General features: G+C 41.3%; 11 protein-coding genes, 2 long non-coding RNA genes and 1 pseudogene across 21 annotated transcripts; 8 read left to right on the forward strand and 6 right to left on the reverse strand.

The window, feature by feature from the left end:
• Positions 1-9040: 9040 nt before the first annotated feature.
• On the forward strand, positions 9041-12348 carry LOC115679865 (xanthohumol 4-O-methyltransferase-like). Its single transcript, XM_030603579.2, has 2 exons — positions 9041-9972; positions 11892-12348. The coding sequence occupies exons 1-2, from the start codon at positions 9190-9192 to the stop codon at positions 12189-12191; spliced, it is 1083 nt and encodes a 360-aa protein (XP_030459439.1). The 5' UTR covers positions 9041-9189; the 3' UTR covers positions 12192-12348.
• A 14444-nt stretch (positions 12349-26792) lies between these two features.
• Positions 26793-29035, forward strand: LOC115680035 (xanthohumol 4-O-methyltransferase-like; annotated as a pseudogene).
• A 5977-nt stretch (positions 29036-35012) lies between these two features.
• Positions 35013-38842, reverse strand: LOC115665333 (uncharacterized). Its single transcript, XM_056315534.1, has 7 exons — positions 38160-38842; positions 37673-37827; positions 37297-37517; positions 36557-36779; positions 35950-36035; positions 35762-35853; positions 35013-35662 (listed from the first exon to the last, which is right to left on the reverse strand). Exons 2-7 carry the CDS (start codon positions 37745-37747, stop codon positions 35421-35423), a joined length of 939 nt encoding a protein of 312 aa, XP_056171509.1. The 5' UTR covers positions 37748-37827; positions 38160-38842; the 3' UTR covers positions 35013-35420.
• A 4688-nt stretch (positions 38843-43530) lies between these two features.
• On the reverse strand, positions 43531-44249 carry LOC115665332 (photosystem II repair protein PSB27-H1, chloroplastic). Its single transcript, XM_030587205.2, has one exon. It carries the CDS (start codon positions 44186-44188, stop codon positions 43649-43651), a length of 540 nt encoding a protein of 179 aa, XP_030443065.1. The 5' UTR covers positions 44189-44249; the 3' UTR covers positions 43531-43648.
• A 7839-nt stretch (positions 44250-52088) lies between these two features.
• LOC115679944 (probable protein phosphatase 2C 52) lies at positions 52089-57043 on the forward strand. 6 transcript variants are annotated; one of them, XM_056315177.1, is made up of 7 exons: positions 52120-52241; positions 52674-52812; positions 53780-54288; positions 54385-54732; positions 54842-54959; positions 55092-55315; positions 56407-57043. In XM_056315177.1, the coding sequence occupies exons 3-7, from the start codon at positions 54028-54030 to the stop codon at positions 56875-56877; spliced, it is 1422 nt and encodes a 473-aa protein (XP_056171152.1). In that variant the 5' UTR covers positions 52120-52241; positions 52674-52812; positions 53780-54027; the 3' UTR covers positions 56878-57043. The 6 variants fall into 6 exon arrangements, with proteins under 6 accessions (XP_030459526.1, XP_030459529.1, XP_056171152.1 ...); XM_056315178.1 differs by having other exon boundaries at positions 53960-54288; XM_030603666.2 differs by lacking the exon at positions 52674-52812 and having other exon boundaries at positions 52089-52241.
• A 682-nt stretch (positions 57044-57725) lies between these two features.
• LOC115679947 (uncharacterized) lies at positions 57726-60502 on the reverse strand. The gene is made up of 2 exons (XR_004005555.2): positions 60131-60502; positions 57726-58143 (listed from the first exon to the last, which is right to left on the reverse strand). It is a non-coding gene; the product is annotated as an uncharacterized LOC115679947 (long non-coding RNA).
• A 7119-nt stretch (positions 60503-67621) lies between these two features.
• LOC130139108 (uncharacterized) lies at positions 67622-68867 on the forward strand. Its single transcript, XR_008817330.1, has 2 exons — positions 67622-67652; positions 68602-68867. It is a non-coding gene; the product is annotated as an uncharacterized LOC130139108 (long non-coding RNA).
• A 3767-nt stretch (positions 68868-72634) lies between these two features.
• Positions 72635-75271, forward strand: LOC115679945 (formin-like protein 20). The gene is made up of 2 exons (XM_030603671.2): positions 72635-73138; positions 74628-75271. The coding sequence occupies exons 1-2, from the start codon at positions 72794-72796 to the stop codon at positions 74844-74846; spliced, it is 564 nt and encodes a 187-aa protein (XP_030459531.1). The 5' UTR covers positions 72635-72793; the 3' UTR covers positions 74847-75271.
• Positions 75272-76110: 839 nt separating this feature from the next.
• LOC115679997 (uncharacterized) lies at positions 76111-77449 on the reverse strand. The gene has a single exon (XM_030603742.2). It carries the CDS (start codon positions 77206-77208, stop codon positions 76276-76278), a length of 933 nt encoding a protein of 310 aa, XP_030459602.1. The 5' UTR covers positions 77209-77449; the 3' UTR covers positions 76111-76275.
• Positions 77450-78841: 1392 nt separating this feature from the next.
• LOC115679949 (lipoyl synthase 2, mitochondrial) lies at positions 78842-82701 on the reverse strand. 2 transcript variants are annotated; one of them, XM_056315510.1, is made up of 5 exons: positions 81954-82701; positions 81557-81768; positions 80657-81036; positions 79373-79466; positions 78842-79244 (listed from the first exon to the last, which is right to left on the reverse strand). In XM_056315510.1, the coding sequence occupies exons 1-5, from the start codon at positions 82421-82423 to the stop codon at positions 79210-79212; spliced, it is 1191 nt and encodes a 396-aa protein (XP_056171485.1). In that variant the 5' UTR covers positions 82424-82701; the 3' UTR covers positions 78842-79209. The 2 variants fall into 2 exon arrangements, with proteins under 2 accessions (XP_056171485.1, XP_056171486.1); XM_056315511.1 differs by lacking the exon at positions 79373-79466 and having other exon boundaries at positions 81954-82696.
• Positions 82702-85502: 2801 nt separating this feature from the next.
• LOC115679948 (secretory carrier-associated membrane protein 1) lies at positions 85503-91963 on the forward strand. 2 transcript variants are annotated; one of them, XM_030603672.2, is made up of 13 exons: positions 85504-85786; positions 87083-87148; positions 87577-87678; positions 87776-87838; positions 88061-88094; positions 88228-88350; positions 89294-89356; positions 89444-89537; positions 90648-90693; positions 90782-90849; positions 91197-91245; positions 91449-91514; positions 91626-91963. In XM_030603672.2, the coding sequence occupies exons 1-13, from the start codon at positions 85733-85735 to the stop codon at positions 91710-91712; spliced, it is 915 nt and encodes a 304-aa protein (XP_030459532.1). In that variant the 5' UTR covers positions 85504-85732; the 3' UTR covers positions 91713-91963. The 2 variants fall into 2 exon arrangements, with proteins under 2 accessions (XP_030459533.1, XP_030459532.1); XM_030603673.2 differs by lacking the exon at positions 87083-87148 and having other exon boundaries at positions 85503-85786.
• Positions 91964-92429: 466 nt separating this feature from the next.
• On the forward strand, positions 92430-95636 carry LOC115680012 (pentatricopeptide repeat-containing protein At1g73710). Of its 2 annotated transcripts, XM_056315509.1 has the most exons (2): positions 92430-95030; positions 95187-95636. In XM_056315509.1, exons 1-2 carry the CDS (start codon positions 92597-92599, stop codon positions 95504-95506), a joined length of 2754 nt encoding a protein of 917 aa, XP_056171484.1. In that variant the 5' UTR covers positions 92430-92596; the 3' UTR covers positions 95507-95636. The 2 variants fall into 2 exon arrangements, with proteins under 2 accessions (XP_056171484.1, XP_030459621.1); XM_030603761.2 differs by having other exon boundaries at positions 92431-95636.
• Positions 95637-97314: 1678 nt separating this feature from the next.
• On the forward strand, positions 97315-98421 carry LOC115679995 (uncharacterized). The gene has a single exon (XM_030603740.2). The coding sequence runs from the start codon at positions 97949-97951 to the stop codon at positions 98153-98155; it is 207 nt and encodes a 68-aa protein (XP_030459600.1). The 5' UTR covers positions 97315-97948; the 3' UTR covers positions 98156-98421.
• A 4652-nt stretch (positions 98422-103073) lies between these two features.
• Positions 103074-106867, reverse strand: LOC115679994 (protein ULTRAPETALA 1-like). Its single transcript, XM_030603739.2, has 3 exons — positions 106429-106867; positions 104962-105283; positions 103074-103465 (listed from the first exon to the last, which is right to left on the reverse strand). The coding sequence occupies exons 1-3, from the start codon at positions 106652-106654 to the stop codon at positions 103285-103287; spliced, it is 729 nt and encodes a 242-aa protein (XP_030459599.1). The 5' UTR covers positions 106655-106867; the 3' UTR covers positions 103074-103284.
• Positions 106868-113084: the final 6217 nt, after the last annotated feature.

Below are 113084 nucleotides of genomic sequence, written 5' to 3' on the forward strand. Positions count from 1 at the left end.
TATTCACAAGGTCGTCTTTGCAATAGAGGACCACGAAATTTTGGGGCGTTTCCGGATAGTGTGACGTCTCCGTTCATCCAGGCCAATCACTTAGTGTTGAATGTCACATGTGATTTTCCCAAACTGATGATGTTGCTTTGAATGCATGATCAGATTAAATGGATGAGGACATATTCGTCTCGAGCAATATTTAAACACTTTTATTCCCGAGTGAGAGGCATGTTTGCATTGGTTGGCAATGATTGGAGATTTGAGTTGAGACAACTTGATGCAAAAGAATATCTAAATTAAGGGGAGGCAGACCTAATATTAAGCTCACACAGGAGAGATTGTTGAGATTTAGAAAAGTCCCACACTGTAGAATTGATGTGGTATGAAGCGGTTAATATATCTTATTTGATCCTAACTCATTAACTTAATATTTTGAGTAAAGGTAGGTCGAAATGCATATGTTAAAAGACTCGAAGTGAAAATCTTTTAGTTTAAATAATCCTTGCTGGGCTAGCTCTTCACATTCCTTTTGAGCAAGCTATACATGTATGTTCAGGATTCATGCTAAAATGGCTTACTCTGGCAGGATTGATATGTTTGTTCTTCTTAGAAGGCAAGTGAATGAAGAATTCCCATGTTTCCACAAGGGATGGGAACATTTCTGAAGGCATTTAGAATGAGACTCAACACAAGCTCATAAGAGCTTGGATAATTGGGTCCGAGACTCTTTGGTTGAATGAGATAAAACCTCTTGATATCAATAAACACTTTGAATTGTCCTTTGAATTGAAGACAATTGGACAAACTTCTGAGTTGCCTAATTTATTGAGAATATCCCAATTAATAATGATATCTTTGTTAAGAGATGGTGAACCGATAATTTTAGTAATGATGGAGCATTGGGGAAAGAACCGAATCTTGTTGGGCTTGCTCCTTGGCAAACGTTTTCCTGAGGCTAAGATAAAATACCTCATGGATGATTCCCAAGATTCTCGTGGAAGTTGAGGAGGTGCTAGAATTGCCATCTGTTGGCTACTCAGCTTCTTCTAATGTTTGTTCGGAATTTACTGAATATGCGGAATCTAAAGCAGCAATGATTGGATTGGAAAAATCCAATGATGATTATCCCTTAAAAATGATTCGATGTGATTCGAAATCATCATTGAAGGCGGAGGTTGTGAGCTGGGCAGCTGTGAGCATTGTGCTGGTTTTTTCGCTTCAGCAATCTCCTCTTTTTTCATATCTCGAATTTATTCCGCAAGGCCACAATATCTTGACACCAGGATCCTGTGCTTTCTTCTTCTAGGGCTGAGAAGATAAACAAAGATTTAGGAGGAGATTTGCTGATCCTTGATTGACTCCATCACGACCTTCACAGAGGTGACCAATTAAAAGGAAGCTAATAGATTGCTAAGTCTTCCTTCACAAAGGTGAATCATCAAAAGGAAGTCAATGGATTACTAAGCCAAAGACTTAGGCTGCAAATAATAATCATTTTGTTCTCTATTTCTGGAACAGAAATAGGTTTGGAACAGATATCCGTTTAGTAATGCAATTTCATTTTCTATTTTTAAAACAAATTTTTGAAACAGAAATAGGTTTGGAACAGAAATCATAAGTAAAAATTTTTTGCTTTTCTATTTCTCGAATAGAAATGAAAAGTTTAAATTCTTCTCATCGCTCGCCCTCGCTACTAGCCGGTCGCCCACATGTCGCCCACTTACTGGTGGCAGCCGCCGCCGCCACCGCCCTCCTACAGTCGTCACCCATCGCCTCCCGCCGTGGGCCGCCGCCCGCCGTCCACTAGCCACCGTCTCCCGCCGCCTACCTCCCATCGCCGGCCTCCGTTTCCCGCCGCCGCCGCCTGCCCTCCTCCCACCGCCCATATTTCACCGCCAACCGCCGCCCGCTGTTCACCAACCACCATCTCCCGCCGACGGCCACCCTCCTCCCACCGCCTCCCCCCGCCGTCCGCCGCCAGCCGTTCGTCGCCACCATCCATCGCCCGCCGTCCACTCTCCAGCCACCCGAGAAAAAAAAATTTTGTGCCGTTATCAAATAAATTTATGTTTCTGGAACAGAAATTTTGTATCGTTATCAAACATGTTTTTTTGCTTAGAAACTCCTCCATGAGCAGAAATTGATTTTTGAAACAGAATGGTTGTCATTCGCAGCCTTAACATTGACTCTCCTAAGCCCATACCAATCACAATTTTGGGGTTTTGATTTAATTAATTAGCCACTTAAATCAATTCAATTCGGCGTCGTCGCTAATCTATTACGGATCAATTAGAAACTCAAGTGAAGTGTGAGAAAACACTTTACTTCTGCAAACCAGAGATATCATGGATATAAGGATATGATTACGCTAGATAAATCTAATGCCCTATCACTACCTTTTCTCTTTATTTTTCAAAAATATTTAGGAGGTAGTCTTGGACGATTTTAAACCTAATCCACTAACATGCAATGGGTGATAATGCAGGTGCACACTCAATAATGTAACACTCAATAAATCAAAACATAAATAAATTCCTAGAATTAGGACAAGCCTCAATGCATTAGCCAAAGCATAACTTTATTATGATTAATTTCTCAATATTTACAAGATATTAATTAAAAAATGCATGCCCTAACCATAATTTCTAAATGCAATATTGATTATTTCATTTTGGGTTTTTCTTGTTTAACATAAGATTAAATTATGTGCAATGCATGAGATGCGATTTAATTCTAGGTTATGTATCCGTGGATTTTAGTTTGACTAATAGCATGTAACATGGATTATCTAGATACAATATATGTAACTTAATTCTGATGGCGGGCAAAAGAATTGAGAATTAATCTAACATGACATGCAAATTATGATGACGTGGAATTGATGACATGGCAATATGACGACATGGCGATGATGACAAGAAAATTAGGAAACTAATTCAATATAAGAGATATGCATGGATATTTATTGATTTTCTTTTAAGGGTAAAATAGAAAACTAGAAAATAATTTATATTAAACCCTATTCTAAATTAGGTAGTTTCCTAATTAGCTACATGGTTCCTGATAAGCAATTCTAAACTAGGAATTGAATATTGACCATATTTAAAATAGGAAACAAGGGTAATTGGGGATCCGATCTTAGGTCTTAAAGATCGAAGCCTCAATTATCAAGCATATAATGCAAAGGACGCCTAAAATATCGCACCAAATTGAGTTAGAATTGAAATAATCCAAATTAGGTAACTAAATATTCAAAGTGAACAAATAAACTTGGAACTTACCTAATTTGGATTACCGACTCAAACGACGACCAATAGCGAGGGGGTTGCGAGGAAGATTCACAGTGACGATAACCGGCAAAGAACAGCAAGAGGCGGGAACAGCAACGTCAGGGACTATGAACATCGCAAAGGGGATCTCTAGATCTTTGATGCTCGATTCCTTTGGTAAAGTTGAAGAAGTGTCATGGAGGTCTCCTCAAAATTTTTAACGAATTCCGACTTAGAACGTATGCACATTCACCATTTTCCCGAGACTGTGCGTTGAGCTCTCCAATCTTGGTCCACAAGTCCAAACGGTTCGGTTTTCTCCACCAAAGACGTACTTCTAGATATTTTCTCATCAATCCCACCAGACAAACTCACTAACAATGTCTTGCCGTCTTTTCCAAAAAATTTGAGCTCGATTCAACGGTCGAATGCATTTCGTGAAACTGCGCGTTGGAATTTTTCTAGGGGGCCGTGGGAGAGAGAGCTCGTGTGAGTATGATTTTTTTTGTTTTTTGTTTTTGGTCACTTGTGACCTTTTTCTTTTCTATTGTATATTGCCAACCCCTCTTCGTGAACCCTCCAACATATATATTTATAGAAGTAAGTTTAGGGTTTAAGAAGAAGACACGCCTACCTTTCCTAGTTTGTATCAATAAGATATATTGCATATAATATCAATTGTATAATTTCCCATGTGCCATGCAAATGCAATCTTATTAATCTCTAATGGGCTCGACTGAATTTTGCTATCCAGGGCTTAGTTTAGATAATTCAATTAAGTTCAGAACCCCCTTGCCTTAGTCCATTAACTCCGATGCACTATTATATGTGCTTACTGAAAAATGCTCATAATATAGAGGCAATTTAATTGAATATTTTTGTCTAATAATCATGATCGATCCCTAATTTTTTTTATACAATGAATAACTAAATGGGTTGCCAATAGGTGTTAACATTAGAAAATAACCAAACATCAAACAATATCTTTACGGTCAACCTTTTTTTACTCCCATTTTGACTTATCCACTCCCTCTTACAATGCTACGATCATATTACTCTTACTCGTCCCGCTGCTTTTCTAAAAAAGTGAGTTCCCCTTTTCTTCTTCTCTTTTTTTTTTTTTAAATATCGTAGATTTCTCCTTTTCTTGCTTCTTCTCTTTCTTTTCTCGCAGTCCCACCATGTCAAAAAGCAAAGAAGAAAAGCGGAACTCACTTTTTCAGAAAGAATGTGGAAGATAGGGGTGAGCATGATGGACCGCCCGAACCGGGACCAGACCGAACCGGCCGGTTTGGTTCGGTTCTTGAGAGTATCGGTTCGGTTCCCAATTCCTAAAAGTGGAACCGGTTTCCGGGCGATCCGGTTTCCGGTTCTAGAGTGGGAACCGGACTGGACCGGACTGATAAATATATATTTATTTACTTTTTAAATTTTTTGAAAAAAAAAAAAGAAAGCCTAATCTATTCCCTCTTACCTTTACCAATTTTTTTAAGGATTGGTTCCATTGGAACGTGATTGGTTCCATTTGAAAATAGAAAAATAAATACATTTATTTATTTAAAATAGAAAGCCTGATTTAAAGGTACGTGATCGGTTCTATTGGAACCGGTCCACGGTCCTAAGACTAGTTGGTCCGATCCTCAATCCTAGAAAATGGGAACCGGTCGTCCCGATCCGGTTCCCGGTTCTTGAATGGGACCGGACCGGATCGGGAACTGCTCACCCCTAGTGGAAGAGGCTTGGGCAAGAGCAAGTTTGCTACTGATGAAGCTTATCCTCCATGTCCATTGACCAAGTGACGCTGCCAATGGAGCTTCTCCATGGTGGGACCGCAAGAAAAGGAGAACCCTACGATATTAAAAAATAGAAAAGAATAAAAGGGGAACTCGCTTTTTTAGAAAAGCAGGTACTATGGCCCAGAGCACTATAACAGGGAATAAATAAGTCAAAACGGGAGTGAAAAAAATGCGATCGAAAAATAAATTAATTATTGATTTTGCTAGTCAATTAGTGATTTTCTAAGTGGGTTGGTAATCTTTCGTGAAAAGTTACGAAATCACTTTGATGGATATTATAAGCACATAAAAATTATTAGCTACCAATCAATACGCATTTACATTCTTATGAAAATTTAATAAATAAGTTGAAAAAGTTACTTAGTATAATTAGTTACATGGAAATTTATAATTATATGTGATACTTTACTAATTGAGTGTACAAATTGTTAATTTCCAGTAAATTGAAATTTTAAGTTTTCTCATGGAATTTTACAAGTCACGTGAAAAAGAAAGATCTAGTTATTCCCAAAATGAGAATAAACTAATGAAAATATTTGAAAAGTATATATAGCCTATAGGTATAACTACTCATATTTTTACACTTTCTATTCGTTAAAAAAGAGTTATTAACCATGTGGACAAATTTACTAATTCCCGATATGTTGAAAAGTTATTTTTTCTTAGTAGGATCGGTACGTATTTACTTTTCGAATATGAAAAGATAATAAAACATCGAGAAAATATTAAAATCAGTATAACTAATTTCTTGATATCTTGGTATTTATTGACATTTATACATGATTAATAGCTTTTGCGTAATGAAGTTGTTCAATGCATTTGCAGTTAGTAATCTTTACACAACTATAATTTAAGCCGCTGATCTTTATATCTTGGATTTTATGCCCATTGAACTATAGAACCACCTAATGCAACCAACATACATAATTTGTTCATAAATTCAGTGAAATCATGTCACATCATTAGTGAATACAAGCTCCACAATTCAGACAAAGTTCTTATGCAACCAATGAAAAGGAGATCACGTCCGGGTTGCCATCGAAGATTGATTCCACGACGACAGCAAATATCACACACTTTGGATCAGTTTATCCATTAACGTCAATCACTTTCTTTCTTACTTCACTGAATCATATCTTTTAGTGGACTTCAGCGTCCATCGCGGGTTACCTCAGTTTTTTAACCTCACAAGTCACAAAGTGCACAATTATTTCAACTTCGTATCGGACATTCCAAAAGACTTGATGCCCACGCATAGGAAAAGCGACCCATCGCTATATGCTTTTGACACTGCACTAACTAAAGATATACTTGGGCAGCACGGAGCTAGGGTTGTCTTTGCAATAGAGGACCACGAAATTTTGGGGCGTTTTCGGATAGTGTGACATCTCCGTTCATCCAGGCCAATCACTTAGTGTCAAATGTCACATTTGATTTTCCCAAACTGATGATGTTGCTTTGAATGCATGATCAGATTAAATGGATGAGGACATATTCGTCTCGGGGAATATTTAAACACTTTTATTTTAGAATATGTGAGCTAGGGGTCAAACAATGACAGGATACAATCAAGCTAAGTTTTCCTATTTTGTTGAAAGAAAATTGTATTCATTACTTAAAAGGATATATGAGAAGTAGATAGACTTCATAGCAACGCAATTTGAAGCGCAACAAAGCCCAAAATACTGCAAAACAAAGTCAAATCCAAAAATTAATGAGCATCAACATAGAACCAGCAGGTTAATCACACGGTCATTCCAAAAAAATGGATATATCAAGCAAAATAATCGGTAACCGATCACTGTATCTTGTATCTTCGTCAGTCATGAAATTCCTTCTCCGATAACTACGGCGTTGCCAATTGGTGATGTGTGCTTAGGTTCAGGTTCCTTTGCTACATCACTGTACAGAGACAACTAAAACAGGTTGAATGAACACAAATCTAACATTTGGGAGAGCAAATCTTCCTGGTTAAGCGAGATGCTTCTACGATCACCATTAAAGGTGGAGACTTGTACACGGATAGAGCATCGGGGCATCGAATCCCCGAAAACAAATTTATTAAACTCTCAAATCTAGATCGAGAGAGGATAGCTCCTCGATGTAAGCTAGATTGTGAGAGTTCAAACTCTTAGATCTAAAAGTAGATTGGAAGAAGAAAAGTTGCAAATTTAGATTAGAAGAGAAGAAGAAACAAAAAAAAACACACACACACAAAGAAAATCAGAGAGAGAGAGAGAGAGAGAGAGAGAGAGAGAGAGAGAGAGAGAGAGAGAATGGTGAGACTAGCTCAAACCCTCTCCATGGCTCAAAATTGAAGAAGACGATTGAAAGAGGGAAGTGGGAGAGACAGAAAGTAGAAAGTTAATCATTCATTAGGATTGGCGATTTTAAACTCCAATCAAGCTGAGCTAATTTGGCCAAATTTATTGCTCAGATTGCACTTAGAAATCATGATTTGGTATTAGCTTATGATACATTTGATTCTCAAGCCTAAGCTTTGAGCCCGCAAGGAAAATCAGTAGTCTATGCCCAAGTTACCCAAACGTACTTCGAGCCAGAGAGCTCAGTGGGGCGCCACACCGATGAATAGGTCTCTTGTATTCACTCTTTCTATTAAATAATATATTTAGTTTCATATGTTGTGTATTTGACTTGATTTTAACCGCGATTTGTTGAACCTCACGGATATTTCGAATATCATGTGTATCTTGTGTATAACTTTCCATATCATTTTGGGGTCTATACAAAGAACCGCCATTGCTCGTGTTCATCATTCCAGTGAAGCACGGAATTACCATAGGATTTTTTGCTTTCCTCTTAATACGACATTATTTCTGGTGCTAATCAGATGTTACCTTTGATCTCGACTTTTGCGTTTAATTACTCTTTTTTTGTGTGTTTAGAGGGGAGAAGGTCTCTTCTTTATTTTTTACATTATCTAATTTTGTCTTTTAGTGGTAGCATCCGCCTGATTAGGTTTTTCAACCTCGCAAGTCAAAACATGTGCAAAGAAAATAAGGTTACTTTGAGTGCACGATTAGATTAAATGGATGAGGTCATATTCATTTCCGAAAACATTTAATTACTTCTTCTTCTTTTGAGAATATGAAGGTACAATCAAGCTGAGCTAAGTTAGGCTGTGTTCATTTGGTGGAAAATGTTTTCAAGAAAATATTTTCCGGATTTTCCGGTGTTTGGGAGGCGGAAAATAAACTACCTGCGGAAAACATTTTCCCTCAATGAGTGAAAACATGAAGAAAAATAAGGAAAATTTTTTCCGCTTTTCAAAAGAGGAAAACATTTTCCGCCGGCCTCCTCCTTTGGCCCCCTGGTTGCCGTTGCCGGTCGCCGGCCGCTGCAGCCGATTGCCCGCCACCGCCGGTCACCGGCCGCCACCATCGCCAGTCACCGCCACCGCCGGTGGTTGGCGACCGAACACCGGAAAATATTTTCCAAAACTTTTTCAAATTTCAGCCGAACATCAGAAAATTGTGTCCAGGAAAATGACTTCCAGAAAAATATTTTTCAGAAACGTAACTTTTTCCACCAAACAAACGGAACCTTAATTTGACGAAATTTATTGGTCAAATTGCACTAAGGAATCAATATGTGACATTAGCCTATGATACGTTTGGTTCTCAAGATTATGCTTGAGCTCAACTTCGTAAGTACTCTACATGGTTAAACAAGCTCTAGCTCTAAACTCTCGAGCATATTAATATCATGTTCAATTTTCTTATGAATATGTTCATGTATCTTTCTATTAATTAAAGCTATTGGCTGCGAATTTCACTTATGAATAAAAAAATTTCAATGAAATCTATGCCCCGCCTGTAAAACTTCCCCTTTACTTTTTGTATTTAAGACTAAGCACAGACGAAAAAGCAAAACACGTAATCCGGTGTTGCATGAAAAGAGGGAAGGCACTTCTAGAATTCTCTCTCTTTCCGCTTTGTCAACCAATCACCAAATCGATATCTGAACATAATCTACAGACCAAAAGAAAAAAACAAATCTGAACATAATCTGGTAGCTTCGACCCTATATATTGCGACGCCTCTCGTCTCTTCTCTTCGTTCCTCGTAGCATAACCCCAAACCAAAGATAGCTGACAGAGAGAGAGAGAGAGAATGGAATCGTTTGATGAAACTGAAGCAACCCTAAGAGGCCAAGCACACATATGGAAGCTCATGTACGCATACGCCGACTCGATGGCGCTGAAATGCGCGGTCGAGCTGCGAATACCCGACATCATCCATTCTTACGGCGGCGGGCCGGTCACCCTAGCCCAAATAGCCTCCCGCATTCCCTCCCCGTCCCCCGGAACCGCCTACCTGGCGCGCATCATGAGACTCCTTGTCCACAATAACATCTTCTCCGCTCATGGTTGCCAACCCGATGGTGGCCATGAGACTCAGGAGACACTCTACAGCCTCACCCCATCGTCGAAATGGCTCCTCCAGGGGCCTGGGTCCGAGCTCAGCCTTGCACCGTTGGTGCTGATGGAAAACCACCCATGGTTAATGTCCCCATGGCATTGCCTCGGCGACTGTGTCAAGACTGGCGGCATCGCATTCGAGATGGCTCATGGCCGCAAGATTTGGGACTTCGCATCGGAGAATCCCGAGTTCAACCGCTTGTTCAACGATGGGATGGCATGTGTGAGCAAGATCTTGATCAAGGCCATCATGGAAGGATATAAGGACGGCTTTGAGAGCATTGGATCTTTGGTCGATGTCGGAGGGGGGATCGGGAGGACTCTGGCCGAGATCATTAAGTCATATCCACACATTCAGGGGATTAATTTTGATCTGCCTCACGTCATTGCAACGGCACCGGCGCACAATGGAGTCACTTATGTTGGAGGAGACATGTTTAAGACTATACCGCATGCTGATACAGTTTTCATGAAGGTGAGTTTTATCGCCAGATACTTTATACATATTAATTAATTCATGAATTTTGCATTTTCCCTATGACGCATGATCATTTTTTTTTTATTTCTGTCGTTTTAATTTGTCAAAAGGGTGGTAATCCATGATCTATGGTAACAATTCTGTTCGAGAAATGCCATAAGTCAGAGAAAATTTATTTCATAATCTATAAATCATATGAGAGTCAAGTCTGTTTGGATTCTTAATCATATAGGTCTTATAATAAAACTCACGTAATTAATGATTTCAATCATATTGATCCACATGATTATAAACCACACAATAACTTTTCCAGTAATGTGTATTTTTTTCATTTTGAAATGTGCGTCTTTTCGTTTTGTAATTCCCTTTCGTCTGACCCGGTCGAATGATTTTAGTTACTTGTAACTACTCGCTTATCTATCGTACAATTATAGCTCAAGATCCACCTTTTCTGCCGACTCATAGGCGTTCTAAAGTGATGTGCTGATGTATTTATTTTTTCCTTTATGTCCTTATTTATGGGTAATCAAGTTTATAGGAAAACAGTTCCATGTGACTCTATTTGTTGAATGAAGTAAACACACACACACACCATATGTATAGTGGTATCCCGAAGTCCTTGCCATGTTCTAAATTATTCAAGTTAAATATATCTCGGATTGCACATAATTCGTGTATCTACCATCTAGTTTGTTGCGTAGGTAAATATGTTTTGTGTAATCTCGAACTAGCACTATTTAAAAGCCATAAAAGCGCGGTGGGGACCGAGCATCATGTTTTTGAATAAAAAAACTTTATTTTTCTCAACTTCTAATTGGAGAAAATTTCCTCTAATTAGTCTTTTAATTGGTAGGATTTCAAAAGTTTTGGGAAAATTATCGAAAAACACCTAAACCTATTGTATTTTTGTCAATTCAGTTATAAACATTTTAATTGTGCCAATTGAGTCCTGAACCTTTTAACATTTTTCCAATTAAGTATATCGCGCCAAAAGACTAATTAGAGAAAACATACTCCAATAGTGATGGAGGAAACCTTGGCCTTAAACTCGCCAATTAGGGGCAAGGCTGCCTTCACCCGTGGCTGGCAAGGCTAGCCTCGCCTAAATCTTGGTGAGGGCCACAAGCCTCACCGGCCATTTTGGGAAAAAAAAAAAAAAGAAGGAAGAAAAGGAAAAAGAAAATAATAAAAAAAATTGCAAATTTATTTAAAAATTGCCACGTCAGAGCCGGCCAACCAAAATTGGACAGATAGATTGAATTGTCACAATGCAAAAGATTGAGGACTGAATTGGTACAATTACAATAAGTTTATGAATTTTTTGATAATTTTCCTGATATAGTCTTTCAATTGATGGGATTTCAAAAGTTTCGGGAAAATTACCAAAAAAGTCATAAATCTATTGTACTTTTATCAATTTAGTCCCAAACTTTTTAATTGTGTCGATTGAATCCTAAAACTTTTAACGTTTTGCCAATTAAATCCATCCAGTCAAAAGACTAATCGGAGAAAACATACTCCAATAGGGATGAAGGAAAACATGGCCTTAAACTTAGCATTAAAAAAATCCTCCTCAAAAAGTAAAAGACCTTACCCTTAGCCCTACAAATCGGTCCATATCTACTATCCCTCTCTTCTCACTCTCTCTCACTCTTCTTTGCATAGCATCGGCAAATCGCCCGCCATTGATGACGATTTCGATGGGCTTTCACTGAGGTTGCCTTCTGTGTAGAGCAAGCGAGAGAGAGGAGCAAGATTTTTTCTTTCCCTTCTTTTCTGAAAACGTCTGGTTACATTTTAGCCAGTTATGTCAACTCTTCAAAAGCATAGAGATTACACAATGAACACACCGATGAAGGACTGTAAAAAGAAACCATGATGCACGCTCCAGTAATTCTCTGTCTTTTGTTTTACAGGGGATAATGCATGATTGGGGGGACGAAGACTGCGTCAAGATCTTAAAAAATTGCAGAAAAGCAATCCCAGAAAAGAATGGCAAGGTGATCATAGCAGAGATGGTGCTGAAACCAGAGGGCGACGGCATGCTCCATGGGACGGGACTAGTGTTGGATCTGGTCATGATGGCGCATTGCACGGGCGGTAAGGAGAGGGACGAACTCGAGTGGAAGAAGATCTTGGAGGAGGGAGGGTTTCCTCGCTACAACATCATCAAAACCCCTTCCTTGATATCCATCATTGAAGCCTATCCACTGTGATCTGGTCCCGCTAAAATTATCTACGTTAAATAAGTGCGAGTTATATGCTCCATCTATGAAATATTTCGGTAGTTAAGACAATTGAATTCAGTCAGAACTCTCGATCTGAGCTGAGACAAAGTTTATTGTCCTCTATCAATATGCGTTCTCGTTACTATGTTTTGGGTTACTAATTTATGTTGTTTGTGGTCGTTTATAGAAGGCTATTTTCATGTTGGATCGCATGCTTTCTAGCTATCTATACATCGATATATTTTATGTTTGAACTAGATATCAATGAAATAACTAGAAAATATAATTGAAAAGGTGGTGCGTGTGTATATACCGTGTGTGTATATATATATTTTTCCTGATATAATAAGGTAGTCATCATCACACTTTTTAAGCGTCTCTTGAGTTAGGTCAAATAACTTTCACTTCATTCATCCAATTGATCGAATTTTGATCTCCAGTTTGAATCATGTCATAAGCGAACCTCTAAACGGCTCGTGTACATACATTACACAGACTTTTTGGCTGCTAATATCTTGGTGAGACTTGGTAATGAGTTTCCAACTTAGACTTTTGGGTCGCAGGTGGTACGGAGTGGTAGCTATTGAGCTCAACATTCCGTAGAAACAAGGCATTTACGGTAACGCTGAGAAGGGGTCACCAGCAATGTTAGCTTCTCTATGCCTTGTTGATAATAAAAGAAATCTGACTCCTAAATGGGGTCTTATGAACAACCACAAAACAATGTCGTTAAGAGTGCTTCATAGGCACTGGCCAAATTTAGTATTATTAGTAAAGACTCCAGTCAACACTCTTTTTATCATGCCCAAACATCACAAAAATAAAGGTTGAAAAAGTCAACTATAGGATAGAACTAATTAAAACGGAAAACGAAGAAAAGGGTCTTCTTGGTCGAGACGTGCACACCAAAAAGAAAAGGAGTCCAAAGCCCCACTAGCCCCCGAAGCTTCTTTCACCGATCTACAGGAACCAAGTGGGCTGTCGTCCGCCGGAAAATGAGACGTCAACCGCACTCCGAAGAGCTCGCGTGCACCGGTTCACATACTGACTTGCAAATTCTCAACCAAAAGTTTGCAAGTTTTTGTTCTATGGCTTTACAGACTAATAGTGGAATTTTAAAAATAGACATAGTATACTGTGGTACAGCTTGAACTATGGGTTTGATAAGAACTTCCTTTCCAGCTTTTGATATCGGTTTTTCCTTCCACCCTGCTAGTTTCTTGTTGACTCTTCCTAAGAACCAAGCAAACATCTACCTCTTTGAGGCACCCAGTCTAATGCTATGCCAGATACTTCACCGTATTGCTTAATTCTTGAACTCTGGTCTCTCTTGCCATTTTATTACTTGAGCTTTGAGGATACCCCCTATTGAAAAAAATTCCTAATTTGTTTAGATTGATTGCCTGTTCTGAAGCAAAGCAGTCTTGATTTAACACTAATGCTAAATTCTGACACTCCCAACCAAGATACTTAACTTGTTCATACATTCAGTCAAATTCATGCTACGTCATTAATAAATATAAGCTTCGGAATTCAGACGCGTTCTTACCCAACAAATGAGAGGTATTCTAATCAAGTCATGAAAATCGCAATTTGAGGGGAGAATCGAAGGTCTAAACGTTGCCTTGTTGGCATTGATTAGGAATGCTTACTTTCCTCTTAATGTGGCATTATTTCTAGTGCTTACCAGATGTGATCCTTTAATTCGATTTTTGTGCTTGAAAAATATAATTCCAAACGAAAAAAGAAAGAAGAAAATCGTTTTTGCAGCCACGTATGTCTTGCCTGCCATCGAACTAGTAACGAGGAAAATCAAACTTAATCCATTTGAAAGTGACAATAAATTGACCTGTATAAGTGCATCCGAAATTTATGGCGTGGTATTTGCGTTTGATTACTTTTTATTTGTTTTGTGGGGAGAAAATCTTTTTTCATTATCAAATTTTATCTACGAAAAGTACCAAAAAAATCTCAAACTTATTGTACCTAAGCCAATGCAGTTATAAATTTTCAATTTGGCCAATTTAGACTCCTTTTGACGATTTGTCAATTTAGCCTTTCCGGCCAATTTTGGCTGAAAATTGCTGACTTAACGGTCTAGTGAACGCCGGCAGTCCCAACCGTCTTACGCGGCATGATTGACACTGACATGGACAATTTTGAAAATACTTATGAATTTTTTTTTCTAACCCTGGACCGGTGAGGTTGCCGACCGACCTTCACTTGGTCTGGGCAAGGGCATCGCAGCCATCACTAGGCACAGCTCAAATTTAACTCACTTTTTCAGCCTCACAAGTCAAAAACATTCACAAAGAAAATGCTGGTACTTTGAATGCATGAGTATACGAAATGGAGGACATATTTGTTTCTGAAATATTTAATCACTTTCTTTAAGAATATGAACAATAGCGGTACTTAAACAAAAACAGAGGGTACCATCAAGCTAAGTTAATCTGACGTAATTTATTGCTCAAATTGCACTTGGAAATCAAGTTGCGATATTAGCCTATGATACATTTGACTCTCAAGCTTGAGCCTGAGCTCAACTTTGTAAGTACTCTACATGCTTAAACTTGCTCTAGAGTTAATCTCTCATTCATATTAATATCATGTTAAAAAAATTTAGAACGTTCATATATCTTCCTATTAATTAAGACGATTGATGGCTTTTTTTGTTCACTAGTTAAATTTTTTCATTAAATCTACGCCCTTCCGAAAAACTTTCCCTTACTTTTTTATTCAATTCTTTCTCTCTCTCTCTCCCTCTCTTTTCCTCACCCCACCCCCCCCCCCCCCGGCCTCAATTTTCCCTTCAAAAGGAATAGATTTTTTAACCATTTATAAAGATAATAGCTAGGCTAATATTTAAGATTTATCACAATTAATAGGAAAATTACCAAATAGTCATAAATCTATTGTATTTCTGTCAATTAAGTCCAAAACATTTTATACTTACGCCAATTCAGTTCATCCAACTATTATTAATTAGAAAAGTCTGATGTGAATTCCTAGTCAAGACACCTTTTATATATATATATATATATATATATAAGACTTCAAGAAGCCCCAAACAGTATGAGGCTTGGCTGGAGATCTCAAGAACCAAAATGGCTGAGTTTCTTTCCCAAATTGATCTCACGAACCCTAAATAGAAATCTTCCCCAAATTGATCTCAAAATTTTTGCCCCAATTCTGAGTCGATGCTCACCTGACGCCCTCATCGACACTTGTCCTACGCTCACCCAATGCTCGCTCGACGCTTGCCGAACGCCTTTGCCTACTCACCCAAATTTTTTGAAGTTCTTGTTTCTTGAAATTGCTGTACTTTACATTTACGGCATGGCTTTAGCCATCTTTATTTCGCTAGAGTTTTGTTTCTTGGGTTGGATGTGGATGGTCACAGCTTGTTTGATTTCGTTCAAAAAAATTCACGCATCTTTATGCTGGGAAAATTGTTGACATAGGTTTTGACCCGTTGTGGATCATATCGTCTACATGAGACCAATTCTATTTTAATTCAATTTTATTGCTATCAATGTCATGTTGCTGCTATTTTGGATGCTTTGTTAATTTTATATGTGGACCATGCTTTCATCTGTGAAATTATCAAGTAATACATAATCTTAGTGCAACGGAGATATATGCTGAGCTACATGACATGTTCATGTTCATTTATCAACAATAGCTGTTGCTGTTGAACTACATACTCTTATTCTCATTGCTTTCATTAGTGATACCCTAATGATAATGACATGTTCATTTAGCAGTAGATGGAACTTGTCAATGACGGGGAAGCAATTTGAATCCTTGGGCAGATCATTACAAATATAAAAGTTTTTTGTGGGTGCAAGTGATGCATGCCGATAATTTGGAATTGATAGGAAGATAAGTGCTCAGTTGCTATTGTTGAACTTCTTTGCTATAGTAGCTGGTAAATCAGGTTGAGTATGGAAAAACAATAGTTGATCTAATTTCTTTACTATAGAACTTCATTCTTCTAGTTGCTATGTATGTTTCCTTTGTTTATACATTAAAATTCGCTGAGCTCTCTGATATTCACCAGTGAATATATAACATCTTTACAGGTTAGGAATGCTCTGACTGGTATTGATTCTGAAAGCAAAAATAACAGCCCGATACAATCATCACAATCATTTAAAAATATCATTGAATTCGTCACAATCAATAACATCAGTCCCTCTAATCAACAACAATACATATGTGCTTCACTATTGTGGCCTGAAATGTTCACTACAAACAACAAAGACGAAGAAGAATCGAGGAAGAAGATATCACGGATGTCTGATATATAGGATTGGGGAAAATTGCGGTTTTTTTATATGGGTTGATGCGGAAATTAATCTATCGGCAAGAAGTGTATCAAAAAATTTTCACTGGAGCAATGTTAAAGAAAAACCTGTGTCGGCCCATAATGAGGATGATGGCAATTCAATGGACGTTGAAGTCGGAGCTCTCAAACACAACTGAAATGTGTCAAACAAGATGCGACAAAGCTAAAGAAACAAAATACGACATTGAAGACAATGTTGGTTGTCTCATGGTGTTTATAGTAATTCTAGGAAACATTTTATTGGGAAATTTGAAGGTGAATGATGTAATGAACTTGTCATAAGGCATGTTAATACTGATTGTGTTATATAAGCTATTTTAGTATATGTTTTCAATATGTTTTGTATTTGTCCACATGGAGTATGACATGAATGAAGTGCAAGTTGTTTCCAATCTCTTTTGTTTTATATGCATTCTATTTCTCAATCTCAACATTAGAGACATAATTTATGTTGTTATGACCTGCTATCATGTCCAAAGAAGTACTCGTCCATTGAGTATAAAAGAGCAACTGATAGTATAGCAATGAACATGGGATGATACTAGGAAGTATGCTCCAAATATGATAAATAAAACAATGCAATCTCACTACTCCATTATGAACAAACAGTCGCAATACAGTCATGAGCAAATAATATATGTATAAACCCATTTTAGGGAGAAGAACAGCAGAAGTGCCAAAACTTGTGTACGACGCTCACTTTAATGCCAAAAGTTTCTTTTTGATCACTTCAATGCCAAATTTTTTTGAAAAACGCTCATTTCAGTGCCAACTCCGATTAGTTTGGCCAGAAATCCGATGTGGCCTTTTCTTATTAGTTTTTTAAGCCGACGTGGCTCGCCGGAGAGTCCAGTCAGCATCCTATCCCTAAAACGACGCCGTTTAGTACTCTTTCCCCCAAATAAGAACCCTAAATCCCCAAATTGAAAGAGAATACCCCAATTTGTAACCCTAACCGGCTATCTTCTCCCCAATTGAAACCCTATTTTGATTCACCCCCAAAGTTACGAGCTCAATCTTGCAAATGGAGAGCAGCAACTTCGTTAGCGACTCAAATTCATTTCAACGAAGCGAACAAAAGGCCGAATGTTACTATTTTTGCGGGTTACCGAGTCCAATAAGAACATCTTGGACTCGGTTGAATCCCAAAAGAAGATTTAATGATTGCACCAGGTATAGAGAAGGCTCGAAGTGCAAATATTTCAAATGGGTTGATGCGAAATTCTTCGGTCGAGCGACAAAAGTGATATTGGAGCTACTTGAAGGACGTTATCAACCTTCACCTACATTAATGAATGAATTGGAGAATGTGGACTCAATGCAAGCTGAAATGAAGGCTTTAGCATCTCTGACCAACCATTTGAAAAAGGAAGTTTCAAGGATGAAAATTGAAAGAAAGTGTTATCGAGCATTGATTGTGTTGTTATTCTATTGTGTATCCTATTTTATGGTCAAATGTAAAGCGAGTGATGAGAAGAAATTTCTCAGTCTACCATAGTTGAAGATGAATGGAATATGTACTTGTATTTGGTAATTTGTAAGTATAGTTGTATTAGCATATTTTGTATGGAATAAAAGTTTGTTGCAATCTATGGTGGAAATAGAATGTTGAAATTCATTGGTTCTGAGCATTTACAAGTTCTCTTGCTTAGCTATGTATTCTCAATTCTTATTTGCTTAGTTTTGTTTGAGATGTTTGGATTGCTGCAATGGTTTGCTGGTAATTGTTTGATGTAGTGTTTGTTGGTAATAGGATGCTGGTTTGCTACAATTAATGCTACAAACGCTTGTCAAATGAAGGAGTGGTACCAAGTACAGAAGTCCTTATTTCAATGTCATACGTTGTAAATAGTGATCGTTTGAGTGCCAAGTTTTTCTAAAACTGATCACTTAAGTGCCAATCGTGGTCAAAAGTGATCACTTAAGTGATAATCGTGGTGAAAACTGATCACTTAAGTATCCGTTATTGTTAAAAAGTTTAAGTGTTAGTTGTTGATATGTTCATTTCACTAGTACTGCACCAACAACAAGCACATAGCTGGTGTGCTTGATTGCACCAGCTATGTGTTGGTACAGAGTGTTTCTTATGCTTGCACCAATACATAGCTAGTGCAAGCATAAGATGCCTATGAGCTGTACCAACACATAATTGGTGGCTAGAGCACCAGAAGGTTGCACCTCGCACTAGCACATATAACTACTAGTGTAAGCCGTGCACCAGCCACCAAGTACCACTATCACCAAGCCTTGCATCAGCCAAGCACCAGCAACACCTCCACCAAGCCCTGTACCAGCACAACCACCAGTACCAACACCAAACCCTACATCAGCCAAACACCCTGAACACCTTCACCAAGCCCTGTATCAGCCAAGTACCACCACCATCAGTGCGCCACCACCATCACCAGTGCGCCACCAGTACACCAACACAACCACATCACCACTACTACTACCTACACCAGCCAAGCCACACTACCACTACTATAGCACCACTTACACCAGCCAAGTAACACCACCACCACTACACCACCACCACCTATACCAACCAAGTAACACCACCACCACCACTACTGCACCACCACCATTGCACCACCACCACTGCACCACCACCACCAGTGCACCAGAACTAGCACCAGCACCACCACCACTGCACCAGCCAAGCACAACTAGCACAACTAGAACATTCAGCAGAACAAGGACACCAGCAGCACAACTAGCACAACCAATAACAAAATATGGAAATTTCAAAAGCATAGACAAAATAAACATCTGTCCATTAATATTAAACTTAGTTTTTACATTTGGTCGATATGACTAACCAACTAAAATATCCACATCCAGAGAATGGCTTCCCAACAAACAAAAACATTAAACTGACTCAACGCCATATAATGTCAATTCCACGAGTCAATATGCACAACCTCCCAACAAAAAATAAAAACTATCATATTTAGCACCCTCCCATCAATCAATATGAACAACCCCTCAGTTCCTTTTCCTTTAAATAAACGTTTGACTTGATTCATGCTCCTTGCACTCTTTCTAACTAGATGTGCAGATTCTTCAACTGGCATTTCTATCCCATGTACCTTCTTCTTAGCAGCTGACATTTTCTTTGTAGGCCGTGTCATTTAATGAGAGCTCTAAGTACGGTCATTGTTGGTGCCAGGATCACTTGATTGAGATGTAACTGGTGCTGGCTTTCTTGTTGATGGTTGTTTTAGAGTTGCACCCGATGTCTTCTTTTTCGGAACAATGGTCTTTGACGCCATCCCCCTTGTCTTTCTTCTTGCCACTTGGATTCCTCTTTTGAGTGCAGCCGTTGACTCTTGAGTTAAGCTATTTTGAGAGATAAGCACTTCCGAACTTCTCCCAAGCTACAACAACATAACCATATTGTCAATAAAAGAAAATACCATAAATAAATTAAATGTAGGAGTCCTACAAAACGTACATTCAAAATAATCATTCCAGTACGCTCGTCTGTAAAAAAGTCATAACCATATTGTCTTAGCCTTTTCCCGAGAGCCCCTCTTGTTCGTAGCGGTGCCTCACTTTCGGTAACTTTTGCAATTGGTCTTCTTCTCACCTGAAAAAGACATATCAAAGTTAAAATTCAGCCTAAAAAATAACACAAACACCAATTGTACAGCTTACGGGATATTTTCTCCTCGTATGTTCAATAGTCGACTCAGTGGTTGGCCCTTGGGTTGGCCCTTGCACTGACCCTTCAATTGGCCCTAGAGTTGGCCCTGCAGCTGGCCCTGCATCAGCCCCTTGAGCTAGCCCTCCAGCTGGCCCTACATCAACCCCTACATCTGACTTTACAGCAAGCCCTTTAATTAGCCCTTAGGCTAGCCTTGTATCAACCCCCACATATGGTTGTTGTTGTTGTTGATGATGTTGTTTCTTCATTGCATAATCCTTTTTATTATGCCTTTGCTTTTGGTAATAGAAGCACGTCATCTTTACACCAGTCCTGCTCATCCTCTGAGTTGAAATATCTCTCTCCTGCATTCTTTGTTTCTTTTTTGGCCTTCCAATTTTCTTCTTTAGTGGTAAAGGTTTAGGGGTTTCTTGGTTTGTTGGCTCTCAGAATTTGCTACTTCTGATAAGCTGCATCGTGAATTGATACGAAGCAAGATATTTGCTTTCTTGTATCAATCATCTAAGTAACCCTCTAGGTTTTGTTGCTTCAACCGGATGGCACAAATTGCAAGTGCACAAGGAATTCCAGTTAGTTGCCAAGCTCGACATAAACACTTTCGCCTCTCTAGATGGACGACATACTTATCAGCATTGTTCATGATCTCATATACATCATCTCCATTCCAAATTAGATGACAGAACCTACTAACAGCTGTGTTCTCATTTAATCTCTTTACAATCCTGAGACCACATTGTCTAGTCCGCTTTGTAGCCTCAACTCTTTGTCTATGGAGCCGAGTCATGATCATAACTCGTATGTCTTCAAGCATGCTAATGATGGGTTTGCACCTAGCCTCTAGTAGTCTCCCATTGAAAGCTTCGCTGAGGTTGTTGTCAATGATATCGCACTTGAATTCTTTGCTGAAGAAGGCCCTACACCAATGCTTAAGTTCCGTTTCGAACAATGCTTCAAAACCTTCATTTGACAATTGAAACAACTCATGCTTGGCTATTTTAAAATCAATGTTTGTGCTCTTTGCTACATGCCAAAATTACTTCTGTAGCTTATCCCCTTTATAATTCTTTGCCCAGTTTGCATATATGTGCCTTGCACACATTCTATGTTCAGCATATGGCATCAACTCAGCTAATGCAGGAACAAGTCCCTACAGTAATTCAAAATAGAAAACATTTGTAAGAAAAAATATGCGATTAATATTAAAAAGCCAACAGTTTTAAATAGCATTACCTTTTGTTGGTCGTTCATGAATGCCCAACCATCCCCATTAGTTATCTCAAGGTCAACCATTATATTTTTTAGAAACTAGGACCAAGTGTCTTTGGTCTCTACTTTGACAACAGCCCAAGCTATTGGAAACATTTGGTTATTGGCATCTCTCCTAACAGTAGCCAACAACTCTCCTTTGCATAAACCCTTTAAGAAATATCCATCCAATCCTACAATTTTTCTACAACCAACCAAAAATCCCCGTTCGCACGCATCAAAGTAAACATAAAACCTATCGAACTTAGTTCCACAGTCAGGCAATGGCCTCTCAATAACCTCTACATATACTCTACTGGATGGATTTTGAAGCATACATTCGCAAGCATAATTTCAAACCTGGCCATATTCTTCATTGTACCAACCCATCAGCGTACTCATCACCTTTTGCTTGGCTCTTTTGCACTGATTCCTCGATACATTAACCCTTACCTGCTCCTTCTCCAACTGCTTTAACTGAGGACTCTTAATCTCGGGCATCGCCCTGATAGTATTGAAGAAGTGCTTCGACAACCATACACTTGTTACCCTTTTATTGTCAAAATAATGGAACAAGTATGTTCCTCCTGTAATGACCTAATCTGGAATGACCCACTTTTCCTATTCAATGCACCATAGATCTTCCATGAACAATTTGGTTGCAAACACTTAGCTCTCACAAATTCTTTCGTATTTCTAATAAATTCGACACTCCTTTGTTTAGTAATGAAGTTCTTGACAATAGCTTTTTTAAACAGTTTCACATTGTCAAATTTCATTCCTACGGACAAAACAGAACATACAGCAGTCGAATCATAGGAAGGATACTTACTTTTCCTTCTACGAACAGGTACTTCATCATCTTCAAGCTCGTTCTCGAAGCTAGCACTCTCATATTCACCGCCACTCTGTTCATATTCAGTCTGATTACCATTAGCTGGAGCTTCTTCGTTCCTATTCACTGGTTGTGGTTCATGCGATTCTCTCAATGATGCAAATTTATTTCTCAAAAAGTCTATCTGTTTTTGCCTTGATTGTGCAAGTTCTTCATCATCATCGTCATCACTTAGGAAATTTACATTTACCAAAACTTCATCATCCGATTCACTAGATTGAACAACTTCCAAATTTAATCCGGTCAATTCTTCATCAAGTATGTCTTCACTAGAAACTTGGGGACATCTTCCCATTTGCTCAGCTCTCTCTATATGACTTGCCTCCGTCTCCAGCCTCAGTTGTTGCCTTTCGTCCCCAGCCTGAGTACATTCTCCTACTTCTCCTATTTCAGTGCTCTCATCATCTTCACAGTCACTATAATACTCAACATAGACTTTAGTTTCCTCGCCATGAAGATAATGGTAAATAATGTCCTTAACACCATTATCATCACTGAAGAATCTCAAGCCGTCCTTCAAGCCCTTCCTAGGAATACAATAATGCAATTTATGTACTTTACATCGAAAATAATGCACTATGTATCTCATGAATTCAATATATGATGGCCTCCTTACATCCAAAAAAATAGTACCTTCATTTCCACCAGCATATTCTCATTCCTCGGTGCCAATGACAAATTCCCCACCATAGCAAATAATGATGGCAACAACATTGTCCCCTATGCCCATGCTGCACCGAAAGAAAACAAAATAATCAGCTTTTGAGACCATAATGCACAAAAGCCAACAAGTTGCTCTAATTGTCTCGCTAGACTGAGTCAAGACCCTTGTCAGCTGTTTCAATGTACATTGACACAATGAAATTTACCCAATGAAGAAGCAGATAGCTGAGTTACAATGTACCAGATCAAACATGTTCACAGGTCTGCCGAATCTCGTAAGATATGTAGGAGTACATCTGAGTTCATAATTCATATGCTTGTGCTAGAACCTGATAAATAATATTTAGACTTGCAGTTTTTGAGTATGCTCTAATCATTCATATTACTCAAATTAAACCCTCAGAACATAGCTAACTTTTGACAAGTTTTTTGTTATTGAATAGGGACAGATTGACACTCTTATGAAGTTCAATCAGATTTCACATATCCCTGGAGTGCATAGAAATTCTGGAGAGACCCTGTCCACAAAGAATTCAATCCTTCCGTCACCTACAGACTTGCTATTTGCTTGACTAATTCTTTGTTGTGACACTACAACGGTGACGATTATGCACATGTGGAATTCGCCGCTTACTTGGCCTCATGTGAGTAAAATACAAGAAAGAGACATATGTATTACACTCCGGAGGATCCCAGAAGAAAACAAAATAATTAGCTTTTGGGACCACAACGCACAAAAGCCAACAAGTTCACATAGAGAATCCCACAACCGTAACTAAATGATTAAACAAATTGCCATTGTCGAAATAAAATAACTTCGGTCACTGTCGTTTAGTAGAAACGAAGCAACACAGCGGGCACCGAGCCTTAATTTTGCCTTCACAATCAACACTTGAGGTCCCCACAATCACTATTTCGCAATTCCTTCTCTATTACTGTCATGCCAAGTTTATCTCTCCCCCTGAGCCTTAATTTTGCTCTCAGAGCCATAATTGTGCCCTCAAAACCCTAATTGTCCCTTCGGAGCCCTAATTTTGCCATCCAATTGAGCCATGGAGAGAATATGACAAACCTGAATGACTGAGGGTAAGAGAGGATACGTGAGCGGCAGCCAACGACGACGGTGACGGAGCACAGCAACGACGGTGATGGACCACAGTGACGACAACGGGAACTTCCTTCGCCTGAACGACGACCATACAAGCCCTAATTTGGTCTTCTTCGTGCACGTCGTTCAATTATCAAGGGGAAACGACGTTGCATTCTTCTCCCAAGCCATGTAGGCGATGCGACGTCGTTTTTTAAGTCCACATTTACTTTATTTTTTAAAAAATTTTCCAAGTCATTTACAAGATTTAATTAAAAACGCCACGTATACATTTTGGCTGGACTATCTCGTCGTTGGCACTTAAGTGATTATTTTTCCTCTGATTTGGCATTTAAGTGAGTCGGCGAAAACTTTTGATATTAAAGTGAGCGCCGTACACAAGTTTTGACACTTCTGTTGTTCTTCTCCCACCCATTTTATCGCAATAAGAAAGGGTTCACAAGCACGGTAGTTCACTTAGCCCAACTGCTATACAAACTGCCATTCAAGATGGATAAAAAAAATGGTAAATACCACCAAAAATCTCAAATTATGCACATTCTAATACATTTACCCCAAATTTTTTTTGTGACACCAAAAATCTCAAACTATGCATATTGTGACACAAAAAACCCCAAACTATGTACATTGTGACACATTTACTCTCCGTTAGGGTTCAGTTAAAAATCTCGGTTAAAAACTCTGATGTGCCACATCAGAAAAAAAAATTTAAAATTCAAAAAAATTACTGTTCATCGCAAGTTATTGTTCATCGTCTTCAACCTCGCGTTCACTTGGCCAGAGCTCTTTCGGAGCTCTTCCGTCGTTGCCCACCGTAGCCTGGACCTCCGGGAGCTTCGTCGTAGCTGCCAACCATCGAAGCTCGCGGACGCCATGGCCGCTCGAGCTCGAAGCTTGGCCATGGCCGCTCCGCTCGAGCTCGAAGCTTGGCCATGGCCTTTCCGCTGAAGCTCGAAGATTGGCCATGGCGGCCGCTCAAGCTTGAAGCTTGGCCTAAGGGCGAAGCCTGCAACCGCCATGGCCACTCGAGCTCAAAGCTTGGCCATGGCCGCTCCGCTCGAGCTTGAAGCTTGGCCTGAGTTCGAACTCAAGCGGAGCAGCCATGGCCAAGCTTCGAGCTTGAGCGACCATGGCGGTTGCGGGCTTCGCCCTCAGGCGAAGCTTCAAGCTCGAGCGGCCATGGTGACCGCAAGCTTCGAAGCCAAATCCGATCTCGAAGCTCACAGCCACTATGGTCGGCAGCTACGACGAAGCTCCCGGAGATCCAGGTGGCGGTGGGCAGCAACGAATGAGCTCCAAAAGATCTCTGGCCGAGTGAACGCGAGGTTGAAGATGATGAACAGTAATTTTTTTAAATTTTTTCTGATGTGACGCCACGAGAGCGCCACGTCAAAGTTTTTAACGGAGATTTTAACCGAACCTTACCAGAGGGTGAATGTGTCACAATGTGTATAGTTTAGGGTTTTTGGTGTCAAAAAAAAATTTGGGATAAATGTGTCACAATGTGCATAGTTTGAGATTTTTGGTGTCACAAAAAAAGTTTGAGGTAAATGTGTCACAATGTGCATAGTTTGAAATTTTTGGTGTCACAAAAAAAATTTGGGGCAAATGTGTCACAATGGGCATAGTTTGGAGTTTTTTGTGGTATTTGTCTTTATTCTATTACTTGTATAGGGCACAAAGAAGTGTCAAAAAAGTCTTCAATCTATTGTATTTGTGCCAATTTAGTTCTAAACCTTCTGGCTAATTTTGGCTCGATATTGCCGACGTAGACATTGGCCGGCCTATGTAGTATCGTCGGCACTGACGTGGATAATTTTTAACGATATTTCTTCGATTTTATATTTTTTTTTATCTTTTTTCCTTCTTTTCTTTCTTTTCTTTTTTTCTTTCTTCTTCCTTTTGCCGGTGACCAACCACAGGCGATATGGGTGAGGGTCGCTGTCGATTGACCAGGCAAGGCCCGGCCAAGCGAGGGCGAGCCCCCGCGAGAGCTCCCCTCGCCAAATCTGGCAGGGTCAGCCCTCGCCAGGCCACGACGGCCTCTCCGAGTGTCACCGCTCGCAAGAACTGGCCACACCAAATTTGGTGAGGGGAACCCTCACTAGGGCTCGCCCGACGAGGCCTCCCTAGCCTGGGCAAGGGTTGGCCTCGCCAGATCTGGCCTAGGCGAGGCCAACCCTCGGCGAGGCTCACCCTCGCCTGGCTGGGTGATGGCGACCCTCGCCCAGGCGAGGCCAGCCCGCTCGACCACTGCTGGTCACCAGCAAAAGAAAAAATCATTAAAAAATGATTTAAAAATCGAAAAAATATTAAAATGTTATTAAAAATTATCAACGTCAGCGTCGGTAGTATCACATAGGCCAGCTAGCATCCGCGTCAGCAATATCCGGCCAAAATTAACTGGAAAGACTGAATTGACACTATATCAAAGGTTTATGATAAAATTAGTACCAAAAAAATATTTGTGACTAAATTGGCACTAATGTAATAGGTTTAAGACTTTTTTGAATTTTCTTTCTGGAAGGGGCATCTTCATCCCATTGTCACCATCATCAATCCTCGCAAATATACGGCTGAACCCGACGATGACCTTGGCCTAGCTATATGTATGATCTGATGGTCGCTCTTCTTATCTCACGCGCAGCGAGAGAGAGAGAATGGATCCGCTCGATGAAATGTTGAGAGGCCAAGCCCAAGTATGGAAGCTCATGTTTGCGTTCGCGGACTCGATGGCGCTGAAGTGCGCGGTGGAGCTCCGGATACCCGACATCATCCACTCGCAGGGTGGGGGGCCAGTCACCTTGGCCCAGATGGCCTCCCGCATCCCCTCTCCATCTCCCGAAACCGCCTACCTCGCACGCATCATGACGCTCCTGGTCCGCAAGAACGTCTTCTCCGCGCACCGCGACGGTGGAGAGACGCTCTACGGCCTCACCCCGTCGTCAAGATGGCTCTTGCAGGGGTCCGGCCACCTCAGCCTCGCGCCGATGGTGCTGCTGGTAGGCCACCCGACATTGGTGTCCCCGTGGCACTACCTCAGTGACTGCATCAAGGACGGGGGATCAATCGCGTTCAAGATGGCTCATGGCCGCGAATTTTGGGACTTGGAGTCCGAGAACCCCTAATTCAGCCGCGTGTTCCACGATGCCATGGCGTGCACGACCCGGTGCATGATGCAGGCCATCGTGGATGCGTACAAGGATGGGTTCGCGCGCGTGGGATCACTGGTGGACGTCGGAGGCGGGACGGGCGGCGCCGTTGCCGAGATAGTTAGGTTGTACCCACACATCAAGGGGATTAACGTCGACCGGCCTCATGTCATCGCAGCAGCACCGGCACACGGCAGGGTCTCTCATGTCGGGGGAGACTTGTTCGAGGCCATTCCGACTGCTGATGCTGTTTTCATGAAGGTAAGTTTGACTTCGCTACGTCCTTGAAAGTTTGTCCTCTCCAAAGCTGCTTACGCCTTACGGTGGTTAGAAAAAATTGAGATAGAAATCAGGATACGATGAAGGTGTTCTCATACATGGCCTTGGGGTCAACCACCGAGAGAGAGAGAGAGAGAGAGATGGGATTACATACGTGACCGGCGGTCGCCGGAGAGGCGTGGCAACCGCGCAACGGTCACCCAAGCGGCATGACTAAGTGCCGCCTCTCGTTGAGGAAAAATCTTAATTTCGCCAACTTACATGCGAATCGGGTGATATAAAAATTAACCACATGAGATTCAGTCACGTCAGACTCACTTGATCTAGCGATGAATGTGATATCGGCTTACATGAGCTGCATGCACCCGATACCTCTGCTTGGGGGTTTCCTTGACTTAATTATTTAGTGTGACTTCTAATTCTTATTATTATCTTTTGTAATCTCGATTTCACATATTGACTTTAGTTCAATCCAAAACTCTTGAAACCTTTCAAACTAATTGGAATCTAAAATTTAATATCATATTTTTATAATTTTTAGAAAACTTAAAATAAGTTTTATTTTATGTTGGTTAGGAGAAGTTTGAACAAGTTCGATGCCCCAGTAATATTAATTCTATCGCATCGTGCAATGCACTGACATGCAATGCGATGGCAAGAATTTACGAGCGCGCGCACAATCCACATCACACAACCACAAATGTGTGTGCAAATATTTACAACGATATTATGCTTGATAAGAGAAGAAAATAGTGTAGGAAGATAAAAAAAAATAATAAAGCTATATATATATTATTCTCGATTATTTCATGAAAAATTTACAATTGGGAATATATATTATTTGGATTATGATATTTGTCATATAATTTAAAATTTAAGTCAACGAGAAATATATATGTAAGCACTAGACATTTTGAATTGAATCCTAAAAAAGGATTTACATTTTTAGAAATCAAAAATCTTAATCATTAATTTATCTCGATCTCTACCACCACCATCACGGACCTCTCTGTTGGAAGATCATCACTCTAGCCTATGTTTGTTCAGGACTAACTTATTTAGTTACTTTTCAACTTGAAATGCACGAGTTGTTTGTGATAATTGCCGCCGTAAACGCTCATACCTTAATCAGTCCCGATGATTCACGACTGAAGTATTCCATTTCCTACTATCTACAAGGTATCCTGCACGATTGGAACGATGAGGATCGCGTGAGAATTCTGAAGAACTGCAGAAAAGCCCTGCCGGAAAAGAACAGCGTGGTAATCGTAGCCGACATCGTGCTGCGACCAGACGGCGATGGGCTGTTTGATGAGGCACGAATAGGGTTAGACCTCATGATGATGGCGCAAACTGGAGGTAAAGAGAGAAGCGAACCGGAATGGAAGAAGATATTGGAGGAAGGAGGCTTCCCCCGCTACAACATCATCCAAACCCCTTCCTTGTCCATTATTGAAGCTTTCCCACTGTGATTGTCGTATGTCCTGAGCTTGCGTAGGTGTTGTTTACATGTTAAAGTCTCTAGTAAGGGTGAGCATAGTTCTAGAATAAAACTTGAAACCAGAGAACCAAACCGATAGGAACATGTCCGGTTCCAAGTTTTAAGGTATGTAAAGTAGGTTTTAAGATCCAAAAATTGGGGACCAGTTTCGACGAGTAGGTTCTAGGTTATAGGTCGATGGAACCTGAAACTCGTGTTTTTCTTGGTATATGTCTTCGCTTGATCCTACGACATTCCATGGCATTTGATAATGAGTGTATACTCTGAAACTACTTGTCTGAACTTCCATTTTATGACTGAGACTTTTCATTTGTTAATGTTTCATATTTTCGTATATCTAAATATAAGTTGTTGTCAGTAAATTATAATAGCAATTGGTGGTCATAAAATGTGATGATTCACTGCAATTGTTCAATTAATAATATAAGTAGAATCTGAGTAGACCCTAGAACCTGTAATAAGGTAGGTTATAGGTTCCATAATATGCATGGTAGGTTCCAAGTTCCAAAAATTTATGAAACATGTTCCAACGGATAAATTCCAGGTAGAACTTATAAGGAACCTGGAACTACTCATCCCTACTATGTAATTCTACTATCCGAATTCTTAGACCTTGTGAATGTAATGTTGCAAATCTTACGTCCAAATCACAACTCTTCCGACCATATTAAGCCCAGGGAGGGGAAAATTATGAGCAAATAATGTTTATGTTCAAATATGATCGCATCAACCGTTCAAAGATTCATTTTGCGGTGCGTTTTTCACAGTTAAAGCCAAAAAGATTTCATCAAGATCTTGACGAATTGCAGCACAGCGTTGCGGAACAAAGATGGGAAGGGGATCATCGAGGCCGCCTTGTCAAGGCTAGAGCAGAGCGCGATTGTTTGATGAAATGAGCATGGTGCCCAATATGCTCACGATGAGGACGAACACCGGAAAGGAGACGACAGAAGCAGAATGGAAGAGAGTGTCGAGGAAGGAGGATTCCCTTAACGACATCATCGCATGCAGTTCGGTTCCGCCGTTCACTTGTTCAAGAAGATATAGCAGATGCTTGAACTGACTCACTCTGTACCGTGAAAATTGATGAACGAATCCCCTCAACTAATCATGGTCATTCCTTGTTTTTCTTTTATTGCTACCAGACAGCAACTTCTAAAACTCTATTACCTCTCTCGCGTCTAAAAGATATTTAGGACTATACAGCAATTTTCAGGAACTCCACTAGGGGTGTGCAAAAAAACCGGGAACCGCCCGGACCGCCCGGAACCGGACCGGACCGGCCCGGAACCGGTGGTTCCTAAGGGAACCGGTCCGGTTCCCGGTTCCAATTTATTGGAACCGATGAGTACCGGTCCGGTTCCCGGTTCCAGGTGCGGACCCAACCACCCGCCCACCCGGACCAGTAATATTATAATATATTATCTATTTATTTAAATTTTAATTACAAAAAAATAGAAACCCTAAATCACTAAATGCTCAATACCCTCCCCTCACTCTCGCACAGTCGCACTTCTGGAATCTTCATCAACAGAGAAACACTCTCTCACTCTCATTGTCTCCACTCCGACGCTCCATCTCGGCCTCGACTCACGGCCTCACTCTCTCACTCTTCTCGATCAATACTCTCTCGTCTCAAGCTCTCACCATCTCGTTCGCATCGTCTCCGTCTCCGACGCTCCGTTCACAACGCTCTGTCTCGGACGCTCCGTTCACGACGCTCCGTCTCCGACGCTCTGTTCACGGCGCTCCATCTCGGCCTCAACTCACGGCCTCGACTGTGGACTCCCACACGGCCGCGCCCTCTCAGTCGCCTCAATTGGCTAATTGCTGTAAGTTTGAATCCCTAATTTTTAATCTACTCGCTAAATCCCTTTGTCTCTTAAGTTGTTTGCATGATGCTGTGACGACAACATGAGCTGCCTTTTTAATATTGACCGTTCTTACTCTTCTCCTTTGGCTTTGGCATTGACGGAGCATGTTTTTTAGCTACTATAACTTAACATGTTGTCATTCTGTTTCTGTTTATCTCAACATTTTACCTGATTAGACACATTCATCCGACACAACTTTGCTAGCTCAATGCCTACATTAATAGCAGACGCTGATTTTTCTGTTGAACGGAGCCTTTCTTTTACTGCCGGAGTTTTATGTGCGGAGGCTGTGTCGCTTAATGCATATCTAATAGGAGATCGATATCCTACAAATGCTTTTTTGGGGACTGCCGAGGAGCTCCGATTCTTAGAGGTTCAACCTAAGCATATTTAAGTATATGCGCTGACTGTGTTTCTTTGTAGCTGCACATCCTTTGCCGTAGGCCTCAGCTCGAAGTGTCAATCTATTATTACCTTATTTGAATCTTGGAGGTTTCTGTTGATTCTTCATGTGTCTTGGGTTCCAACTGCTGTTTCTAATGTAATCTCTATTAGCATGGTTGATTGACTGTGAAGAGCGCTTATTATGCTTCAGCAGAATGTTGCATTCTGCCATGAGAGATGGGATGAATATGATCCCTTACAAGTACATAGTCTGTAGACTCTGTAGGCATGGGTCTCAAATAATTTGATCTCTATTTGTTATTCTTTGTCTAAAACTTTTATCTGTTGATGACGCGTTGCTTGATTCGAGCAGATGATCTACTAATATGTCGATGGAACTGGAGAACTCTTATGATGCGATAACGCCGATAATGGAATCAAAATCACCAGAACATGGAGACGGTGAAGATGATTTGGAAGAGGCATCTAACACAAATAAGGTATCTGGTTCTTTTCCTCCTCCTAGTAAGCGAAAATCAGCGGCCTGGCTTCATTTTCGTACAGGCACGACTGACGCGAATGGGAAACTTCAAGTTTTTTGCAATTATTGTGGGGCAAAGTATTCATACAGTGTTGAGAATGGTACTTCAAATATGTTGAAGCACTTGAGAAAGTGCGGTAAATATCCTCGCAATATTGATAAGAAGCAAAAATTGTTTGCTTCACATAGAGTAGATGGGACTCAAATGACAGGGGGAAATACTAGTACTGGGAGTGCTAGTATTTTAACGACATGGAAGTTTGATCAAGAGAAATGTAGGCAAATGCTTGTTCGAATGATTATAATTGATGAACAACCATTTTCATTTGTTGAGCGTGTCGGATTTCGTGATTATATCAATCAATTACAACCTCTCTTCAAGCATATGTCGCGATTTACGGTGGCTCGGGATTGCATGAAGTTGTATTTTTGTGAAAAAAAAAGTTTGAAGGCTTCCTTTCGTAAGCTTAATTCTAGGATCGCACTCACGACTGATACATGGAGTTCCATTCAGAATTTGAACTACTTATGTCTCACTGCACACTTTATTGATGAAAACTGGAAATTGCACAAAAGAATCATCAATTTTGTAGTGATGCCTAGTCATAAGGGCAGAGATATTGGGAAAATGATTGAGAAATGCCTCTACGAGTGGGGAATAGAGAAAAAAGTGTCCATAATCACTGTGGATAATGCTAGTTCGAATGATGTTGCTATTGGTTATTTGAAAGAAAAATTTTCAAGAGATAGGCTATTGATCTTAGATGGCGAAGTTCTACACATGAGGTGCACGGCTCATGTACTAAACTTGATTGTGAGGGATGGCTTGGCTGAGGTACGTGACTCTATTGCACGTATTCGAAACGTGGTTAGGTATGTGAGAAGTTCCCCCATGAGAACTAAAACATTTAAAGATTGCATTGAGAGTTCAAGGATTACTTATAAGGGTTCAGTTTGTCTTGATGTCTCCACTAGGTGGAACTCCACTTATCTAATGCTAGACACTGCTATAAAGCTTAGAAAAGCTTTTGAAAGGATGGATGAAGAGGATATTTCTTTCTCAACTGAGCTTAACTCCGACACTCCAAATAGTGTTGATTGGGAAAATGCCATTATTCTTTCCCAATTTTTGAAGAGGTTTTATGATGCCACCAACAAAATGTCTGGGACTTTGTATGTCACTTCAAGTGACTATTTTGAGGGGATAGCTTCTTTGTATAATTATCTGAAAGAAGCGGCGAAGGCTTTGGATTCTAGGGTGAGAGTTATGGGTGCGAAAATGAAAGACAAGTTTGATAAATATTATGGGAGTTTTGAAAGAGTAAATTTGATGGTGTTGATTGCGGTGACATTGGATCCTAGAAAAAAGATGAATTATGTGAGATATTGTTGTAGACTCATTTATGATAATAGTGCGAAAGCTGATGAGATGTTTGATACAGTGAAGTTTTCCCTAGAACGTTTGTTTGAATTTTACAAGAAAGCTTCTCTTGGTTCTTGTGACAAAAATTGGGGAAATGAACTTGTGAGTTCTACTAGTACCGGTAGTAGTTGTGATCCTCATTACAACGAGGGAAATCAAGGGGTAGATTGCGGTTTGCATTTCTATGTGCAAGAGCCGTCCTATGAAGCCTTTCTTATCGAGGAGAAAAAAAAGTCCGAGGGCTCTTTATCTGAGCTCGATCGGTATCTTAAAGCTGAACTTGAAGAGGCTCATGATCTTGACATTTTGATGTGGTGGAGCAATGTCGGCCGAAAGTTTAAAATCCTATCTTTGATGGCTCGAGATATTTTATCTATTCCTGTAACTACCGTTGCTTCAGAGTCAACTTTCAGTACTTCTGGTCGTGTTCTTGATGGCTTTCGAAGTTCTTTAACTCCTAAAGTCGTAGAAGCTTTGATTTGCACTCAAGATTGGTTGAGAGCGGTTCTTGAGCCGATTAATATTGAAGAGTGCATCGAGAATGCAGAAAAGTTTGAGTTGGGTAAGTCCATATCTTTTCATCTTGTAATTCTTTCGTATATATAATGAGTGAATGATTTATTTAATATCTTTCTTTTTTGTTAGGTATGGATCATGTTAATGCGGAGATTAACTCTACATAGAGTGTAAATTTGAAAGCATAATCCAAGTAAAATGGTAAAAACATGGGCTGAAAAGGAAATGAGAAACATGATGAGGTGAGTGCTGTTCTTTTACAGTTGACCAATTTCAACTTCTGTTATTTTTTTAGCAAAAATTGATGAACAATATGGTGCCATCATTTGAATAATGCAGTACTTGTAATTCTTTTGCCTTGCATAATCTACAAATATGGTTCTTACAAGAGGTATTTCCATAACTGATGATTTTATTGTTGATGCATCCATAACTGATGATTCAGTGGATAGTTATTTGGGAGAGGTTTTTCCTTTATGACCTTAATTTCACAATCTTATGCCAGCATTATCTTTAAAACTCTAGTCTGATCTTTCATTTAACACTTTGATTCCATTGCAGATTCAGCAAAGAATTTCGGCGAGAGGAAATGTTTTATCACCGGAAGATGAAATTGCGGACTCCGTTTTTATACAAGTTATTAGACATCGGCATTTTCTCAACTATTGCATTATGCTTAACTCCTAAATTGTCAATTACATAACGGGATAGTTGTCAATATACACATGTGGGCTCGTCAATTCTGATGCTGGTGTGCTGGTCAGAAAGCATGTAAAGTTCATGTTCTGGGCTATTTATCTGTGATTTTACTTTTGGATATGGTCTTTTAAGGGATGAAAAAAGAAGGAAATTCCTACATTTACATACCTGGTGCAAAGTAGAAAAAGGGTGGTTTGTCACCGATGTGCACGTGCAGTGCTACTAGCACATGGTAGTTTAACTGGTAGTTCAACTTGAGACCAGTTCCATGGACCCGCCCAAGAACCGGACCGGACCGGCGGTCCGGTTCTCGGGCGGGTCCATGGAACCGACGGGCGGTTCTCGGTTCCAATTTTTGGAACCGGTCCTGTAGCGGGCGGTCCATGGTTCCGGGGTGGGAACCGCCCACCCGGACCATGCACACCCCTAAACTCCACAACCATACTTGCCAAACATGAAGAAAACCATAAAAGAAAAGTACATAGGCAGTGCATAAACGAGGCCAATGCAATGCGTGAAAGAGGATTTACATACATCTATACAAAAATTGGTACATCACCATGGAGAGGACTGCCTCTTCTCCATGGCTACATCACAACAAAGGCAATCATTCGTCCGGCATCGCACGATACACATGATGCATGTCAAAGTGTCACAATTTGCCTCCCAACACAAAACTCATACAGATCCACCGCAACCCCATGGTCAGTCTCGATTAGGGCCTAAGAAGTACAGACACCATCATATGTAGAAATCACTTGATATACGTATGTCTCGCCATATCTAGGCACTGAGCTCCACCACAGAACCCTCTCAAAAGGGCCAGTAATGATGGGACACAATTGACAATCAGCTTTTGATCTCTCGCTTAAGGAAGCGACTCGTCAGTACGACTTGGAGATCGAGTGGTTTAAGGATCTTACCCACGCCAAGAACCCGTGAAAAAGCTGAAATCAGGGTGCTGGACCCTAAGCTGCTTTAACCATGAGTCGGCCACACTCGAAAGCGACATCAGCCTCTCTTGGTCCCGGCCACTCTTCCCCGATGCCCACACGATTCCTTGCATCTTGTAAGTGGCTAGCCCGAATGGAGGCAGTGAGATGCCTTCCCCTTCCTTTCTCTTCCTTTGAGCACACTCTATGTCATCTTCAATATCCATATCTTAAATGAAATCAACAAGCAACATTCAGAGTCAATGCACGAAAACATTCGGATAGAAATGGATGCACAAAATAATTAATTAGTAGATCGATAGACTACCTTGAAATGAAGACGAGAGAGTGTGGTAAGAGAGGAAGCATGTGGATAAGTCCCTTATGGTTCTTCCCATGGGGATGTGATATATTGGATACCTGAAAATTGTTGACATCAAAAGATTGATCAAAGTCTAGTAAGTTAGACAGACAGACAGACATCATTATGGGTGTTAGTCAGAGAGAGGAAGAGACCAAGCGACCGCCATCCAACTAGCCGGCGATAGATCTACACTTCTCAATGACTTCAAACCCGGGTACCTTCGAGCTAATTCGGTGATCTGAAATAAGATATTGTAGAATCAATCAGAAGAAAACAGTGTCTTTCAGTCATTTTGAATCATTCTGCTTCGACATCAAAACAAAATTGCATATGCACTAGAAAAAACAGGGGAAGAAAGGGGGGAAATGAACATAAGGTTAGTTATATCATAGCGCGGCATCTTCAATAGTTAACAGAAAAGCAAACTATGCGACCGGTGCACACACATGTATTGCAAGCATGGCAAGTGTGCTAACCGGGCGACCTGCAATCCACATCGAAGATAGTCTAGAAAAGATAAAAAAAGATATAAAGTAAGGGACACTATATTCAAAAGTCAAAAGTTTCATCACATCTTTATGTGATGCCTGTCATGAAAAGTATGCAAAATGATCCTTACAGGCAACTTGGATACTCACCAGTCATGTCATATCTTTCACCATCTTTTGGATTGAAACAACATATGCGATGTGCAATGCGCAAACAAAGTATATAACACAAAACATTATATTAGTTGAGGAAATAAAAAGACAAAAGCACCTTATCCATCAGAGGAACTCTTGTACAAGGAGTTGATTTCTCAAAGTACTGCACATAAAGGTAACCCAATCTCTCGTTCAGATGCCATGGGCTATCTTGCTCCGATCCTCCATCGTCAGAGGAGCACCCATCCAATCGCCACAACTTCTCATTCTCATTCTCCTCGCTCCATGAATCACTGAAGGAATCCCTAATCTCACATTCTCCCAATTCCACGTCGTCCCTGAAATTATATGCCCACGAGATTAATTCGTTCATGGTCGTCTAGCAAATCCATCCGACGAGAAAGTAAAAGAACCTTGAGGACTATGAATTCATTAACTGCCAGATGATTAGATAGACTAGTATGCCCAAGACCTATTGCAATTCCAGTTCTAAATAATCCACACATGAAACTGTATGATTCTTCTTGCAGACACGTAAGGAACTCGACAAGGACAGCAATTCATAAGACACGAGCATACCAATTACATAATGAGCAACCCAAACTTAGCATTAGATGAAAATCTATCCTTATAGGCTCAAAGATTTAAATTTGTGCAGTCGATTCATGAAAATGGTCTGAATTCTCGACTACAATCATCGATGATCCATCAGGATCCACTTGCTGTCAAAGAAGCACCTGTTTCTCACCTTTAAGCAGAGTGAAATTACTGAAATAAAACCCCACAACATTGACCAAACCAAGTACATTCCACATATTATACTGTCTTGACACATTGAGCCAGAAAACAAAGTACCTGAAGCGGTTGACAGACGAACTGCTGGTGAAGATTTGAATCGCAGATAGATACGGCACGTAGTACTGAACTAAGGTCTCCCCACTGCTCAAGACAATGGGGACTCCAGCCCCATATGCACTCCATTCATCATAACAGTGCCACAGATCCTCCAATGTGAAATACTCAACCTTTTCTCTCTCCCATGGATGCCACAAGCTATTCAGTTTCCTAATCTCAGTCTAACAAACAGGAAAAGAAAAACCATAGTAACTGACCGAAGAAAATGCAAATTGAAACTAACCTTTCTGGCCAGTAAATGGAAATTAAATTGGCTATGAACATTTAAACACAATGGAAACGCCTTAAAGATAAATTCATCAGAAGAAAGACATACCTGGGGGAGAAACTGGGATCGAACTACTGGTGAAGTTCGACGTAGGAAGCGATCAAGATTTGATTCCAATTGCATTGCGCCCTTATTATTAACCACGATTTCAGAGAGAGAGAGAGAGAGAGAGGTTTCCCTTGTCAGAATTCTCTCTCCAAACCCTGGAAGAAAACGGAGGACACGGAGGAGACAAAGGAGAGCAGAGAGAGAAACTGGGGGAGGAAGAGAGAAATTACCGGGATTGCTCCTCCCCTTTATATACACAAACAGTCAAAAATATCTCTCAAAAGAGAAAATTTCCTATTTTTTCAACTTTCTACAACTACTTTCTAGGAACATCAAAATCTCTCTCTGTCTCTGTCTCTCTCGAGAGTCTTCGTTGGCAATGTAACATGCAACCCTTCGAAAGCACTGAACAAGGACAGAGAGACAGAGGAACAAACGCGAAGTTAACAAGGAGTGATTGTTTAATCTCTTCTGTTTTCACACCAACCTTGAAGAAAACTCAAGCCGACTCTGCTTTCATCGATACCCACGAAACAAAAACCTCCAAAACCCCTCCTCCGAAGAGTCGCGACCACTCAAAATCGAGACTTTAAGTCGAACCCAAGCTTACAAAACAAGAATCCCTCCAAAATTCGAGACTCGTTCACAGGGGAAACACCAGAAAAGCTCGTGAGAACCTCGCAAAAAATCCGAACTTCGAAGAGGAAATGCGGACTTCCCGCATCAAAGATCGGTGCGGGTCGCAAAGGCACCCGTCCCTATGCGAAGGGCTCCCGGGTAAACAGAGGTCGAGAGAGGGAAGCCGAAGTTTCGGGACTCTGCGAAGCAGAGCAAGGACAGTCTGAAACAGGGGTCAGAGCGACAGAGGAGAGAAAAAGATCAGAACAATCTAGCGAGAGAGAACCGTGGAATGAATGCCAGGGGGAGGGGGAGAAGAAAAAGAGGAGGAAACCCGGGTGACCCACTTGGCAATGAAAGCATCAGATCGCCAGAATTTATCACAAATTTTATGGGATTCAGCTGTCGCCATTGATTAAAGAAAGCAGGGGGGGAATTCCTGAGCATCAGGACGATGAAGAAATGCTTGCTCTGTTTTCTTTCTCCCCATTTTTCGAATTGATTATTGGGAAATCGATTGGGAAGTGGTCCATGGTTTCGGTGGGATGAAGCATGTGATCTACGAATTTCCGAAATTTTCCGAGAGCGAATATGAAATTCTTTTCCTGCAAGAAATATGGAAGATGGAGATGGAGTATCTCCGAGTTTCCGCGTTACTTTCGGAAATTAAAAATCTATTATTGGTTTGACTCTTCTTCTCCCACCTTTCTTTATCCAAAAATATTATCTGTAATTGATTTAAAAAAAAACAAGAAAAAAACAAAAGAAGGGTCCCATGAGGCTTTGGATAAATTACGTGCGAAGAATTAATTTGTATAAATTGGGAAACAATATATAATTAGAAGGGTCCTATTTCGATGACATCTCGATTTTATTGGAAATTGTCGAGGTGGGTCAGGAGAAAAATAGTTTTAAACGGAAGTTATTTTTAGGTGTCCTAACATTAAAATAACAAATTCATTTACTATTGAAGGAAACCCGTTGTTCTTACAATAATATATTATCAGATCTAATTTTCCACCTATGAATACAATACAACTACTAGCCTCCTATACCATAGAAGGAAAAATGACGGAAACGATTCTCGAACTTTGGCTTAATTTATAATACAGTTCCTGAACTTTTAATTTGTTTAATATTATCCCTGAACTATAGCTCAATGTGTATTGTGGTCCTCAAACTTTTAATTCGTTCGATGTGGTACATAAACTTTTGATACATGTTTAACTTATCCCCTAAAGTATATGAAGATGTTCGATGTTGTTCCTGAACTTGAATTAATGGATAACAACATTGAACATTTTCATATAATTCAGGGATTAAGAAACCGCATTGAACAAATTAAAAGTTCAGGAAACACATTGCACATTGAGTTACAATTTAAAGACCGCATTAAAAAAAATTAAAAATTCAGGAACCACATTACACATTAGGTCAAACTTCAAGAACCATTTGTGTCGTTATCCCATCATAAAATATCGAACAACACTCTAATAATTGAAACTAACGAAGGAGGTCAGTATTCTCATCGAGATATATTCTCCGCTCGTGGCGGACCGCCACGCATAGCGCCTCCTCAATCATCGGGTCCGATTACGCTAGCGTTCGCCCATCATTAGTTAGAGGTGGGGAAGTGAAAATTGCTGCTGATTTGTCTGCAGATGCAGCTGAAGTTTCCTCTGTTCTGATTAGTAATGATACTATTGTGGTCAACACAGACGAGGCCCAAAACGTGCTCCGACAGCAAAACACCTGCGATCAAAAGCCAAAACCAAGATTATTAGCAGCAGCTAATCAATACTGCTAAACCAACCCCGCTCTACGCATAATCCCATTCGCTAATTGCCGGTTCGTCACTCCTTTTACCTTGTCCCGTTGCTGCAAGAAAGCCTCGCGATGAAGAAGAAGTCCAGCGCTTTGGAATCTGGCAAAACCGCGTGAACGAGAGGCAAAGGCACTCGTCCCAATTTACAATATACGAGAATATACCGACTACGTAGAATGTCTGTAAATCTTCCTCGACGTGTTCTTTTCGTACGTATGGTCCCTTAACTCTGGCCTGATATGCAATTCGATCCCTGAACTTTTCGAACTTTTCAATTTTTTCCAATATGTTCCCTGAATTATAACTCAATGTGCAATGTGATCCTTGAACTTTTGATACATGTTCAGTTTAGTTCATATATGTTGTCCTCATCATACTTTTCATCCAGTTCAAGGACTGAGTTGAACAACTGAACAGATTAAGAGTTCGAGAAGTGAAAGCTTAAGTACTACATTGAACAAATTAAAAGTTCATGAACAATTTGTGTTATCTTTTTTTTATTTTTGTTATTTATTTATTTATTTTTGGTGGGGTTGGCGATGGCGAAGGGAGGGAAGAGGATGAGAAGCTGACCAAACAAGTGTCTGCCCGTGGCCATATGGGGTGGTGGGTGTGGGGGCCCTCTGCTTTGACCATTTTTCATGCCTTCATGATGTCATGTACGGTAGAGACTATGTTTTGATGGATGTTTTGGCCCCTTCTAGGTATAATCCAAATCCAAATCCAAAGTCCAAGTTATAAGAACATGGAAAAAAAATAAAGAAGAAGAAGAAGAAATATAGACCCACCTAAAACAAAATGATCAACCCACAAAAAAGAAAATATCTTGACCAATGAAACGCCCTCTTCACAACTATGGAAACTGAATTATGCTAAGGAATAGATCGGTTTCGGCAGCCAGTATTACTATTCATTGGAAAAGGCCGTTTCGTGTGATGGTTATGGTTACACCGCGCTCGCGACTATAGCACGCGATGTGACAAGACAATCGAAAGCGGGATGCATAACACGCTCAACCGACGCGATATGAGATGAGATTCGTGACATTACGGTTTAAAATATGAAGGGTGGCCGATCACGTCACGTCGTTGTCGCCGCAGCAGCGTGAGATTACCGTCACACAGAATGCTTTCTCCCGCGCGCTCGTCGCGTTAGGAGGAACTCGTAGAAAGGCTTAGCTTGTAAATCTTTTTTTCCGGCGATAATTTGTGCGACGGAGACGGTTTCCACGTGAAAATTGTTTTTTGCTTTACTAGATAAGGATGGAGAACCAAAACGCCTGGGACAGGTAATTGCTCACCCGCTCACGAAACATGTGCAGCTCCAATGGTGGGGCTGAATAGGCAATTGATGATGTTCACAAGAATTTTATATTTTGCTAGTGGGGTACGAAACGAAGTTAGGTTATTCATTCTATAATTCATTTGTAACATGTTTGTATGTGCTTGGTGTCCCCCTCATTTAGGTTTTTCCATCTTTTCTAGCACATTAAAATGGCCCAACCAATTTAAGTACTAACCCCCAAGCCCAACCCAATCCAAACCATGAGGCCCACGCCTAAATTTTGCCCATATTAATTGCCCTTTCTTGGCAAATTTAATCGGTTGATTTTTGAGTAATGCGACGGATAATGTCAATAATTGAAAAAATGATATGGACCCCCTATCTTTATTTCCTGAGATTTTTTGATTGACTTGATTTATCGATTTTGCTTGTTTTGCCAAGTATTGTCACTTCATCTCATGTCCAATGTTTGCTCCTTTGGATATAATTGCGTTACACCACAATAGTGAGTCTAGTCTGTCGCTCCACCATCTCCACTACCGCCGCCGCCGCCGTCGACGTCTATCGATCATCTTCCTCGCTGCCGCCACACCTCCATCGATTTGGCCCGACTCCCGATCATCACCACCGTCTCCTCCTTGCCAATCCACTAGCACCCCACCATCCCTCCACCTTAACCAAAATGTATCAACCGCCGCTCCAAAGTGCTCCGAACTTCTCCATCTCTAGCTATCGCCGTCGTCAACTCGCTTCCACTATCGTCACCGCCTCTGCCGCACAACGGTCTCCTTCTGCATAAAGCAACCCACCACCATCATTGCTCCCGACTTCTTTCACCGTCATTGTCTTCCATGTTAAGAATCTCATATCGCTTCTCTAGGGAGTTCTAGTAGATCTCTATGTACAAGCGTGACAATATAGAGACACAATGTCTTATATATAGTAGTCCTCACACACGCGGTACGCATGTGTGCAATTACTTTTACATGCCATAAGCTAAATTTGCACCCTCCCTACTTTTGTTGAATAAAGCAACAATTCATTCTTTCATAGAAAAAGTGACAAAAACTCCACTGAATATATTGGGAGCGCGCAGTAAAAGTCCAAAGATCACTAAGAGGAAGCTTAGCCCGAGCCCGCCAACATATACAATTGGATCCATTTTCACTCAAAAGCCAAAGACAATGAGTTATAGGCTCATGAAATCTCCCATCAGGACTGCGTTGCTACACCGCCCACCTGCCTTGAAACCATGTTGGTCACCAAATTCATTCCTTAAGATGTTCACCAAACACCGGAACAGATTAAGGGGCCCACCAATCTACAATCGGCTTTGATACCCATGTGTTGGGAGCGCGCAGCGGAAGCCTAATACCTTCTCCTGGAGAGATCGCCAAGAGGAAGTCCAAATACAAGCTTGTAAACATATCCAGTTGAACCCACATTCATGCAAAAGCTTAGGCCAATAAGTTATGGGGCAACTTGAATATATTAACTACTCAACATCACACCAATATACCGATGTAGAACTTTTCTAACACATTTCACACGTGGATCCTAACAAAATACTTGCACTCCACTAAGCGGGTCAAAACAACATTCTAGGATTTTCTGGTTTTCTACTATAATTTTCTTCAGCTTTGCGAAATTTCTCATAAAAGGGAAGGATAGCAAACATATCTTTCTATCGTGGAATGCCACTTCCCTAACTGATGTATATACGGGAATTAATATGGATGGGAAGTGTTGAGAACACTTACCCGAAAATCCCACAATGACTTTCATTAGCTAATTGAAAAGGGAAGATAATGAATTCAACAAGTTAATCGAGTCGATTTATGTGATATGAAAATTAATGCAATTCAAAAAGTGCAAATTTTCAATTTCATCTATACTCAACATTGACATGTTATTTAGATCGATTAAAAACAAAAATTGACCTTGCAATATACCCTCATACGATTTATGGATGAATTATTGTGCAACCTAATCCGCATAGTCTTGTGTTGGAAGATCGTGACCTAATTATGATCTACTCCATAGAGTAAGTGAACATCATTAATTGAACCAAATCACAGCCCACCAAGAACGCATATCCTAATGGATTGCAACCTCCTCACTTCATGGCCTCTTCACAAAGTGAATTTCTCATCTCATTATAAGCCAAGAAAAACAGTACAAAAAACAAAGCCTAAAATCAAAAACGAATGCAAAAAGGGTATCTCTTCCCTTCACATGAATGTGCACGCTCATCTTCCCCTCAAGAGTGCCTTCTCGGCCGTGTCCACCTCCTCCAAGATCCTAGCCCTCCGCTTCGCCGGGATCGGCACGGTAGGCCCGAAGCTGATGTAATGGCCCGAGACGGCGTTGAGGGCCGAGTATATGTCCCTGAAGGAGGGTCTCCCGAGCAGGGCCTTCTCCCTCCTGTACTTGGCCACCCATGAATTGGACGTCTCTCTCAACTTGGCCACCGCGTCGGCCACGCTGGGGTCGTTCTTGTCCATGCCGATCGTGCTCCTCACCTTACTGATCACCTCCTCGGTTTCCTTCACGTACTCCTCGTTAGAGGCGGCGAGTGCTGGGGCCGCTGCTGCCACAGCGATCAGCCTGACCGAGAGGATACCGGCCGAAGCGATTGATAGGAATTCGCGGCGGCGGGGTTGCAGCGGGCTCGGCAATGCGGCATTGGAGGCGGGGGCGGCGGCAATGGGTGCGGCGGCGAGTTTGGATTTGATGAGAGGGAAGGGTTTTGGGGTGGCGGTGGGGGTTATGAGGGTCGGAGAGGCCATGGTTTGCGGTGGTGGAGGGGGGAGGGAGAGAGAGAGTCTCGGTAGTTTTTAGTGAAGGTTTGGAAATAGGCGGAGGTGGGTTTGTGCCACGTGGCCTTATCACCTTATCCTTTTATGATTTTAATGGATCAGCACAGACCCAATGAAATCTTTACATGCGTCTGCGTGTATTGCCCCTGGTGAGTTGTGGTGTGGTATGGCTCTTGAGTAGAGGTGTCAAAATGGGTCTTAAATCCATATATGACCCATTTAAAAATAAATGGATCATATATGGGTCACTTTAATTTTAAAGAGTCAACCTTAAATGGGTTTTAAATTTTAAAGCTTAAAGATAAATGGGTTGAGTTTGGAACCCATGTCCAACCCACCCACTAGACCCATCCACACACTTTCTCCCTCTTTTATAAAGATGTTTAAAAAAAATCGAAATTTAATTATTTTTATTTTTCTCTTTTTCTTTTATTTTTTCTTTTTTCTTTTCTCTTCTTTCTTTTTCTTTTTTTTTTTATTTCGGCCGGTGGTCGGCCACGGCGACCGGCCACCGGGGCGGGACGACCTCGCCGGAGGCTGGCGAAGCTAGAGCTTGCCGGCCTCCGGCGAGGCTCCAGCCTCGCCGATCTGGCGAGACTCGAGCTCGCCGGCCTCGGGCAAGACTCGAGCTCGCCGGCCTCGGGCGAGCTCGACCTCGCCGGATCTGGCGAGGTGGAGCCTCGCCGGAGGCTGGCGAACTCGAGCTTCACCGGCCTCGGGCGAGGTTCCACCTCGCCAGATCCGGCGAGGTCGAGCTCGCCCGAGGCCGGCGAGCTCGAGTCTCGCCAGATCGGCGAGAACGAGCTTCGCCGGCCTCCGGCGAGCTCGTCCTCGCCTGTGGTCGGTCGCCGGCCACGGCGGCCGGCGATCGGCCAAAAATAAAGGAAAAAGAAAAAAATAAAAATAAAAAATAATTAAAAATTCGATTTAAAAAATTAAAAAAAAATATTAATTGTTTTTTATTTTCTTGGATAATGACTTTATGGAAAATATTTTCTAGAAATGTCGCATTTTTCGTAAAACAAACAGAACCTCATTTTAAAAAAAAAATTATAAAAATTTTTCACTAACTTTGTATTGCATAAAATGTTTTAGCAGTATAATTTTAAAAAAAAAATCATAAGAAACAAGTATTCCTAGATTAGGTTAAATATAAAAGTGTTTTAGCAATATGGGTCGGGTCGGATATGGGTTGGGTATGGATCGGGTCGGGTATGGGTCAAGATATTTACACTATGAATAAATGGGTCATAAACGGGTTAATGGGTCAATTTGGGTCGGACCATTTATGACCCGACCCAAACCCGACCCGACCCACCCGTTTAACAGGTCTACTCTTGAGGAATTCAGAAATGCATCAACTCAAAGGTCTCCTTCAAAAGAAGAAAAATTATAGGTACACCAAATTTGTGGTGGGAAATTTAACATGTGGCTCAAAGAAAAGTGTACATTTTTTGACAATTCAATTCTAAATTTTTCAATTTTACCTTATACGAAATTTCAATGTAGTCCTTCCAGCTATTTTCTCCAGATATTATTGACATGGCGGCATGCCGCGCCATGTAAGACGACGAGCGATGACTGGACTAACATGTCAGTGATTTCTATCTAAAATTAACTAAAAGAATTGTATTGGAATTCCATGCAAATGGTTAAGATTAAATTGGCAAAATTGAAAAATTTAGGACTAAATTGGCATCCGTACAATAGATTTATGGCTGTTTGGATAATTTTTCCCACTTGGCTCACCACAATAAGGTACCATTTTATGCGTCATTTTATGTGTATGCTTGTTTCGGTTATGAATTTTTCATTTGCCAAGCAAAAAGACTCGTACCATTTTCACCTGTATGCATAAGTAAGTGAGACTTAAGGAACATCTACTATGAAAAAATAAACCTCTAGTTTTCGTCCCTATACTTCCACATTTTCACGAATCAAGCCCTTGTATTTATAATTCATCTCCCAAAGGACGGGCAAGGCCCGATTAAGCCCGTCCTATTTCGGGCGGGCTCGACAAAGTCGTTTTCCCTTCAAACCCGATCCGACCAACCCTTTATTTTTTTTATTTGTTCATGTATTCTTTTTTGTGAAATGGTTACTTGTTTTGGAAAATGGCTTCCTAGAGGGCCAGATTACTAGCTACCTTACAACTTCAATCAAGCTAATTAAGCCCATTTCCGACAAAGTTCACCTTATTCCCGAGCAAGAGTTTGGCCCAAACAATTTCGGACACGACATGGCCCTTTCACAATTTCTTCTCCGAACAAGACTTGGGCCAAAAAAAAAAAGTACAAGTCTTCGCATGACTACCAATCAAGAAAAGTCAACATATTGATATTGCCCTAGAAAGTATTACTTTCTTAAAGCAGAAGATAAGAATGTATGATCACTTACTAATCATCTTGTTTTGTACTCCTGCGCTGTAGTAAACGTAAATCCCATCCTTTTTGACTTTAAAAAAGGATCTCTACAATTATAGAAGAACCCCCTACTGACCACTACCTTAAAGACATTACTAAGAATCGGATTAAACAAATGATAATGGTGGGACGATAAAAGGGGAAATGAAAATAATAGCGTACTCCATTTGGAGAGGGCTCTTTCATTTGATTCGATGGCTTTTGATTAATAAATGTTTTAAACGTGTCAGTATGATTGCCCGAAAAAGGCTTGTCTTCGATTCTCATCTCATGCTCATCCCTCGTGGCTCGTTTCGAGTGTCGGAATGTTGTCTTTGAAAATCACTCACGGGATTGGCTCGGTGTTTGTGAATCGATTAGGTTACACCAAATAATGACATCGGCGTATAACATGCACAAACGGCAATTTCGTTTAGCGCCCACAAAAGAAAGATTTACGATAACAAATTGCCAACTATTCGTAATTTTTCCCGAATCAGTCGCTTATTATTATCTAGTTGCGAGAGAAACTTTTGACGTAATTGTTGCGTGGCCATGTAGTCATCGCGTGACCGACTTTCACACGATGAGTTGATCATGTTAATCATATGACAACTTTTCGATTTATTTTGCGTTTAAATTTAAAGTTACGTTCAATCTGTCAACTCTAAGTGACATATCCGACATACAAGATACTCTCTCATTCGGTTGGTTTAGAGATTTTCGCTATAAGACAAAAGATAAATTAAGAAAAGCGATTGCAATAAATTGTGCACTAAGGATGTACGTGGCAAAAGCCAATTTACACGGAAAGTTATTAGACAAATTGAACTACGTAGGCCCTACAAGTAAGACGATATAGGTTGTAAAGATAGAGAGCATTAGCAAAAGAATGATGAAAAGGTGGCAAAGAAGATGGAGACCATACTTCCAAATGGACCCTTTTGAGTTAAAAAGAAATTAAAGTTGGAATGGAGATCCAGGGGCCAAAAAAAATTGAATCTTTTGAAGGTCTGGATATGATCTAGGAATGATTTAAATAACCAAAGAGAGCTGATTTAGTATTGAAAAAGCTAAAAAGTGTTTCGGTGCCCATAGTCGTTTGTCCACTTTGCTCTCAGGGGGAAGATTCAGGCGACCCTCCAAAATAATTCAATTATGCTTGAGAAGAAGTCCCTTGAAAATTGAAAATTGAAAATTGAGATGCTCAATGTTAAGTGCTGGAGTCTTTAAGTACTGAAAATGAAAAGAAAAGATTGTTTGATAATACATGGAAATTGAATAATGAATTTTATTAGTTTCTTATTAAACGTGGGAAAATGAACATTATTGGGAGGTTTTGACGATATAATTGGTAATATTTTAATTTGGATTGATGCTTTATTGCTTAATTAAGTAAGCCCTTCCTTACTTACCCCATTATGTGATTTTTGAGTCAACACAATCAATTAAGTTGTATATAGTTAAAGGTTATCAAACACATTTAATGACATCGAGTGATTGAAATTAAAATTTTTAACTCGTAATATGGTTATCAAACATGCAAATCTGCATATAAAATTACCCTCATGTGAGGAAGAAAGGAAGTAATAGACTCGGATTGGCAATTATGTAATCGTTACGAAAATGAGATAAAATAAAAAAATCGAGAGTGGAGAAATGATATAAGAAAGTTTTGTGCTTTAGTTGTGTGACCTACTTCTCGGGACGGAGGAAAAGGGGGAAATTTACTAGACATAATTTGGAGTACAAGAAAGAGCTCTCAAAATCCTAATCCTCAATATACATCCCATATCTTTCACACACACCCTAAAATAGAAGTGATCAATAAGCGGGTCTATGCAGGCCAAGTCCTAATTAGGTTGGACATAAATTGTTGTCCAAGCCCGCCTATTATAAAAACGCAATATATAAATTTTGGGTCAAGTCAGACCGTATAAGTAAATAGTTGTGCCCCGCCCAAAGGTCCCCACTCAAAAGTACCCTTTTGGCCTACATAGCTTGGGCGAACTCGTAGTCCAGCAGACTCACGATCAAGTCTCTTGTAAAACATAAAAAAGTGATACTAATATCCGAAGAGGAAAAATTGAAAATCCATATTGATCTATCTCCCCGGCAAGGTCAGCTAATTTTTCTTTAATAAATAAGATGGTGGAAAGAGCGATCAGCATCAACTGCCCTTTTGGACGTTATCATAAAAAAATCCATAATTACTCCTAATTGTGAACAAGCCTATCACTATCGCACCACTAGATACAAGTTGGGATAAGGCAGAATTATCTTTCGCTTGGTATATACGCGGAACCTACACCATACACAAACTAGGATTTTCAAAGATCGAGAAGTGACATGATTTCGAACTTAGGATCAAGAGGGCTTCAAACCATATGAGAGCAGGTCTTATCCAACTCGACCAACCACCTCGGTAGCGGCAACTTTGGCTTATTTATACACCATAGAATGAGCTCTGCATTGTCAACATGTTTCCATGCAATTGCCAAGTGGGACAAGGTGTTTGTTTTTTTTTTTTGCGAGGCGTGTCTTCAATGTCTTGCTTTGACTAGATGCACCGAAGCAAAAGCAGTTCACATGGCTCGTTGTACCGAGGTCCAGCCAAGTTGATATCTCGAAGGGGCCTTTTTGCTTGAGAATATGTGCGAGAGATGCACTCCTACGACAGTTGTCCGAAGCGGATAGCTTGTGACCCACCAGCCCGAAACAGGCAGACATTGGAGTGGCGGCAATAATGAGCCACGTTAATAAATCTCAGTCGAAGTACTATATTTCTGTTGGGAGTTGGTTGGCAATGACCCAAAGAAAAGAATAGGGTCATTCACTTGCACACTCAAGTTGTTTTCTAAGTAACGTGGAAAAATTATTGAGCCAGACTGCAAATCACTTTGCTTCTAAATAGAGTATTGATGTCGAATCAAACCCGGAACCTTACATGTCAATGAAATATCGGGGCCGAGTGAATATGGTCGATAGCGATATCCGATTGACTTGTTCAGATGAAATTTTGAGCACTTTCAATAATCTGATAAAAGATACACGCTTTATCTTCAGTGTTCGTCGTGTTGATTCTCAATCTCGACTCGGTTTACCGTCCCGCAAATCGCTAAAAGTTCTCGATGCGAACAACTCGCCCGAGCACTCGCACCGAGTGTAAGTAGTTAAGAACAATTTGAACCTCTATTTGATTATAAATATCAACCTCCCTCCCGTTTCGCAAATATCTAATTGTAGTATTCATCACTTTGCCGTGACCACAAGTTAAGTAGTTATGTAATCATCAAGACGCTAACTTGCCTTGACTAGTGACTATGCTAGTGACATGGGGATGGGGTCATCGGGCTCGTTTGCCTTTTGAATAAAGTCATAAAAAAAAAGGAAGTAAGGAAAGCGATGTTTTAGGGTTTGATGGAAGATGAAACAATTATTACAAAGCTGCAAATTTTTTATATGATGAGGCGATGTAGTATGATGAGTACTACAACATTGACGAGCAGTGCATGCTCGCATGGGCGTGAATGATTGTGTCATTCGTGCCTGGTCCTCGACGCTTGGATAGGCCCATGAAATTAGGTTAGGTTTATACCGACGTAGGAAGGACAAAAATGTTTTCCTTTTTCTTGCAAAATTGATTATTATATGGGATGCCGAATGATTAAACTAATCTCGTGCATACAAATTCCGAACAAGTTGAAAAGCTTCTTCTTCTTTTTTTTGCAATGGCATACATATAATTTCCGAAATGTCCCACGTCGCTTGCGCCACAAGGACAGAAACTCTTTTTTGTCAGACTTTCCCGCGTGAGCTCATAGCCGAAACCCGTTTCTTCATCTTTCATTTTCGAATGAAATGTTTGTTTCTATCTCAAATTACAGAAATGTATAAGAACCAAGTCGAATTTAATTTGTAGCTTAATTAAAACATAATAACGAGAGAATCGCTCGTGTCTAGATACGAAAGCACTGTGGTAAGGTCATGGGTTTTGGAGCAATGTGAAGCCGAGCCAAAGTTGATTGATTTTACTATTTTTAAAGGCAATACCTATCCAATAATTCAATAAATCAAACGTGTTTGGTTAGGTTTCGTTTTCGAGTATCCTTGAATTTGGAGGAAGTGGGAGAACATGGAGTTCGAGGAGAATGAGAACTGATGAAGCACATACGGTTCATTCATCGACCTTTTTACCCAAGAATGAGTTAGTTTATATCTATGACATAATGGAAAAGGCGGCATTGACGATAACATATCATCTGTTACATTTTGTAATTTGTGATTAGTGAAATCTTGTTGGTTGACTTGTGTTATGTACCTATTTGAAGTTCGAGGTCGTGGTTCCAACTTTCAAGTTAAATTGGTTCGATGCTCCCTCTTAATTTGTTTTACAACGAGATCATTTTCAAAAGCCTTCACTCTCATGCTCGGCGTCATACGTCTTCTGGCGTGGCATCATCCGAGCTCTCCTCACTTTAACCTAACATAGTTCTAGATTTCTGACAAAAAATAAAACATAATTCTAGGCCAAACTCTCTTCTATTGCATAGTCCAAGGTCGAACTTTCCTCCTCCTTTGCATAGTTTTAGGTCAATCTCTCTGTGAAGCAAATCAATTTCCATTGTCCTAGTAAAGCCAACACCTATTTAAAACCTCAATGGAGAAGGCTTCATTCAACAGCAACCACATCTAAGAAAGCACACGGTAAAAATGAGTACTAACAATTTCTTACAAATGCTTGAAATAAGAAATTTACCATATCTGAAACAATTTCATAGCAATTTTTATTGAGTTCGGACATAACTTCCGAATCATTGATCACGAGGCAAAGTATCATGATAAATCACTACCAAGACAATCATACACAACGCTAACTCGTGCCTTTTGCATTAATAAATCCTTCATTACAAAATTTACTTTTTTATGATCCATTTTGATAGAAGAAAATGCTCACTTATAAAACAAAGATTCCGGTAGAGACATTTTGTTAAATTACAGATCTGAGCAGACATGTTTGTTTAGGCTTCTTTAAGCACATTTTGCTTTTCTCCAAAAATCCAAAAATGGAAGGACGAAAAAATCTTGTTAATATTGAAAAAAAATATCAAATGTGTTTTTCTATCGAGAAAAATGAAATGGGTTCTCCTCTCTCTCTCTCTCTTTTGGGGTCCAATAAATGGGTTTGCATCACAATATTTTCCACAGAAGGTAATTCAATGAATAAAGTAAAGCAAATTTTAATTCAGAACAAAAGGAGGCAAAAATAAATAAATCTATCACATTCATCTGGTGGCCACAAACTGTCAAAACGCCGGCGTATCACAGTAACTGCCGGCCAAATCTCTGTCTCTCTCTGTCTAGACTCTTTTTTATTTATTTATTTATTTCCAATTTCCCCCTTTCCCTCATCCATTTCCTCCTCTTCTTCTTCTTCTTCTTCTTCTTCCTCCTTCGGTTTCGCTCTCTCACACGGTCAATGCACTCTCTCTCTCTCCTTACATACTCATTGACCCAAAATCTCTCTCTCTCTCTCTCTTCTTTCTCTGTCTGGTTTCGTCCCCTTCCCTGAGCTCTCACCTCTGTGTGTGACCCGAAGACCCAAATTCACCGAGCTTAAGGTACCCATCATCCCGTACGCATTGCCTTCTTTTACCACTTTAGCCTGACGCCCAAGTCTGTCTCTTCTGGAACGACTTTGCATTTGAATCTCTAATGCTAGAAGCAGTGAGCTCCTGAGCTCCTCCTCCTCCCCCTCATTTTTTTCTTTGGCTTCCGATGGGTGATGTGCAAAGCTTTTTCCTTTTTGTCTTTTTGCTTGTCCAGCGACGCTTGAGCTCGTGCGCGAGTCGCGGGCATAGATCTGAGTTTAGGATCAAGTTTCCGCTACTTCTTCTTCTTCCTCTGTCACCCTTTTCGTTTTATGTTCTGATTTTTGTTTGCGGGACTTGGGTTTTTGGCATGATGATGGATGAACCCGTAAAGAGCGTTTTTTTTTAAATTTTGGCTTGAGTTTCTCTACTGGGTTTGAGCCGATCGCGTTCGATTTTCAGAAACAAGAAGGAAATCTTTGGCAAGTTCTCATCTTTCGAGGAACCAGACGTAGTGCTAGTCATTTCTTTCTTGCACGACTCTGCTGTTCTTTAGTTTCGTGTCTCTTTCTGTGGGTGGGATAATTTGGCGAATTACGTGGTATGTTGGTCGAGCTGCTGTTCTCTTTCTCTGGCTCTCTTCGATTTCGTTTTTTGACTAAGCCATGCTTTGCTTTCGTCGTTTTCTGCTTTACTCTGTTTGCTTTATCTCCTCTTTTTCCTTTTTCTCTCAAGTGGAAAACTAAAGTGCGTTCGTTTTTTCTCTCTTTGAAAAAGTTTCCTCGCTCAAACAAGAAAAAAGTAAAATTGGCCAACCAGTTGACATGGATTTGAAATTCGAAAAAAAGGGAAAGAGAAAAATCGGTCGGAAATGATCTTGGAATGTTTATCTGCTTGCTAAACTGTTCTCGCCGGCTTTGTAGTTTATCACACCAACTTTTTGACATTTCACTTCCTTTTTCTTTTCCAGTTTTTTCCCCTCCTTTTCAGGCTGTAAGCTATTAATCTCAAAAACTTGTCTCTGAGACTTAAAAAATGTTTCTGTGATACCAAAGAGAGTGTTATGACTCACAAAAATTGGAGGTGTTCTGATTTCCTCTGTCATCCTTCTTTTTGAAGGTACAAATTTGAGACAGCGTCTTTAACTATGTGTGTGTGTATGTGTGTGTGTGTGTGTGTGTGTGATGCGTGTATGGAAGATGGGGAATCTCGGGGTTAGCTTCTTGTTGATGTAATATAAAAACCAGTTCTTGTTTTACTCCTCTAGTAACTTTTATTGTAGATTTCTCCGCTTCTATTAAATATTTATCAGTAGATTCTTAATGGGTATAATATTTGCTTTGCATATGCATGTCCTGACCATTTGACTTGCATAAATGTGGAACCAGATCAAGGACAAAAGCTCAGGACAGCCATTGAGTATATTCTATTCGATGGTTCACATGGACTATTTATTGATTGTCATGTTATTCCTTTTATCGAGTGTTCTCTACTTGCGGCCAACTTTGGGTTCTACGATGAATAAGATAAACAAATGCAATTAACTAGTGTTTTCTCGCTCTCTTCAGTTTGTTGCATTATCAAGTCAGAGTCGTCAGCACCAAAGCATCTACATTTATCTTTATCTATAATGAGGAGATTCTTATTTTCTCTCGTGAGGCGTGATGTGCCATCCTTTCATGTGCAAAGATCTTTGGTGGTTCTATGATCTCTTCTCTGGGGTTGACTAGTTCCTTTTCTTACTCAAGATCTGGACTGTGAAAGGAAGAACCTTGTTTCATTTTCGATCGGATGCGTATTTTCTTGGGCTGATCAAATGGGTGGCTGTGTGTCGACCAGTAGTCGGAGCACTTGTAGTAGCAGGAGCAATGGAGAGACGACATCGCCTCCTTGTATGGGAATTGGGTTTTGCTGGCAGAAAAGAACAAAGAGAACTTATTCAGAACGTCATGTTGCACTGCAGCATCTACCCACCATACCCAACCGGGTTTTCATGAATGGAAAGAGCCGAACTTCGTGTATATTTACTCAGCAGGGACGGAAGGGCATTAATCAAGACGCGATGGTTGTGTGGGAAGTGAGTAATTCCATCATCATTTTCTCATTAGAATTGGGTATAGCATCAATATAGTGTTCTGAATATCGTTTCTGACTTTGAATTTGTTGTGTGAAGGATTTTATGGAAGAAGATATGACATTTTGTGGTGTTTTTGATGGCCATGGGCCTTATGGCCATCTTGTTGCCCGCAAAGTGAGGGATGTCCTTCCCGTTAAGCTCCAATCTTTTTTGCACTCCTGCAATTCCAAGCAAAATGAATCAGGCTTAACCTGTTTCAATGGGAATGCAAGGAAAACGGATGCAGGTAATTGTGAGGATGATGACACGGCAGAAGACAAGCTGAATTCTTTATGGAGAGACGCCTTCTTAAAGTCATATAAGGCTATGGATAAAGAGCTCAGATCCCATCCTCACTTGGATTGCTTCTGTAGCGGCAGCACAGCGGTAACAATCGTTAAACAGGTATAGATGCATAGCACCAAACACTGGCTAAGGTTTTCACTTCTTCCTTCCTTTGTATGTAATCCTAGTGTTTTGCAAGCCACATAATCCAGGTTTAATTTGGCTTTAGGGTTTGAATCTCTTTATGGGATATATTGGTGACTCTCGGGCAGTCCTAGGATCCAAGGACAGTAATGATTCAATGGTGGCGACCCAGCTCTCTGTGGACATGAAGCCGGATTTGCCCAGTATGTTTAAAGTTTATGTAACTTATGAATCTTGAGCCTCCTCCCTCTCCTTTGCATTGGCGGTCACTGAAATCAGAAGATAATTGGCAGGTGCTTTCTGTGTGATGTTTTATTTGATGATGCTTTATGCAGGAGAGGCTGAAAGGATCAAACGGTGTAAAGGCAGGGTATTTGCGTTGCAAGATGAGCCTGAAGTGCCTCGGGTTTGGTTGCCATTCGATGATGCCCCAGGGTTGGCAATGGCTAGAGCTTTTGGTGATTTCTGTTTGAAGGAGTATGGCGTGATATCAATACCTGAATTTTCTCACCGGGTGCTTACAGAAAGGGATCAGTTTATTGTCCTTGCTTCAGATGGGGTAAGGTCATTCTAGCTAATTTTTCCCTTCTCGCTCCATTCTGTATTTTCATTCCCACATATCTTTTGCTCATAGAATATATGTTCAAGTAGTGATGACTGTTTCTTTTGTACTTTTAGCTGGTCATTGGTGGCTGCTAGATTATCTAGCAATTTTTGCTTGCATCATGTGAAACAATTAAAAGCAATATAAACTGATGCGAAGCCAACTACAGATGCAGCCTGAATAAGGTGTGAAAGAAGATTATGGGGTTTGATTTGTTGATGGTTTCAAATATTCACATTGGTGAACCTGATTTTTAATATGCCTGATTTATGACAAAACGCGCCAGGCTAAAATTGAAGTTAATAATTCAAGTTCCATGCACATAGCACTCGTGTTCAAAAGGAGTCTTTTCACAGGAGCAATTTTGTTTACTTCCACAATTTTGTCATGTATGCTAACGTAAACTCATGATGTAGCAATACAAATTTACTGTTGTGAATTTGTCTAAGTTCATAAACTGAGAGCGAATAAAAGATGAAGTGACTATGTACTCAATAGCTTTTTCTGTGCTAGATTACTCCCACAAACTACATCTACATATTGAGCAAAATGAAAAGAAACGAAAAACAAACTACATCAATATTTGAGGGCAGTAGGCCATATGAATATGATTAATGTGCATTCTCCTTGAGATTAAAGCTTCGGACATTTAGCCCGTCATTCTGCTGGATGATCTGTACTTCAAAATGGGTCTGCTTGTCATCCATTGCTTCCAAAAATATTGAGTATTAATGATTGGTTGCAAGCCGGAGACCAATAGATAGGCTCATGAGGAAATGTAATTTCCTTAGATGCTTTATCTAATTAGCTTTCAGCTGAAATATGAGATTGCTGCCCACAGCTAACATATCCGATTCTCTTCATGACATGTTTCGGGCGACTAGTGGGACTAGTCTATTGAAAATTCTGAGCAAGTCATACAAGAAACTAATACTGTATTCAGTTGTTCATGTGTAAATAGTTATTTGTTATCTTCTCTCATGGTATATCATTAAGAAAGTGTGTATAACCTAGTACATTTCTGAACCATCTGATGTTAAAAGCAGGTTTGGGATGTTCTTAGCAATGAAGAGGTGGTGGAGATAGTGGCTTCTGCTCCGAGCCGGGCATCAGCTGCAAGGATCGTGGTGGATTCAGCTGCTCGTGAATGGAAACTCAAGTACCCAACTTCAAAGATGGACGACTGTGCTGTTGTTTGTCTGTTTCTAGATGGAAAAATGGACTCGGAATCTGATTATGAAGAACAAGGTTTTTCCTCGGCAACCTTACAGAGCAATCACTCAGGCAATGCATTAGAATCAGATGATGGGCAGAGGGCTGAGCCGTCTCTGCAGAGGAACTTCACAGTAAGGTCCTCAGAAGAAAACGATAACTACGGAAAGATCCCCGTAGAATCTGAAGGTAATGGGGAACCTGTTGCAGCTGAAGACCAGGACTGGTCGGGTTTGGAAGGTGTCACCCGAGTCAACTCGCTCGTCCAACTGCCGAGATTTTCCGAGGAAAGGCCAGTTCTTTGAATTGTCATTTCCAGTGCGAATATGGGTCACCTCTTTGTAACTGTAACATACCCGATTTTGTGCCTCGTAAAATCCGAGGGAGGAATGGATCTTCCAGGATTCATGGGCTTTGTGTAGAACAGCTTCTTTTGAGTGAATTATTTGCATCAGCATTTGTTCTGTTGTATTTTGCTCCACTTGTAGAAGGGTTCCTTGACTAGAACACCTTTTAAAGGACGCTCGCTCTCATCACAGCCTGAGAAATTTATTGCTAGTTCAGGTAAGAACCGACAGGTGCTCCTAGCAAATGGATTGAAGAGCATGAGAACAAACAGAACACAAGAAGAAGCGCCCTTAAGAAGTTCACTCGCTAGATTAACGGGTGTGGATACTGCATGACAGTAGACTTGCAATATGTTGATCTTTACAGCGATTATTTGCTTTTACATCAGTTCAATAGCGCAAGGCACCCAGATCCGATTAAAGATGATGTATGATATCATACACGGATTAGAATTTGTCATCCGTTATAGATTGAAAAACAGTCAGAGAAGTATGTCAAAAGTAGAGGGAATTCACATGATCCAGCAAGTAAGAACCTAGGCATAATTATTAGGTGCGTCTCATATGTGGTCCTTTACATCTGCACTCTGAGAACCAGTAATGCACTCTCCAGAAACAAGCGAAAACCCAGTTCTCTTTAAGCATGTCCTCTTCAAGCCTGTCGATTTTTGTTCACATTGGTTTCCCCACATCAACAACCTTCATTTACTTAGCACCTACTTTCTCAACTGTGATTCCATTCGATTCTTCAAACATTATGCAGGAAGTACAATCAATTAATGTATCAAGGACAATCTCCCAGTATATACATTAACCAGTAGTTAGTATTGAATTGACTCTTTTACATAGTCTGTAGATCTTACATCATCAACATTCTCCCAGCCCCAATACACCAAAGTTACCTTCAACTAGTTCATGTTTCAGAAGTTTATCTTGACACAATACAATGCAGCTAGTCCATAAGCAAGATGATGCCATATTTCAGCTCCAACAGTAGAAACTAATACCCCCAAAAAAGATATAAAGAATGTGATCCTAAATAGAAGCAAAGAGAAATATAATCCTCGAGAACATCTAAAACAGATCTTTCTCAAAATTTTCCATGTAACAATCTGGTGGAATTTCTACACAACAAGAAACCCACAATAGATTTATATGCCCTGACTCTCCATAATCCCATAGTGCCCAGCAGCTTCAAATTCAAATCATACTGAAAGCCTATACCTGCAGGTTCAAATAAAAATGTACAAGTCAATGATAAATATGATGCAACAAAGGGTTTTTAAATGTTCGAGAAACCAACGAAACGCTGAATCCTAATGAGGGTCACTTTAGAGTCCAGACCTTCAAAATGAACTAAATATAACCAAAGGCCAAGCCTAGCATATGTTATCCTTTCTCTGAAACAACATGCAGTTACTGTGAAATACAGTGAGAGGAAATGCATGGAGTCTTTTACATGCCAAGACCTCAACGTAAGCAATAATATGTAAAAACGGAGTCACCGAACTTACATTTATTATGATCAACTTACATTAACAAGAAAAAACAGACAGCCAAGGTCATCATCAGAATTTCCCCATTCAAATTGAACAGATCTTTTTCCTGTTTTCAGTTGTAATGAATAGCAGCTATAGCTACATCTCATGTTCCTATGGCAAAGGTACATCGAGCTAGAAAAAGCTAAATGTAAATGATCATATCCCTATGACAAAACAAAATGATCATATCCTCACTAATAAATTTAGATTATTGAGAAGTTTCAGAGAACAATAACTAAAGAAGATTTCAAATAAATTATTTTGATGCCCCTCGTGTTTGGAGGAGTTACAGGGAGAACCCCTTCGAATTAAAAGGTTACTTATGTCGCCCCTGTTAGAATTTCTTGGATCCATTATTTTAACAGACATGATGAGGTGTCGTATGGTACCTTTTAATCAAAGTAGATTTTTAGCATCTGTATTTGTTAACCCACAAAGTTAGTTTATTAGAATCCCTGCAGACATTGATAAGACATGTAACCTGAACAAATGAAAGCGCAAGGATTCTGCAACAATAAGCGTGAAAATCAGCAAACCAGCACAGCATCAGACTTTTACTGTCACCTAATAGCATATACAGCTTCTTGAGCTAAGAAGGATCTACCATGTGCTAAGGTGTTCTCAGCTACAACACATTATATCCACTATCTTTGCCGCTAGAATCATAGTACTCTTGGCAGATCATCAGCTTTGAAAAATTAATGGTAATGAAAACTCTGGTTAAACTCGAGTTAATTAAACCAATTATAAGGCAAGCACCAACGTGTTTGAATTTTAAAGTAAATGCACAGAGAAACGTCGAATCGTTGACCAAAACTATGTCAACAAGGATATTTGATCACGAATCACTTTATTCATGCATCCATCTCGCACATCAAATTAAGCTAACCTCAATGACCAGTAAGTAAGCTGCATTAGGCAATGAATACTATATTACTTCATTATCTTTATAACGGACGAGTATCCTAGGGAAACCTACTACTATGTTCATTTGGGCATAACCGAAGAGAAGGAGGAGGGGTTCCTGTAAAAATCATTTCTTTGGTTAATTTAGATGAAATGAATTCAGAGGGATATCCGTTTGCCCTCATAGCCTGATTTCCATATCCATCTTCCCAAAAGTGGCACGGTTTTGAGAAGATTTTACGGATTCTGCTGATTCGACAGATATGGTTAATCTATTTTTCTCTCTTCATTTCTTCTTTCGGGCAGTGACTAGCCTCACCCCTTCTCTTCTTTCTGCATCATCCTGCTCAAAGAGCTTCAAATCAATTCAACACCCTTCGAGAGCAGTAATGATGCTTACTCCTAGCCAATAAATTACTCGAGGCCTCGGTATATAAGTTCCAGGAACAACAACAACAGGGGCGCGCAATTTCGCCTCGATTCACGCCATATACCCGCATCATCCCTCGAGTTTACTATCCAACATAAATTCGTCTCCAATAGTTTCCGAGACAATTCAGATGATCTCGACGCAATCTGCAGCCTCCCACGAAACTTCAAGAAATTCCCCATACCTAATTCGAAACAAAGTAACGTCCTCGATCCGCAAAAGTTGCGGTCGACCTATCCACGTCGACGCTCATTGCATCGACGCGCCAAGCTCGGCCAATTCGAGACATTCGGCGCAGAACCCCAGATAGCGGAATTCCCAAGTAATTATTTACCTCCTTCGCGGCGGCGGTCGGGAAGGAGCGCGGGGGCGCGGGCGTGGGGAGGGAGGGAGGGGTCCCGTCAGAGACGGGCCATCATCTTGTAGAGGATGAAGCAGAGGAAGCAGAAGAAGATGCAGAGGAAGAGGTAATCGACGAGGACGAAGAAGCGGGTGCTGCCGTGGCTCCTCCTCTTCTGGGTCTTCTTCGCCGCCGCCGCCGCCTTCTTCGGCTCGTCGACGTCGAGGGCCTCGAGCGTCGCCATTGGGGGAAGCGGATCTGAAGAGGAGGGAACACAGAGGCGGTGGTGCTTCTTGCAGATGCAGAGGTCTGGATGGGATGTCCAATGGAGAAAGCTGACGAATGTCCCTCTCTCTCTCTCTCTCTCCATCTGAGGAATCAGATTGCCATTTTGCGCGCTTTTTGGCAGTTGTTGCGTGAATCGGGTCATGGGCCTTCGGCGGCCCATTCTCGATCTGAGACGGTAAGGCCCAGCTCCAGGATACGGGTTTTTCTTTCTTTCTTTTTTATATTTTTTTAGATAATAGTAATAATAATAACAACGAGGAAATCCAAATTAAGATAAATAAATTCATCGTTTGATCTAATTTGAAAGACGGAAATTCGAATTGTTGTCTTTTTTTTTTTTCCGAGGAAAACACCCCTCTTCCGACGCATATTTTGCGAGTACCTAATTCCATCTCTATGAACAATCGGATCATGCGAATCCCGCACGAGACTCGCTTGATCTAATGAATCGCATGTATCGAGTTTAATCAAGCGCATCTACTGATTTGATTTCCCCCTCCCGTCCGTCCTCTCTTCTCTCTCTTTCGCTTGGATGTTGCATGTTGTGTGTCCCCCTAAGTGTTCCGCAATTTGACCTAGGCGAGTCCTCGATCGGATTGGCTTTTTAGGTCGGTAAGGTCTCGGGACCGGTGTGCTGGATGACCAAGTATCAGCGGTCGAAGGTTACAGAAGGAAAACTTTTGGTTGGATTACAATAGTACTTGGGTGTCCTTGGGTGTACTATAGGCTCTAGGCAAAGAAGTATGCCGAATTGCGTTTTGGAGAATATTTATAATTTTGCTGCTCAAGAAGTGTATTGTGTTTAAACTCGTAGAACGGGATGAGCCGAATGTGATAGAGCGACGCTTGACAAGCCTCGTATAGCTATAGGGGAAATTATACTTATAGACATTGCTGTAATGCTTCGATGGGCCTCCTTTATAATATGCATGTTCTTAATCATACGCGATGTAATAAGATGCGAATGCCTCCGTCATAGTTTAGAACACGGTATTACAAGAACAATGCTCTTTGTCATGTAGAGTACATTTGGTTCAGCTTTCCCAAAAAGATTCGGGCCTCTAAAGTCTCTTAAGCGAAAGTCAAAGCCTTTGGTATAAAAATGTTGGACCATTTTGGGGAAATGCCAACATTGGCAAAGCTGGGCTTTCAGCAGTTTCAGAAGGCAACTTTCAATAGTCGTGTTTGGTTCGACTTTTGGTTAAAGCTTTTAGGGAAATGCAAAGGATTTTAGGTTATAGGGTTTTTCCGAAATACAAATAATGTTTGGCGACGTGTAATATAAAAGTGCATTAAGAAGCAATTTTGGTTAAATAATTTTTGCTATTTTTTATCTTAAAAAAATCAAACCTCGAATCCTTCGCCATATGCCGGCGGCCATTGCTTGGGGTTGCACAACCTCAGGCAACCCCTAGCAAGGGCCACCTAGGGTCACGTGACTAGCCTCGCCATTGCCAACTCCGATGTCGTCGGCGGCGTCGTGTTAGGTGAAAAGTGGTGAGGGCATTTTTGGAATTTCAAAAATTTAGCGAGGGTAAAATTAAAAGGAAAAATGTATTAACATTCTGAGAATTCTAAAGTCCAAAGCTCCTACCGACTTGCTTCGGGCCAAGCGACTTTTCTAAAGCTCTCAAAAAAATTTATCTTTTTCATAAAAATTTGTCAAACACATGCCACCAGCCTTATAGCCCCAAAGGCCTTTAGAAATGTGGCTTCCAAACATAGCCATCATTAATGAATTCCGACTTTGGCCTCACTAACATTTTTGAATTCCTATTTCGCCCTCATAAGGCAACTATTCTGCTTCTCCATTTCGAAATTGATTGAGCGAGGGAGAGTTCTTTCGTCTTCTTCCGCGTGCAAGTAAGTCGAATCGTTGAAGAACAAAGAGGATGGCCAGCAAGGTGGTGATGAAGTTCATCGTCGACCTCGAGTCTCAGATGAACACCCTCTCATTTGCACTCGCCTCTTCGCCTCCAATCCCTCCGGCACTCCCTCGACAACAAGTCCCGCTCCGTCAAATCAAACCTCCACTCCCTCATCTAGCTGAGTGAGATATGGGTTACGCGACCTCGGGCAAGGGACGTCGAGGTCGTGCAACCCTCGGTTAATCCTGAGCCAGATTTGGGTTCACCGGCTCCGAAGCTTCCAATTTGCTTCCTGCTAATCCTTGTCCTTTTCCTTTTTGTTTTTATTTTCAAAATTTTCTTTACAAAAACTTAAAGCAAATAGTGTTCACTAAACACACTATGCATTTCGTGAAAACCCTTTTCACCTAAAAGTGTCTACAATTCCCCCAAAATATCTCCCCAAAATACCAAATCAAAGGTAGCCGCATAACCTCGTAGCATGTTTTAGGAAGCTTCCTCGTATTCCTATTCATTTGTAGACGTTCAAAATTTCTCAATGCCTTTACTTACATCGAAGTCCCGTTTTCTCAACAAAAAGAAAGAAAATTAGAGAGAAATGAGCCGATCGACGGGGGGCTGGAGGACGGGGCTTTTCATTAGCCCATCGAAGTTCCTCTTTGTCGTATCTCCCATACGAAGTTTTCAATTCAAGAATACTTCGAAAAATTCTCGACCAACAATGACTCATGAGATACGACATTTTGTACCGGAGATACGACGAAACGAACTCGAGCACGACGCGGTATGAGTACGATGGAAGATCGGTCCCTCTACGGCGGGGATCGCCGGAACCGGAAAGGCCCCCGGCAGCCGGCCAGGAGCAGCCTGCCGGGTTCTGCCGGCAAAGATCGTGCGCTGCTCCCTGTGTCAACGGGCCCCCCTTGGGGCCGGGGCCGGGCCCCATCCCTCCATCCGATGGCGGAAAGAGGCGGTGGAGCCCCGACGCGCTGGTGTCAGGAAACACGACAGCCCAAGAAAGATTATAATGGCCGTCCTTTTCCGTCTTCGCCATGAAAAGCAGAGAAAGACAGAAATCAAAAAAGTGAACGGCGCGAAGCAGAGAGATGCAGTGGCGAAAAGGGAGGTCGCTCACGTGAGCCCACGACCTGTCACGGGCCGCATGTGACCCCGCCTCCCCTGACCCACACTGTTCTTAGACGGCTTACACAATGACAGAAAATGTAAAATGTAGAGATTGGAAAATTGTTTTCTTGTATTCCATCTTCTGTACATGTACATACTGATATTTATAATACAAAAGGGAATCAAAGAAAGAATAATCATGATACAATTTCCTATAATATCTCGATTGACTAAATCAATTAGTCCTCAGTCTATGTAATTAGAATCGGAATCTCGAGACAAATCATATATTTCTCCAACACTCCCCCCCCTCAAGCTGGCGGCTTATATATATCAAAGACGCCAAGCTTGCTTAATAGATATGCATGTTGTCTCTTGCACAAAGGCTTAGTGAATATGTCGGCAGGCTGCTCTTCAGTTCCAATTCCTCGAGTTGCAACAATTCCTTCTTGAATTTTTTCTCGAGTGAAATGACAATCAACTTCTATATGTTTAGTCCTTTCATGAAAAACTGGATTTGCTGCTAATTTGAGAGCTGCATCATTATCACAAAACAGTTCACTTGCTCCATCAATTTGTACTCCAAGATCCAACAGTAGACCTCGTATCCAAACTATCTCACAAATAGTCTTTGCCATAGCTCGGTATTCTGATTCAGCTGATGATAAAGAAACAGTCGATTGTTTCTTTGTTTTCCATGAGATTAGAGATCTTCCTAATTTGATGCAAAAACCTGTGATAGATCTTCTGGTCATTGGGCAAGTCGCATAATCTGTATCGCAATAAGCCACCATTTTCATGTTGCAATCACGAGATAATAGGATTCCAAGTCCTGGGCATCCTTTCAAGTACTTTACGACTTTTAGTGCTTGCATTCATGTGAGACTGCTTTGGATTATGCATAAATTGGTGAGTATCCATCTTGCATAACATATATCGAGGCCTCGTCATAGTGAGATAAATCGGCTTTCCCACAAGTCGCGATATCCCGATGGATCCCTAAGCAATGGGTCTTCATTAGGTGATGATGAACTCTTATCATATTCAAGCGTTGTGAGCTTGATATTTTGTTCAACGGGAATAGTGGCCGGTTTACTTCCTGATAATCCTGCTTCTGAAATGATTTCCAAGATAAATTTTCGCTGACTAAGACATATTCCCTTCTCGGATCTGGCTATCTCAATACCAAGAAAATATTTGGGAGGTCCCAAATCTTTGATATGGAAGGTAGAGCGTAAATAATCCTTGAATTTTCTAACAGCAGAATCATCATTTCCCATAATGAGTATATCATCAACGTATATCAACAAATAAATTGATGAAGTACCTTTGGTCCATGTGAATAAGGCATAATCATGCTTGGAATGCTTGAAACCCGCATTTGTAAGTGCAGTGGTAAATTTGGCGTACCACTGTCGAGAAGCCTGTTTGAGTCCATACAGGGATTTACGAAGACGACATACCTGAGACTCCCCCTGTCTACGTAAACCCTGTGGAAGTTCCATGTATATTTCTTCATCCAGATCACCATGAAGAAAAGCATTATGGACATCCATCTGATGTAATTCCCAATTACGGAATGCAGCAACTGATAAGAAGGAACGGACAGTTACCTCTTTTGCAACTGGAGAAAAGGTTTCATGATAATCAAAACCTTCTCGTTGCGTAAATCCTTTAGCAACTAGCCGAGCCTTGTAGCGTTCAATTGAACCATCTGCCTTGTATTTGATTTTATATATCCATTTGCAGCCAATCGACTTTCTATGTGAAGGCAGGGGAACGATGTCCCAAGTATGATTATCCATTAAAGCTCTCAACTCGGCTTCCATGGCCTGTTGCCATTGTGGATTACATATTGCTTCTTCATAAGATGAAGGTTCCTGTTCCTCAGATATACGACTAATACAGCACATGTGCTCTTCCGACAGTCGATTAAAAGAGACATAAGAAGATATAGGATATTGTGTACCTGGTGAGTCCAGCGTGGAGCATATGTAATCTTTTGTCCATGTAGGTGGACGAACTTGACGTCTAGAACGTCGGGGTGGTTCTGCAATGTTCTGTTCTGATGGAGATGGTTGATCAATATGCTGCTGTGGAGATGGAATTGATAAATTATTCTCCTCGTTGTATGGTACGAATGAATCTTCTGTCTGATTTGAGTATTTAGGAGCTGCTGTTGTTTGATCCGAGGAGACAAAAAAATATGGAGAAGTTATAGACAAGTCTTCTTCTGATAGGAATTGATGACGCTTTGATTCTGATATATCTGTTTGAGAAGAATATATCGATTCCTGGAATGGGAATATATCTTCATGAAAAATAACGTCTCTGCTAATAAAAAACTTGCCTGTAGATATTTCCATAATCCTGTAACCTTTTTGGAGGAGAGAATATCCCAAGAATACACATCGTAAGGCACGAGGATCCATTTTGTCTCGAGGACCCACATTTGTTGCATAACATAAGCAGCCAAAAACTCTCAAATGTCCAATTTCTGGTTGTTTGCCGAAAAGCATTTCAAAAGGAGATCGACCTTCAAGAATTCTAGTTGGCATGCGATTAATCAAATAAGCCGCCGTGACCACACAATCTCCCCAAAAAGTCTCAGGGATAGAGGCTTGGTATTTGAGAGCTCGAGCTACCTCTAAGAGATGACGATGTTTTCGCTCTACGACCCCATTTTGTTGAGGAGTATAAGTGCAAGAGGTTTCATGAATTATCCCATGAGAAGCTAGGAAAGATTTGCATTCTGTAGTGAAAAACTCGCGTCCATTGTCTGTGCGAATTTTACTAACAGTTTTGTCGAATTGATTTTTGATCAGTGAAAAGAAATTCGACAGATTAGAGAATGTTTGACTCTTGGATTGCATGAGAAAAACCCAAGTGGCGCGAGTGTAATCATCTACAATTGTTAGAAAAAATCGAGACCCATCATGATGTGGAGTATGATATGGACCCCAGATATCTAGATGAAGCAGAGAAAATGCACTAGTAGCTCGAGATGTGCTTGTCGGGAATGGTGCTCGTGTTTGTTTTGCCAAAGGACAAATTGGACAATTTGGATATGGAAAACGAGCACTATGACCCAAACGTTGATGAGAAAGGAAATTTTTATTGCTGGTGGTGGCATTACATGAAATGCTTTTATTGAATAACGACATATCGAAATCCCTTGGAAAGCTGATCCAAAAATATAGCCCTTGTGTAACATTACCCAAGCCCATCACTTTGCCAGTCGAATGGTCCTGAAAGAAACATTTTTCGGAATTGAATATGACTTGGCAAAAGTTGTCTTCACAGATCTTAGAAACTGATATAAGATTGAATTCAAATTCAGGAATGTAAAGGACATTTTTAAGGGTAATGTTTGGACTAAGATGGACTGTTCCAATTTTGGTAACATAAGTGAGAGTACCATTGGGAAGACGAACAGATGCATTGGGATGGATTTTGTGGTGGTCAGAAAAAATTTTCTCATCACATATTATGTGGTCACTAGCGCCTGAGTCGATAATCCATGTATCAACTGAAATATTATCATTCCTGGGAAAAGAAGTACCTGAAAAACCCGCAGCTTTGTCTCGTAGCCCTTAATTGATTCAATGCCTTCATAATATGTTGATATTGATCAAGTAGTAATTGTCTCGATTTGTCCTTTCACCCTTGTGCCAAAACCTGATAAGCGGAAAAATCTTTCTCCTTTTTTTCTTTATCACCCGGTTTTCCATGCAACTTCCAGCAGGTATCAATAGTGTGATGTGGGCGCTTGCAATATTCACAATATTTATTTTTATTTTTAAAATTCTGCCCATTACCTCTGGCTGACGTGGCGCTCCGTGGACCTCCGGATGATTTAAAATTTGGGGCTGATGTGGCTTGATGGGAATTGCTTGATCCGCCCATATGATTAATGAGATAAGAACCGTCCGATCCCTTCTTATAATCTGGGCCGTCCATCTTCAAAAACCTAGAATTGGGGTCTTCTTCTTCTTCCCAGCGAGATTCACTTCTCGCGTTTGGCCCAGACAAAGTTGGAGCTCGCCGCGGCGGCGACAAACCCCGAGCGCTGGACGTTCGCTGTGATGGTCTTACCGGAGCAGCAAGCGTCACGCTCTCTCCGATTTTCACATACTCCGCCGTGGCCAGTCGGTGGTTCTCTTCCTGTACAGCCAATTGATAGATCCGGCCAAGAGGAGGGACGGGATCCATGGCTAAAATCTGCGATCGAAACGGTGAGTAACTCTCATTTAGAATCAACAGAAAGCGAGTCACCTTCTCCCTTTCTCGAATTTTTTTATACTGTTCGAGTGTTGTTTCTGGTCCTTGAAGCTCCTCCTCAGCCGCCTCGAGCTCATTCCACAAAGCTGAGAGTCGATTGAAACAAGCGGTAACTGAGAGGTTCCCTTGCTTCAACTCCGACAGGGCTTGTGTGAGTGAGAAATGCTTCGCTCGGTCCATTTTTCCGAACATTTCGCGTATGCTTTCCCATAATTTTTTTGAATCTTCGGTTGGTGGAAGACCGGCGGCGACATCAGGGGCTATGCAGTTCCCGATCCAAGTGCGAACGAGTTGGTTGCATTTGCGCCAACATCGTTGAAGCCGGTCGTCGGTCGGATAGGGCACGGTTCCATCAAGGAATCCGTCCTTGTCCTTGGTCACGAGCGCTCGCCGGAAATCTCGAGCCCATGCATTGTAGTTGTCGGGGCCGGTGAGTTGTAAGTTGATAAGTCGGAGTTCCGGTCCATCGGCCGGCGATGTGTAAAGTGCGTCGCCGGGCTCCAGCCGGCCGTTGACGGCTGGGACAGGATACGGGTAGAAACCGGGTTGCAATCCCGGGTAGGGATTCATCCCTTGACCCGGTGCACTCGGGTCGGCTCGGTGATTCGAAGGTGGCCATCCGAGCCCATTGAGTTGAGGTCCCGGTTCCGAATTTGCGTCCTCTGCAAGTGGACCGTGTTGGCCAAATTGCTGATTGACTGCCCATTGACTCTGAACTGGAATCCATTGTATCGGTGGCCACTGGACTTGACTGGGTGTTGGTGTCGGAGGAAGCTGTGTTGGTGCCGGAGGATCAATCGGGGGATGTTGTGCAGAATCCCGTTCACCATGAGTCGGATCCATTTGATCTGAAGACTGATTCTGTGATGAGTTATCGGATGATTCTTCCATTATGTTGTGCAGATATTTGAATTCCTACCCGGAGTGCTAATTCGTTTTGCCGGATGAAATTTGCAACAACGAAATTAGAAGGCTACCGGGGGCAATTTGGAAGAATGATGCGGAAGCTAGCTTAGAACCGAAAGCTCTGATACCATGACAGAAAATGTAAAATGTAGAGATTGGAAAATTGTTTTCTTGTATTCCATCTTCTGTACATGTACATACTGATATTTATAATACAAAAGGGAATCAAAGAAAGAATAATCATGATACAATTTCCTATAATATCTCGATTGACTAAATCAATTAGTCCTCAGTCTATGTAATTAGAATCGGAATCTCGAGACAAATCATATATTTCTCCAACAAGATTCTAGATCCGTTCGCACGACACGACGCGACGCGACAAGACATGACGCGATTGAAGAGGCTTGGGCTCGGCATGAACGGGTTTCGGGTCGCGAACGTTTATGGCGTGATGAAAATCGGGTCTCGCGAGTTAAACATATCAGCACGTCGTTTGTTTGGACATGGTACGGTTAGACCCGCTTTAATGCGTCTGATAACCATATTTCAACCCTTTCTTGTCCTTAACGGAATAACACCCATGTCGAAAAGAATGGACGGTGAAATAAGAACATACCTAGATTCGCGGGAGTCATTAAACGTGAAGGAAAACTAACTCGATAATACAAATTTGGGATGTAATGTGAAGTGAAATTAGAAAACCCTAGGATTTCATGTGCTGAGTAGTATTGATCACCAATGTTAAGTCTTCATGTAGATTAGTCGAAAAAGGTGGATCTTAATGTCATTCGATGAGGGGGAAATGATGTACCCACACCCTATAGAATATTCACATAGGCCAACATTAGGGTCGCATCTTATTCCCACAAATCCCATCAAATCTTCACAGGGATATGGCATTATTAGTGCATTGGCAATGACTCAATGTTACCCAATGTCTCAACATGTCGCTTTTATTACCAATTTTTTAATCTCATTCCAATCCCATACAGTAAAACCTATGATCGATCACATCGAGATTATTCTTTTTCTTTATCTGATTAATTTGAGAAAATTACCTGATTGGTTCTGAGCCTATTATACGAATATCAGTTCGGTCCTAAATTTTCCAATTTTCCAATTTAGCCTCAAACTTATACGCAAAATTCCTATGTAGTCTTTCTAGTCAATTTTCGCCAAAAATCGCTAACATTGGAGGTGTGCCACGTAGAAAGTTGGTGATGACTGGACCGTCATGTTAGTGATTTTCGGTGAAAACTAATCTGAAGGATTACATTTGGATTTCGTACAAAGGTTTATGACCAAATTGGCATCCGTACTAATTGGACAATTTCCCCAATTTCCTGAAATGTAACCCAAAGAACAACAACAATAGGAATTGGTATGCACCAAAGTATATTTAATCAATCCCATATTAGGAAATAATGGATCCATATTTGACCTCACAAAAGTATCCAAATTACAATGCAATTGATGATTCTCTAGGAAAATGCATAATGAGATTTCAAAAAGAGAAATAATATTGTGTTTAGGGTTTTGAAAGGGGGTGCAAAGAGAGGTTCAAGAATTAGGAAAAATCATATTACTTTAAGTAAAGTGTGATCAAGGAAAAGGCATGTATCTTGTAATTTAACCAAGATAATCTAGACAACTAAAAAGCCAAACTAGAGGTGCTTTTGATAGTTTTAGAAAAGGAGGAAAAACCATTTTGGTGCTTTTGAAAGAGTGGCTTGATTAACATCATGTCCATCACCATGTTACGTGTGCTTGCAATTGGTGAGGTGATGAAGGGAGGGACCACTTATTCAGGCTATCGGTTTGGAGATTTTGATTAATCTAACATATATGTATGAACAAGTGTAGCTATATAAATTCGTCGGTTTATTCTACGCAACAAAACGAGTTTGATATCCGCAAGTGTTCATATCGTAACGTCTCCTAATTAGAGTAATCATGGAAGGTGTCGCTCACTTTTGTCATGCGATAGATGAAGCTTTGTATGGCATACATAAACGGGTGTGTGCATGCATTCATGAAAAATTAATTGAACGAAAATGGCCACATTAGATATTTCATTTTATAGAGAAGAAAATTGCTTTGAAGTATGAAATGTCATGTGTTGTCACCGGCCACGCCATATCTTATTCATCGAGCAATGATCCAAAAATTACAAAAAGCGAACGACAATATTTTACATGAATGTATTCCAAAAGCGAGGTATGTTCGAAAAGGAGTTTATTCACCTTAAATACCCAATCAAATTGACCAAATAATATTTATAGCTTCAATATTTTGCATGAATGCATTTACAGCTTCTAAAAAATAATCTCTTGTATTGTTATAAAAATGAAAAAACAAAAAAAAAATTTCATCGTGTACGAAAATATTAAGACATAAATTATTATTTATGATAAATATATATTTTATTAATTAATTATTTTATTACTGGTCTAATGTACCTGTGTTCTTCTCCTCCCCACACCCCCACTGATATGGCTTAGGGAGTAAGTAGGCTATGAGCCTAATGTCCCCTCCCATGTGTCCCCCCCCCCCCCCCCCCTTATGGGGCAGAGAGAAAGCGATCATGTCGACCATTTCGGGGTCTACGACGAGCGATTACCAATGAATTAAGGACCATAATTTATCATCGTCTCATAATTACGTGCGCAAAAAGACCACGTTTCTCTAGACAGTCCAAGGATCGCAGTCGGTCTAACGAGGAAAAGGTACGGTATCTCGATAAGAGAAAACGCCACAAATTGTTTTTTGAAATTATACTCACCGTTCGTACATTTATCATTAACTTTTTTTTTTTTTGATAAGGACATTAACTTCCTTTTGTGACATAAAAATCTTAAATTATAATCATTGTGACATATTTACTATAAAACCTTTCTTTTGACATACCAAAGTCCCGTTAAATAATTTTTCAGCCAAAATAACATAATTTTTATTTCACTTAAGCCGTGAACTATATTATCTATATAAATTATTTTCTCCCTGGCTTCACGAAAAGATATGTTATTTGGATTTGCATGAACATGTCTTCGTGCTTTTGTAGCTCGAGTGCGGCTTGGACGGGATCGAGGGTTGCCAAATCCATGATCGAGCAATAGCAACAGCAATAGCAATTATGATCGTGTGTGGGGAAATATGTTTTAGGCTCGGCCTCAAAGCGCAATTTCGCCTGGACTTGTCCGATGATTATCTCTACTCGTAACTCCTGTAATTAAAAATTAAGGAGACTTAGTTTAGTTATTTATGTTGTGAGCCAACGACTACTAACTTTATAAGGAACAAATTCTCGAGGGATCGTAGGAACCATCCACTTTAAAATGATGAAATGGCTACCAATTCATTCTTTTGAAATAATAAATATGCTCGATAAACAAAAACTGTTGAATAAGGTTCTACGACATTCGTTAAATAATCAATTAAGGAAATTGTATGGTTCCTAGGGCAAAAGCTACAAAAAAATCCTAAGTTATGTTTACCGTGACACATTCATCCTAAATTTTTTTATGTGACATCAAAAAAATCCCAAACTTTTACACGTGTGACACATTTACCTTCCGCCAAAATTCTGTCAATGAGAACCGTTAAAAATCTGCCTATATAGATGCTGGAAAGCAAACAGTGTTGGCATGTGGCTTAAGTGAAATTAAAATGACATTGTTTTGGCTGAAATATCATCTAATGGAAACTTGACGGATGGTCAATGTGTTATATAGGTACAAGTTTAGGATTTTTTATGTCACGAGAAAAAGTCTAGGATAAATGTGTCGCAGTGGGCATGGTAGAGGGATTTTGATGTCACAAAAAAGTTCGAGATAAATATGCCACAATCGCTACAATTTGATTTTTTTTTTGTGACTTTTTCTCTGGTTCCTATAAACTTGACTTGTACTGTGGGTGGTGGACTCCAAAAAGAATCAAATTGTTCATAGTGAGCACCAATGGTAAGTATTTTAGGACATCCGTAGGATTGCTATAATAGAGTAATTTTACCTAAGGAAGTAGCGCCTCACGTGAAGCTGTTTCCTTTTCACTGCAAACCAGCTAAAGCGCCCTCTATCTCTCTCTCTCTCTCTCTCTCTGTGCCTCCCTCAGCGAGCGAGCTTTATATACTTCTTCAGGGTCCTGGCGAAATATCCCTAGCTCCTTAGGTTTCGAGCGAGAATAGCAGATGGGTGGAGGCGAACACCACCACGGATGGGGCGCGGCGGCGGCGACGGCGGCGGCGGTGGCGGCCCCGGAGACCACGTACGCCGGGAGAGACGGCCGGTGGACGCACTTCGATGACTCGGTGAACGCGGTGTCGTTCGGGTTCGTGGCCACGGCCATCCTCATATCCATGTTCCTCCTCATGGCCATCTTCGAGAGGTTCCTCAGGAGCCGAACGAGCTCCTCGCCGTCGCCTCCGCCGTCGCAGACCTCGTCGGATTCTTCTCCCGGTCGGAGCACGACCCGTTTGGACGTGGAGTCTCAAATGGCGTTGCCTCACAAGCTCCGTCTTCTCTCCTCTCCCAAAGTAACTTCCTCTCTCTCTCTCTCTCTCTCTCTCTCTCTCTCTCTCTCTCTCTCTCTCTGTATTTTGTATCCGAAGGTTAGTAGGGAGATAATGCAAATACGTATACTAAATTTTTTACCGATTCTTTTTCCAAATATAGCAATTATACGTATTCTTGAATATACGGCTGTGTCCATAATCAAAATTTATAGCATGTGTGTCGATCTTTACTTATACCTAGGGAAATTCTTGTTTGGTTCATGTTATGTCAAGATGGCAAATTAAAGTTCTTGCAAGCAAGGAAAAGATCGTTAGGGTTTGTGTTTGTCCGTTGATTTTGGTGTTTTGTCCCAATTAATTACATTAAAATTCATTATTATAGCGATGAAGGCAGTTTTTCTTCTTTTCTTTTTTTTTTTTGTATTTTTCTAATTATAAGTCTCGAGACAATAATCTATGTTGTCCTCATGCGGGTACACAAGTCCTGGCGTGCATAAGCGGATTTGCTTCCTAACTCCAAGAAAGAAACAAGATAAATAATTGTAAATTCGTCGATGAAATTAGATCTTGGAAATCTAGCGAACATCTTCACATGCCCATCAAAACCTTCTATATTACCCAGGGTTAGATTATTGTTGTTTTGGTTTGAATTTTTAATTACCATAATGCTAGTTCGAGATCTAATTTATGTTTTTCTTGCCGTCGCATTTTTCGCCGTCGCTAAATTCCATTGCGTGAGTCGTAACACGACGACGGGTCTTATTTATCGATTTTCCTTGTGTTGGGTACGATCGACGTTGTTGAAATTGTACTATTTCGTGTTAAATATATGCTAAATAAGTACGTGGAGACATTAGTATAAACGGAAATCTTTCATTAAATATGAAGAGATGAGCGTCTTGATTTGATAAATTTCCGAGGATCTTATTTTATTTGACGTGCTCCGGAATTCTCGCTCCCTTTGTGCCTTGCAATTCCCAACTGCTCCTATTAAAAAAATTATGGGATTTCAGTATTTCGCCATGTTTGTTAGAAATGAGGTTGTATTTTACAATTTCTCTTGGTACTTTTCCGTAACTATACGGTGGAATTGCTAATTCGAGTAGAGTTAATCTCGAATAGAGGCGATTGTAGGTTGGACTATCGAGTCGGGTCAAAAATTTTGCCCAAGCTCGCCGATAAGTTTTGGGTACAGCCGGGCTTTCTTGCTAATGTTCGGTTACCCAAACCCGTACGAGCCCTTGTGGCTCGAGCCGGGCCTTGACGAGCCCATGGGTCGCTGGGCCCATGATCAGGTCCAATCTTGAACCGGCTCGAGAAGCTTTTGAGAATATGATATAGTTTAACACATATCACATCTAGCAAGGCATATGCCATGTTTCTTGTATTATATGTGCATGCATCAACTATTGCATGTGACAATCGTATTCTGTTCAATATTTGAGGCAAGATTTCTCGAACTGATTTGGTTATGCTAATGGGATCATGATTGTTTCACATGTTTGAGCAGATGAGCGTGTATGCAAATGGAGTATCCGTGTTGATGCCCGGAGAGCAGATGCCCACCTTCATCGCGCACCCCGCCCCTCCTCCTCCTCCTCCAACTCCTCCTCCGCCGCCGCCGCCGCCGCTGCCGCCTTGTCCTCGAGAGCCCGTTTCTCAGCCTGTCCATCATCAGCACAACCACTCCTTCTACCTCCACTGTCTTTCAAGATCCATTGGGAGCTAGCAACGGGAACCCGTCGACCAGAAACTCGTGTGTCAGGTGAAGAGCCCCAAAACCCACACTCAGATCCATCTAAGCAGATGCTTTCAGAAGCAAGAACTGTCAAAACATGAGGTGCCATGCTGATGTACAGTGCTCGAAAGAAACTGCTGGTATCTCGACTCTCTCTTGCTTTTCTCCCAAGTTGAATCTGCTTCTGCAGTCATCGAAAATGTGGAAGGAAGACTCAAAAGTTTCAGTAGAAGTAGAGTTATGCTAGTGGTACGAAATTAATACACGAATTGAGGCGGTAAATTTTGTTTAGAGTACTTGAATGTGTCTTACCTGCTCATACTTCAGATATCAGTTTCAAGTTTATCATATAACTTGGTAAATGAATCTCCGATTCCCTCATAATGAGATTTTCGACTTCGCTATAAGTAGCTCTAGCTCGAGATGCTGGTCAAGATAACTTTTTATCGGCAAGCTGCTATAAAATGTAGACCGAATCTCGGAATACTCTTTGCCAAACTTGGTTCATCATGGACCGAGTGAATCTCGATATTTGATCTTGCAGACCCTACGTGAGCTCTACACAATCCATCGGACGAGATTTCTCGATCCATTATGTATTGAATTTTAGGCAAGAACTTATTGAGACATCTCCAATGCAATCTCATGGAAAAACTCTATTCTCGCGCTTTTTTCTAGGATAATGGCTCGCCTCAATATGGGACCAAAAGTCGACTCAATTTACCTTGTCAAAATCATCGCATATCACTCATGAGAAATGGACAGTGATGGTGCAAACTACCATAATAGGAGAAGTATATCATGCGAACCACATCACATGCTCACGTTTTCCGTTTCGAGATAAGTGCATCCATATATAATCCACCATATATAAGCAAATGAGACCACCTCATTGATCAATAACACGACTTTGGCATACCTCCTGATATAAACTTTCAAGAAAATTTTTCTCCCTAAATTTATAGGATATGCCAATGCCACATTTGACCCATGTGATTGACCCTCCCTTGATCAAGCCCCCACGCTGCTTTTTGCTTGCGGAAGCCACTCTCTGCACACGATACAGAGCAGCAGAGTCTCCTCAAGCAAAAGACAAAGTGTGGCTCGTACGCATGATAGTTCCACCGCCACCCCAAGTCCAAGAAAGAGAAAGGAAACAAGTCTCTTTCCCTCTCCTCCATGAAGAGGGGCAGTGAAAAAGCCAAAGGAGGACCATATGACGTGCACATCCCCATGTCCACGAAACATCAATCTCAAGAAGAAGAGCCAGACAAATTCTCATATATACTTACAAAAAGAAGACCATTTTTACATTGAATTGGCCATTGAAAGCTCACTGATGCTCTCTCTGACCAGTCCATGTCAATGCATGATCATGTGTGGAACTAACACCTAATGAGGAAAACATCTGCAAAGGACTCTAAAGGAAAATGAAGCACTCCAATGACACAAGTGGGTTGTCCAGAGATTCGTTCCCTTGCTCCGGGACTGTGTCGCTGTACTCTTCCCTCTTCATTTCTGCTGCACTATCGGCGGCCGAATCCTTCTTGACCTCGCCCTTCGCTGGCCTGTCGCCGGCGCTCCCGGCCCGCGCGGCGACGGGGCTCCTCCCCGTCACGTCTGCGCTCGCCTCGCCGGCCCTCCTCGTCGCAGGGGAGCTCGACCGCCGGCGGGACGTCTCGCCCGGATCTCGCCTGGGCACGCCGGAAGGAGACCCCGCATTCCGCTGCGCAGCCGCCGTCCTGGCCCGGCCCGCTTCCCTGACCCGCCCGGGGCCCGTACCCGAGACGCCGGCCGGGTTCCTCTTCGCGGGAGACGGGGACCTGTTGACCCCCCTCCTCTCCCCGCCGCCGCCGCCGCCGCCGAGATCCCCGGCGTACGGTGGCCGCTTCCTCGGGACCTTCGCCGGGGATCTGCTCTTCACCCTCTGCCTCACCTCGCGGGACTCCCTGCTCGTCACCTCCGTCTCCCGCTTATCCGTGGCCGTGGTCGCCGTGGTCGCCGTGGTCGCCGTCGACAGGCTCTCGCTGACGCTGTACATCTCGGAGTACTCCGACACCACCTCGGCGGCCTCCTCCAGCTTGCTGATCAGGATCTTGGTCTCGGGTCCGTCTTCTTGGAGCTTGGGCGGCGGTTGTGGGGCCTCCGGAAGCTGGGCCTTCGGCAGCGGCGTCTCGGACAGGACTTCCTTGACCGTCTCCTCCTCCAGGGGCGGCGGCGGTGGCGGAGGAGGAGGGTCCCTCGCCCTCGCATTCTGAGGGGCGATGCCGACGTGGGCCTTGTCGAATGCCGGCGCCGGCGGGCTTGGCGGGGAGCGGCGGCGAGGAGGGGGCTTGCTGAAGCAGCAACCCATGTTGGCGAGGACCGAGGAGGATGAAGCTTCAACGACTGTCTGTAGACTCTAGTGAGAGAGAGAGAGAGAAGAGTCCACACGGAGTAGTTGGTGGAGAGAGAGAGAGAGAGAGAGAGAGAGTGTTTGAGGAAAGAGAGTTTCTTGAAGAATTGAAAAAGCAGAGCGGGACGACATGAGCATGGAATCGAGTGCAGTGTGGAGGAGCATGGTAGTCCCCTCCATTGAATCTTACCCCCTGACCCAAAAAAAAACAAAAGATAAAAATCGTACACAAAGAAAAGGGAGAAAAACAAATTGAGAATTTTGATTGACTCGTGGTCCTTTTTTTTTTGTTTTTTTATAAATATATTGACAATCTTAAAATTTATCATGAAAGTGTAATTAAGTCTTAAAATTTTTAAAAAGTACAATCGAGTCCTAAAAATTTTCACGAAAGTGCAATCGAGTCCTAAAATTTTCAAAAATTTTAAGATTTAATTGCACTTTCGTAATAAGTTAAATTTTGGGTCGAAATTGACTGGTGGTCATAGCATAGGGGCATTTTGAGGGACCTCTGAATCATTTACTCTTTGCACAGCAATGATGACAAACATTGATTTTCTCAATGGAGCGCTTGTGGGAAAGCTTGTCCCTCGCACGTCGTACCGTAAATAACACCGGCATCATTAATGAAAATGTGTTTGTCCCAAAGAAAATTCAGGGAATGAAATCGATTGGAGGCTGAAAAGGGCGGCACAACGTCAAAACGGGCGACATAGAATGTCCGTGGTGGACCGTCGAGGCCCTCTTGTTTTCACGAGTCTCTAAGGAACTTATCGAGCACTAAACAAGCTGTAATGTAGTCGCAACGCACGCAAAATCTCATTTGACTATGGGGCCGCGTGTGTTTCGTTCATACGGTCTTAAGTTCGCACGAAGGAAAGAAAGGGTTCGCACGAATCCAATCTTTACTGTCGGTGGTTCGAGAATGGAGTACAAAACAGTCTGGCGACAACCCAAAGTCCCATCCACCGACCACGATTACTGCACAAGCAAGGAGTGGGATTCGGATGCATTCGTGGCTCATAGTGTATAAAGATTGATCTTGGAGTTGGACCCATTACTCAAAATGCTTGGAATGTAGACTCGATTCACTCGGACAAGCACACGATCGATGGTTGCAAGCTTGTCGCTGGCTAAATTTCGAGATCTGTAATAGGAAGTACAGAACACTTGAGCATTGCTCAGCAGTCTGATGTAGGGGACACCTGATTTTGACCCTTCATAACACCCACCTCTCGCTCTCCCTCTCTCCCCTCACCCTCCACCTCCATGCCTCCACTCCCGCTCCACCTCGTTGTCGCTGTACCATCCTTGTCCCTCGTCTTGACCTCTCCCACCTCGGCTCCACCGCACTCGACAACCCCGTGCCCGCCCTTCCCCTCCTCCTCCGCCCCTCCCTACCCTTCTACACCTCTCCTGACCGGAATCAATGGGCAGTTCCCAATGTCCATTTTGCGGAATTGGCCCTTAGTGGGCAGTTCCCAATTTCAGGATGGGAACCACCCACCCTGTAACCAATCATTCCTAATCCGATGAGCTTAACCCTCTGCACTGGAAAAGAACATGCTTAAGAAACAGAAACAATGAGACAGATGTGTAACATTTGATGATGTTATTATTAGAAATAATTGCATATACAAGGAATACCCTGAACTCCAACAACAGAAGCGACCCAAGCTAAAGACAATCATGGAAGCTGAAGTTACATGCTCAAAGTCGCACACACGACGACAAACCCCAGTTTCTGTGTCATTCTGACTCCAATTGGACCCGTCAAAGTAGATTAACTTGAGCTGCATATTCCTCAGAGAAGTAACGTAGAGAAGCTGACAGATTTTAAGTTTAAAATCGCAAAGGAATCGTTTGCCAATTCATCCAGAGACAGGAATATGTGCAGAGCCGGCACGGTCTGCTTCTATCATAGATTTGATATAAAATTCCCCTGCCTTGTATGATGACCTAACCATTGGACCAGAAGCCACATACCGAAATCCCTGAAACATCAGAAACCACAGTTCAGCAGGCAGTCTCACAATATAATGGCCATAAAGCAAGAGGCAATATAATAGCTTCACAGAGGCTTCATAGGTTTTGATACTAATAAGAAAGTCAACTTCCTAACCACGATTTTCGCTCGGTCGATACATACAGCATATGCTTGCACCCGGATTTTCTATGTTTTCCTTCCATATGTAGAAATGAAAAAGATCCAAATGCTTGTGGAGCATGATAAGAAGTCCAATGTAAAATTCATGAATATGCCGCATGAGAACCACCGAAGACCATCTCACGCCATTGCGACCTAACCAACTTGAGACATTCTCGTACATTGATTCAATAAAACCGAAAAAAGATACGATCTTGCCAATCTACAGAATAACCATGAGACTGGCATAATAGGAACATTTGACAGTTGCAACTAGTAGTACTGATAATTTATAGCACGAGTTACAGTACAACTTACTTATCAACGACACAGAGAACATAAAGATGCTGTCAAACAAAGTTCCTTACTTGGAAGTAGCATGGGAAATTGTACAGATCGCAATAGTTCTCATCTCATTGTTAATTGAGCTAAAAATACAGACAATTACAAGCGCAAGTTTGTCTATGATAAAGTAAACAACATTGGCATTCATTAATTAAGTTACACACTTCGTCAGGATGCGCACAAATATATCGAGCTGGAATCTGCCTTGACAAACTTGATGGAGGTCCAATTTTGTCAAAGAACATCATCATGACACTTGGCATCCATACTTCCATTATCTTTGCACAACTAAATAATTACCAAGGCAATCGGTTTGCTCTCTTCGCTCTAGTGATATATTCATGTGAATCAGACTCCTTAATGAAGAAAAGGAACTCACAATAATCATTGATTGTGATTATAATTTTAGTTCAGAAAGTCTCTGTCTGGATCAACATTAAGCAATATTTCCAATTATGTAGCATATACTTCAGCATCTAGTGCCCGACATTCTTCTACACTTAGGGATCACAAAAGGACATACTTTCCCATCACGAGGATAGAACAACTTCAGCAGAACATCCACTCTTGCACTGCACAATATTCATAGTCCTGATTTTGCTTTGTACTTGGCAACATCAAAGACTGTGCCATATCTTGAAATCAACTGCTGGAGTTTACTTTCTGCTATGACTCGTGAGATCAATTATAATAGTTCTGAAAACAAGCTAGCTGCACAACAGGTTTTCAATACACATCTTGATCTAAGGCTGAAGTTCTAGGCATGTAGAGACAATTTGAAAATGCATTGAAGACGAACAAAATTGACGCCTAAACGAGAGAAAGAAGAAACATGAACCAGAATAGTCAGGCATGGTTGTCATGCACGCAAATTGATTCACATGACAAAAGACAAAAGGAAAAAGCGTGGCATACCATTTCCATTCCAAGGTTTTGGTACTTGTCAAAAGCCTCAGGCGTGATATATTCAGAAACTGGCATGTGACGTTTTGATGGTCTCATATACTGACCAAATGTCATCACGTCTACTCCTGCTGCCCTCACCTTTTCCATAGTTTTTACAACCTGATCAGGTGTTTCGCCGCAGCCCAACATTATTGAAGTCTTGGTAAGTGTCCCTGCAGGTGCATAGTCTTTGGCCATCATGAGAACATCCAGAGACTGCTTGAAATTAGCACGATGATCACGTACTGCACTCTGAAGTTCTTCAACTGTCTCAATATTATGAGCAAAGACATCTAAGCCTGACTTGGCCACTTTCTCTACGCAGCCAGAATCTCCACGGAAGTCTGGCACTGCATTAGTAAAGAACACGATCAATGATCAGAAAAAAAAAATTATGTTACACCATTTGTTTCTTGATCAATCCAATATATCTACACTTAAAGATCATCCTTGCCTTTATGTAGCCCGTTTAAGCATTACATCTAACACCTTCAACTGCCACAGCTTAGCATAATCTAAAGCAGAAGGCATAGGAACGCTAATTGCAACCGACATAAATTCCTACTTATGAATAGCCAAATAAGGTTGATGACCTCGGCCAAATTTCGTCTTGCCTCATATCTTTCTTGATAGTAACAAAATTTTAGGGACTTGTGGCAGAGAAATCTTGCCAACCAGATTTCCCGGGCACTTAAGAACATATCTATTTAGAAGAACACGTGATTATCACCAGAACTGGTCCATGAGTATCCATGCCACCCACTCACCAGGAGAGGCTAAAACAATATCGATTTTTTTAAGGTTTCAAAAACAATCCATTTCCCACATTCATGAACGAGAAAACCTATTCTCGCGTTCAGCATCCCATACCTAAGGCTTCAATAAGCATTTTGGGTTTGAGTGCCTTAAGTGTCTGCACGGTCTCGGCAAAATGACCGCTCCCTTGATCGGGCAAATCATCCCGGTCCACACTAGTTATCACCACGTACTCCAAACCCCAGGAAGCAATTGCCTCCGCCACATTCCTCGGTTCATCAGGGTCTGGTGGAGGCGGAGTGCGCGAGGTCTTCACATTGCAGAATCTGCCCGCAACAAACAACCCAATCCACGCTCAAGATTTCAACAATCAATTCCATCGATCCGCACATTCATTGCTAAGGCCAATTCCCACACTCAAACGCCCGCATAACAAATTCACGCACGCCCCCCAAACGAGAACATCAATCGTAAGGCAACAATAAGAAGGTCCAAATGAAAGAACCCACACCTGCAGCCTCTGGTGCAGGTATCGCCGAGGATCATGATGGTGGCCGTGGCGGTCCCCGTCTCGCCGCCGGACCAGCACTCGCCCAGATTAGGGCACCTGGCCTCCTCGCAGACCGTGTGCAGCTTCAGCTCCCTCAGCTTCTTCTTGATCTGCACGTACTTCTCCCCGCCGGGGATCGACTCCCTCATCCACTTGGGCTTCGGAAGCGGCTTCTTCCTCGTGCCGACCTCCACGGAGTAGGCGTCGCTCGACTTCAGGCCGACGAAGTCGGAGAGCGAGGGGCACTCCTCCGCGAGCCGCGCGCGGAGGCCCGCCAGGGTCCTCCGGGCCGTCGGCGTCGGCGTCGGCGTCGGCGGGGGCGGCGGTGGCGGATGGGGGGCGGCGAGGGCGGAGGAGGAGGAGAAGGGGGAGAGGAGGGGGAGGCGGCGGGTTCGGAGGAGGCGAGGGAGGGATCGGAAGCGCGACTGCATTGCGAAGGATTCGATCTCTCTCTCTCTCTCTCTTCCGATTTCGCTCTGTTTGCGGATGAAATCGAGCGAGAGAGGCGAGATTTGGGCGATGTAAATGTCGCTGCGTCGCCGTCCCTGCGACCGCGACCGTCGCCGTATCCGCGGGTAGCTTCAGGTTCGCTGGTGTCCGCGGGTGGTCGATGGCTGCCGGTCGTTAATCCTGACCGTCCGCTGGGGGCAGTGGGGGACCATCGGATCAGCTCGGCCTAGGATCACGGCGGGGCAGGGCTACCAATGAAATCGCCCCCTGAAATGGACGGCTCGAGGATATAAACGAGATAATTACACAAGTAGTACATGAATTTTAAGTCGACGTGCAATGTCGACCTTAAAATTTTAATTTATTTAATATAATTCTTAAACTTTTGGTATATTTACAAGTCAGTCATTGGGCTATATGAAAAGTACGATGATTAACATAGAAGACAAGCGAATTTGCAAATGATCAACCCAATTTGCTCCATCCCTAATCTCTTCGCCGTGTCGATTAATGGGTCATGACCCGACTCAATAATTTGCTGAGTAATTGTCGTATGGGACCGTAAAATTGACTTGGTGATTGAGGTGGCACGAACCATTTTGGAAGTGGGGATCGACTGAAATGATTGAGTACAAACACAGCATTATATCGAAATAAAGCATTAAAGCTCTCGAGATAATTTGGCGACTCGAATAGCTTGAACCCAACTCGAAAGAAGATGCCGACTCCATGTCCATTCAGAACAAGAATAACTCGACATCGAATCTCGTTCGACTTGCCCCTTTGCAACTTCGAAAAATTGTATCTAAGCATTCCATTCTTTAAATGTACAGGGGACTCTCTCGACATATCTGAAGTATACAAAAGCACGTAAATGTACGAAAGCATGCACACGAGAGCACATCGAACGAGTGACCGTTAGTAAGATCACTTAATATTTCGATAGCACCTCTTAAAAATTTCCGCTCAAAAGAGAAATTATGGAAGCAGGCAATTATCGTAAATACTTCCATTCAAAATTGAAATTTGCCGAGATGCTGACATTGGTGAGGAAGGAAAACAAATCCATTAAAGAAAGCATTGCCAAAATTATGTCAATGAAGTCATGTCCAATGGGCAACGAGACAGACTGTGAAGCAATATTCAAATGGAACGATGGACAATTAGGAAGCATATTTAAAATAAATCGACGACATTTTCAAAACACAGTAAGCATGTCACGTTACATTATTCTACGAATTGATTTCGTTTCGATGCACCACGAAATTAGGGGTGAGCGATTCCCAGTCCGATCCGGTTCAACTCAAGAATCGGGAATCGGATCGGAAGGACCGGTTCCTAGTTTTTAGGATCGGAGACTGAACAGGGTAGTCTTGGGACTGTGGACCGAACCGGACTGATCCAATGAGACTAATATTAAATATTATTTGTGAATCGGAAACCGATTGTTTCGTTCTTTCCTTTGTAGTTATGATTTGATCTCATAAGGCCATGGAAAAAATAGAAAAAATATATATAATAGATGAAAAAATTGAACAATCGTTTCCAATGAGACTAATATTAAATATTTTTAATTGTTTCGCCGGTTTTTCCTCCGTCGAAAATCTTTCACCGAACGCTGCGTTTCGGATTTTATTAGGGGAGACTAGGGTCTTGAGTCAAGCTTGGACAGAAAATGTCAAATGCGTTTATTAATCCCAATTTAGATCTTACACCCTGACTCGATATGATGTCGAACTCGACAATACTAACAATAAAACGACAACTTGCAAATATCGAGACCAAGCTATGTCGAAATCTAATCAACGACACAACTAATATGCGGTATTACCATTCAAGGTACGTCAGAATCTAATCAATGGCATAATTTGAGAGAATATGACTGGAATCTAATCAACAGCTATATTTCAAGCACAACGCCGGAATTTAATTGACGACGCTGAACTAATGGCACAACATTGGAATTTAATCAATAATGTTGAACCTGATAAAGACTCTTGCAGGAATTGAATCTACGACGTAGAATCTGAAAATTACAACTAAAACTACTCCTAATGCGCTAAAAGTAAAGCTAGATAAAAGATATGTTGTGTTGTTCGTGAAAAAGGGTTTTTTTTTACGTTGGAAATCCTTGAGTATTTATAGATCAGCTTGATAACCGTTGACCGAACACTTCTAAAGTCGTTTTCCACTTCCTTACGTTTCGCTCTTTAACTGTTTCCTAACCTGTCGACATTACTTACGCTCCTTGGTCATCACGTAATAGCTAATTTTCTTTCACGTGTCTCTTTATTTCTTGTTATTCTTTTCCTTTCTTGATCTTCACGCCCACGGTCATATCTTTACCTTTTGACACGTGTAAATGAATTTTCACCACGTATTACCGTATGATTCCGTGCAAAACTTGTGATTTTGAATTTTGTCGACGTCACGTGCAGAGCTCGTGATCTTGGATTCGTCGACACCATGTGCAGAGCTCGTGATCTTGGATTCGTCGACGCCACGTGCAGAGCTCGTGATCTTGAACTCGTCAACGCCACGTGCAAAGCTCGTGATTTTAAACTTGTCGACACCTCTATAACGTGTCCTGTCGATAATTACATTAAGTCTTTTCAATGTTTCTGGGCCTGACTTGCGACCTTTTTCGGATTTTCGCCATGTGGGCCGTACTTTACATCCTCCGTAACCTGTGAACGGCCCACTCCCACCAGGTGTAATTTTGGGTATTAACATTAATATATATTAAATATTATATATATAAAAAATTAGAAATATATATTTATCGGTCCGGTCCGGTCCGGTCCAGTTCTCACCCTAGAACCGGGAACCGGACCGCCAAAAATCAATTCCTCTTTTAGGAACCGAAAATCGGATCGATATTCCCTCGAATCGGACCAAACCGGTCGATCCGATCCCGGTCCGCGCAGTCCATCTTGTTTACCCCTACCCTACACGAAATCACGCAAAAGCGACCCGCAATCCGCTCGATGGGACCCGCAACCACTCAGATGCCGACCCGAATCCCGCCGTATATAAACTGTCGCTGTCCACCGCGTTCGCCCTGCCCGCGCAGGAAACATTTTCCCGTCCGGTTTTCTCGTACCTCTTCTTTTCCCGGAAACCGACTTTCCTTTTCTCTCTCTCTCTCAATCTAGCCTTCTTCCCCGGAGCGCTCGCTCCTCCGCCGAGCACAGGTTCTTCTCCCGCGATCTCGGCGCGATCCGCCGCCGGGGCCCCGCTTCGGCATTCGTCGAGCTCGAGATCTGGTCCCGGCTCCCCGATTGGATCTCATGAGTCGCTTCGATTCCAATCCTTTCGAGGAGGAGGAGGTCAATCCCTTCGCGGTAAGTGTTCCCGCGCGCATTGTCGTCGTCGCGCGCGCATCGAGTTTTTTGGAGGCTCGCGACTGGTTGAGATTTGCGTGAGCTTTTGGATTTTTTTTTTTGGTTTCGCGACGTGTGTGTCCCTTCGCTGTGCGTGGTCCGTTGCTTGTTCGGACGTTTTGTTCGTTTGTCGGTGCCTGGGTGGTTAGATCGCTCGATCTATTCATTAGATGTCATTTGGCGTGGACAAGAGCTTGTACGATCTTTGCGTGGAGGCCTTGGGAGGGAGAATATTACTGGATTTTTTGTGTTCTTATTCAACTTGTCTTGTTGATGATTTCGAGTCGATGAGTGGTGAAACTGATCGTGCGTTTGACCGATCCATTCTCTGTTTCTGTGCCAAAAGAATGAACCTTACATCATCTGAATCGGCTGCGCTAAGTATTGCTTGCTATATGAATTTAGCGAGAGAGCAGAGTGTTTGAACGTTTTGTGCCTCATTTTGTCCTGCCTGTTGACTTCTGCTGTTAGCTATCAAAATGTGGGTCGGTTGAAGTATGATCTTATAAGCTCTTGCATGGCAAGGCCATATTTTTTCTTTATGTTCGATCCATGTTAAATGTGGCTTATGCTAGTTTTTTTTTTTGGGTCGGAAGGCTTAAACTAGTTGATTAGTAGCTTTTTAGGCTCCGTTTGTTTCTCATGAAATTCAGCAATTTGGAATTTTTTTTTTTTGAATTTTGATTGTTCTTATCACTTAAAATAACAAGTCAATGAACTATATTTTCATTACTAACGACAACCTATGCATAAACATTTTTATTCATGGAAATTAGGAAAATCTTTGTTGATTTATCGCTAAACCTATGGAGCCAGCATCATCTTTCACTGGACTAAGAGGTTGTCAGATTGTCTGTGTTTTTTTTCTTCTTCCTTTTCTTTTCCGGATTAGGTCATTGTCTGTGTTTGGCCAAGTATTACCCTATGAATAAGATTTGCAGAATTTGCAATCAGATTCTGCATCCCGCTTTTTAAGCACAAAACTTTTTTCTTCGATTACTGCATGAGAAGAAAAATAAAGTACTGTTGATAAATTGTTGAATAAAATAAACAGGAAAATCAATTGGCTGACCACATTGAATGATGGGGTTCATGGGTTACTCTGTTTTGTTGTTTCTTAAGATCTCACACTGATCTTTAAGTACTTTGCCTCTAAACATCACGTGTTACGAATGAACATTATAATACTATAAGAATCACGACAACTTGTTGGATGATTTGGTTGGTGAATGTGGTTTGTTCATCTTGCGGTTTTAGGACAAAGCAGGTAGAGGGAGGGAGGCAGGCCAGTCAAACTATGGTGGAGGCGCTTTTTATATGACAGTGCGTTTTCTCTTAACCTCCTATGCTCTTAATGACGCTTCTAGCCGGTTTGCAAGTTGGTACAATGATAACAAAACTTCTTGGGAGAGTGGAGAAGGGCTAATGAACAGTTTCTACATGGAGAATTGAGAAGAGGGTTATCTGCAAAACTTCCTATCACTCATAGATGAATATGTTGTAAATACAGAATTGATTAATGGGGTCTTACAAAACTTTTTATCACCCATGATGGATAATTGTATCATCTAAACCTTCTTTTGTGATCAGCTCTTCTATTTGTTTGTTCTTCTGTGGCTCCTTGTTCAGGCCTCACCAGTCACCTTCTGCCATTAATTTAAGTGATTTGGTTTGCCTGGGGCACCTATTGGATTAGTTTCCATCACATTTTATTTTCTTTTTCTTATTTAATCTTCTAATTGCAATTTTAGAATCCTGGGAGTGTCCCACCTGCAACTTCAAGGCTTTCACCTCTTCCTCCTGAGCCATATGATCGTGGTGCAACAATTGATATTCCTCTTGATAATGCAAAGGTAACTGGGGCTATCCTGGAAGACTATACCGCTTTAGCCAGTCTCACAACATAAGAACATTTGAAACGAGCTAGGTATACTTTCTGTTTAAGCATAGGATGTAAAAGCAAAGGAGAAGGAACTTCAAGCTAAAGAGGCTGAACTGAAGAAGAGGGAACAGGTATTCTCCTTATATATATCCACAGTGGTTATTTCAAAAATGAAAAGTGTTCTGGTCAAAGTTGTGGACAGAGGCTTCTCTTTTTCTGCTAAAATTAAATCAGTGTTTGATATCATCAAATTTTAGGTGCCTTTTGCAGAGCATGTTAGTGTAATACTATTGATTTTTGAGTGGATTTCGTTGTTGACTTTATTTTCTGCTGGTGCTATTGACGCTTCTCAGGAATTAAAAAGAAGAGAAGATGCTGTATCTCGAGGTTATTTATCCCTGTCCCATGTACCTCGACCTTTTCTTGACATGTAGATCTTAATATGTTGGATCGTAGATAGCAATATGCATATCTGTCATCTAGTTATTTATTATTAAGCCTTTTCCTTTTGTTTTTGCAGCTGGAATAGTGATTGAGGAGAAGAACTGGCCACCTTTTTTTCCTATTATCCATCATGACATTCCAAATGAAATACCTATCCACCTTCAAAAGATTCAGTATGTGGCCTTCACAACATTTTTGGGTATGTCAGGTTCTATGATTGATATTGTCAGTAAATTTTGAGCTTATTGTATGGATTGTTTTGGTAGGAAATGTGTGTTAGATTTAATCCTAGTTTTGTACTAAAAGTATTGACATGCCACTGTCAGTTGTGGCATTGTACACGTAAGTGCTGCGTCTCAATCTTTTTTCAGGATTTATCTACGGTCCTAGATATAAGTTTGGGTAGTGCCAAGTAAATTCTGGCCTGAGTTGCATTAAGAAAGTTTTGCAATATGGCATTTGCGTTGGCAATGGAAGTTGGATAGAGCAACTAAAGATTCCAATGATCTCGTAATTTCTTTCTTTGCTTGAAAGTTTGGTGCCCCTAATACTTATAACCTAAGTAGCACCGACACGCAACACGACACGACACGACACGCCGACACGTCATTTCTCAAAAAATAGAGAAATCTGACACGTTGGGACATGTATATTTAATGTATATTTTTATATATACATAATAAATGATCATTTTTATGAGTATTTCAATCAAATTAATTTGATTCAAATCCATAAATAAATGCATAATAAAAAAAAGAGTGTCAGATGAGTGTTGGTGTCCGACACGACACGGAAGCCCCTGGAGAGTGTCCGTGCTTCCTAGCTTATAACATCTATATAACAGCACCTGCTGCTGCTTGTCTCGAACTTTTCTCTTTGTGATTGGAATGTTTCGGTCCAAGTTGTAAGTACAAGGGGTGAACTTAGCTTGGTAATTTCTGAAGGTTGACTAGAACAAATGTTTACCAGAGCCTCTGTTACATTTGTTTTATCTTGTTCATTTTCTGCATATAAACTTTAAATGATTTGGCAATGCTGTGGATTGTGCTGTTTATTTTTGGGTTATCGCTCTAAGAGTAATTTTAATCAGTTAGGAATGATCTGTAGAGAGTCAGCCAACTAACTTCACAAGCATTGTTCAGGCTTGGTTCTTTGCCTTCTGTGGAATATTGTGGCCGTGACTACTGCCTGGATCAAAGGAGAAGGTCTTGAAATCCCTTCTGAGAAATATCTTCCTCCTAGATTATTGCTTTGCGACGACTTCTATGACTTATCTTCTCTTCTCTTTGTAGGTCCCACAATTTGGTTTCTGGCCATAATTTACTTCATATCTGGTGTTCCTGGAGGTTATGTGCTGTGGTATCGCCCGTTGTATCGTGCCATGAGGTATTTTGTGTAACCCTAAAGAACCATATCTTAAGTTTGCAACAAAACTGCTTTTAGGAGGCAGTTTTTCCTCGAAGGCCCTATCCCTGGCGATGATATCATTGAGATGGTTCTGCTTGCTTGTGCACACTTAGAATTACATCTCCAGTTGATTTATATACTTAAAATTCTTGATGAGTGTTGTGGAGTGCTATGAAGTAGATTAACTGCTTTAGCTTTTAAAGGGGGTACTTAAATTTGGTTGAGGTCTTGGGCAAGCCTTTCAAATATTCCCAGAGCTGAAACATCTTAAAGCAGAGAGGCCTGATAGCAGCTTTTTAAGCTGCCTTGACTTGCTTTAGAGTTTCAGCTTGGCAACTTTAATATCTTAAAGCTATACAACATCTAGAACCTCTGGTCAAACTCATTTCACTGCTACAATGCAGTATAATCAAATGACTAAGTTCTTGCTTCGGTTGTTTCTGGCATCTACTTTTGCACTTTTGAAATACAGCAATTCCATCAAAATTGTTGGCACACCTTTAAAAACATTAACAACTGTTAACTTAAGCAGTTAAAAAACTAATCTTTGTAGCTTCGTCTGTCTCTCCAGTATTTACATTCTAAATGTTATTCTGAATGATTCTGTACTGCAAGATCATTGATGGTGAGGAAATAGTAATTTCACTCATAAAAACCTAATTTGCTTGAATAGTGTATATCTTATACATGGTATTGAGCTTATCTGAAAGCATTGTTTGGCACTGTGCACAAAGTTCTCTACAAGACACTTTCTGATAACTGCAAAACTTTGAAAATATGTTTACTGAAAGTCCTAACTGCAGCAAATAAACCATAAAAGCTAGCATCCAGAGCTACAACAATGCCAAGATGTGCTCGAAATGCTACAATAAATAGCTAGATGGACTAAAGTTTAAAAGTAATAGAGAATGGTAACCTTAGTCTAGTTTGGATTGTCTTCCTAGGCCGTGTAAATATGATTAGTTGGAAATATTAATGACAAATAATTTGGGGAGCCATGGTGTTTTCTCTTTTCCTATTTATTTACTTTATTTGAAAACTTTTGTTCTTCCCAGCTGTCATTGTAATTATTTGTCTTCTCCAATACAGGACCGACAGTGCCCTTAAGTTTGGGTGGTTTTTCTTTTTTTACCTGGTAAGTGTTTGCTTTTTTTTTTGTTATTTCATGCTTTGAGGATATATTAGACAATGATTCATTCATGATCCACACTCAATTCTTGCAGATACACGTTGGTTTTTGCATCTTTGCCTCTGTCGCTCCTCCGATTATATTCAAGGGGAAATCTCTAACGTAATTCCTTTCCTTTTCTTGTTATGTTATTTATCCTTAGTAGCCGGTACTTGGAAGACTGTTTTCCATTTTGAATGTCATTTAATTGAGATGAGTATAAAGCAAAAATGTTTAATCTTACTGAGTCATCATCATCTATATTTGGGGAGCAAATGACATTTGCTCCTTTTGAATTGATTTGTCATCTAGAGAAGAATGGATAACCCTTTGGCTGCATTTGACAAGTAACCTGATTTATAGGTTGCTTTCTCCAGTATAAACATTTTACATAGATGTAACTAGTCTTTAAGGTGATATTTCCTTTTGTTAATTCAAACTGATGGCATATATGATTGTTTTCTGTACAGAGGTATCTTGCCTGCGATAGATCTTCTGAGTGGTAATGCTTTGGTTGGGGTAAGTAGAAGCTTTTGTGCGTTTTTTCATTGAAGAATCGTTTTTTTTGAACTGTTTGTGCACTGCTAATAGACTCAGGCGCAACGTATCCACAGTAGCAAAAAAAAACTTTTTTCAACATTTCATTTTCGTTTACTTTAGTATAAGGAGGAGATTTTTTACTAGTTTTGACGGCATTGCTATTCTCTCTGCTTTACATTCAGATATTCTACCTCGTTGGCTTTGGGTGTTTCTGCCTCGAATCACTTCTCAGCGTCTGGGTCCTTCAGGTCTGATGGTTGAACTTTGATTTTGATCATATTTGCTTTATAATGCAGTCCTTTTCTCTTTCTTGTTATTTGCTTTTACTGAGTTTCAATATCATGCTTTCAATCTTGCAGCAAGTTTACATGTATTTCCGAGGTAGTGGCAAAGCTGCAGAGATGAAGCGCGAGGCTGCTAGGAGAACCATGATGGCTGCAATCTGAGACTGCTGTTCATAGGAAATGGTTTTGTAAAAATAGATTTTGAGCAGATGCGTGTCACATATACTATTAGTTCCGACAATCCGTGCTCTCGATGAGTTTGTTTCATTTTGTGGATATTTCCATCACCCTCCTTTGACTGTCACTTTGGACATACAACTTATTACAGGATCCTCTCACTGCAACAGGCTGCATAGGTCATTCTTCTTGTGAACAGTGTCCTCTGCTTTAGAATGTGTAAACAATTCCTTTCATTCTGCGCAGTTTCTCTTTGTTTTATGTTATTTTATCACTTTTTTATTTTTCAATCCCCTGTTCTTTGTTTTCTTTTCCTTAGAGAGTTGTTGCTCCGCGAAGTGTAACTGGCACGAAAACAGTTTTGCACTCATCCAGTTCATGCTCCCTCTCTGCTACTGCTGTTCGCTTGGCTTTATCTTGGTGCCTCCTCTTTTGACGGATGGAGAGATGACTTCACCGGCGCTTAGCCGGACGGTGCATTCGATTCTCGATTCTTGCGTTACCACGGCCATGCGATCGAGTTCCCGAGGGAGAGAGAGCTGAAAACTTTCCGCCAAACTATGGGTTACCATCTCATGTGTCAAGTAATCTTTAATATTGAATAGATTGCGTTGCTCCAAGACAAAGGGAGAAAGGCTTCGTGCATTACCTTAGCAGCGAAAAGAAGCCGACGAGGAGCAATAACAAAAGATCTCCTCTCGTAGGTTGACGACTTGAAATGCGTCGAACCGTCTGATGACGACCCTGATGTCTCCTCCACCGTTCGATGTACTTACCAGCTCCCCAACTCTCTCTGTCCACGCCCGATATTTGATCGTCGTCACTAAGACGCAGCTGGTCCTCCTTGCATCGCCGTCGCAGAGAGCAGAATGTTGCTCCCCACCTGCAGCTCCAGCGAGATGCGCGGCGGCGGCGGCGGCAGCCTCCATCTTCACGCCCTCTCGCACCGTGACCCGTCCCACCCTCGTCCGCACACCTCGAGGGGCGGGGTTTCTCTAGGGTTTAAGCTCCAACGCCGCCCTAAAGCCCTGGCCTTGCCCTCCAGCGTCTCTTCATCAAACGGCAAGAAGCAGAGGAGGACGGCTTACGGAGGCGTTCTGCCTTCGGTCTTGCGGTCCTTGGAGTCGGCGGACGACGTGGAAAAGACCCTTTCTTCCGTTTGCTCGGATTTGAGCCCTAGAGAGCAGACCGTGATCCTCAAGGAGCAGCGCAGCTGCGAGAGGGTCGTTCGGGTCTGGGAGTTTTTCAAGTCCCGGGAGGATTACGCGCCCAATGTGATTCACTACAATATCGTGCTGAGGGCGTTGGGCAGGGCCCAGAAATGGGACGACCTGAGGAGGTGCTGGATCGAGATGGCGCAAAAGGGTGTCTTTCCCACTCATAACACGTACGGGATGCTCGTCGACGTGTATGGGAAAGCGGGTATGGTGAAAGAAGCGCTCTTGTGGATCAAGCATATGAAGTTGAGGGGTATGTTTCCGGACGAGGTCACCATGAACACTGTCGTCAGGGTTTTGAAGGACGCTGCAGAGTTTGATAGGGCGGAGAGGTTCTACAAGGGTTGGTGCGATGGGCGGGTCGAGCTGGACGATCTCGAATTGGATTCGATGGTTGAGTCTGAAGATGGGTTTGGCTTAGCACCTGTTAGTTATAAGCATTTTCTGTCGACCGAGCTCTTTAAGATAGGTGGGAGAATGAAAATTATGGGCTCCAATGATTCAGAGAATTCTGCTAGGAAGCCACGACTTACGTCGACGTATAATACTCTTATCGATTTGTATGGGAAGGCAGGGCGCCTGAAGGATGCTGCCGCCGTGTTTAGAGAAATGTTGAGTTCTGGGGTTCCCATGGATATCATTACCTTCAATACCATGATTTTTACTTGCGGAAGTCATGGCCACTTGTCTGAAGCCGAAGCTCTGCTGAACGAAATGGACGGAAGGCGAATATCTCCTGATACAAAGACTTATAATATCCTTCTATCTTTATATGCCGAGGCAGGGAACATTGATGCGGCCCTCGATTGTTATAGAAAGATCAGGGAAGTTGGTCTTTTCCCTGATGCTGTGACACGCCGAGCTGTTATCCATATATTATGCAAGAGGAATATGGTCCAAGAGGTGGTGAGTGTCATTGAACAAATTCGAAAGTCTGGCAGCAATATTGATGAGCATTCTCTTCCTGATATAGTTAAGATGTATGTGAACAAAGGGTTGCTTGATAGCGCTAAAGTTCTTTTTGAGAATTTTCAGGATGATCGGGAGCTACTCCCGAAAACACGAGCAGCAATTATGGATGCTTACGCTGAAAAGGGTTTTTGGGCTGAAGCTGAATGCGTCTTTTTTATGAAAAGCATTGGGCAGAAGAAGGATGTCTTGGAATACAACGTCATGATCAAAGCTTATGGTAAGGCAAAGCTTTATGATAAAGCCTTTTCCCTTTTCAAGAGCATGAAAAATCAGGGCACATGGCCTGATGAGTGCACTTATAATTCTCTTGTTCAGATGTTTGCTGGGGGTGATTTGGTAGAAGAAGCTAAAAGTCTCTTACTTGAAACGCAAAGACTTGGCTTTAAACCCCAAACTATGACTTATTCTGCTGTGATTGCCTGCTATGCTCGCCTGGGCCAGCTTTCTGATGCAGCTGACACGTACGATGAAATGGAAAAGGCAGGGGTTAAACCAAATGAAGTTGTGTATGGTTCTCTAATAAATGGATTTGCTGAAGCTGGAAGAGTTGAAGAAGCTCTTCGATATTTCCATTGGATGGAACAATGTGGAATTCCAGCAAATAAGATAGTTTTGACTTCTCTCATCAAGGCTTACAGTAAAGTAGGATGCTTGGAAGGAGCAAAATCTGTGTACGAAAGGATGAAAAATATGCAGGGCGGTTTGGACGTCATTGCATCAAACAGTATGATCAGTCTTTATGCAGATCTGGGCATGATATCTGAAGCAAAACTCATTTTCAATGGCATGAGAGAAGAAAATATGGCGGATGGGGTTTCTTTTGCAAGCATGATGTATCTGTATAAGAACATGGGTATGCTTGATGAAGCCATTGCGGTTGCCGAGGAGATGAAACAAGCAGGTTTATTGAGAGATTGTCCTTCATATAATAAGGTAATGGCATGCTATGCCACTAATGGCCAACTGTATCAGTGTGGTGAGTTGTTGCATGAGATGGTGGTGACTCGAAAGCTTTTACCCGATAGTGGGACCTTCAGAGTAATATTTACGGTGTTGAAGAAGGGAGGTATGGCTATCGAAGCTGTTAACCAGCTGGAATTATCCTACCATGAAGGTAAACCTTATGCGAGACAAGCCATAATTTCCTCTGTTTTCTCTGTCGTGGGCTTGCATGCTCTAGCATTCGAGTCCTGTGAAGTATTCTCCAAAGCAAAGCTTACTCTCGATTCTTTTGTATATAATGTATGTATATACGTCTATGGTGCATTAGGGGACGTTGATCGGGCTCTGAACATATATATGAAAATGCAAGACGATGGTGTGAAGCCTGATCACGTTACTTACATTTTTCTGGTTGGTTGTTATGGCAAATCGGGTATGATCGAAGGGGTGAGACGGGTTCATAGTCAACTAAAATATAGAGAAATTGAGCCGAATGAGTCCTTGTTTGAGGCAGTGGCAGAGGCGTACAGAAATGCAAAAAGGCCTGATCTCGCTGAGTTGGTTAATAAGGAGATGAGATTCGCCTTTGAGCCGCAACAGAACTCTGATTCTGAATTTGAAAATGAGGGATGTAGCTCTAGTCCTTAGTGTCAGTTGTATAGCCTGAGCTTTCAAATAGGAAATTCCTGTATCCTGAAGCACCTTGTGCATCATTCTTTCCTGAAATTTTTCCCGCATAAATTTGTTTATACTATTTGAGATGCCATGTTTGTTACTATCTTATTGCGATGGAATTTGGTGTGCAGTAGGACTAACATGTGAACGCATTAAAAATTTATTGGTGGGGGAACCATATTTTACCAGAATAATCGATATGGAATGAATATTGCATGTTTTCGGAAAATTTGCTTGGCCCTATTCTCTGAAATTCATACTGTTTTTGGTTGCATTAAAGTTTATCGACTTGGTGTGTTGCAATGCTGAGTCGCTGACTGGTTGGCGGGAAACTTAAGCAGGCATGTAGGGGTTGTATAATATGGCAACAACCCTGTTTTTTTTTTTTTCCCTTTTTTAATTATTTATCAGCAACTTCTGGGCCATCCCATCCCATGGACTTGAGCGTTCGTCAATTCTTGCAACACTGTTGGCGCTCGAATAAGTGTACTCATCACTAGGAATATCTATTTTCTCTACACAATCTGTTGATTCTAATCTCAACTACACTTCTCCTCCATCCTCATGGCAAGGAGAGATCAGTCATGGTCCTGACTTTCACAGCTTCTGTTGGGGTCTACATTCTTCTCTGGATCTCTTTTAGGGTGCGCATGGAATGCATTCCGGAATAAAAATTCTGTTCCGGAATGCATTCCGGAACAGAATGGCGTTTGTTAAAAAATTTTCGGAATGCATTCTGGAGCGATTTTTGCATTCCTGGAATAAAAATGCGTTTGTTAAAAATACTTGATTCCGTAATGCATTTTGATTCGGAATGAGTTTTTGGCAAGAAAAGAGAAGCTACTTTTGTAGCTTCTTGATTCGAATGCATTCTCCCTATTTTCTCACAATTTTTTTTTTCAGAAAATGCATAAAAATTGAAAAATTCTAGAAAAATTCATAAAAATTTCCAGAAAATAAAAAAAAGTCAGATTTCGGGAAAATATGAAATTTGGTGAATTTTTTTTTAAAAAATAAAAAAAATCAAAAATTTCAAAATTTCACAGAATAGCTTAAAACATATGTGGCCACCCATTTTGAGTAAAATTTAAATTTTTGGAGGTGCAAAAAAAAATCAAAAATTTCAAAACTTCACAAAATGGCTTAAAATACCTGTGACCACCTACTTTGAGTGAAATTTAAATTTTTTGAGGTGCAAAAAAAAAAGAAAAATAATAAAAAAATAAAAATTTTCAAAACTTTACAAAATGGCTTAAAATACCTGTGGCCACCCACTTTGAGTGAAATTTAAATTTTTTGAGGTGCCCAAAAAAATAAAAAAAAAATAAAAAATTTCAAAACTTCATAGAATGGCTTAGAATATCTGTAGCCACCCACTTTAAGTAAAATTTAAATTTTTTGAGGTGTCCAAAAAAATAAAAAAATAAAAAAATAAAAAAATTTCACAAAATGGCTTAGAATACCTGTGGCCACTTATTTTTAGTGAAATTTAAATTTTTTTGGGTGCCCAAAAAAAATTAAAAAAAAACAAAAATTTCAAAACTTTACAGAATGGCTTATAATACATGTGGCCACCCACTTTGAGTAAAATTTAAATTTTTTTAGGTGCAAAAAAAATCAACAAATCAAAACAGATTTCTGGAGCAGAATTAGTCATGTTTTACCAAACAGATTTCTCCTCCAGAAATCAATTTCTGGCAAGAATTCCAGAAATCAATTTCTTGCAAGAATTTGATTTCTGGAGCAGAATGGTTACCATTCGCACCCTTAGCTACTCATATCTGTTAGCTTCTTATCATCTGCCCGTCTTCTTGATTGAGATGGCTCCCATTGAAAACCAAAGCCTACTAAAAGGAGGCCCATCTGCCACCTGAACTCACTCCAGGAAAAAGCCCACATGCCTCACTAAATGTGAGACAGCAGCCTTGTCCAATGGCCGGTCCTCGTGGCAGAGTTCTCACAACCGTCAAATGAGAAAGTCTTCCACGCAACGCCTCAGGTCAAATGGCATCTCGACATATCGTCACAAGCAAGAGCGTTTGATCAGTGTGTGATATCAAGTTATAGGGTTATACAAGGATGTCTCTACCTAAAAGTTGGATCTGCCAACTGTCAACGCAGGTCGCACGTACCCAGATGGCTCACAGTATACCCAACCTGAGAGTCCTTTTTAGCCTCCAATGGGATAGTCTCATTCATTAGTTGCCGTACTAGAGTTGCTCCTACCATTAACTCCCCCACCACCTCCCCATGTATAAATTGCTTTAAGTTGCGTCTCTTTTCAGCTGACTAAAGCCATTCCTCTCCTCAAAACTACCAAAACCCAGAATCAATCAACCCCCAAAATCTGAGAACTCTCAACCCCAAAAGCAAAGAGCGAATCTTGTGGAGAAGAATAGTTAGACAAGCGGTACGATGGTGTTCTTCTGCTTTCTTGTGGATCAGAAGAGGAAGGTGAAGAGCAGCAAGCCAGCGGCCGGGATCTGCTCGAGGTGCGGCGGCGGGGCCAGCGTCGCTGACATGAAAACTGCCACTCGATTTATCTGCGTTCCCTTTTATTGGAAGTCCTGGAGAGCCATAATCTGCACCTTCTGTGGAGCCATTCTTCGGTCCTACGGATGAAGTTGAGGGAGAAGCCGTGCATTTTTGTTCGGAGTGTAATGTGTTTGCTTCGCTTGGCTTGGTCCAACATGTTAACTTATGTAGTTACTAGATTTCTATGGGTCTGGATTCTTTCCATCTTTTCCGTTCTTATTCTTTTGCTAGATGATGATCGATGACTTTGGTTAGGGAAGTTAGTATTTTGGTAATGACATGTATCTTCATGCTCTCTTGATTTTCTTCAAGGGTGGTGCAAATTATATAATCTGATGAGTTCAAACGGGTAATGAGCTATGCGTTTTGTTCTTTTATTCTTTTTCTTTGGGTTAATAATTCTCTTTCTTTTGCCATTTGCAATCTACTAAAAAGCAGACACTGAGTGAATTTCCATGAAGCAACTGCATTACCATGTCTAACCCAAGATCTGCAGGCACTTTGCACATCAGATATCAGACTCCAGAAGGGTCATCACCCTCAAGAATGCGAGAAAATGGCTTTGCTCTCTTCGTTTTGCTTCTGTTTTTCCTCTTCTTCCATATAAATGTGCAAAAGCAGAAAAATAGAGAAGCCGTGTCTTAATAAGAATCGGTAGGATAGCTGTGAAAACCCGACAGCTTGACATTGCTGAGTTATTGCGGAGAGAGAGAGAGAGAGAGAATTTGCACAAGTTGCTCGAAGCTCGGAAGAGTGGACCATCATCACCAACCCGATGCCGGCTGGTCTATGAGCCATGACTGATAATAGACTAACACCACCATGGTGCAAGCAAGACAAAAAGTAAAATTTTTTACGTGATCCGTCGTAATTTCGTGGAGGGTGATAAATTACAGCGTATCTAATATTTTCAGCAGAATGGAATGTAATTTTCTGAATTCAAAGTTTACACACACGTGTTAATTAACATGTTATGCTTAGGCTATTAAGTATAATCTCTGGTACAAATTAGGGGTGTGTTGTACTAAAGGTGGATGAATGTATCTGTCGCTTCTGATCCATGAAATTTAATACAACACATGCCTGAGATAGGCAAAGCTGGACCGACCCGCTCAGAGGTATTTGCGCATTTTCTCTGAGCCTCAGAGCCATTCAATCTTCAATTGAATGTGTCTCCTTCTCGACATGGGAAAAGGAAAGCAAAAGGACACACAGCTTTCTCTTGGCTGGAGTTTACAGTACACCAATGCCTTCTGCATTTACACCAAGTAGGTGAGAATTGCTGGATCCTCCCGTAATTATAATGATGTATTTTTTTAGTATTTGCCAAGGTACGGTTTTGGACTGGATAATTGCACCTAGTTAAACCCCGTAACGCGTAAAGCACAAAAAGAAACCCGCTTTACGACGATTTATACTTGGTTACGTCGGAGTGTTGCAACCATGGCTAGATGTAAGGTTGTGCTACAGCAAGAATCCTCGCTCACAGTGTGCCAGAGCGTAGATGAATAAGCAGACTGAGCACAAAGAGAGACAAGCGCTTCAATGAGATGGTGTGTCCGAAAACTAAGAAGGTCATAGAAATCTCAAGAACATAGAGAGGTAAGATGATTAGGTCGGCCATTTGAGAAGAGATCGAGTTTCGAGAAACAGTACATTTTTTTCTTTTTTTTTCTCTCCTTTATGAACCCTCAATTAGTTTTTAACACATCATGAATCGTTTGCCTTTATTCCGACGAAGGAATGAACATTATCCTCGAAAGGAGTCTATAAAGTTGCCTAAGCACAGAGTCTCAAGGGAAGAAAAATGCAACCAAGTGATCATATTTAAAAGGGTTGATTAACTTCATGTAGAGTGTACTATTCACGAATCTCTCTAACTTTCGCCGCGCCCTTCGGCTCCTACTCCGAATTCAGAGCGCGACGATTCTCCTCATGCACCTCTAAATCTTGCAAACCCACTGCTTAAGCAAGAGATCATACAGCTAACTTTTCCTTAACTTCAACCCATATTGAAGAAGGGTTGATTAACTTCATGCAGAGTGTACTATTCATGAACCTCCCTAACTTTCGTCGCGCTCATCATGTAACACGCTGAAATCATAAAACTCGACGAAATAATCACAATGCGTGTCGCAGCTAAGAAGAAAGTCAACAGTTCACGCACGCTTGCACCCAGAATCTTGAACTTCGCAGCAGTTTCTCCATGAAAACCGCCTCATTTACTATACAGTTGACCATGAAAATATTTAGTTGAAAGTTGACTTTTGAGCCGGCGAGCGGTATGGAACCCCATTATTCCGTCGCTTCTCTCTCAGACTCTCTTCATTTAATGACGACTGGAATTGAATTGCATGCACCACCCCCCAATCAAAATCCAAATAAATTATACGAATAGATACAAAAACTAAGATATTCGTAGAAAATGCAATCTCTTGTGTTTGACTTTTTTTGCTGATTTTCAATGCGGCATTAAATTGAATCACGACTAGTAGGCGGCTATGCAAAAACATTGAGAAATCAGATACTGTTGGCGTCTGGTCAACCTGACACCCATATGCATACGTACCATTTAGTGAAATGAAATGCTACAGCTGTGTGCAGCTCACTAGGGAGGTTGAAGCTCATAAAAACGCCCGAGTGAAATCCGCAAACGTACGTAGCACATGACAGCACAGAGAGAGCTTGCAGAAGCAGAAGTCGGGTCCCTTATCATCGCCGGTTCGAACCGAGCAAAACCATACGGAAGTTCTCGGTCTAATTCGGTTTAGGGTCGGGTGGTTAAGTCGACATGATCATTTTTGCTTGTTCTTAGCTGCATTTTTTTCTTTTTGCCTTAATATCATATCGGTCTAGTCTATGTTTCTGAAACTCTTTCTCGCTGTTCCCAAATTGAATCAAGCGCGCCCCTAACTATACCTATCAGGGATTGGCCCTAGCCGCCCCATTCTAACCCTGCCCTGCACATTGCAAAGATCCCAAGTGATATGGTTATATAGTCCCAGGACGAAGAGCACACGTAGTTGAAGTTAACTTGGAGAACTATTAGGCAACCTTTAGGAACAAAGTCTATGAAAACCTTCTACAAATCACTGTGTATCAGCCTAATGAGTAATGACACAAACTTTTGGTTACCTAAGGTGTCATCAGCATGATCGTCTGGTTATAATCGGACTAACTGTATCGGTTTGTTCTCCGTGCAAGGGTAATCTTGTCCGCATTGTTCAGTCATGAAGCCTATTTTATCTCTCTACAAATGTGGTTTCCTTCTAAGAGATCCTTCTTCTGGGATCTTTTGGGTCAAGCTTTGTTAATGCCAAATTGCCTGTAATGTTTCTTTGCATAAATTTGATGATAGATTGAATGAATAACTAAGATTTCACTGCGCGACTTAAGACCCTCTAACGTGCCACATGGGAGCCACGTATTGGATTACTCCAGTGCAGCACGAAGCCGCTGACGCTGAGGCCATTCGAGGTAACAAGTTCAATGTTAAATCGAAACGTCTTACATGTTCGTGATCATTCCCTACTACAACTGCTCAACAAAAGAGATCCATATACCAGTCATGGTAATTGTGAAGCCTAGAGATGGGGAAAGCCGTGTGATGGGTGATTATCTAACACGGTTCGTAGATTAAAATCATAACAGGAAAAGATTTGTCCTTCAGCTAGCTACTTGATCCAAGAAAACTCACAAGAATCACTGAAAGGACACTCAGATAAATATGAACTCGCGGGCTTTATATGCCAAACCACATGAAAGACAAGTATTGAGATTGTGAGAGTACACAATCTGTTCCAGATTATCAGCGAGTCATAAAAAAATGCTTACATGGATAGAACTAAAACCCTGGTGCGAATCCACCGATAGCATTATATGTGACAACAGTAGAAGATCGTCGTTTGGAACAAAACTTGGCCACAAAGTCTTCTGATCTAATTCCACCAGCCACACAGCTGTTGGGAACAAGAACATCATACATAGCTGCTTGCAGTCGCACCATATTTACCCTACAAAACAAACGAACACAGTACTATCTCTCTCTCTCTCTCGCACACGCAAACCTATGCACGCTATTTTAAAAGGCAAGCTCTTGTGCAACCAGCTCTTGTGTATGCTGCTGTTGCATTATTAACGTAAATATATACAGGCGTGATTCGGCTGAGTTGCTGTATGTGGTTCAGATTTTCACTTCCTTTATCTCTCGCTGCAGATTCCACCTGCAGCTTCTTCACGTTCATTCGAAGTATATCAGCTATGAAAATCTCAAGGAAGATTTTATCCTTCTCAGTGGAAACCAATTTCCTTTCATCATAATCCTGTTAATTTATCGACTCTTTACGGTGGAAAACTTAATGCATGCATGCTTGCTTCACGTCTAGCTTTGTCCTTCTAAGCTGTGACTTTTCATCCTATTTCATGATCCTCATGCGCGATTTATCCCTTCTGCTCTCTGCATTTGCTTTGGCACCGTACCACGTGTACGGAGTTCAGAGTCTTCGGACATTCTTCACGGACATTCTTAATTCACACAAAACAGGGTGCATGTCAACCAACGCGCAACAATCCCAGGTTTCCGAATTTTCTATGACAAAAGGAAATTAAACCAAAGAGAATGCTCTACGTGCACATTTTGCTTTTGTCAAGCTTGTGCCTGCTCAAGTAGAGAAAAATCTCGTCCCCTCTACGTACCATTGAAATTACTTCGTTTACAGGGGAAATTCGGGCGTTTGTCATAATCCTGAGGATTCTGCAGTCTGCAAAGATGTACCGCCAAATGAGATCAGAAACAGATACGTTCACCGGATATTGATCCGTGTCCATTTTGATTACCCAACAAATCTTCTCCTGCTTATCAAATATGATGCCGCATATTGCGACTTATCAAGCATATCTCCAACTATATTGGGACCCAACAACAAGGTAAGCTTAAGCAGACTAACAGATACGCATACCAAGGTTTCCTCGTAGTTGTCGACCAGGACAACTGAAACCCTGCCGGTGCATAAAGAAACTTTTGATGAGGAGAAACAAATGCTTCGTTTTTTCATGATTTAGCCAGTCAATTACATCAATGCTGCAAAATGCTGGTGGGCAAATTCAAGAAAGTCTTTGGGACAAGGAGAAATTGGTTAACTGTAGCTTCCTTGTAAAAGAGGAGCAGGATGAAGAGGATCCTGTTGAAAAGCCGATCAATATCGAGATCGAATGCATCAGACTTGAGCTCTTGCATTGCTTGTGAAGTCTCTGCATGTCTGGCAGCTGCAGTCAGTAAAGCGACATATTTCGCAACCAAAGCACACACACGAGGTGCAACCTTTACAAGTCGGGGAGCGGGAGCAGCCTCTATACAATCTGCGACTGGCTCGTTCCTCGTCATTATCGCATGTTATTCTGCGAAACAATAAGTAGAGACATTACACATTTGCCCACAGTTAAATGTTCACAGTGATGAGCGGTGTCCCATTCAATACAGAAGCCAATGCATATGCATTTACATGCACAAGTAAATTCCTCCCAACTAAAAACAGTATTTGATGGTATTAAAAGAACATAATATTCTTGCAGAATGAGAATAATGGCAGCTGGACCATTTTACAGTAAATGCAGGTTAAACATGCCAGAAACATCACGACAGTAATTCTCCCATATGACTTACTACAATGTCGGAAATGCCATTGAGAACAAATCCCATATGCACACAAACCACAATATGTTGAATATTTCAGTTTTTGCTACGGTCCGTCGCACTCAAACATGTATATACCCTGTAGTACAGGGAAACCAAACAACAACCAAGGATTATTAAGTCTGGTATGGTTATTGACATTTAATCAACGTGCACAAGGCCATTTTGTAAACAAGTTAGATTAAATCATAATAGATGACGTCTATCCAAGCAAAAAATTTAATGCTGTGGACTACTCTTAGTTAAATACAGTAAAATATGTATCGAGGGGACAAGTCAAATTCTAATGCCTGACTAACAACAAAAGTGATGCCATTAGTAATCCCCCCATGAACCATATATCTGGTTAATGTATACTAACAATCCACTACGCCAAATTCATGTTCCCAACATCCCATATGAAAATAACCATCACAATTTGCATGAAATAGCTACTATTTCATGACCAAAGAAGTTTTCAGTTTAATAGTGTATCGTGGTCTATAAGTTAGCATTGTGTTAAGCATATTCCAACCTACAGTGTCTAGATACAACACTCATATCTTACAGTCAATTAAAACTCTATCCTGTTATGTGATGTTACATGCTACCCTACCATGCAGCTGCCTTGTCAGTTGTCACAAGGTAGACTACATGGCCTCCACTGCTCCAGTTGAAGAGACCTTCTCCTAGGTGCTTTATTCCGTTCATTTGCGAAATCCAGGAACTTACAGGCTTCTTGTCATCATTGGCTCAGAAATGTGACACGGTGAGTTCACCTATAATCTGGTTATTATACTTCTAGCTCCAATAAAGACAATGGAAGAATTTATACCTTGGTCATACTCAGCACACAGATTTCTAAAATGATTCGTGCCAACTAAACTCTAAACTTGAAGAAAAGCATAAGAACTTTTGCAATAACAGCAATATGTCCTACAGACCCAACTAAGCAACAATTATCTTAGCTACATATACAAGGAAAAACTTGTGTTTTAAACAGTTGAATTAGAAGATATTGAAAAGTGTGATACTGGTCAATAGCCTCAGAACAGAAATGGAAAGGAAGCTATTAAACTAGACAGAGCAACTAACTATTGCATAATGTAGCAGTTGCAGCGGTAAAGCTCCGGAGTGGTTAAGCCCAGTCAGTTAAATCAGCACGCTAAAATGTTTCATGATAGTAAGGCATGACGATGTAGACATCAATGATGTCACATACCTGTCATATGGATGGTCAGAACAATCCCAGTTCACATCCAACAAGGCATCATGATGTTCTCGGCACTCCTCCTTCGATCGCAGACGGAACCTTCGCTCCTTGTTGCACTTGGTACAGCGGATAAATTCATCGCGATGACAAACTTTTCCACTGGACTTGTGTGAGCCATTAGCATTTTTTGAAGCTTGATTGTAGTATTTCAGCAACACAGTTTTTGCCAGCGGAACCTTCTCCCCATTGACCATGATCCAAACGTTGTTCTTCCATTTCCTAGCTGTTTCTCTTCCAGAATGCTTTTCAAACGCAGCAGGAGTCAACTTGTCTATCCATTAGAATCACCAAAAAACAATCACTACCGTAGAAAGGAAGACCTCAGGCTCTCTTGGTTTGAGTATTGACTAATGACATCTAAGAAAACGGAGATCAAAGACTGAAAAATACTGAGAATATCCACAGGTGATATTATATGAGTGTATAAAACTCTAAGGTCAGTGATACCACTCGAGGCAGAGTAAGAATCATAGGAGACTAGAGAATGCCACACCCAAATTTTCACAAGCATTCAACATTCCTTAACACTGCACACGAGGAAAATCACAGTCAGAGATTGTCACAAAATGATAGACGTTTTAACTTTTTGAACTTCGAGCGAAAGAGGGTAGATAGATTCTGCATCACTCACTCTGAACTCTGGAGCAAGCCCTCCTGTTCAGAGAAAGGACTGCATAAAGGCAAAGCCTTTCATGGAATGGAGAGAAGATATCTAGTTCCCATCTTGTGCTTCTCTTATCCAGTTGAGGATATTGAAAGGAGGAGGCACAATATGGGGGATACACTTAGCTTGACCTAAATCCTAAGATAAGGACGCTTTACTTCTACGTAAATCATAAGCTGTCAGAGTGACCACTCATCGAACCTTTAAGTTATGCAGTTGCAGAATCTAGTACTGCCTCACTTTAGTGCACGAAAACGCGACAACACTGGTCAAACCACGTATATCAAGCAAGTGCCACACGACACACGATTCCACATTGCCTCGCTCTGTTGAAAACCAAGAACAGAACTGCAAGGGAAGAAAGAAATGCAACCCAAGTACCCCCACGTGGGGATAAACAAAAGAAGAAGACAGTGCAATGCAGGTCGCACCATTTTATCACCTCCAATACAAACTCCTCGACGATCGAAGAAGCCCATGTTTCGTTCTCGACTAACTCCAGCGAGTAACATGTATTACCGCAGAACGGTCCTATCCAGGAAACCGCAATGACACCCGCGAAAAACCACACTCACTCAGACATATCGACATACACTTGAAGCACATTCAACATGCACAGGGACCAAATCCCCGGACGCGCTCGACATGCAAAAAAATCCGAACTTTATCCGTCGAAGAGAAGAGAGAGCTGAGTTCCCGAGAGAGAGAGAGCGAGAGAGAGGGAGAGAGAGAGAGAAGAGGAGAAGGACGACCTTCTTGGCAACCGGGAGTGCACTCGCAGGCGATTTCGAGATCACCGTTGAGGAAAACCCTAAGCCTACCCACCGCGTCGCCGTACCGGTGGCTGGTACACCCGCACGTCACCTCCACGAACTCCTCCCCGCTCTTCACCCCGCTCATCTCCCTCAGCTCCTCCTCCCTGAACAGCGCCGCCGACCCACCACCGCTTTCTCTCTCCACCACCGCCCCATTCGCCATCCCTCCCACTCCCTCCCTCCTCTCGAAGAAAACCCAAGGAAAAGAATCCGACCCAGCAGCGGACACCCCTCCCGCGGCGCGAAGCAGCAATCGGAGAAGGGTCGAACGGCACGAGAGGCGCGACGCGGGGGCGACGTCGTGGGCGAAAAGCCGGCGTATCCCGGAACCCCTAGACAAGCGACAAGGCGTCTGTTGCGGGAAAACGCTGCTGGGGGGTGTTTGGTTTGGCTCTAGAGAGAGAGAGGAATGAGCTGGCGAAGGGGAGAAACAAATGTCGTGGGGTTGTACAGTAAGAGAGAGAGAGAGAGAGATGAGATGGGTTTAAAGGCCAAAAGGGCTAAATGCTACTTGCTGCATGACATGACATGAGAGAGAGAGAGAGAGAGAGAGAGAAGGGAGGAGAGAGAGAGAGAGTGACTAGTCTTTTGTTGTTCTTTGGGGTCAGCAGAGCATCTCACATTGATAAGGGGAAGGAAGGGGAGGGAGGCGCAAAGGGAGAGGAAGAACCAAGAAAGAGAAGGAGAGAGAGAAATCGCTGTCGACGGGGAAGGAGACGAGGCTTTCGAAAAGGGCAGCCTTAAAAATCTGTTTCGAATATTACATGTTTCTGCAGAGATTTTTTTACAGGCGACAGACGTGTTTTTTTTTCTCGTTACTTCAGATGCTGCTTTGCTTTGCTTTGCTCTGATTTCCAAGGCCTTTCGTTGTCCTGGCGAGATGGAAAGACGACATCTTTTTAGGTTCGGCGTTTCAAATTTCAATTTCTGAGCAGCAGTTCGCGTTTGGTTTGGTCGCAGCAGTTAATTGGAAGGCACGTTTCTGATAAGACGTATATCCGAATCAGTCCGGGTAACGAAATGTTGTACATGAGGAGGGCGAAGGGGAAGGACGGGAGGATGACCGTGTGCCGCGGGGGGCGGACAACGCCGCCGCCGCCGACCACCGGCAACCACCAGCGTTGCTCGAACGACTCTGCTTGGTGGTCGCCTGAGATCTCTCTCCGTCTCTCTGCACGTGTGTGCGGATGCACGCGTGCCCGCCTGTGTGTGGGGGTGCGTACAAGTGTCGGTTGATATCGAGGCTTGCGACGAGTGAGACCATCGTTGTCGTGGTTGTTACGCGACCACCCTAACCATGGTCGTAAATGAAGATGTCTCTCTCGATGATCTCAAGCAATCACTGCAACTAGGTGACCGTAGGTAACGGTGGTCTTACCACAATTTCAGGTTATATTTGTTACGCGAAAAATGAATAGTGTAGAAAATATTTTCCTGATCGTTAGTCAATGAAAAATGTTTTTATTATCGACAATAATTTATGTCTACACATTTTCATATACGATTAAAAAAAATTTTATTCATTCATTTTTATAAACGATACATTTAGAGTCTAATTTCCTTTTAAGTTGACTTTTCAGTCTAGATCTCCATATCTGGTGTTTTGTCAAAGAAAAGATTGATTATCACCAAGATTGGAGGATTTCTTATTCCATTCTAACGCAACCTCCACATAGCGCACGATGAAAGAAAGAAAAGATAGAAAACGAAGGCGTTGCTCAGAAATTATAGGAAATGTAAATGAGAAAAACAATCTTGACAATTGGAAGAAATAAGGGGAATTTGAAATTTATGATAAAGGTTGGCCGAGTCGCGGTTCTTTTTATTAATTTTGTTAACGAGTGCTTTTTAGACACCGGATAAATACCCATTTAAGGAAGGATTTTAATTTTCAGTGCCTCCCTCGTGTGATGCGTGTAATTAATACATCAAAATATTTTCTTATTAAGGCTCTGTTTGTTCCGTGAAAAATGAATGATTTGGAAAATATTATCCTAAAAACGATTGCTTATATTGCTCGAAATAATTGGACAATGAAAAATATTTTCATTATTAACAATAATTTACGTCAAAATATTTTCGTGAACGATGAAAATATTTTTCGTTTATTTATTTTTATAAGCGATACAAACGTTCATTTTTTGGAAATATTTTGCAAATTTTTTTTATTTTTTCCACGAAACAAACGGAGTCTAAGTATACTTAACGATTTTTTAGGCATTTGTCAACAAGACCCTTTCGATATTCATGATCTAATTATTCATATTTTCTCTCAAAATTGAGAGTTACCAAGACGTGTGAGCCTGGCGGATATAAGATCATCTAAATTGCAAGCCCTTATTATTTTTTTAGCCCTAATTTTTCTTCATCTACTCTTTTTTTCCTCAAGTGATTGTTCGCTTTCTATTGAAAACTTTATTTTCTCAATCCAAAAGCAATATTACTTTATACATCCGCAGTATGATTTAGGTCGTTCGATGTTAATAGCAAAATGCAACTTAAGCGACACAAGAAAAGGCATCAGCCAAAAGAGCACATACAACTAGATTTGCCTTTCCTGTGGCTGTATTGAAAGATTTGCCTAGAATCCAGCTACTTTATAACATGAAATATGCATGGAGAACTATTTTCAATATAACAAGTTATTGAACTTTTCCTATTCATTGATGGTGATGGATTTGACTGGGTAATGAATTCCCACCACGTGTCACATTGAACCAGAGAGAGAAACTTTTGTATCCGGCGATTTTGACGGAGAAATTTGTTACATCCCATATCGTCGATTCCCGACGGTGGTATACCGACATAACCTTCGCTTAACGGTCGTGCCGTTGGGGGATTTGTGATGGAACCCTAAGTTTAAGGTACAATGCAAGAAAGTAAATATAACTAAAAAATAGTAAATTTGTTTACTTTGTGTTGGGAGTCCTCCGAAGAATACGATATGGTTATTTAAAGCTTACAATCGACGGAAGTACAAACAGAGGTTACAAACATGAGATTACAAATGGATACCGAACAGTTACATTGACTTCACTATTTTGACGGTTTCTTCGACTCCATTATCTTGACAATTGCTTTATTCCACTTCATTGATAATTGCATTTGAGATTGTCAACTCCATTTTTTGTCGATTCATTCAAGTTGTTGATTCATCGTGTTATCGATTCTTAAAGTTGTCGACAATTCTGTTCATAAATGATTAAACTCTGCTTTCATCGATCAAGTCCATCACATGTCGATAAAAACAAAAAAATTGGTCATTTTTTTGTGCAAACAACAGCAAAACATTAAAACAAGCACGATATAGTTTAATAAAAAAATATCATTGATGGATGCTACTTATACACTCTTGCTCTTATATTGCAGAATATCATACAAAAACTCCAAAAACAAAAACAAATTCTTTTAACTATATTATATCATCAAAATACATTTGTTGATAAACTCGTTCTTGAATCCAATGCAAGGCACCGATCTTCTAGGACCTCAACTAGTTTCCTTGCATTTCAAGGCAAGTTTTCTCCCCTTCGCTCTCGCTACTAAGAACACCATTGACATGCAGGAGCACCCAGAATACCAAACGGAAAGCAACTTCATAACACTGTGATGTGAACTTACATTGCAATTATTTTCCAAACTTTTTGTTTAAAAATATTCTGTTTTGGATGCTTTGATAAGGGTCGAAACTAGAACTACTGAATAATGGCCTCCATTTTCGTGCCGCAAGCCCGCACTTTTGGATGCTATCTCAGCAATTTGCAGCAGCTGCTGATTAAAGTAATGCTTGCTTGTCCAGATCTCCAAGAAATAGTTGTTGCTCCTTTGTCTGGCCCGCGTGCAGAATCATGATTTCTGCACATCTCCATCGCTTTGCTGTGCTGAAGATGCCATCCTCCTCAAGCCAAGGCCTAAAGCGCACACGCTTCCCACCTTTCTGTATTGGTATTATACGAGCCGTACGTACTTATTGACGAAGCCTTTTTTTTGTTACGGTCGAAAGCGATGGAGTTTAACTAGTGACGCGTTACGACGTGTGATCACACGTGCATGTCTTCGGGCAATCCGAGTTCGGTAACTTGTCGAATATCTATGGAGTATTACGTGACGGTGCTGCTCTATTCACGAGAGACTGTAAGTTTCGTCGCTCCCTCGTTATTTAGTAACATATTTTCCACCGAGTCGAAATTAATTAACGCCGTTAACACCAATACATTAATTGTCAAGACAGCCTAGCTCCGTGTTAACTCTCACCCAATGAATTACTCTACACGAGATCTGAATTTGCTATACCTATCATACACCGTCACATCTCCTAGAACAATGGCTCAATCGAACAACGACGACCGTCCGATCACCCTAAAATAAGATTCACGATACGTGAATATGCGACTTCCGTATTTCACGAGCCTAGCCCTCTTTTTCGGTACGCAAACTCGTATCCCTCCCCATTGACTGTGTAGTTACAATTTATAAAATCAACCGACTATCCAAATCAACGATGATGATGATATAAATAGTTGTATAAAGAAAAGATTATGGAGGCTATCTAATTAAAGAAAAAAAAAAAAACTAACACTATGTAGAGATAAATGGTCATTGCATGATACTAGCTCATGTTGGCTCTCATCCGGGCATATGCCTCTGCTAAAGGATATATATGATGAATAACGTCCGGTTGATCACGAGAAAGCACCCCCTTTTAAGTAGACACGGGCATGGGGCGAGGGGCCTCGCTGCCCCGTGAGGCACCGACTTGAACGAGGCGGAGTTTCCAATTGCAAGAAACGGGCGGCGGAGGCGGTGGACGGGGGCGATGATTTTGGCGGGGCACTTTTGCCCCCGCGGGAGCCGCCCCGCCCCGCCCCGCCCCTTCTCCGGTCGCCAAAAGCGGGGAAGAAGGGAGACGGCGATCCCCACCCCGAGGCCATCCCAACTTGCTTTTGTGTTCATATACTCAAACTAGCTAGACTAGCAACACAACTAAGATATTGCCACAAAAAAAGGGGCAAGAAACGAAAGCAGATACCTGAACATTCTTGCGGGAGCATATGATGGTCTTTGCTATCTCTTTTTTGGCACATCGCATCTTCAATTTCTCTATAGTTTATGGATGGAGTGGGGGTCGTCGTGGAATGTTGAAATAGGCTTGGAAAAATAAAACGATGCCACCGAAAAGAACAATAATTCGCAGCATCGATGATTAGCAATGCGATCGAGTGGTTGAAAGAGAAATTCCAACTTCCCGAAACCGCCGGTATTAGTCCCGTTCCGCATACAGCATTATGGCGACATCGCGATCATTGAGACGTTTCGTTATTCGGCCCTTTCTGCACCCGACCATATTGTGCACGGACCGACTCGGTGAGTGATCAGGCGAGCGGATATCAAATCGAGATGAGACGAACCCCTTCCGTCCCGGCCTGATGTGCCGAGACGGTTATCGCTCTCGTACGTCGGAAACCCTTTTTTTTCACTTTGCTCTAGTGTGGCTGGTGGCAGGTGCCGGTGGAGATTTATTAAGAAAAAGGGTATCATATCTTGATTCGAATAATTTCATTCCGACCAAAAAAAAAATTAAGAATAAATCTAATCTTTAATTAATGAGATAATCTTTTCTTCTTTTTTTAAATTGCATGGGAATCGAAGACATGCCCCCCTCCACTCCATTCGACATTGGATTCTCTCCAGCGAGGACCACTCGGGAAATATTCCGATGAATGATTGTTGGCCTACCTTGTTGAAAACTGCATGCCATGTATATATAAAAATAATAATAATAATTACGGCAATAATTATTAATAAAGCTAAAAAGAGAGAAAAAAATCGGACTATTTTAAAAAAAAATTGGTACTTTTGATGTTCGTATCCGGCGGCCTCCAGCAACCAGCCAGCTTTTTCCTGCCCTTTCAATCCTTTGCGCATCGCGGGACCCCGATGACGTCACTGATGGTAGAGCCCCCACGTTAAGTTTTTGGACAATTTCATATGATTGTGCCAGCTTTTTCTCCTCGGCCCTTTTGGCCCCTTTTTCACTTGGGGTTGATTCAGTAGTTTATTTGGATTTTCTGTGTGTTTTTCACCTTCATTTTTCTCCTCTTTTTGCTTTTCAAGGCGCCGGGTTCGTGTCGGCATCGCGCTTTACAACCCGTGTCGATTCCCAATGGCCGGAGACGTCCTAATTTCGATCTTACATGTCGGATGATCGAGGGTGAAAACGCTTTAGCTCGCGTCGTTTCGTGTCAATATATGAAATTAGGGTTGTCGTTTCGTGTTTGAATTCTTCTCTTTTTTTATTTTTGGTTCTTGAGCTTGAGTTCTAGTGCCGTACCTTGAGAAAGGAGATCCAAAGTAGATCAAACCCGTGAGTATTGAAATTTGAGAAAGATGTTAGCTCGGTTTAACACAAAAAAAAGTCCTTAATTGATGGTTGCATCTAAGCTAGGGATTACGGTAGGTTGCACGAGTCATTGCTAGCAAGTGAGCCGCATAAAGCAACACTATATTATCCTTCTATTATTCTATTACGTTAGGCACCGCGACCGCACCAACGTGGTTTTCTTCGTTTGTTTAAGCCCTGGTGGTCGATACGA

Source organism: Syzygium oleosum, unplaced genomic scaffold (assembly GCF_021117445.2).
Source record: "Syzygium oleosum isolate NSW1041296 unplaced genomic scaffold, Sole_v2.1 Sole_v2.10, whole genome shotgun sequence".
Lineage (NCBI taxonomy): Eukaryota > Viridiplantae > Streptophyta > Magnoliopsida > Myrtales > Myrtaceae > Syzygium > Syzygium oleosum.

Coding starts and splice junctions, on each gene's coding strand:
- LOC115679865 (XM_030603579.2), top strand. CDS start 9,190: ATGGAATCGTTTGATGAAACTGAAGCAACCCTAAGAGGCCAAGCACAC. Junction 9,973..11,891: donor CTGATACAGTTTTCATGAAG/GTGAGTTTTATC, acceptor TTTGTTTTACAG/GGGATAATGCATGATTGGGG.
- LOC115665333 (XM_056315534.1), bottom strand. CDS start 37,747: ATGCAATTGGAATCAAATCTTGATCGCTTCCTACGTCGAACTTCACCA. Junction 37,518..37,672: donor GATCCCAGTTTCTCCCCCAG/GTATGTCTTTCT, acceptor CCTGTTTGTTAG/ACTGAGATTAGGAAACTGAA. Junction 35,663..35,761: donor TCTCTCGTCTTCATTTCAAG/GTAGTCTATCGA, acceptor ATTTCATTTAAG/ATATGGATATTGAAGATGAC.
- LOC115665332 (XM_030587205.2), bottom strand. CDS start 44,188: ATGGCCTCTCCGACCCTCATAACCCCCACCGCCACCCCAAAACCCTTC.
- LOC115679944 (XM_030603666.2), top strand. CDS start 54,028: ATGGGTGGCTGTGTGTCGACCAGTAGTCGGAGCACTTGTAGTAGCAGG. Junction 54,733..54,841: donor CGGTAACAATCGTTAAACAG/GTATAGATGCAT, acceptor ATTTGGCTTTAG/GGTTTGAATCTCTTTATGGG. Junction 55,316..56,406: donor TTGTCCTTGCTTCAGATGGG/GTAAGGTCATTC, acceptor TGTTAAAAGCAG/GTTTGGGATGTTCTTAGCAA.
- LOC115679945 (XM_030603671.2), top strand. CDS start 72,794: ATGGGTGGAGGCGAACACCACCACGGATGGGGCGCGGCGGCGGCGACG. Junction 73,139..74,627: donor GTCTTCTCTCCTCTCCCAAA/GTAACTTCCTCT, acceptor ATGTTTGAGCAG/ATGAGCGTGTATGCAAATGG.
- LOC115679997 (XM_030603742.2), bottom strand. CDS start 77,208: ATGGGTTGCTGCTTCAGCAAGCCCCCTCCTCGCCGCCGCTCCCCGCCA.
- LOC115679949 (XM_056315510.1), bottom strand. CDS start 82,423: ATGCAGTCGCGCTTCCGATCCCTCCCTCGCCTCCTCCGAACCCGCCGC. Junction 81,769..81,953: donor ACCTGCACCAGAGGCTGCAG/GTGTGGGTTCTT, acceptor TGTTGCGGGCAG/ATTCTGCAATGTGAAGACCT. Junction 81,037..81,556: donor AATGCTTATTGAAGCCTTAG/GTATGGGATGCT, acceptor TTACTAATGCAG/TGCCAGACTTCCGTGGAGAT.
- LOC115679948 (XM_030603672.2), top strand. CDS start 85,733: ATGAGTCGCTTCGATTCCAATCCTTTCGAGGAGGAGGAGGTCAATCCC. Junction 88,351..89,293: donor GGCCTTCACAACATTTTTGG/GTATGTCAGGTT, acceptor AGCATTGTTCAG/GCTTGGTTCTTTGCCTTCTG. Junction 91,246..91,448: donor GTGGTAATGCTTTGGTTGGG/GTAAGTAGAAGC, acceptor CTTTACATTCAG/ATATTCTACCTCGTTGGCTT.
- LOC115680012 (XM_030603761.2), top strand. CDS start 92,597: ATGTTGCTCCCCACCTGCAGCTCCAGCGAGATGCGCGGCGGCGGCGGC.
- LOC115679995 (XM_030603740.2), top strand. CDS start 97,949: ATGGTGTTCTTCTGCTTTCTTGTGGATCAGAAGAGGAAGGTGAAGAGC.
- LOC115679994 (XM_030603739.2), bottom strand. CDS start 106,654: ATGGCGAATGGGGCGGTGGTGGAGAGAGAAAGCGGTGGTGGGTCGGCG. Junction 105,284..106,428: donor CACTCCCGGTTGCCAAGAAG/GTCGTCCTTCTC, acceptor TCTAATGGATAG/ACAAGTTGACTCCTGCTGCG. Junction 103,466..104,961: donor TCTGACCATCCATATGACAG/GTATGTGACATC, acceptor ATTGTTTCGCAG/AATAACATGCGATAATGACG.